Raw genomic sequence first — 144,179 nt, forward strand, 5'->3', positions numbered from 1 at the left:
CCCAGCACCCCAACCACAGATAAGGATAACACCAAAGCAAGCCAATTAGCTTATATCAAAGAAAGTGAATCTAAACACCTGTGAGCTCATTGCTGCAAAAACTAACAGTTAATTGTGGGGTTATCTTGACTACCAAGATGGTTGTTAGCAAAGCTTCCAAAACAGTTCACCTCTAGCTCAACACAAGTAGTGAGTATTTCTTGAGAGGGAATTCTACAGAATTCCTTCTCCAGGGAATTCTGGGGGGCACAAAGACCACAGAGAAGGCTCCCTCTTCTGTTCAGCATTGTCAGCTCAGGTTGTATATATATGTAGCTAATCCAGGTGGCGCTGTGGGTTAAACCACAGAGTCTAGGGCTTGCTGATCAGAAGGTTGGCGGTTCGAATCCCTGCAACGGGTGAGATCCCATTGCTCGGTCCCAACTCCTGCCCACCTAGCAGTTCGAAAGCACATCAAAGTGCAAGTAGATAAATAGGGACCGCTCCGGTGGGAAGGTAAACAGCGTTTCTGTGCGCTGCTCTGGTTCGCCAGAAGCAGCTTTGTCATGCTGGCCACATGACCTGGAAGCTGTCTGCGGACAAACACCGGCTCCCTCAGCCTATAGAGCAAGATGAGCGCCGCAACCGCAGAGTCGGACACGACTGGACCTGATGGTCAGGGGCCCCTTTACCTTTTAACCATATATCATGGGACTTGGGTGGCGCTGTGCATTAAACCACAGAGCCTAGGGCTTGCCAATCAGAAGGCTGGTGGTTTGAACTCCCGTGACGGGGTGAGCTCCCATTGCTCAGTCCCAGCTCCTGCCCACCTAGCAGTTAAAAGCACATCAAAGTGCAAGTAGATAAATAGGTACCACTCCAGCGGGAAGGTAAACGGCGTTTCCGTGTGCTGCTCTGGTTCGCCAGAAGTGGCTTTGTCATGCTAGTCACATGACCTGAAAGCTGTATGCCGGCTCCCTCGGCCAATAACATAGATCACGCTGAAGTGCTTTTCATTCTGCTTGAATTTTCATCCAGGTGAATAATTGGGTGTAGTCTCAAACCTGGCTAACTCACTGCTAATCTGTGATTCCAAATGATTTATGAATAAGCTAAATATCACCAGTACCAGATCCACTGTTTGCTTCCCTCCACAATGAGAACTGCATGTCATCCTGTTTTCCTTTATTTAACCAGTAATAGATCCACATCAGGCTCCCGTACTCTTATCTCATGATGTTTAATCAGGAGGACCCTTTGTGGAGAGAGACTGTTAATTTTTTTTTTAAAAAAACCCAAAATATAGCACCTTTCAGATCACCCCCATTTATTTGTGGACATTCTAAAAAAGTTATAAAAAGTTGGTGTGGCACATCAGCACTGTGTGTGTGTGTGTGTGTGTGTGTGTGTGTGTTAAAGAGGGAATTAACACAATTGTCATTGTTCAGAACCAACTAAATAATGCATTTTCGATGACTGAAAACAAAGCTGTGTATAAGATTGCACTCTTATGGTGCAATCGTATGTGTGTCTACTCCAAAATAAGTCCTACTTTAAATGTGTATAGGATTGCCTTTTTAGACTCCTCCTCCTCCTTGTGTGACCTGATTTGGGAGAGCACTTACTACCTGCTTTCTTATCCAATGCTCTTTGGAAATGGACCACATATTAACGTCAAGTTGAAGATTTTTGCAATCACCGTGTGTTTTTTTTTTAAAAAATTGCAGCTGGCTTCAGGAAGGGCATTCTACAGGTTGCTGTATGCCATATGCTCTCGTCCAGAAGATATAGAAAGTATTGGACCTTGTGTGTGTGTGTGTGTGTGTGTGTGTGTGTGTGTGTGTGTGTGTGTGTGTGTGTAGCTGGAATAACATCCCCCCCATATATAGGGGAATCCCCTCTCTTCTCCCTAATCTATGCTGCGCGGGGCCTCTCTCTAGAGAGGGCTCTTCTCTCTTCCCAACCCGCTCCTGCCGCGTCGTCCTGCTGTCACTTAAAGTCGTTTTTCTGCCATTCGCCCCCTTCACCAGGATGCGAGACGGAGGAAGAAACTCCCTGTCAAACTTCAGCAATAGGCTCGGGGGTTCCTGTCAGCTGCTTGTGCTTGAATGGAACTGCGGGAAGGGGGAAAAATCCCCCTGCCGTACCCCCGAACATATTGGACACTCCTATCAGGACACTGAAGGAGGATTGGGGGAAGAGTTTTGACAGGATGGGAAGGACTGCGCTGGCTTCCACAACCTGCGCTTCCGCCGCCGCTGCCACCTTCCCCTCATCAACCAGCCCGCCCGGCTAAGCAGGCAGCCTCGCCTCCCTCCCTCTCCGGCCGGCTCCAGCCCCAGTCCCGGCCGGGCTGCCATTGGCTTAGCGGCCCCATCCGGGCACTTAGCGCATCGCTGCTGCTCAGCCCGAGCGCTCCCAATATGGCGGAGGTGAGCTGGGAAAGCGGGTAGGGGCGCTGGGGTCCGGCGGGCTCCTGGCGGGGCTCCACTGGCAGGGCTCTCCCTCCGGCCCCCTGGGCGGCCCCATGACTCCCTTACGAGGGTCGCCGGCCCACCGAGGGGGACTCGGGGGCTGCCGGGCGGCTGCTCGAGCCGCCTGCCCCGGCGGAGCGCAGCCTGCGCGAGTAGGCCGCGGCTAGCTGCCGTCTGTCTCCCGATGGCCGTCTGCGGAGCTGCCCGGCCGGTCTCCACCCACAGTCCCGCGGCCGGGAGCGGAGGTGGAGGGCGCTCGGGCCAAGCCCTTGCTCCGCGGGGCTGCCGAGGAGGGCCAAGGCCGGGATGGAGGGGGTCTGGTGGGGCTTGGCGAGTTTTGTGGTGTGTGTGTTTTTCCGACGGGCGGTCCGGTTGCCTTCGCCGCTTCTTTTCGGACAGCCCCTGTCACCGCCCGGGCGGGCCCGGCCGAGGTGGGGACGCGGGTGTCGCGGGGGCCTCGGCTTGCGTCAGTGTGTCGGTGGGGATGGGGAAAGCGAAAGGGGCTCCGGGCTTGGAGGGCGAGAGGCGGCACTCGAGGGGCTGGGCGGGTGTGGGGGGAGAAGCGACGCCGAAAGGGATGGGCGGGCGGGGGATGGAGGCTCCGTAGTTGCGCCCTGGCCGTTGCGGGTGGGGAAGAGGGAGGAAGGGATGCTGAGAGACAAAAAGGGAAGGCGAGGTTGGGAAGTTTTTTTTGGGGGGGGGGAGTGTGCGCGAGAAACTTGAAATGTGTTCCATTAACAAGAAACCCACGCACCCCTTTTCTTGTCCTTTTTTCTTTCCACCTTGTTTTTTTTTGGTACAGCTCATCTCTAACCAGTTCTTTCTCCCGTTGCTTGTTTCCAGGCTTCCTTTGGGAGTTCCAGCCCAGGTTTGTCCTGTTCAGTTCCTTCTTCTGTGATTCCGGCAGTGGGAAGCTTTTGGGTACGGTTAAGGGCCAGGTTACAGGCGCATCTGTCAAAAGATGCTTTGTGTATTTTCTCTGTTTACAGTGATTTCCCTCCCCCCCCCACTCCATCGTTCCTATTTTGTTTCTCGGTTTTTTCATGTTAAAAGTCACTTGTTTGGTTCTAGAAGGGCCAAGCCCTGTAGAGCTGTTCTCTCTTGTACAATCTGTAGTGATGGGTTGCAAAGCTGTTGTGGGTGTTGTAAAAGCCAGGCATTTAACTTTCTAAATAAAATTATGGTGCATGCGGGACAACTTGCCTTAAAATGTAAGTCAGTAAAATCCCTAATGCTACCGGTAGTTGTTTGCTGTTTTCGGGAGTCACTCCTTTAGCAATCCTAAAACCACTTTCTGCTTTGCTAAATGTTTGCTTGTTCAGAAGTATGTCCCCCTGAACTGAGAAGAAATTTCTTATTGAGAAATTAACTTAAAGTTGCAGCCCTGAAATCTGAGATCTTCAGAATTGAATAATGTTGATTTAAATGAAAGTTAATTATTCTTTTATTTTTTGAAAAAAGTTACCCTGGCTCTTGGTGGCTCACAACAGTAAGAACAGCAAAGTACAGCCAAACCAAAGTACATCAGACAGAATTATTTTTTAAAAATGATAAGAAATGCAAGTTATTTCTAAGTAAGATTGTGCCCATGTGAAAGTTTCATATAAATCTCATTGAACTTAATGAAACTTTGTTCTAGCCATGGCTAGAATTAGGCTGTGAATGTAGGTACGATCCTTTTTTATGTAGGATGGTCCTTTTTTATGTAGGCTGTAGGCTTGGTCTTATTGCTTTAATTGCTTTTGTAGTCGTTATTGTTGCTGTGTTTGTATAACTTACATAATTTCAATGAATAGAAGCAGATGTGGAACTACTAGTCAATGAAATTGAAGCGTAATGAATGTTAATCTTAATTTGTCTTCTAATGAAATCAAATGCAAAATCCTGTATCCTACATATTTTCAAAAGTTGCCAAATTGCCTAAACCTATTAATAGAGTAATTGAGGAAGATTTTGTTCATCTTGATAAAAAACTTAGTTTATGTAAGAAAGCTTAACTGAATTAACTGAGTATCGGATTCTGTTATTAAATATACAGCCTTTTTTGGAACATCTCCTTTAACTGTATATACAAAAGAAAACAAGCTAAAAGAGTACTCGACAAACAGACTGATGCAAAGGGGCTCCATTACCCCCTTGCAGCCCCCCCCCCTGTGCTCTCCATAGCTGCTCTGCATGGTTGGGGAACCCTTTAACAGGTTTTTGTTACTTTAGATTAAATAAGTGTATTCTATACTTATTTATAAGTATATTTTTCAGTATATTTTAGCACCGAAGAGAGGAAACTTTGTTTTAAAAAATGAAATTGGAAAATCTGTGTGAAATTTTTATTTACATTTATTGTCTGAGAACAAGCTTATAGCATTTCTCCATTTCATCAACTTCAGGTAAATTGGATTTAATTGAAGTATCATCTATATGCATTTGAATTGTCCTGATTCAGATACCTCACAGTTACTTGGAAATGTGCAGTTCAAAGTTGGTCCAAAGATCTTGGGTTTCTTTAAATCAAGAAGATCTACTGATATCCAAGCTTATGCAGTCCAAAGAAGTGGGCATTCACACCCAGATATGTTGCCATTAATTTGCAACACAATATATACTTTCTTGGTGTGTTTATAACAAGCATGTTGCATATCTGGGGCTGTTTTACACAGCTTTTTAATAGTAATTTGTTGCTAGTTAAAAATGAGTTGTTAATGCTTAATGTTGACTTGTTTAGATGGTGTTTTCCTTTCCTCCAAACTGTTTTTAACCATATTTTCAAGTGAGTCAGCTTCTAGTCAGCGGCATTTTTTCCTGTTCAGTAGGTGTTTGTATACTGACACTACATTTCTGAAAGCTGGGATCCAATTTTTTGTGTGTTCCCTACATATTAAAGAACTGTGCTTACATTTTAGCTCATGCATGCATAGTTGATAGTCGTGCAAATAATTAACGTACAGTACTTGCAACAAAGGCTGTAATTAAGTGTCACTAGGACTTTTCTTCCAGAGCAGTCTCTTCACTTGCCTGGTAGAGCTATTCTAGAATAAGAGGCATGAGGCTGATTCTCTTTTTGATTTAAATTACAGTACATACAAGTGTTGTGTACAACTTGTGCATAATAAAAATGGATGCTGATGCTTCTTTGTTTGGAACATTAACTTTGGAACTTAAATGAATTTTTACCATTGCTATTTAGTGTTGATAACATTTTGTGTGTTCCTAAAGTGATTTAAATTGTCTTTTATAGTTGGCTCTTTATCTTCTGAGGATCATGACTTTGACCCTACAGCTGAAATGTTGGTACATGACTATGATGATGAAAGAACTCTTGAAGAGGAGGAAATGATGGATGAGGGTAAAAATTTCGGTTCTGAGATTGAAGACTTAGAAAAGGTAAGGAATTCTTCCCTTAGGTATGCTGGATCTCTAGTATAACTTTGGTTAAATTGTGTGTTCATTCTTAAACACCAAAGAAATTGTGGGGAGAATTTTCATAGAATACCACTGATCTAACTCAACTAGTTAAAAAAATTATGGAACAAATACTTAAAGAACAGCAGCAGAAAGACTCATCTATTAATATGACAACAATGCAAGATGATAGAAAACTACTCCCACACTGCTTCCCCTTACGCTCTGTCACCTTAAATACCAATTCTAGATTCAGACAAAAGGTTATCATCATATTTTTTTAAGAAAAGCAAATTTGTTTACTATGCGGCCATCAGTACTGCCAGCACTTTAAGGAGATCAAAGGGTAGTATAGCTGTATAGTTGTACCTTGGATCCCGGATGCCTTGGTACTCAGACGTTTTGGCTCCTGAACGCCGCAAACCTGGAAATGAGTGTTCCAGTTTGCGAACGTTTTTTGGAACCAAACGTCCGACAAGGCTTCCGCGGCTTCCGATTGGCTGCAGGAGCTTCCTGCAGCCAATCAGAAGCCATGCTTTGGTTTCTGAACGTTTTGGAAGGTACGACTGTACTATGTACAAAGCTCTTCAGGAGCTATTGCAGAACCATATGATAGGATGCCCAAGTGATAGAATGCTAGTTTATCTGTTGCAGGTAAGGTGACAGCACAGGATCAGATTGCAAATGTCATCTCTTTTAATTTATATTGCATATTTAAATCCCTCTTCTATTTTATTTATTTGTAAAATTTATATCCTGTCCTGCATCATAAAATGATTGCAGGACAGGTCATAGCAATCAAACATCTAAAATTTAGAATCTAGTTTTTTGTATAACACCTCTCTCAATACAAGGCCAATCCTGAGAATTCAAAAAGCTTGAAGGAAGAGGAATGTTTTTACTTGGGCTGAAAACTTAACTAAACCTTAGGAGAAAGAGTATTTAGATTAGATTTTCCTATATCTTGGATTTGGATAATCTTTTTTTTGTAGTTGTTAAAACCATTTTGTTTGTTTCTGCATATTTAAAAAGATATTGTTATTTTTACAAATGGAAATGCATCTTTTTTTCCTTTAAAAAAACCCAGGAAGGAAGCATGCCCTTAGAAGACTTATTGGCATTCTATGGCTATGAACCGACAATTCCAGTTATAGCAAGTTCCAGTGCAGATAGTTCCCCAAGTGAACTTGCAGATGAACTGCCAGACATGACTTTGGATAAAGTAAGTCGTAAACATATTTCTTTGTAACAATGTGAGGCAGGAGACTCTTGGGTTCTTTGGTTACCATGAAATCACCTCATTGCACTGAACGTTGAGGCCCAAATGTTCTGCATTTATGCAGAAATAAGACCTTGAAATCTGACAACAATTCTCCTTTAACTTGTAGATAATTAGTTTCAATTCAACACAAGCTTTCCCTGGAAGTAATTTTTTGTGATGAAAACAGTAGTTCAAATGGTTAGGATTCGGCTGTAAGTTGAATAACTGAGTTGTATCCAATGGTGCCACTCACTTGAGGGTAAATACTTCCAAGTAGCAAAATGCAATGGGAAGCAATTTTCCCTCTCTCCACTACAGCCCCTCACCCTTATGAAGGGCAGTGATTTCATTATAACTGAAAATTGCCTGCCTTACCATCAGCTAAATAACAGTGTTGGATATAACTCATGTAACTCAAAATGAAAGGAAAATGATATATTTATAATGTTAAAGACATTTTAAAAAATTAAATAGAAAAAGTAAAAGTGATTTCAAATAAATAGCATGCATTACATCTAAATATACCTCCTTTATCAAATGTTACTTTGTAGTTTCTTTTGAACACCCTTTTCTTTTAATTGGTCACATTGTCAGTATTGAGTTGCTAGTGACAGGCTGTAATATTTCATATATACAAAGCTCAGGTGCTTTATGTAATTACTGAAACCTAAAACTATTGGATGTTTTAATCTGTTTCCCTTTATCTCTTTCATTTTCTTAACTCTGACTCTAACAACTGAGTCTGGTATAAGTAGTAAATGAATTTCTAAAATGGAGGACTTGCCACTCTTCTCCAGGCTTCCACATAAGGAATATGATGAATTTCAAGATACAGTTACTTCTTCCAGAGTGGAATGATACTAATGACTGACTCTTTTGATTACAGGAGGAAATAGCCAAAGACCTATTATCAGGGGATGATGAAGAAACACAGTCTTCCGCTGATGATTTGACACCATCGGTTACTTCACATGAAACTACGGACTTTTTCCCTCGGCCTTTAAGATGTAGGGAAAATAATATTAATATCTTGTGTCAGATTGTGTCAGAAGTAGAAGTATTAGGATTGTGAGATTGATTTAGTCATGCATTTTACTCTCTACCTGAAAGAACACATTCTGTTTCGGCTTGTTGCTCTCAATTATTTCAAATGCAGCCAAGGCAGTGTAAGCTTTTGGTCTACACATGGTCCAATTTGTACTAGTAAATCACATGGTTGTGAGACAAATGTGTGAAATTTAATGTTGCAGCAGTGCAGAACTATCAACCTCATCATCTAGTAGACTTTCAACAAACTGCATAACTTTATTTACGCAGTCTAATTTATCTAAAAAATGGGTGCCATGGCAGAGTTGGTGAACAAGTGTGCATCTGTGACCATGCTTCATTTTCAAGAAGAATAATTCTTGTTATGTTAGGAATAACCACAAATCCTTTTTGACACGTATGTTCTAGAGGAGGGGTATTGGTAACCAAAAATCATAAAACTATCCTAAACATTAGGAAGAACTTCCTGACAGGAAGAGCTGTTTGACAGTGGTATTTGCTGCCAAGGAGTGTGGTGGAGTCCCCTTCTTTGGAGGTCTTTAAGCAGAGGCTTGACATCCATCTGTCAGGAATGCTTTGATGGTGTTTCCTGCTTGGCAGGGGGTTGGACTGGATGGCCCTTGTGGTCTCTTCCAACTCTATGATTCTATGATCCTGAAACACTTTATTCATGTGTTTTGAACTTTCAAAACTCCACATAGTGAAAGAAACTGTAGTGTGGAAATTACTGAAGATCATTCAATAGAGTCAATATTGCATATGTCTCCCCCTCTCTTATTATTCTTTTGTGGTGCCTTGCTTGAGAAAAAATTGACACAAGAATTTGTTGCAGTTCCTTTTATCAGCCACTTACTGTGTGTTCTAACTTATTGGAATAAACACTTATTTGTGTGCAAATTGGGAGCAGCAGGCACAGAAAACATTAGAGCAATCCAATTTTCACTTCATCACTGGCATACTTTGTATTGGTTTAAACTGAAATGTGGTGATATTTCTAATAAACCTATGTAAACAAAGCACTGTGCATAAAGCAGTGTAAAATGCAGGGCGTTTTACAATTTAAGTAACACGAGAAACAAAATGAAAGAGAGCAATGGGAAATGGTTTACAGAGTTCTGTAGAGGCTGGTATCCATGCATTTGGTAATTGATTATCTGAAAGCGCTAATATCCTCAGCCTTCTGAATCATGGTTCTGGACTTAAGATGCACTCCTGTACCCCAGCTGTGACTTCCCTGTGGTGTCTGAATGTTGCTGGACTTTACCTCCCATCAACCCTAACTACTGGCCCTGCTCACTGGGGCTGATGGAAGGAGTCCCAACATCTGGAAGACCACACCGGTTAGCTTTTCTAGACACATTTAACCTGGAGTAAATTCTACACTACTCAGTAGGACTAACACCAGAGTAGACATTGGGTAGTATTCAGTGCTAGTCCTTCTCATAGTATACCTGTTGAAGTGAATGGACAGGACTAACTTAAGTTCATTCATTTCAGTAATTCTACTCTGAGTAGGACTTTGTTTAATATAATCCAGAGGATTACCAGGTCAGACTCTGATGCCTACCCTTTTTGTGCAGCGGGATGTAACTGATAATTTTGCTGTCTAGTGCCCAAAACAAAACAAAACAATAAAAAACTGTTCTTGGAACTACTTATGTTGCAGTATGTGAAATTCAAGTTGTTACATATGCCTGAATTAACACTTGTTCATTTTCCATTATAAAAAGCAAATACTACATGTGATGGTGATAAAGAATCTGATGGTGAAGATGTGGAAGTGGATGTGGGAAATTCATCTGAAGATTTGCGGAAGGTAAGCATTAGAATGACCCTCACTAGTGGATTTAAACATACTTAAATAACTAAACTGATCCACATATCTTGGATACATAAAGACTGTGAAATTAAAATATGTGAAATACACATTTCCCTGGACTTAACATTTGATGCTTTGGGGTATCATGGATAGTGTTCTGCTTGCCTGTGTAAGCTTTTAGCTACCCCTCCCAGTAGCAGCCCCTATGAAGGCTCCTACAGAAGTCGGCAGCTCTCAAAAGAAATATTGTTGCTTCCCCTTTGTATGCTTGGAAGTGAGAAAGTTGGATGTTGTGCAAGGAGAGAAGATGGTGTTTGGATAATCACCATTTAGTTTACAATTGTTTTTTAATGAGAGCTGTATATCAATAAATGTATAATTAAATACTTTTTAAAAACGTTTTTTCAGGAAATAATGATTGGTGCACAGTACCAAGCAGAAATTCCACCTTATTTGGGCAAGAGCAGCAGCGATGATGAAAAGGGTGAGTTCCCATTATTTTTCTTGATTAAATTAATGACTATATTATCTAAATTTGTACACTGTCCTGTGACCGTTGTATCAAAATTTGAAAATTGCATTTTGAAAAGTTGTTTCAATACTCTCAGGGTAGAATGTTAAAATGTCAAAGGGCCATGGCAGTGCAGGGAATGGAGTAATGCATTTGGATCCTGGACATCCAGTTTCAAAGTAACTCATCCATGGAGCTCACCAGCTGTGTTTTACTATCTCAGCCTTATCCTTAATTCACAGGGTTGTTATGAATCTTACTGGTGTATTATGAAGCACTTGTGTTTTCTGAAAAGCAGTACAGAAGCGGTTGCAATAATCTCATTATATATTCTTAGATACATGAAATCTAGACTCAAGGTTGCCTTCCATAAACTTGTAAACATAGGGCAAAGAATGCAAAAATATTTGTAGAACACAGGAAAACTTCCCATGGGAAAAAACCACTTTGAATGTAACAGCTAGCACATCCTTTACTGCCGACCGACACTGAAGATTGTATTTGTAACAATACAGTATTTGTAACGGCATTTAGTCGGGCAAAGATATGTGGAAGATGGCTAACACAGATTTTCTGGGCTGTTGATTTAGTAACTTCTTCTTCTTCGGCAATCTCTCGTAGCCGAGTAAGATTGTCTTCCATAAACACGGTCTTAACAATGGGACTGTAAGTGACTGTGGAGGCCAATTCTGGATCCAAACGTCCTTCCACAGTGGGGACATTGGTTTCCAGGCGGGAGTTGATCATGGTGTGGATTTGCCAAGCATGCCTTCCTCTTAGCACGTTTCTCCCTTGCGTCCTGAGATCAAGTTTCTTCAAAGCCCATGACACCTTTGGTAAAGGCTGTTCTCCAACTGGAGCGCTCACAGGCCAGTGTTTCCCAGTTGTCAGTGTTTATACTACTTTTTTTAAAGATTTGCCTTGAGACAGTCTTTAAACCTCTTTTGTTGACCACCAACATTACGCTTTCCATTTTTAAGTTCGGAATAGAGTAGTTGCTTTGGAAGATGATCATCAGGCATCCACACAACATGACCAGTCCAACAAAGTTGATGTTGAAGAATCATTGCTTCAACACTGGTGATCTTTGCTTCTTCCAGTACACCGATATTAGTTCGCCTGTCTTCCCAAGTGATGTGTAATTTTTTTTGGAGACACTGTTGATGGAATATTTCGAGGAGTTGGAGATGGCGTTTATAAGTGGTCCATGTTTCACAAACATATAGTAAGGTTGGTAGGACAATAGCTTTGTAAACAAGCATTTTGGTTTCCCTGTGAATGTCCTCAAACACTCTGCAATTCAATCGGGAGAAAGCCACACTCGCAGAGCTCAGGCGATGCTGGATTTCGGCATCAATGTTGGCCTTTGTGGAAAGGTAACTGCCTAGGTAGGAGAAGTGATCAACGTTTTCCAACGTTACACCATTGAGTTGGATTTGTGGCGCTGCAGAGGGGTTATTTTGTACTTGTTGGTGCAGCACTTCGGTTTTTTGGATGTTAAGTGATAGGCCAAGCTTTTCGTAAGCTGCTACAAAGATATTTAGGATGGTTTGGAGGTCATCCTCTGAGCGTGTGCACGCTACGTTGTCATTAGCATACTGAAGCTCTATGATGGAAGTTACAGTAACCTTACTTTTTGCTTCCAGCCTGCTCAGATTGAAGAGCTTTCCATCTGTTCGATATATGATTTCTACTCCAGTGGGGAGTTTCCCGTTGACAAAGTGTAGGATCATGGCAATGTTTGAAAATCCTGCTGCGTCTTATTTTATGGCGGTAATCCAGTCAGGGGGAAAGGGAGGCAGACAATGCTTAGGGCAGTGTTTCTCAACCAGTGTGCCTCCAGATGTTTTGGGACTACAACTCCCATCATTCCTGACCACTGGTCTTGCTAGCTAGGGATGATGGGAGTTGTAGTCCCAAAACATCTGGAGGCACACTGGTTGAGAAACACTGGCTTAGGGCACCTTTTCTAGCCCCTCCCCCTTCTCGGGGTGAGTAGAGTGGGTCCTAAAAAGGGCTGCTCAGTCATGGATACAGCTGCCGAGCTGCTCAACTGCCTCGTTCCTTGAGTCAGAACAACTGAATCTGTATACACCGCCCATGTGCTGGTTCATGACTAGGGGCTTCCAGATTTCGCGATCCTGCCCCCATTACCATTTGCCGATCGCCATGGGACTTTGGGGGTTTGGGTTGGGTTTTTGGAAGACGCCTGTGCGTGAATTTGTTTTATGTGTGTAGATCAGTGCACACTGACCAACACACAATCTTTGCGAGGGCTGTGTTCCGATGGCATGAAGTAGTCACGACAAACCGGTAGATTCCTAACTGCTGCAGCCTTCATCCGCCTTCACAGCCGTTGTAACATACCGCTTGTTATCATCCACCAGTTCTGCCGTTGAGGACTTCTTGGATCATTCTTTGTCTAGCTCCTTCCCTTTGACCTTACCGCCTTGGGTGACCCTGGTGGGAGTATGAGATTCCCGATGGCTTCGCTCACAAGGGTCATAGGAACATGCAAGCCCACTCACCACAACAAGGTTATTTTGGCACCGGTGCAGTTCTGCCATACAGCAACAGTTCCTTGTAGTCCCGGCAAGGGGGAGAGAGGGTTGTTGGCAGCCTTGCAGCATGGCATCTTTTTTTTGAATGGGCACTAGGAAAACATCAAGTGAGAGTAGTCCTTCTGTTACCCGAAGGCAGTCTGACGGAATCTTTGAGGCATCTCTCCCCTTGAAGTGACAGTTCATTTTCCTGTCTTGCTTAAAGCAGACTTGTATGTTGCACCTGCTCTTCTGGTCTGATTTAATTGCTGAATAGCTTGTGCATGTTGTATGTCGGTTGTGTGTGTGAGTGGTGTCCCTCTATGCTTAGGTGGCTTAAAGTGTTTCCTGGATGTGTTTAAAGGTCTTGTGGTTTATTTCCCTTCAGAGTGTGTGGCCATTAGTCTTCTGTCATCGTACCCCGCCCGCCCCCCCAATTTGCCACGTCATGTTCTGTCAGGCTTATCCAGTAAGGAGAAGATTGGTGGCACATTAATGAAAGTTTTGCTCCTCTCTGATTCAGTACCACGTAGCAGGTCTTCCCAGTAGGAGGCATCTCGGTGTGCTCCCTAATGTTTTGTGGGTTTCAAGCTTCTTGGGACTATGTTTTTTTTAAAAAATGTATTTTTTATTAAAGATTTCTTGGTTTACAAAAGTACAGTGGTACCTCGCAAGACTAATGCCTCACGCAATGAAAAACTCACTAGACAAAAGCGTCTTGTGATGTTTTTGGTGACTCGCAAGATGAAGTTTTCAATGGCCGCGCTTTGCAAGATGAAGTTTTTCGACGGTGTTTTTTTTGCCACGGCAACCCGCACTTCGCAAAACGAAATTATCGCTAGATGAAGCAACTCACGGCACGAATTAATTTCATCTTGCGAGACACCGCTGTATGTGCAATGTCTCTTTTTTCAAGTTACATTTTCTACAGATCAGTTTCATTTGTTGAGACATTAGTGTTACATTAGGAAAAAAGTGGGGAAGAGGTGGAGGGGGCCATGGTGGGTATGTTTCTATTTTTCTTAATGTATGTGTGGGGTTTTGTGTCAGCGCTGCTTGTGCAGGTTCTCTTTGCTATTTGCTTCCGTTCCTTTGGTGGTGAGAAAGGTTGGGGTTGGCCTAGGGTGTGGTTGTTTGTTTGTGATTGGCCGCGATGAACTTTGTTTTCATGTGTGAGTGGGGTTTGTGTGTGTTTTTGGATCAGGTTAGCCATATTGATTCGTATGCTGTTGGTGGATTCTTGTTGGGCTGTGTATGTGATAAAGGGGAGCCATACTGGGCTGAAGGCTTCTTGGGACTATGTTGATTAAAACTATGGCCTTGAATTGTGCCCAGAAAGCAATGAATCATCAGAGCTTCTGTTCAGAAGTAGATTTTATCTTCATAAAACTAAGTGCTAAGCTTAAGTGAGATTAGTAAACACAGTTTTATAAAGAGTACACCGTGTTCCTTTTATGTACTGAATAAAACCTGAAAAAAAATTCAATTACCCAAAGTAGTTGAACTGAAATATTTATTATTTTTATTAAATTTTGATTTATAGTTAAAATCTTTAAAGTGTGGCTTAAATGTTACGTTTAAACAAATTCAAACTTTAACTTTGAGATTGTTTTTACTGAACTACCTGTAAATGCATCTTAAATATGATTACTCAGTCTTATGCTGATGTATATTATTCAGATGTTAAGGAAAAAGGCATAGAAAACACTTAGGTAAGAACTCAACACAGCACTATAGCAATCATTTCATTAGTACAAACATTTCAGCTTGTGAGATGGAATGATCACCCCTCTCCTCTCTATGCATGCTGTTTTGGGGGTTCTCCTGGCACCCCCCAAGCCAATTTGGCGAGGGTACATGGGAGGAGGAGACGGGGGAAATCACTGTCCTTGTTTGGGCTTACACTAGTGGGAGTAATTAGTTAAATCTGGTCTTTAATATTCTAATTTTAGCATGCCTGAAGTTCTGCATGTGTTTCTTGGTGAGAGTCACCTGAAAAAGTTAATTGCAAGTTTTGATGATTAGATTTGACGAGTATTATACCCATTTCATTTGCCCCATTTGACATTTTGTGGAGGATGATTACTCACCACTAGTTTTCTAGGATGTTTGCTTTTCATTAGCTCTCTTTTACACAATGGTTAAGTCTCTTACATCTTTATTTTTGTGGCCAATATGCTCTTATTTTCACAATATTTTGCTTTTATGTTACTGAAGAGTATTTCCTATCATTTGTGTTCCAATGCTTTTTCTTCACAGCATATAAAAATGAAGACCAGCTACTTTGGCAGCCTGGTATGATTTCAGAAAATAAAGTTAGAGAGTACCTTTTTGAGACCTCTTTAAGAACTGGAAATGAAAAAACGATTGGCAGAATTCCTGAGGGAATGCATACAAGGGATAATGAACAGGTATGTTTCTTACCTGCACATATATTATTGCATGCCTAGGGCTTTTCTCTGCTTATGTTACAAGAAAAGACCACTCAAATATTTTTGTTTTCATTTGATTTAAACCTACATTTTGATACATTTATATTAATAAACAATTGTAAGAATGGCTTATTTTTATCACACTTAAATTTATGCTATGACGTCTGAATATTTCCAAAAGTTTTTATAAACAAAATATCCTTACCCTCCCCCCACCAAGGATCCTTATTCTTGGGTGATGAAAAGCTTACTGTCATTTAAAAATAAATAGGTTTTGAAAGAGGCTCAGAGTAAATTTACCAAAAGCTCAAATTGGTTTGTTTTGCTAATGATTGTTATAATTTGAATTCAGATCCATCCCTATACACACAGCAAATCTATGGTGGCAGATACAGCCAGTCAGGGCTCCCCAGCACTCCTCCTCTCCAAGTGCTTTGAGGCAACGGTCTTTCACACTTTTATGTGTGTTTACTGCTTTCCATATCTTTAAATCCCTAGTTTGAGCTTTTAGGAAACTTCTTCAGATGTAACCAGCAGCATGCACCGTTCTTTATGGCTTTGCAATTCTCACGAGGCACAATATCTTTGGACACTGAGTTGTCTCCAATGTAGTTAGAGTTGTGTAGAGGTATACTTGTTGGCAAAATGTTTTGTGCCAGCAGGACATTGTTGTGCAAGATAATATACAAACAAGTTGCTGGTAACTTTGTTGCACAGTAGATTAGGAAATCTGTTGCACAAATGAGTTTCTGCTAGCCTAACTATTGCATTGGCTTCCTCTGCCAGTGCAAGAGCCCTTGTTCTGGCAGAGAGAAACCACTGGACACTGCCCTGTTCTGGTGTTCATATAATCTTACTTTATATTAATGATAAATATTTGGAGAAATTGCACTATATTAAAGTAAACAATTTTTGGTTGGCTTGGGAGTATAACCATTCTACTGTATACTTTTGACTTCTTTTAACAATAAATATTTTAATCTCACCTAGGCACTCTATGAACTTTTCAAATGTAACCACAATGTAAAAGAAGCAATTGAGAGATATTGCTCCAATGGAAAGGCATCTCAAGGTAAGAAATCTCTGCAAAGAGCTTGAGGCTGCAAACCTTTACTCGCTTAAGTGAGCATAAGTCCATTGAACTCTGTGGAGCTTACTTCAGAGTAAACAAGCATAGGATTGTGCTATAAGAGTGGTTTAAATTGTTTTAAGTTGAAAATTGCAGAAATGAGTTGAAGTGGCAAGTCATCTTCCCCAGTTCCTCAACCGTTTATAGCAGTAGAACAGATTATTTTGCTGCCATCAGTAACAGCTGGAATGTTCATGTAATTAGATATTGGAAGACAATTCATTCTTGGGCAGCAGAGGAGTGAAACATACAGACACGGCTTAACTGCTTGTGGAGGCAGTCAAAAGGCATTCTTGAAAATGAAATTTTCTGTGGCCGGCTGGAAGTGGAAGTAATCTTCCTTCAACTTCCAGTTCTGATTCTACCTTCAATGAGTTAACAGTCAGGCACCTTGCTCCTGTATTTCCATCCTGTATCCTCAACTCTCCAAAACAGCTTTTCAGTAAGTGTGAAAGGAAGAATTGGCAAAAATTGCCTTCTCCTTTCCGTATAGCAGGAGCATCCTGTGAGTGGAATTGTACTCATGGGTCTTAAGCTCTATTTTTCAGGTAATGGAAATTAGCATTACTGTATTATTATTTGCCTTGAGCTTGGACTAAACTAGCCATAAATATGATTGTCATTGGTTGCACAAAAGATGTACAATAGAGCTAATAGCACCCCATAAGAATATGAGTATGTTGATCTTTTTTTAAAAAAGAAGACGCAAAAACCGTGTAGTCCAGAATAAGCTTGCTTCCCATGAACCCAAATGGAGTAACATATGTAATTCTGCATCTATGGTCTTACTGCTAGGTGTGAGCTTTCCACTTGTGGATTGCTATTACCGGGTGGGTGAAGTTTTCTTTGCTGTCCAAGTGCTGGAGGGTAGAATGGCTATTAATTTGAACAGAATATCAATCTTAATTGTCCTTTCTTAAGAGATGACAGCCTGGACAGAAGAAGAATGTAGAAACTTTGAACATGCACTTCTGATTTATGGGAAAGATTTTCATCTCATACAAAAAAATAAGGTATGTTGATATACAAATAAATGAAACAAATGGTCTTGTGTTTTTAAAATCGGAGATGTATAGACAGCATATTGTTACTGACTGGCCATTGGCATGTTAAATGTATAACAAACGTTGTAAATCTGTTCATTTAGTAAATGAGTCAGCCTCTATGTATGTCTGAAGTAGTCTGTAGTGCAGTGTTTCTCAACCTTTTTTGGGCCACGGCACACTTGTTCCGTCAAAAAAACCACGCGGCACACCACCATTAAAAGACGGGGCAAATCCTGGGGGTTGGGAATGGGTGGGGGACTGAGGAATAGGGAGGATGAGGTTGGTGTACTTGCTGAGAGAGCCCTCGAGCACCGCCTCCGTCGTCCTGCCTGCCGCCAGCCCCCCGCTCCCTCCTGGGCTGGCCGTGGCTGAGCTGGGGCTGCTGCTGCTGCTGCCGCCACCGCCGCCTCCCTCCGGCCTCCCCGCTGGTGTAGCCGCCGCCACCGCTGCTCCTTGGCGGCCCGAGAGCCCTCCCCGGCTGGCGGAGGAGGACGGCGAGGAGCCCGCCGAGGTGGGGCGGCTGCTGCTGCGGCTGCTGCTGTTACTGCCGCCGCTGGACGGGGCTGCTGCTGCTCCAGAGTCCCCACCGCCCTGCGCTGCTGCCTTCTCCATTGAGCGCGCGGGGAGAGCGCGAGGAGGCGGCCTCGGCCATGAAGCGCTGCCTCGCTCAGGGAGTGAGCGCGAGGAGATGACGGAGGAACACACTTCGCGCCCTCGCGCCCTCCAGACTGACCCGGCCGGCTTCCTTTCCGGCGGGTCAGCGCTGCCTATTGGCGGCCGCAAATCGCCCTTCTCGTTGCCTCACGTTGCGGCACAGCAGCCACCGTCTCGCGGCACAGTAGTGTGCCGCGGAACAGTGGTTGAGAAACGCTGCTGTAGTGGAATGTCATTACTGTGAATGTTTATACTTTTTAAAAAAGTAAACTTGATGCTGTATTCATTTACTCTACTGTTATTGCATTACCTTATACAAGAACTAAATTATTGTTTGAGGTGAAAGGAGGAAAAATATCTAGTTTACCACAGCTGTTCTGCATCACTAGTAACTACTGCTTTTGTTCTGAAATCAGAAAGTTGATATTTGCTTATGACCAAGTTAGATGCATTTGACAAAGTGGGCTCTGGCTCATAAATGCTTATTCCACAACACATTCGCTAAGGCACAATAAATAACAACTCTCTGTTGATATTTTCTCTGGACTCATGGATGACATAACATTATAAAAACAGCAAGTAAAATATGAGACACGATGAGATAATATTCTAACACTCAGGTGGATTGTGGCCCTTCTTTACCACAGAAGCATTGCTGGGTCTGATGGTCCCAGCAATTTATTAGCTAGCTAAGAGCCATTTCCTGGGTTTCCTGATTTGCTGGGTTCTGTACCTTGGTCATGGCTAGATTTTTTGAAATTGTATATCCTCTTTTTCTCTATGCAGTTGATCCCTCATTTCCTCTCCAGGGTTGCTGGCCCATTACTGTTAATGGAGGGACCAATTCATTCATATGCTTATCCCAGCAGCTGGCTGGAAGATGTCTCAGTGGTGTACAAACTCAACTTAGTGCCACTACCCTTTTTGTTCCCCAGATAGCATCTGCCAATCTGGAAATAGGAGAAAGCAGGCCACATGGAGCAATAAAACAGTCTCTTCATCCAAATAGGAAGGTGGCTTGTCTACCAAGCTCAGAGTTGTGTTTACAGACATGTTCCTTTTTCTAAACTTGTTGTTGTTTAGTCGTTTAGTCGTGTCCGACTCTTCGTGACCCCATGGACCATAGCACGCCAGGCACTCCTGTCTTGCACTGCCTCCCGTAGTTTGGTCAAACTCATGTTCGTAGCTTCGAGAACACTGTCCAACCATCTCGTCCTCTGTCGTCCCCTTCTCCTAGTGCCCTCAATCTTTCCCAACATCAGAGTCTTTTCCAAGGATTCTTCTCTTCTCATGAGGTGGCCAAAGTATTGGAGCCTCAGCTTCACGATCTGTCCTTCCAGGGAGCACTCAGGGCTGATTTCCTTAAGAATTGATAGGTTTGATCTTCTAGCAGTCCATGGGACTCTCAAGAGTCTCCTCCAGCACCATAATTCAAAAGCATCAATTCTTCGGCGATCAGCCTTCTTTATGGTCCAGCTCTCACTTCCATACATCACTACTGGGAAAACCATAGCTTTAACTATACGGACCTTTGTCGGCAAGGTGATGTCTCTGCTTTTTAAGATGCTGTCTAGGTTTGTCATTGCTTTTCTCCCAAGAAGCAGGCGTCTTTTAATTTCGTGACTGCTGTCACCATCTGCAGTGATCAAGGAGCCCAAGAAAGTAAAATCTCTCACTGCCTCCATTTCTTCCCCTTCTATTTGCCAGGAGGTGATGGGACCAGTGGCCATGATCTTGGTTTTTTTGATGTTGAGCTTCAGACCATATTTTGCGCTCTCCTCTTTCACCCTCATTAAAAGGTTCTTTAATTCCTCCTCACTTTCTGCCATCAAGGTTGTGTCATCTGCATATCTGAGGTTGTTGATATTTCTTCCGGCAATCTTAATTCCTGCTTGGGATTCATCTAGTCCAGCCTTTCGCATGATGAATTCTGCATATAAGTTAAATAAGCAGGGAGACAATATACAACCTTGTCGTACTCCTTTCCCAATTTTGAACCAATCAGTTGTTCCATATCCAGTTCTAACTGTAGCTTCTTGTCCCACATAGAGATTTCTCAGGAGACAGATGAGGTGATCAGGCACTCCCATTTCTTTAAGAACTTGCCATAGTTTGCTGTGGTCGACACAGTCAAAGGCTTTTGCATAGTCAATGAAGCAGAAGTAGACGTTTTTCTGGAACTCTCTAGCTTTCTCCATAATCCAGCGCATGTTTGCTATTTGGTCTCTGGTTCCTCTGCCCTTTCGAAATCCAGCTTGCACTTCTGGGAGTTCTCGGTCCACATACTGCCTAAGCCTGCCTTGTAGAATTTTAAACATAACCTTGCTAGCGTGTGAAATGAGCGCAATTGTGCGGTAGTTGGAGCATTCTTTGGCACTGCCCTTCTTTGGAATTGGGATGTAGACTGATCTTCTCCAATCCTCTGGCCATTGCTGAGTTTTCCAAACTTGCTGGCATATTGGGTGTAGCACCTTAACAGCATCATCTTTTAAAATTTTAAATAGTTCAGCTGGAATATCATCACTTCCACTGGCTTTGTTATTAGCAGTGCTTTCTAAGGCCCATTTGACTTCACTCTCCAAGATGTCTGGCTCAAGGTCAGCAACCACACTACCTGGGGTGTACGAGACCTCCATATCTTTCTGGTATAATTCCTCTGTGTATTCTTGCCACCTCTTCTTGATGTCTTCTGCTTCTGTTAGGTCCTTACCACTTTTGTCCTTCTAAACTTATTCCTGCCATTTCTCCATCCCAAGACCAGGAGAAGATGGTTTTCAGAAAGTGTGTCATAACCTTTTCCTTTATCCAAGATTCCAGGTGCTTTCAGTGGTTTTTAACAAGAAACCTTTGTGACAGGGAAGGGGAACCTGTGGCTTTCCATATGTTGGTCAACTGTAACCCCTATCATTCCTGGCAATTGGCTATCCTATCAGAGGGTGATGGGAGTTAAAATTCAACAATATCTGGAAGGCCACAAGTGACATCTTTCTCTGAAGAGGGCATGGCCAGAAAACTACATATGACCTGATTTCTTTGACTAGAAAAGCTCTTATGGAACTAGAGCAGAATCTGGATGATTCATACCTCTAGTTGCAGGGGCGTACTTTGTTTTTGTAGCAATGAACCAGCCTATGAATTCTGCGCCCAGTCAAAATGAGCCAGAATTTGGCATCCTTATCCTCCCTGTTCCTCTCAGCATGCTAATGGCCAACCACAAGTTTTTGTATTATGTAGTAAGCATCTTGCTTACTGAAGGAGCGTCTCCACCCCCATCGTTCTGCCCAGACACTGAGGTCCAGTACCGAGGGCCTTCTGGCGGTTCCCTCGTTGCGAGAAGCCAAGTTGCAGGGAACCAGGCAGAGGGCCTTCTTGGTAGTGGCGCTCGCCCTGTGGAACGCCCTCCCATCAGATGTCAAAGAGAAAAACAGCTACCAGATTTTTAGAAGACACCTGAAGGCAGCCCTGTTTAGGGAGGCTTTTAATGTTTAATAGATTATTTTGTTTTATTTTTCTGTTGGAAGCCGCCCAGAGTGGCTGGGGAAACCCAGCCAGATGGGCGGGGTATAAATAATAAATTATTATTATTATTATTATTATTATTATTATTATTACTACTACTACTACTACTACTACTACTACTACTACATCATACAAGCAAGTCTCTCCAATTTAAGAATCCTTAGAATGTTGTTGGCTTTTACAATGTGAATTTGGGCACGATTCTATGATTCAACACTATGAGTCCCTCAGAATTATATTAATTTATTGGGGGAGTCAGGCCCTTCTTTGCCAGCTCTTTCAGAAGGAAGTTGGCATTTCCATGTAAGGATTTATGATGGATATCAATATCAAGACTTGAATGTGCCAATTCTTTTTAGGTGAGAACAAGAACAGTTGCTGAATGTGTAGCATTTTACTACATGTGGAAGAAATCTGAACGATACGATTACTTTGCACAGCAAACTAGATTTGGAAAAAAGAGATACAACCACCATCCTGGAGTCACGTAAGTTCAAAGACCTTGAAAGGCTTTATTTTTGTGTTTTGTGATTTTCTCCTCTAGAACATCACATCCATGTTATAATATTGCATTGATGTTGTTCTGAAGATGCACATCCTCTGATCATAGTCAGTTAAATTACTTGCCTTAAGATGATCATTGTCATTCCAGGGACTATATGGACCGGTTGGTAGATGAAGCGGAAGCTCTTGGTGGAGCTGTACATTCTTCAGCCATAACGTCAAACAGCAGATCGGAGCCCACATCTGACCAACAGCTAAGCATTCTGAGCTCTATCACTGCCAATGATTTGACAGGTAAATTAAAGGGTACATGGATGGTGTCTTGGAATAGCTTGTTGCTGCTGTATGTCAGGATAATGGTGGCATTTTGGCTAATATTGCTTTTCTTTCTTCTAGCACTGACCAACAGTGTAGCCACAGTCTGCCACTCTACAGATGTGAACTGCTTAGATGATGCCTTCCCACCTCTGGACAGCTTGCCTCGGACAGCAGTTAATCATGTGCCTGTTGTAACAGAAGATTTGCTTAACTTGCCTAGTAATGGTGAAAGTGATTGTTTTAATTTATTTGAGACTGGATTCTATCACTCAGAGTTAAACCCAATGAACATGTGCAACGAGGAGTCTGAAAGGCCTGCCAAGAGACTAAAAATGGGAATTGCTGTCCCAGAATCGTATATGAATGATGTTTCTGTGAATAACTTGGGTGTTGATTTTGAGAATCACACGCATCACATTACCAGTGCCAAAATGGCAGTCTCAGTGGCTGACTTTAGCAGTCTATCTGCAAACGAGACAAATGGCTTTATCAGTGCTCATGCAGCATTACACCAACACACTGCCCTCCACTCAGAATGAATTTCATCAGCAAACTGAAGAGACAGTGGACACTGTTGGTGGTTTATGGTAAACTTGATGGGAACGATCAAGTTTGCTTAGTCTTTCACTGGAAGTTTGAACTATGTGACATCAGTGATGTCTTTATGTACAGAACTATATCTTGATTTATCAAGAGTATTTTCACTTTTTCCCAATCCATAAATGTGGAAACTTCATACGACGTTTAGCAGAGTTTGGGGACTAAGAGAACTCTGTGGTGCAGCTTTAAGCTCTGCTTCCTCTTTCTTTTTTTTAAACCTGTAAACAGAGACTGATGTCTCAAAACCAGCACAGAAATTCTGAACTGATTGGAGTGGCTTTTTTAGTCTAAGTTGCTTCTGCCGTAATGGATGCAGTGGAAAAGCGATTGTTTACAGGTACCAGTCCTGATCCCTGTTCAATGTAGCATTAAAATTAATGAAAAGCAGGGAAAGGTTTCTTTAATTTAAACTGCACAAACATACAATGATATTTTTAAGCAGAACCTTCTCTCATACTAAACCAGAGCACTTCAGTTTACAGAACAACAGGTTCATCTTGATGGATACTAGCACAAAGGACTGTAGGAGCACTGTCTAAAAAACGTGTTTGATGCTCTTACCAAATTATAGGCCATGGCTACCTTACACAGATACAATTACACAGATTTCTGTATGTAAACCTATTGGCTGAAATGATACAGTATACTGGTGGGGTGGGGAAGTTGTCCACACTTCTGAGAAGTGTAATGTGAAAACATCAAATGTTATGTAACTTTTCTTAAGGCCACTGAGAGGTGAGGGTACAGTTTAGGATTTTCCACTAATGGTTTACATCTTAGGATTTGCCTTAAGTTCAGAGCACTGCAGTTCAATGTGTTAAACTTATGAGGGACTCTAGATTCATAGATGATACACAACTTTGAAGCATCTTCAAGCATGGATGTATTCTTTTTTCTTGGATTGCATTTCATGTTCCAGAGAGGAATCTTTGTTATAGCTGTTTTATGTTTATTGTTTAACCTTTCACTCTAGCTTTGCCTCTCATTTATAATATTAATCAAAAGGTGTTAGCTATATGTCCCGAACGACACAAAAATGTTGAATTTTCCAACAATTGACATGCAGTAAAACATGTCTATTTTTGCACTGGCCACTATGTATATTTAATTTCCTTTTTAAAATATTGCAATTTTTTTTAAAGAAAAGAGTAAACTTTTCAGTGTTGGTAGTAGTGATTTCATGGTTGCACTGCATAAATAGAGAAAGCAGATGCCTTAGTTAATACTTCAAAGGGAGGATATTTATTCTACATACTGTGAACTGCATTGACATCCTGAGTTTGAGATGCAGCAAAGTGCTGTGTGTTCTTCATGGCATTGTAACAAAGATGGCTTCAAAGAGTTAATATAGCACACGTAACATTTTAGCAAATTAATTTAGCACAGTGGACAAAAGTTGCTGTTGGTGATCTGTTCTGAAATATACATCTAAAAGCTGTCATTCTAATAAGTACACAGTCAATAATGGGGTAGCCTTGGCCCTGTGTTGTATTCTGACGCTTTTAGCCAAATTGTCGGCTTCTTGTTGCTGTGATTTGTGCTGAACTCTGTATCTTTGTTCTTTTTTGTTTTTGAATCAACTCATCACAGATAATTCTGTAAAATAACTGGCCATATTCTTTTTCTGTTATACATTCAAGTTTATGGGTTTACAGTGGCTGGTCTGTATAAAAATCATTACACCATGTCTGAATGCTTATACCAGTTGCACTTAAATGACAACACCCATTCTCATTAGCTGATGCAGTACTACGTTCAGTTTATCTATGCATTGCTGGGGTCTTAATGAAGACCGAGAGTCTAGTTTCTCGTCTAAAGTTTTGATTGTCAGCAAGTTGAATGGACACTTTAGTTATTTAATAAAGACTTTTGACCAAAATTCTGAAATGGTATGAAAGAACAATGAATTCCGGCTAGTTTTAATAGATTTTAATTGCTGATCTAATTTAGCCTGTTGGCTAGCTAGCTGGTAATGTTTACTTCTAATTCCTTGTTAAAATGAGGCAATAATTTGCAAGATTATGTAAATATGTACATTCTGCATATCTTTTTAGATATCTATTTCAATATTTTCTGACTACTTCTGTGTATAGTAACATTTTGTGCATGCTTGATGTGACATTCATAAATTTGTACCACTATGACTTTATTCATGTAAAATAGCTATTTATTGAATTTTTCTTTTAAAAGCTGGACTTAACCTGTTTTTCTCTGTGTTAAACATTTTAAATGGAGAACTTGTTACCGTTTATTAAAAGAATTGCGTTCGGGAGGGAGCATGAAGATGGCAGAATTGCAACCATATGAAGAAATCTACATTGCCTTGATTCAATGTGGGTAAAGCACAATTCTTCTAACAAACTGTGATGACTTCATTGTTCATTGCTGAATATATTATCTCTCCTCTCCTTTTTCATAAAAACAAACCAAAAATCCATCATGGGCAATTGCAGTTTGGTACATGTATCACTTAACTACAGGGATTCTGAAAAGGAGAGCTGATTCACATAGAAGTGTAACTGGTGCTGTGATTAGAGCAATACTTTTACTTTTGTTAAGTCATTTCATCTTCTCATCATTAGCTTTTTAAATGCTTACTTTTTCCCTCTTGTTATGGTCAAACCGCTGACTTTACTTGAAGGCTGTACAATACTGTCTGAAGTATACTAAATTGTGTACGATTGGGTTGATATGTGCAGTTTCCTTATAAAACCAAGTCAAAACCATATGTTAATTTCAGATCCAGTAGTGTATTAGAAACACAGTTTAATTTTAACCAAAGTCTTTAGTGGGTATTTCAAGTTTGAATGTAAACTAGTGGATAAACTGACCAATAGAAGACTGTTTGCCCAGTGTTAAAAGCACATTGTCTATAAATGAGAAACTGAATTTACATAGTATCATGGTTATGATTTTTCCATGTGAGTGGGAAAACTTCTCAGTAGTTTTTTTTTTTTGCTAACAGTTAAGGTCCGCAGTCCTACCTGAAGCAACCAGTCATTCCAGTCATTCCTAGATTCAGGTTGGAATCCCCTGTGCATAGCAAAATAAATTAGTGACAATCGCAACCAGTTTTAGAATTGGATGCCCAAGAGGAAGTTGCTATTGTTGCATTGGTTTTAATATTTGTACATAAACACTGATTTTTTTGAACATTATTTTGTATTTGTTGTACTTTAATACCTGGTGTACAGTTCCAGAAATAAATGTCTGGAAACCCTTTTTCTTTTGTGAAAGTTTTCATGCCTCTGCAACATTTGTCACTTTAGTATATTTGAACACACAGGGTTATTTTAAAAGGAGTTTTCAGATGTTCAGATTCTAATCCATAAGAAACCAGATTCATATGCTCAGACAAGACTACATTCTGATTGCATAGAGAGGTTTCTCTCCCACTGATTCTAAAATTTGGGGCCATCCAATGAATCTGAATGTTGGAAGATCGATAGAATAAAGTGCACAGCACCTAGTTACATTATGGAATTAGTTTTTGTAAAATGCAGCAATGGCTCCCAACATGACGGCTTTAAAAAATCATACAAGTTCATGGAGAAGGCCATCAATGTCTATTTTCCATTAGAGGCAGTATGCATCTGTATAAAGTTTTTCAGAATCTCAAGTGTGAAAAGTACAAAGTATGGGTGCCAATCCACTTGAAAATTCTCTTGTGCAGGCCCTGCTCAACTGCATAACACACTTTTTCATGTCAACTAGTACTTATGCAGGAAAGTCTTCCCATGTCTGAGTGGATCCAGAGTTGCAGGGAGTGCGATTCCACCAAATTGATGTCTCTGTAGGTAGAAGCAAAATAGCTGATCAGCAGTGACAAGGAGCCCCACTGGTGCTGAGAGGGCAGGTTCAAAGAGGCTTATTGTAACAACAACTCAGTGGATTGGTAACTACAGGGAGCTGCTTGCTAAGTCCACTTTCAGGAAGTGGTTTGAATCCACAGGAGTTCCTGAAAGTGGAATGTTATTGTTCTCCAGACACCCCTTTGAAGGCACACTCCCAGCGACAATCAGCTGACTGCCCATCTTCAAAGGAAGGTTGTAATTGCTATTAAGTTGGTCAGCCTGTACAATGATCCCCTTCGAACCCTGATAACTCGCCAGCCACCTGAAATCACTATAATGTCAGCTGGCTAACGGGTAGGTGGTCCGATTTACATGTCAAAGTTGGCACATGGTGGGGTGGGGTAATAAAAAATCTGGCCTACAGGCCAGATCCAGTTCCCCACCACTGATTTAAAGCAATCAAACTTACAAAGCATACTATGTTTATTGATATAAATTCAGTAAGGTACCTAAAAAGGAACAGGAGCAAATCCTAAGATATAACAGTAAGAAAATATATAGGATGAAGACCACTGATGATTGCAGGCACTGTTTTAATACTGCATAAACCACTAATTTTGCATTTATTTTTCTTTTCTTAAAAGGCTCAGCCAAAAGGATGCACCAAACCCCTCACTGCCACCAAGTATGCATTCAGTAAAAAATACCTGATGAGTCCCAAACTGGTCAATCTGTGGCTCCTCAGGCTCAGTTGATAATTGTGTAATAGTTTGAGAAAAGCTCTTCTCCTGGTCCAATGTCTTGGAGAGCAATCAGAACGACACATCTCAGAGGCCTGCAGATTGCATAGTGGAGGAATTTCAGATACTATTATACACATGCACTTACACATGTATAACACACACCAGTTTTTCTTTCTTTAGGTTCCAATAAGCGAAGGTTTAAATATGTGACATATTTGGCAATAATGAGCTAGTCAAATGATCAAACCTAATCCAATCTATGAGATTGTAACAAGTATTTGATTAAACTTCTCACCTCTGTATCTCATGACAGTAGTTGATGTTTGGAAGATACTGTTTAAATTCTATAGGAAAATTTTCAGGCACGTCAAATTCCTGATAGCATACATTGGCTGCTTTATCTAATGGAAAAATAAGAGAGGAAAAGTCTTGAAAAAGATGAGATGCACTAATATTGGTGCAACTCTCAGTTAATGTATCTTTCGGATTTATTCACGTAAGTAATCACTCGCGTTATTTCTTTATAACAAAAATCCTGTTCAGATGCTCTAAAACTGTTTATGTGGAGCATCCTCATTGATGTAGCCATGTGAAGGAAGTAAATCCAACCTGACAATAAATATTATATGGAGATGTACCGCTTCCCTCTATGCAAAAGATGGGTCCCAGCATTCATCCAAACTGCAGATTAGAAGCAACACTGGCAGTTTGGTAGCAGTGAGCCAGAAGTTAATCTCCCATAAAGTTGTATCCCTGGAGAACTCAACATGATGGTCTTTAAGGTGCCGGAATCAAGTCTAGGAAAAAGTCTGTTTCCTACTTACCAGGTGAGCAATTGTTGACATATTGCCCCACTGCCAGTGGATTCTGCAGACCAGTTGTAAGCCAAAATACATCACTCATTTTCAAAGGACCAATCTGATCTCTCTTGCTGCATGACCTGAAAAAAAATTACAGTGTTAACTAAAAACCCCATTTTGACAGCTTCTTGAGCAATCATATCTTTTCAATGCAAACACGTGTACCGGTACATACACACCCCACAAATTAAATTCATTTGCTAAGACTATGCTACTCATTACCCACATCCTATTCAGCACCTATAAGCAGCAAATACAATCTGATCCTCAACAGAACCTGTGACATAGCAAATCAAACGCTGCCCGTTCAGCTGAATACACAGCATGTAAGTTCCACTTTGGATTAAGGCATGGTTGTCAAGCATCTGCCAGACTTTAATACATAGTTGATGGGTTGCATTTAACTTGGTGGGTCTTCCATCTCAGAGCTATGTGCCTTCATTTTTGGTAATGAAAAAGGCTTTCGCTCAAGTCTAAGGAAGGGCTGTGGTGGCAAGGATGTTACTTTGCAGCAGATATTTGTAGATGCAAAGAATACCTGCCAGTCATTTAATATTTAAATCATTAATACTCTTAACAACCAAGAACTTGTGATTATCCAGACAACCATTACGTTTGGTTGCAGCAGAGACTGAAATGGGGCAACATGGCCCACTCTTATCAGTTCTGCTGAGAAACCAGCGTCATTTGACTCCTTTTCTCCCTGGACTGCAATAAGATGTCAATTAAGAGTTTATGTCCGATTTTGCTTGTTTTCCTCCTCCCTCCTTACACCCTTTCCCTTTTGTGTCTTGTCTTTTAAATTGCAAGCTTGAGGGCAGAACTATATTGTTTGTTATTGATCTTTTCTAAATCACCCTAGGAGCCTTTTCAGGGTAAACATGCTATAAATATATAGTACTGTGTGAATTTCTGGCACAAGCATCAACCTATATTATCTATGTAAATCTGTGGAGTCCTTTCCAAAGCACAAAACTTACCATAGATGAAACCAGCACATCAACAATTGACCCATTACATTGTTAGTGAGTATACAGAGAAGGAAGTGATTTTCACATCTGCAAGCACTGGATACAAATAAACATCGGCCATAAAAAGCAGTGCACAACCCACTACTTTGCCATTAATTTGTTGTAGTTCAAATTTGTGCAGACATGAGCTTCTGCTTTTCTGTTAGCTTTCAAATTGTAAGTAAATATTGAGTAATGGAACAGTGGAATATTCTACAGTAATAGTAGTACAGGTTTTATAAAATATGGTTTTATGGACCCATCTTATTGGCAGATGTTCTCCCACCTTCAAGGTTAACTTCTTTCAAATGTTAAAAAAAGTCACAGGGAAATAAGACAACCACTTGCACATTCCCAATATCAAAGCTGTGCAACTGCAAAAAAGGTTATGTTCTACAGCCAGAAAATAAACTCACCCCCAAATCTGTGGCTAACATTTTATTCCATATAAAAACCTGAAGCAGACACCTTCCAAGTTCTTTGGTTTAACTTAAAACACTATTAGATAAGTACAAAGGGTGAAACCTTGGGGCTGACATTTTTCTATTAAGGACCTACCTGTATATAACTTTTGATATTCCCTTGTCATTCCCATCAATAAGCACCCCATCTATACATCTAAATATAAATGGATTGCCAATGGACTGGAAAAATATGGGCTCATACTTTTCATAGACTGTGCCTGTGTGAGACAAAAGTGGCTATTTTAGATTCCAGCTAATCACAATTACTACTAATTTTAGGGCATGATATCTGGGGGCAAATGAGTCTTTTCTGACAGGCCTCTTGAGCTTCAAATGGGTTCAGAAGAGCAGAACAAAAAAGTGTAACTTTTTCCAGCATGGAGGTGCTGGAATGTCATGCAGTTATAAATGACAGAGTGGCCTTCTCATAAAAAAGGTGACAACTTTACACAGACTGAAACTAAACTGCTAGAAACAGGCACCAGGGGGCATTAAAGAGGAACAGGGCTCCTGTACCTTTGATAGTTGTGTAGAAGAGGGAATTTCAACTGTCCTCTTTTCCATCTGGCCAGCCCAACTGTTCTGAATAAAAGCTTCAAGTCTTTTTGACTCAGGTTTGCCAAATGCCTCTTGGTTTTAATGGTTTCTTCTCAATCACAGAACATAGAAATCCTCTTCTATTTCAGAACAGCACGGCCCTAAGGATTCATAGTGATCAGCCACAACTCGGTGGCAGAATGCACATTGCATGCAAAAGCTCCTAGATTCAATCCCTGTGAGAGCCCTCTGCTGAGACCCTGGGGAGTTGCAGTCAGTCAGTGGCTGCATTGCCATGTAACGCTCAACCATAAGTATGATCTGTTAAACCAGTGGTTCCCAACAGGTGGTCCGCGGACCCCCAGGGGTCTGCGAGCTATGCCAGAGGGGTCCGCAAGATGCTAAAAAATATATTAAATATATTTCGTATGATAACAGATTTTTTGTTTTGGCCGCTTCCTGCATGAGCAGAGTCTAGCGCAAAACTAGAATTAGATAGAGGCAGTAGTTCTGCTGTATGCCGTTAGGTGGCGCTTTACAAACACTACTGTTTTGCAAAGAGGCAGCGCGTGCATTCTACTAACGCTCACCTCCCCAAGATGCTTTGCGCGCGTCGGCTTCATTTGTGCGCTACTGCGCAGGTACCCTGTCTTCTCCATTCCCCTCCCTCCTCCCTGGCGCGCGCTGCCTCTTTGCAAAACAGTAGTGTTTGTAAACAAATCATTGTTTTTCGTGGAAGCTACAGTTCGCGTAGTTAAAAATGGACCATTGGTTAAAAAGTGGTTCATCTCATTAAGAACTGAAAATTAAAACTAACTGTATACTGATGGAGTACTCTGTTGTAACTGTAAAAAACGTATAAATATAAAATATAAAAAGACTCTTAATTTGGCTCTCACTTTTTAATTTTAGGATTAGGAATTAATGGGGGTCCTTGTCACAATAGCGGCTCGATGAGGGGTCCTCGAGAAAATTTTGTTGGGAACCCCTGTGTTAAACCATTATGCGAAGAAAGCTGGCTTCAGTTGTTATTTGTCTGAACTAACACTAAGCCAGCCACTCCACGTTTTGCTTCCTCAATGAATGAAAGGAGCCACAAAGTAGGAGTACTTGGCCAGCATGCAGATTCTGCAGGATGTTTTAACAAACAATATTTTTTATGGTTCAGCATGACATGCAAACACAGTCAATTATGATAATACTAGTTACAGGTAGGTAGCTGTGTTGGTCTGACGTAGTCGAAACAAAATAAAAAAATTCCTTCCAGTAGCACCTTAGAGACCAACTAAGTTTGTCATTGGTATGAGATTTCGTGTGCATGGTGTATCTGAAGAAGTGTGCATGCACACGAAAGCTCATACCAATGACAAACTTAGTTGGTTTCTAAGGTGCTACTGGAAGGAATTTTTTTATTTTGTTATGATAATACTGAATAAGATGGGCTAATGGTCTGACTCAGCAAAAAATGACATCATATGTTTATGTATTTGTAAATACATTCTTTCCATACCAGGATACATAGAAACAACTGCTCCTTTTGGAACAAAACCTTTCGTTACAAAGACTCCTGTTCCAGCAGAAATAAGTGAGCTGTGCCTCCGAGTAATGCTGAATCCTAAAGTATGAAGGAGAACGTCTTCTGGATTGAAGATGATTTGATTCTGATGGCTGTCATCAATTGTTTGGTTTATCTCGGGCTGATCTTTCTGCAGGTCCAGGTATTTAGATTTAACTTTTGGAAGAAAGCTAAGAAGAAATGTTTGTCTCCTCAAGTCGTTTACAAATAAAGCTGTGAAAGTTTTCAGGAGTGTTTGAAGTACATCTTCATCAGAAACCGTTTTGTCTTTAGAGCCTTCTGGTACAAACCGCAGAGTTCTGCAACAGTCCAATAAACAACAGAACTGAAACATTTTGGAATGTTGTAAATAGATTTTGGAAACTGTAGCAAACACTACTTGCTTGCTTTTCAAACCGTTTCAAACCACTTACAGTTCTGTTAAAAGCCATGGCCATCTTTTATATTTAAAAGTCATGCATATTTTGTATTAAATGTGCTAAACATGAAGATTGCTTTGAATTCTAGAATGGATGTACGCACACTGATTTCTGTGTGTCCCAAGAGGCTGATTGGCTGGCATGGCTCACTGCTCCTGGTTTCCTTGGAAGTAGTTTAAGGAAGTAGCAGTAGAGAATCAGTCCTACTGACAGCACAATTGAAATGGGAAAGGAAAGGAAGCTCTTACTGCCTAGCTAATTCTTATGTATAAGACTATACTGAGGAATGGATAAAGGAGATGATAAAGTACAGTGGTGCCTCGCAAGACGTTTTGTATTGTGAAAATTTCGTCTTGTGGTTTTCCAATGTAAACAAAGCAAAGCAACAGCAACAACAAAATGCAAAAAAATCGTCTTGCGCAGCACGGCCATAGAAAAATTTGTCTTGCGAGTCAACAAAAAGATCGCAAAACGCTTTCGTCTTGCGAGTTTTTCGTTGCGTGAGGCATTAGTCTTGCGAGGTACCACTGTATAGGTGTTTTTCCACACTGCATGAAACTGATTCTTCTAATGAGAAGTATCTGTAGGTTCTTTTTCTTTAAAGCAAAAGGTGAAATCCCTCCTAAATTAAGACAACCAAAATAACAGAATAAATGTTCCTTGCATGAATACAAGGCTGTGATTAATTAGAAGAGATGCACTGAGATCATTAAACCACAAGTATTCAGCTTGCAATTTTATTAGTTCCACCAGAGAGCCAAGAATCAATTTAATCCTTTATTCATTCCATGCATCTGCTTATTATTACAGAAATTAGAGGGGGGGGGGGAGACCAATTATACCTAATCCACACTGTACCCAATGAAAAATTGCTCCCTATATGATATATTCACAAATATTTCACTTCTAGTTTTAATAGCTTATTTCCCTTGAGAAACTAGTTCATAGCCTCTTTGAATGGAATGTCTTCATCCATCATATATATATATATGGGGTCTTGAGGGGCACAACAAAATTCCTACTGAGTAAATTGTAAGCGGTTTTTTTTGAAGAAAGTGTAAACGAGAACATTTAGCTCTGGGGTGGAGAGAGAGAAATACCTTGGAAAATGAAGTTTTATACAAAAAACTGTTAATCCAGCTATTTAATTATCAGCCCATCCAGGGGCGTACCCAGGATCAAAACTAGGGGGGGGGCAAGGCACGGGAGGGGAGGGGCCACAAAGTGGGAACGTGGGCGGGGCTACGGAGAATGATGATGATGGTGATGATGACGTAAGAATAAAAATGAAAATAATAAAAATAACGTATCCTCGCAGCGCCTGGCTCTCCTTCTAGATCCCAGCCCGGCCTCCTCCTCCTCCTCCTCCCTGCCCGGCGCCTTCCTCCTCAAGAGGAAGCCTTTCTGGGGGCGGCGGGCGGCCTTCTCCGCCGACAGAGGCGGCCTGGAAGTGAGCGCTGAGGCAACTCTCTCTTCTCCCTCCGCCGGGGCGTCAGGCTTGGGGCCTCCTCTTCCGTGGGTGCCAGCGATCGTTAAAGATCGCGGCGGCAGCAGCACTCCTGGCGGGCGCGGCGACATCACACCTGGCAGCCGCGGGTGAACCACGCGGTGGAGGGCAGGCACCCAGGAGCACGGCCGCTGGCAATAACAGACAGCGCTGCAGCGCCGACGGCCCCGCCAGCAAGCCCGGGGCGGAAGCAGCCGCGCTCCCTCCCAGCTCCTGCCGAGCTCCCAAGGAGTGCAGGAGCACTGGCGGCGCACCTGGCAGCCGCAGGTGAAGCATGCAGAGGAGGGAGGCCCAGGGCAGGCGCCCAGGAGCGCGGCCTCTGGCAACTACAGAGACGCCGCAGCGCCGACGGCCCCACCAGCAAGCCCGGGGCGGAAGCAGCCGCGCTCCCTCCCACCTCCTGCCGAGCTCCCAAGGAGCGTGGCAGCGTCAGTGGCGCACCTGGCGGCCGCGGGGAAACCATGCGGTGGAGGGAGGCCGAGGGCAGGCTGTAGCACGGAGCTCGGCCACCTCTCGGGAAGCTGGAGGGCGCAGCGCGGCGGGCGGGAACGCCGAACCCGCGCTCCGCCGGGCTGTGCTCCGCCTCCACCTCTGCCCACCAACCCCGCCGGCCCTGCTTCTAGGTAAGGGCAGCTGCCCTCACTTGCCCCGTGCTGGGTACGCCCATGAGCCCATCGCATTATCTTATTTAAAATGTAGTAAAGCTGTTGTTTCAACTGCTCACAAAGCATGACTGAAACCTTCCATCTGCAAATGTCAGCAGAATTTTTTGCTGCGTTTTGGCTCCCCTGTTTCTTCTTCTGCATTATACAACATCGCAGAATGAAATTGCCATATTTTTCCATGTATTATACACCAGCGTTTCTCAACCACTAGTGTGCTGCGAGACGCTGGCTGGTGTGCCGCAACGTGTGGCGACGAGAAGGGCGATTTGCATTGTCACGTGCCTGGCGGCCGCCAATAAACATCACTAACCCGCCGGAAAGCAATATTTCTCCTCCTCTTTCCCAAAGCTCAGTGCAAACGAGCCTGGTGGCCACCAATACACAGCACTGACCCGCCGGAAAGCAATATTTGGCAAGTGTTTCTTACAGTCATAATTATAATATAGGGCGGCACAGAGTTAATTTTTTTAACTTTTTTAATGGTGGTGTGCCTCGTGATTTTTTTCACGGAACAAGTGTGCCGTGGCCCAAAAAAGGTTGAGAAACACTGTTATACACGGATAGATCTCCCCCCATTTTCTTAAATTGGAGTCCCCAAAAATAGGGGGTGTCTTATACATGGGGTTTGTCTTATAGACAGTTAAAAAGGTATGTCACAGAAATGCTCATTTTAAGGTTGCCAAATGACCAGAAATTCTGCCTGATCTGCTGTCCAACCCTTAACTTCTACAGACATCCACAAGTGAAGCTTTTCATGGTACAGGATAGTAATCATTGCTTCACTAACATATGCAGATCAAACTGCAGCAGCAAAGGTGCTGAAAGCAATATATGCAAAATTACCCACAGAACACAAGAGACCTCAGCACTAACCAATCCAAACAGCAGACAGCATGGAACCTCTATGCCAAACTCTTGCTTCTATAACTGCTGCTAGTCCTAGTGTGGCTTTCAAGGTAGTGGCCATGATAATATATATGTGTGTGTGTGTGTGCGCGCGTATGTCCAATCACTGCAGATGGTGACAGCAGTCACGAAATTAAAAGACGCCTGCTTCTAGGGAGAAAAGCAATGACAAACCTAGACAGCATCTTAAAAAGCAGAGACATCACCTTGCCGACAAAGGCCCGTATAGTTAAAGCTATGGTTTTCCCAGTAGTGATGTATGGAAGTGAGAGCTGGACCATAAAGAAGGCTGATCACCGAAGAATTGATGCTTTTGAATTATGGTGCTGGAGGAGACTCTTGAGCAGGGGTCCCTAGACTACGGCCCGCGGGCCGGATGCGGCCCAATTGGCCTCCCAATCTGGCCCGCGATGACCCCCACCGCCCGTTCTTACAGCGTGCAGCGCGGCGGCGCACTTCCACATCGGAAAAAAGCGCCGAAAATCATTTGTGCGCATGCGTATGGGCCTCTCCCAACCCAGAAGAGGTCATTTCTGGTGCACTTCCAGTAAGTGTGTGTGCGCATGCGCACGGGCGCACACTCCTCTGTCATCTGGCCCGCCGCGCAATTGGCACAGCGGGCACCGGCCCAAAGCCGGGTAAGTCTGGGGATCCCTGCTCTTGAGAGTCCCATGGACTGCAAGAAGATCAAACCTATCCATTCTGAAGGACATGTCCTGAAGTTGAGGCTCCAATACTTTGGGCACCTAATGTGAAGAGAAGACTCCTTGGAGAAGACCCTGATGTTGGGAAAGATTGAGGGCACAAGGAGAAGGGGACGACAAAGGACAAGATAGTTGGATGAACATGAGTTTGACCAAACTGCGGAAGGCAGTGCTATGGCCCATGGGGTCACGAAGAGTCGGACATAACTAAACGTCTAAACAACAACGTCCAATCAAGTTCATTTTTGAACTATTCTGCAGAAGTCAAACCTCTGAACAGTCAGGATGCCTCTTAACCCTAGCACACATGCACATGAAGGCAAATACAAAATGTCAACACACTGCTTCACTTGCACCAACACCATACCACCCAACAGGAAATGCTGTGGAAGGCGTTTGCAGGCATCCTTGGGCAGCCCCCACCGCTGTTGCTTGCCCTCATACCTCATGGGAAGCGATTCACTATGGAAAGTATGATTTATTATTACTTCTACTACTAGTAGCAGTGCTCCAAGCAACATTAGGTGTCTATGTCAAGCCACCATTATAATTTAGCCACAAATCCTCCAAACGTAGTCCCATCCTGGGAAATTTAAACGGCCGTTTGACCAAGCTGCCTAACGCTGCTGCAAACCCCAGAAGAACAATCCCACGTGGCCTAAAGGAGCTGCTAGCGGGTAAATGGGGAAGGGTAACCGCTTCTTAAAGCAGGTGAGAGGATGGGCCAGGTATGCGGATTTCCGCAGGCATGCCAGCAGCAGCCCCCACTGCCGCCAGGGGTCCGCGTTGCTTTTGCCATTGCCCCGGCTGCGGAAGAAGCCTGCACGCGCGCCTTCGCATGATCCTCACGTGCAAGAGTTCATCCCGAGTTCGCCAACCCGGCGCTCTGCCACGCGAACGCCGCCCTTGTACTCAATGTGAAAAGGCTGGTTTCCAGGCAACACCGCCGAACTTCTGGCTTAACTTTTACTATTCTTTGCCACAAACCCCCACAGGCGCGCAACTGGCAGAGAGACCCCTCGGTCGCCTCCTTCTCCCGCTCTGCCGGTGAGACGGAGGGCGAGAGAGGAAGAGACCAGGGCGGGAAAGCGCTCCTCCCGCCGCCGCCTCCGCCTTCACCTGCGCTTGCGGCCGAGGTTGAGCGCGATCCAGGGCACGAAGCGGTACTTGTAGGCCTCCCAGCGCCTCCGCAGAGCCCTCAGCATGGCGGCGGGGGTCCCTTTCCCCGGGGAAGAGCCGGGCTCGGTTTCTTGCTTGGTCGCAGGAAGGGCGGCGGAAAGGCGAAGCCGCCTGCCTGGCCGCCGCCGCCGCTGCAGCTCCTCCAATCGTCGTCTGCAGGCGAAAGTATAAATCCAAGGAGTCTGCCTTCACACGCGTGTCTCCTGACCCGCCTCGCAACGCACCTGCGAGCTGATTATAACCCCACCGGACTCTCTCGAGCGGGCAGGGCGGATGGGCAGGGCGGGCCAAAGAATTTCTGCCTCGCCGTCCAGTAAATTCGGGCGTCAGGAGGAGTTTGCCTGCAAGAGCTGCGCAAGCAGCCGCCGAAAACCTTATCAAGCGCGGACATGGAGGCAGCAGCAGCAGAAGAAGAAGAAGCAAACAACCAACAATTCAGATGACACTCATTGAAGAGTTTTGAATCCGCGGGGTTAACCTGCAGCCGGGTTAGGCGGTGGAACCAAATGTACCCCGGGCGCAGTTTCGCAGGGGGACGTTTTGAGGAGACGGAGTTTACTTCCGCTTTAGGCGCTCAAGCAGCCTCCTAATGCGCCTTATTCCATTAGCTTCCAAGGTGGGGATTTCTGGACAGTTCAGAAGGGCTCCCCTTTTCCTATTGGTCGCAGATTGGGGCAGCACAATTGGGAGAGTAAGGCCCACTGGACTTGCTATTCTCAAGCAAATGTGCACATGGCTCGGACTGCACCTTGCAACCCTCGCAGTGGGGTTTTTTTTGGGAAGTTTTAAAAACCACGCGGGAACAGCATGTATATACCACAGATGGGGGAACTCCATGTTTTTGGATTCCAGCTTCAGCCCCAGCCAGCAGGATCTCCCAGGTCCTGATCCAACTCACCAGCCCCTGCAACACTCCCCCTTGTATGGCTGCTGAAAGATGGGCAGTGATGTGATGTTGCAGGTGGGGTGTAACCCTGCTATATTTTAATTGATATCTAAGGAGCTTCATCCAAGCAAAGAAGGTTGGCTATTTAAATTAATTACATATAAAAATTTGGCAACAAAAGAAGGGGCTTCAAAAAGTCTAGGTAAAGGATAGAAAAAGAGTGGGAACCATTTAACCAATATTTAAGGAAGCAGGTTGAAAAAGCGAATCTTGTAGCAGAATTATGAAGGGTGTAAAAATAAAGAAAAATAAATAAAGTGTGCACAAAAATAAAGGAAGTAAAATCAGCTTATAGGAAAGGCTGGAAGTCACAAGCGGTGGAGGGAGGAGGAGAAAGGGTTAGTATTATATTTATGCTTAAATTATGGTGGAATTTGTGTTTGTTATTGTTTGGGTTTATGTTATTGGTGTATTATGATTTGAATGTCGTAGGTTATGATTTTGTTTTTATGTATTTTTAAAGAAAAAATAAAGCTTTTAAAAAACAACAACAAGATATTGAAGGAGCTTCCGATGCCTTTAACCATGGGATCCTCCTCAGCCTACTACGGTAAGTGAGATGGGTATTAGGGACACAGTTTTACAGTGGTTCTGGCCCTATCTCCAGGTCTGGTTTCAGTTTTCTTTTTCAGCCTCCTGCCAGTTGTCCCTGGTGTGTGTGTGTGTGTGCACATACTGGAAAGTACTCTTGTCATCCACAAGAAGCCTTTGGGAGCAGTGATTAGATTTGGGGGAAGCTGTCAGCATTCTGGTAATACCCAGCTCTTTTTCTGTAACATCTGAATGAGGAGAGGCTGTGCAGCCCTGATGATGGGCAGCTGGATTTGGACCAAAAAACCTGAGTCCAAATTATGGCAAGGGGGAAGTGCTGTGAGTGAGCAGTCCCAAAGTCTGGATTATTGCTGCTTTGGACAGGATCATACTCCTAAAGGTTTGTAGGCTGATAAGACAGCTGTGTGTTTCTGGACCAGGATAGCCTGGCCACTGTTCTCCATGTGGGTAACTGTTAGAATGGATTGCTGCAATGCACTCTGTGAGGTTGACCCAGCAGCTGTAGCTAGTGCAAACTGCAGTTGTTTCAACACTGGCTGCCAATTAGGTACCAGTTCTAAGTGTTTGTACTGGTTTACAAAACCCTATACAGATTGGGATCAGGACACCAAAAAGAATCTCATACCTTATATACCCGTCCAATCACTGCACTCTGCAGGATAGGACCTGCAGACACCATCTCACTAGGAGGTCCACTCCATACCTTGTACAAATCAGGTTTTTATTGTAGCAGCACCTACAATTTGAAATCCTCTCTTGTTGCAGGGGCGTAGCCAGGATCAAAACTAGGGGGGGGGGCCAAGCCATGGTCATTCAGGGGCGGGGCCAAGGCACAGAAGGGGAGGGGCCACAAAGTGGGCGGGGCTAAAGGGCCAACGGGCCTGATGACATTGTGGCGGTGGCAGCAGCAGCCACCTTGTGCTTCTGGGGCTGGTAGCGTTGGCGGCTACCCTGCTTGGCTGGAGAGGATGGGAGGGTCGGGCAGGCGAGAGGGGGTGGCAGGGCGGGCGAGGGCGAGGCAAGGCATGGCCGCAGCCACGACGGCTCCGAGGCGTTGCTGCATATCAGCATAATATTTCAACCATGGTTCAAGCCCCACCTTAGGAAAAAAATCCTGCATTGCAGCGGGTTGGACTAGATGACCCTTGTGGTCCCTTCTGACTACAATTCCATGATTCTATTGATATATTACCATACCATATGCATCGTTCTGCTTTCTTGAATTGTCCTACTCCTAGGCATAGCAGCCAACTCCTAGAGGCCTAGGTGCCTCCCCCCCCCAATTACTGGTAAATACCGTATTTGAAAGAGTCATCCCCCCATGTTGATGGGCTTTCTATGTGGGGCTTATCTGCCCCCCCCCCGTATTTTATTAAGGATGGAAGAGGGAGGGAAGGAAGGAAGAAATAGAGAGAGGGATAACTCATATTTGTGGGTGCCTCTGGGTGACGCTGTGATGCTGGAACTCTGCATGTACAGGAGCCTTGTAAGCAGCTTTCGCTCTGCTTGATTTACAGCAGGCACGTCCAACAGGTAGATTGTGATCTACCAGTAGATCACTGGATGTCTGTGGTAGATCACTGGTAGGTCACTGGCACCCCTAAAAGAAGCTCACCCAAAATTTTCCTCATCCCTCAAAAAAGTTGAACTATGACCTGAAACCCTAAACAAAAATGGGCCTCCCTCCTAAAAGAAGCTCAACAAGTTTGACCTAAACCCCAAAAAACAGGGCTTCCCTTCCTTTAAAAAAAACTCAATAGCTTTGACCTGAACCCCCCAAAAGGGGGTAGATCACCCCCAGTTTTAAACTCTGAGTAGATCAGAGTCTCTTGGGAGGTGGCCACCCCTGATTTACAGTATACAGATGCAGGAGGAGGGGCAGACTAGAACACCAATGCTTTTTATAAACATCACTGTGTCTGTCAAAGCTACAGCCCCCCTTTCTTATTCACTTCTTTTTAGCCTTGCAGAGCCACCTTATTCAAATTGAATCCTCTGAGTCTGCACCCTCATTAAATCGCCAATAGAACTCTTAATGCTCCTGAATGCTCATTAACAACTGCCACTTAAGAACAATAGGGTGAAATGGTCAGCTATCGAATCTTGCCTGGGGATATATGCTCCATTGTCTTAACTGCTTAACTACTGGTAGCCACTTTGCTTTATTTATTTGATGTGTTTTTGTTACTGCTGTGTCCCCCCCCCCCAGCAAGCGGAGACTTAGCTGCTCTTGCTAAAGCAAAGCCCTTTCCACTTCAGTTTTTGGAGGGGAAAAGTGCTGGTTATGGTCTGTAAAATACATTAATTTTTTTGCTTCTAGGGGGGGGGGCAGCTGCCCCCTCCTGCCCCCCTGCCTACGCCCATGTCTTGTTGCTTACCAGGTGAGTAGTGTTGTTGATGCTTGTTGGTCCATATTTTTTCAACAAGCCTTTTCAATGGATAGTTTAATCTTGTTTTTTAAGTACTCATTACAATAAAAAACTTTGTCCCAATACACACAGTGATGTGTTATGTATAAAGGATGCTGTATTTCATATGATGCGAGTGCCCATCAGCTTTTGCCACATCACCCTCCATGAATTCAAAAGAACACTCTGCAGTCCTCAGTGCACTATTCATGATCCTATGTGCTGGGTATTCCCTAGGCAGGTATATCTAAGGAACCCACTACTGTGTGTTGAGTGGCAAAAAGAGATCGCATGCCACTCAGTCTAGTGGAGGATCTAGCTCTCAACTGGTTTATGTTCTCTTCTGGAGTCTGACTAGCGAGTCTTTTAAAAGCATTTTAAATAGATTGTTAACTAGCTGTAAGCAATGTTCCAGTTGTTCTATTGTTTAACAATTCACCAGATCCCAATTCTGTGTCCCAGAATGTTTAATCTGGCAGCATAACAATGACTGTGGGTACAAAATAGATGTTGTGGGACCCTAATTCAATGAACAAGAGATATTATAAAAATTATGCTTAGTAAATTGTGCCCTTAAGGTTTACACAGACAATGAGTATAATGGAGAATCGGAACTGAGCAAGATAGCTCCCTTGAGCTTACCTATTGTGAAGTGTTCATGTTGCCATGAAATAGAGTAGAAAGGGATTAAAAGACTTATTTACAGACATTTTTCAAACTATATAAACAGCTGTGAAAAGCTGGCTCTAAAACCTTGTGTTTGATTGCTGACTATATTGTAAGGAAAATACATGTGTACATGAATGCCAATGCATTTGTTAAACTCAGTTCATTACCATAAAGGAGGGCAGCTTTTGTCCAAAATCTTTTATTTACTATAAAGACAAAACCACCAAAATAGGTACAAATTATACTATAAAATTGGTTCAAAGGGGTAAAAACTTTAATTAAAATATCTTGATATATTTAAAATAACAAAGGATATAATGAAGCCAAATTTTCTTAACCTAGAGATCTTTAAAATTTACTTGCACAGTAAGGTGCTAATAGAAGTTAGCCCTTAAGCCCTGGAAGTCTTAGGAAATCAGTCACATAGCAAATATAATTTCAATGTGAAAGTGAACTTTGGTAGAAGAAAATCTATAGGACACCTGAGGTAGTAGAAACTGGAATAAACAGCAGTAGACGTTATTTACAACTTAGGTACCAAATAACATTAAGAACACAAAAATAATTACACAATACAATTTTCAGTCCAGCTTTGATCCAAATAAAATAAGATTACATCACATCTGCATTAAAAAAAACCCACAATTACCAGCAAGCTGAGGGAAATGCAAACAAACTCAGACAATGCTTTTAGACACCTAGAGGCAGTCTGAATTTGATATGTGGTAGACATGGTGATCTAGAAAGGTAATACTGATTAGCTGAGGTTCATCAGTTTATACAATTGACAATTTTGTCAGAAACTGCATTAATCTGACAACTGATCTTCCAGTACATGAATTGGCAAGAGCGCATCCTTTAAAGCTTGCACAGAATAGACTTGGAAACAATCTGATCAGAGTAAATTCTAAACTGTCAAGAAACAGAAGTCAAATACAAATACAGAGCTACTAAACTTCACATTTCGATTTTTTAACTCTTCAAAGCCTGTCAATCTTCAAAAAGCAAAGGAAGGTAATGTTTTAAGAAAAATGCACATCCACATTTAATGACATTGCTTTTATTTAACGCTAGCATGATCACTGCTGTAAACCTCACTTGTTTTGTTTCCAATCAGCGAGTCGTACATTGTCAATAATGTACAGTACTATAGCTTATTTAGTTTGTCCTGAGTCTTTGAGCATAACCAATTTCTGGTCAATAATTCAACTGGCTTCTGAAGAGTTAAAACTTGAACAGTTATTAAAACAAACTGATTATAAACACAACCAGTATTTTATTTCAAAAAGACTGACCAAAAAGCAAAAGAATAGCTGCCATTTTCCTTCAATAATCCATTCATCAAAATCTAAAAGCCTGCCCTTAAAAACCATCATGAAACAATTAAAAATCTTTGCTAAAAAGTAGTTTTGCACTCCTGTGGAATAATTTTCTCACATTATACTTGTGGGTTATATTTTTCAAGTCCAAGCACATTTTTTTCTGAAAAACTATTTGAAAAAAAAGAGCTTAAGTGATTTTCTTTTCCTTTTTAAAATATTGCCAAATTACATATTTATCAATTGTAACTGTAAACAGATGATGCATGGTAGAAGGAAAACAGCAGGCAAATCCAACAATGGTGGACATGAACACAGTGGTAAATTGAGAGTAAGGCTGGATTTTAATATTTGGCTCCCATCAAAGGGTGACTTAGAATGGAAGCTGGGTAGTGGCAGGCTTGACATAAAACTTTTCTACACAGCTATACCATGAGAATTATTACATGAAAGAAAGGCTCCAAAACAGTTCATTTGACCCTTGGTTACAAATTCTGTTATTGAAAGTAATTGTGCATTTTCCGCTTCCAACTTAAAACACTGACTCAATGGCAGTCTTTTATTCCAGATTTCAAACCAATCCTTATCACAGTCTTTTATAGCAGGTTATCCAGCAATATTTAGCTTGAACCAAGTTCTAGCTGCTATGGGCGTGTTTTTTTTAAAAGAATCACTTATTCCCTGAAGGATAAAATGAAAGTACAGAACTGTAACTTCCAAGGGGAAGTTACAAGGCTAGCAGTAAATGCACATTGAACCAAAATTGCCATGGTCAGTGACTTTTAGGAAGGCAAAATGTGGATTCAAAACTATCAACTGTTTCCCCCCTCCACTTAAACATCAAAATATAATGCACAGACACTGTACCTTCTTAATGATGAGTAACGAAAACAACCTAAACTGGGTTGTAGAGCCCATAACTGCTGATGTTTGCATGATGTGAAATGGAACTGGGATTGCAGTTTTTAAATGGCTCCTGAGCCCCTCAGCTGCTAGTATTGCTGAAAAAGTGCTCCAAAATAAAATTAAAAATTAAAAACCACGTCTTCCACTAAATAATCATGCAGATTTAAAAGAGGAATTGCTTTTCTGTTCACGAAGAGCCAGATCTTTGAGAAAGGCACAGTTTACATATTTCTGCAGTCTGTGAAATGTTGCATACTGAGCTTAGGTAAAGATCTCGATTTGTCAGTCACATACTTAAGTACAGGTCCTCTACTGACCTCAAGTCCTCAAAAATGTATAGTTAAGGCCAGCAGAACAGTTAATACATACTGCCATGCAAAACTGCACAGGAAGACCAGCACTGTTCTAGATTCAGTAGCATCATGTTCAGTGTATCCCCACTTTTACATAACAAACTACCACGTAGTGCGGAAGACAGGGTGTTTCAGCAACTCCCTTGCTGCGGGTCTGTCCTGAGGTTGAAGTTCCAAACACCGAAGCGCCACATCCCGTAAGCCTGGAGAGAGATGTGGTGGGATTGATGGCGCTGTGGTTGCACTGGCAATCTACAATCAGAAGAGAAAACACAGGTTATGTTCAGGATTCCCTTCTCGTTGGAGACCCCTGGATGCAGACTGGAGCAAAACCTCTGCAAGACTCTGAACTGCAGAACATTTGCTTACATTGCATGCAGCCTGGTTAGCATTGCTTACCATGTATTTGCCTTTATCTTTTGCACATTTTGTATTTCCCACCCACAGAACTTTAGGGTTGGAGTTATTCCCCCAAATGGTTGTGTGTGTGTGTGTGTGTGTGTGTGTGTGTGTGTGTGTGTAACTGCTTACTATCTTATTGCACACAGACACAATATCAAAACAACGGTGGCAGAAGAAGCAAAAAAAAAAAAAAAGTGTGGAGCTTAGCACATAATTTGTTACAATATCTGATCTGCAGGATTCCTAGAATAAAGAGTTGTCTTGTTCTATTAGGGCATTTGCCTTTTCAAATTGGTGCAGTAACACTAAACCAACTGATGTAAACAGCTAGCATAAACAAGATTTGCATCTGAAGTTCATCTAGCTTACATTTAAGAGTTCTTATATTGACTGTCCCCAAAGACTTCTCTCAAATCTCTAAATTTTCTTCTTTAATTTCTATAACACTGTTTCCAGTCTATCTAGCTTCTTCATCCTTGTACATAATTTCAATGAATGGTCTTTCCAAAGACTGAAGTTGCTATTGAACAGGGTATGGTACTATTCAGATATGGATGACAGCAATAGGATCACTGGGTAGATCATGCACAGCAGAGTTTAGTAAGTTCTTGCTGAAGTCCCAATCACTGTCTATTTCTGATTCCTTATTTGCAACTCTTAAGTACTGTAATAAAACCCAGTCCTAAACCTATGAAAAATAGAATCCTGAAAAATGTGCCCCTCAAGACAGTCCTTTGGCAGGACCATGCTAATGAATATACTATACTATTCTTATTTAGGGCAAATTTGATAAGATGCACATATTAGAGAACTGTGGGTACTTTTCAAACTAGGATATTTTGAAAAAAGAATACGTACATTGTCATAGAATCATAGAATAATAGAGTTGGAAGAGACCACAAGGGCCATCCAGTCCAACCCCCTGCCAAGCAGGAAACACCTTTTAAAAGAACTTAAACAAGCATTTTTAGCAGCTCTAAATTTGTTTCAATGTTGTCTGCATGGTATAAGTTCCCAGTGGAATTGCTCCCACCTACAGGCTTTGTAGAGAATTCTCTTACTTATCGCCTTACCTTAAATATCAAAGCAAGATGATTGGAATGTTTCTCTGCGTTCCAGGGGGGTTTAGCACAAGCCATTTCTATAATGGCACAACCTATGCTCCACACATCACAGCTCCTACCATACTGCTGGCCTCTTAACACCTGAAGAATAAGAAAGACAAGTTTAATTCCTATAAATCTTCTAGCAGCAGTATAGAAGATATTTTAAGAATCATCCATGGTTAATAAAATGAGAGTTTCAGCAGACATCTCTGTGTGAGATTATGGCAGGACTGACAACTTATTTATTTGATTTCTATACTGCTCTTCATCCAAGGAACAAAGGGAGGTTTACAATATAAAAACAAAATACATACAATAACAACAGCAAAAAAACAATCGCACACGCACAGTTTAAAAGGCCATAATTTTTTTAATTAGTCAAAGGCAAGCATAGGCAAACTTGGCCCTCCAAATGTTTTGGGACTACAACTCCCATCATCCCTAGCTAACAGGACCAGTGGTCAGGGATGATGGGAGTTGTAGTCCCAAAACATCTGGAGGGCCGAGTTTACCTATGCCTGGTCAAAGGCCTGGGAGAAGAGGAATGTTTTTGCCTGGTGCCTGAAGATATGTAACAAAGGTGCCAGGCCCTGAGGAGAGCATTCCACAAGCATGGAGCCACCACAGAAAAGGCTCATTCTTGTGTTGCTAACCCTCGATCACAGGGTCTGGGTCAGTCGATATGGGAAGAGATGGTCTTTGAGATATTGCAGTCCTGAGCTGTTTAAGGCTTTATAGGTCAAAACCAGCAGTTTGATTTGGGCCTGGGAACTAATTGGCAGCCAGTGCAGTTGGGTCATGATTGGTGCTATATGCTTAAATCGTCTTGCCCCAGTGAGCAACCTGGCCGCTGAATTCTGCACCGGCAAAGTTTCTGAACCATCTTCAGAGGCAGTCCCATGTACTGCAGTAATCTAACCTAATCCAACCTGTTCTGCACAACATCCAGGTAGAAATATAACTAGATACAGTGACAGAGAGCAATAACTAAGAGCAGTAACAAGATACAGACCCAAGGAGCAATTTTCCATGTTTCAGACCACTGGCTCAAATTTGCTACATTCTTGTTCAAGGGGGAGGGAAAAGGGGGATGTGGGCTGGAGTGTTTCTGGGGTTGCTGCTGGCAGCAAACTCTTTTCTTAGTTTAAACTCACTGCTTCAGAGAGCCTGTCCTACTCAAGAGGTTCAAAATAAGGTGGTGGCAGATACGAAGATAGCATGGCATGGTTTGGTGCAGACAACCTTGATCAAATTGGCTTGGTTCAAATACCATCGTTCTTGTTATAGTCACATGTTTTGCCAATCCAAGTAGTGGAGCAAGGGAGTGTATAATCTTTTAAAAGGCAAGTAGGGCAAAACTACACTGCTTTCTCTTGTCTCCATTGCACAGCATGCCTCTTTAGGTCTTGCAGCTGAGCAAGCGCATAGGCCAGTGATGGGTAGTATTGAACAGTTGGGAGGGCCACAGGTTCCCCCTCTTAAGATAATAATCAAGCAGTTCATCTTTTCCCAAAGTTGCCCCACTGAATTCTTACCTCGGGTGCCATAAATGCAATGGTCCCCAACAACTGTCCTTGAAACTCTCCAGCACCAGTTCCTTTAGATGCCAACCTAGCTGCAGCTCCAAAATCCGCAATTCTTAACCTATGGCCTGTGCTGTCAATTAACAAGTTGGCACCTGTGAACATAATAAGAAATTAATTTAGTTGCTGCTGTGAGTGGGTCTATGTGAAGGAGACACGACAGGCTTGGGTGCGCACACATGGTAGAAACAAAAGTTACTATCGATCAGTATACCAAAGATTTCGGTATTTTCCTTCAGTGTACACAAATAGCCTCCATTCAAAATTAGACAATGCCATATAACCAAAAACTTCAGCCTTTCTCCAAAAGTGACTTTCTCCCACCAAAAATTGAAAAAAAACCTGAAAGATTTCTGCCTCTGTAAACCAAACTCTGTTTTTTTTCCTTATTGGAAGAGAAACGGGAGCAATATTTATCAACAGAAGGTCTTGCAATATTGCTGTAGCACGTTACATTTGAGTGTGGGTTTGGGTGTTCACCAAAATACATTTTTATCCTGCTTGCAAACGGTTTAGACATAAGTGAGAACCAAAACCACTGAATAGACGATATCATCATCATCATCATCATTTCTTCTATTGATGTTTAATGTTTTCAGAACACAAAGAATATAAAGGCAAATCTTATGCTTGAAGAACCTAAAGGACAGGATCCCCCAAATACAATTTTTTAAAAATAAAACCCTTCATGTACCCATTCCCCCAACTAGACACGTTAGCATTACATGTGTTCAATCATAAATCTATTCTATCTTGTCGTTGCATTAATCTCTGGATTTTTAACAGAAAAATCTGCACAGAGATTTATATTTAAATATGTATATATGTTCCAATACTGTATGTTTAAAAGTGCTTTTTAATAATTAAGGTATGGCTTTTGAGAGTTGAGAACTGCATCACAAAATCTGGAGAAGTGCGAAATCCAAAGGTAACAGAATTCTTGGTGCTCTTGAAGGAAACTTTATTTTCTAGATCAGTTTTCCATTTCAATCAGGGTTTAGGCCCATTTGGGCACAGAAACTGATTTGGTCACCCTGTATGATAACCTGTGTCAGGACAGGGAAAATGTGTCCTCCTTAATTCTCAACAGCTCAGTGGCTTTCGATGCCATCAACCCAGACCTGCGATCATCGTTCTTCATGTGCCTCTCCTACAAGAGGTCAGGAGGGTGGCAACACAAGAACATGTCTTTTCTGCAGCTGTTCCCTGTTTGTGGAATGCTCTCCCCAGGGAGGCTTGCCTGATGCCTTCATTATATGCCTTTAGGCATCAGGTGAAAATGTTCCTCTCCATTGGCTGAATAACATCCTACTTCCTTGTTGTTAGTGGGGTATTGGTTTGGTTTGTTTCTGTTTTTTGTCTCTTTATATTTTGTTGGAAGCTGTTCAGAGTGGTTGGGACAACCTAGTCAGATGGGCAGGGTATAAGAAATAAATTATTACTCTAGATTATTATTATGTATTATGCATTTTTTTGCTGTGAACTGCCCTGTGATCTTCAGATGCAGGGTGGTATACAAATTTAATAAATAAACAATTACAGGTTATAATAACTATTGTAGCACTATTCTTACCTTTGACATCTCTGTGAATTATCTGATTCTCATGAAGGTAGGCAAGGCCACGAAGCAACTGTTCTGTGTAGTTTGCAATCACAGAATCTTTGAAGGCTCCATATTTACTTAACAAATGAGCAACAGATCCCCCTGGAAGATGAGAGTTAACATTTTTAGTCACTAGTACGCTGCTCATGAAAACAATCTGGATTTTACTGCCATTGAAATAGTTTCAAAATTGGGTATACCAATGCAGACAAGTGAAATAGTTTTAAGCTCAACTTTCTGAATTTACTTTTGGGGTCCTAGTTGTTTAGAGTTCCCTTTATCAGAAAGAGTGGCACGTACACGAATCATAGTATTGTATCATTTACATCCCACAATTTGGATAAAGCTAATTTCAATTTAAAGAGATGGCAAAAGGGACAAACTTACAAATTTAGAGGCAGGTGGAGAGAGATGAATATAGTTTGGGGGCACATTACCTGCCATCCATTCTATAAAGAGATTGTAGTTGCTCTTCTCACATGTAGCACCCATCATTCGAATTATATTAGGGTGATTTAGATGACCCATCATTCTTATCTCTTCCCGCAGAGCTTCTACCACCTCTTCCTGCTCAGATGATGTATTCCTGACATATGTCACCTGCATCACACAAAGCCAGGTCAAATTCTGCTTCAACAATAGAGAATCTTATTGACATTATTGTACCTGAAGCTGCACACAGTGTTGAACACCTTCAAGAAAGAGGTTCAACATAGACTATCTGATTCTACCCACTATATAAAACCTCTGTTTTTGTTCTCTTGCTTTCTTCTTTCCCTTAAGCAACCACAGGCAGCCACTTCACATGTGGAGATATATGGATTTTAGAGAAATGTATAAACTATGGCATGAGAAGTGCAGTAAGAAAGATAAACACTCTTGCTGAACATGTATGTTTCCCACCTTCCTAAAGATTCTTCCCATGCAGGGGGGGGGCTTAGTGTGTGCAACTGCCTAGAATAAAAGCAGTTTTCATTATCACTTCCTCCAATAGTCCAAGTCCTTTCCTATCTTAAGGCATTAAGTGGGGCAGAATTTGTGTAAAAGAAACCAGTGCCAAAAGTTTCAGAACTAACATAACTGAGGACAAATCTTTCTGGACCTCTGCACTACCTTGATTTTCTTTTCCGAATATTAATATTAAGTTAATGCTGACAAAACTTTCACATCACAACAGAGGAACATTTACCTGTTTCACTGCCATTAACGTCCCAGTTCCAACATCCTGAGCTTGATAACATGAAGAAAAGGCACCAAGGCCAATTTGTTGACCTTTAAGCCATTCTATATCTTCCCTGTAATGGTGCTTTGCTTTGGTATGCCCAGGCAGCGTCTCTGGTGTCTGCAAATTAAACAAATAGCTATGAACCCGTTAACACCCAGTGTTATCCAAGAAAAGGATAATTTTTTTAAAAAGACACACATCCTAATAATTTCAAAACACAACGATTGCATCCAAGTTTCTTCAGGACCATGGGGTGCACAAATTCAGTACCTGTATATAGGGTTTTGTTCGAATTCTAAAAACTAACCAGTCCTAATGTTTCACTTTCAAACTACTTGCTTAATAAACTCTTACATTTGGAAATATCACCACAAGATATTTCTTACTGCAAAGACAAAAAAGTAACACACAAAAACAAATGGAGAGGGTAGGATAGTCTAAGAAACCTCTAGAGAACCACTGAAGAAACAATACTCTCCCAGTAACAGATAATGAATAAAATTGCAAACTATGTACCAGCAAGTAGATGATCTCTGCACAGTTTAGAATTGCTGTTATATGTATGTTTGTTTTTTATTTCTTCAACATTTGTAGTGTTTGGTATGCATCACAGGGGGTTTCCCTTGATAAAACATTTGTACCTTGCTGAAAGGTGGAGGTTATTATGGAAGGCTAGAGGACACGCCAGTTGGGAAGCAAGACAATTAACTTTATTGCCCCTCACCAAAAAGAACATAATAGAAAAAGAAATCTTCTCAACTCCAAGTGTCACCTAAATCTAATGACTAAACTATGTAAGTGACAGTATCCACACAGAGATCACTAAATTAGCACAGAGTAAACACCGATTTCCTGTCTTAAAGCAATCTAATTCCACAGAGTGCAGTGGGAGTAGGAATGCAGACCTCAAGGCTTAGCATGCCTGTATTTCACCTCTGGGCAAGATAATGCCCACCAGACAGATTTCAGTCCTACTTCTATTTTGCATTTTGTATATTCAGTTGTGATTTCATGCATGATCAATTTGAGCTCAAAGAGCACTCTTCCTTTCATTGCTACTCTAATGTCTTCTTTCAGCGCTAAGTGATAATTCAGTTATTACAACCCCCTCCCCTCCCCCTAAACATTCATTTAGGCTTGATGGTATCAGTAAACCCTACCCATCACATGCAAACAACATATTATTCCCTATACTTATTTCCCCCAGTTCTAATATATAAACAAATGAAGTGACGTGCCTTAGAGTTTGGTATGTAGCTTCAATTTACTATTTGTATGGACAGGACACAGAACCCAGTTATAGTCGAAGTCCAAAGTATACCCATCCCCCCCCAGGTGAACTGAATGAAGAAATAAGTGACATGTATAGCCACCCAAATACGGTTGAGTTTTCCTTGAACCATTATGGTTTCATTTCAGAAGTGTTGCTCAGCTGATGGCAAAGCTTTTGTCAGTGGAATGGGAAAGGAAGCCATTTTCAGCTACCTACCCCCCCCCCCCGGCAGCCCCGTACATTTGGTTGAGAGGGCCCTCCTGCTTCTGGAGCAGGTTCAGCGGGCAATGGCTGAAAATGGCTTCCCTCCCCCCATCGGATGAATGGCATGGTTTGGATGCAACCCACTGTGTCTTAAACTGTTTTTCCTTTGGCTTTCCAAATCAAACACAAGACATGCATTTTACAACAGTAAATACACATAGACTAAGAAAGTACAAAAGCCAGTGTACTCACATCCTGCTGAATGATTATGATATCTTCACCATTTTCAACCTGCAATTGAGGAACTATTGGAAGGGCATCCTGAGATGCTGACATTGCCATGGCAATAGCTAAAGCTTCCTCTTCTTCAGCTTCCATCTTCTCCTTGCATTTCTGATTATGGTTCACATCATCTTTGTATGTGTTGTCATTTTCCGCGCGTTCAGGAGACAGAACCGCCACTTCAGATTTGAACGTGACTGTTCCATCACTCGCTGGCATCGAAGCCTCAAGTAAGTCCTCCATACTGGAATTGAGTTCTGTATTAATATCCAGCTGGCTACGTTTTTCTTCCACAGGGGTGAAAACAGTCTCTTCACTTGGTATGACTGCACTATTATTGCTGCTACTACTACTACTATTGCTATCACACTGTGATATATCATTTAAATTAAGTGTCATGCTGTTTTTGGAGGCTTCCCCCTGCTTGTTCATTTCACAAGGAGTAGGTCGAGATGGCTTTGGCCGGTGTATATGACTGAATGGCAAAGGCCGGGCCTGTGTAAAGACAGGAGACAGTTTTTCTGATTCTTTATGTTCAGCACAGTTTCTTTGAATCTGGAGAGAAAGCTTCCGTTGCGTTTGAGGAGAAGCAGAGGGCATTTTGCAGGGAACAAATCCCTGAGGTCTGAGTTTAGAAACATCAACGCCTGCGGGTACGGATGGCGTAGTGGGGGACGACAAAGTTGGGAATACAGATTTGGAATGACAGGATGAGAGAGAAGAGTTCAAGCACTGGCCATGGGGTCTGCCTTTTGTTTGAACGGCTGGTTTTGGTTGCTCCATTGTTCCTGAAGAAACAGAAAGTCCCAGAGACATACCAGCCACCACGTCAGAAATGTCCTCAGGACTGGCACTTGGTTTTTTGTCACCCACACCTTTCCCACTTTTCCCTGATAACTGGATCGTGTGATTTGGAGTATTGCTCTCTGTGGACTCTGGAGAGTTATCAGGAACTGGTGGCTGTGCAAATTCACGCCTGCATTCGCCGGAATGCATCTCCTCCATACCTAGCTGGATGGCTTCTGCAATTTCCATTTCATCTGCTATAGCCATCAACCGCCGGCGCATCCTTGTGTAATGTGTTGAGCTCGTCATACTCAACATTTCCAACAGTTTAACAAACACGTGCGGTACTCTTGCAACCATTCTGGCAGCACTTAAAAATACCCTCCGTGACAATTTGCCAACCATTGAGTGGGAGTTGTCAATTGACTGCAGAGCAAAGTTCAACAGCGACAGCAGCTTTTTGTACCTAAAAGTAAACACAAAGCACAGTTAAGGTCTCTGCGGCAAAAGAAAAGAAAGGAAAAGAAAGGAAAGGAAAGAAAAGAAAAGAGTGTACTAAACATTTAAAGCAGCAAGTCAATTACAGTATAGTTAACAAAAAGTGTTTTTTATGTAAAGAAATTATTTTCTAAACTCAATATTTTCTAAAGTAGTACCTGTCCACAACAGTGTCTGCCTGTAAAATATCCTCACTGACAATGTGGGGATAAAATTCACCAGGAAACTCCAACAACAGTCTATCTATGAGACAAAGGCGCCCAAGCAGTGCTTGCCAATTGTTTGGTTCAGGCTGTGTTCCAAGGATGCAATTTAAGACGAAATCAATACCACCAATTCCAATGGACCCTACAAAAGAAAAAGAATTAAACAGAATTAAAGATATACCACCAAGATATATTATTTTATGTGAAGTTTTTGTGAAGTTACCGGTATGAGAAGATCTTCCCCTTTTCAGCCAAGTTACTTTTGGGGGGTGTTACAACTTGTTACGATTTTTCAGACTACTCATGAATTTCACCAGTGCTGATTGCTTTTGCTTGCCACTGAAGTGAATACATATTAGAAGAACCAGTTTTTTCTTTTTTAATGCTATAAGCCAGGGGTTCCCAAACTAAGGCCCAGGGGCCGGATGCGGCCCAATCGCCTTCTAAATCCAGCCTGCAGATGGTCTGGGAATCAGCATGTTTTTACATGAGTAAAATAAAAAAATTCCTTCAGTAGCACCTTAAAGACCAACTAAGTTTTTATTTTGGTATGAGCTTTCGTGTGCATGCACACTTCTTCAGATACCCTCCGTGACAATTTGCCAACCATTGAGTGGGAGTTGTCAATTGACTGCAGAGCAAAGTACATGAGTAGAATGTGTCCTTTTATTTAGAATGCATCTCTGGTTTTTGGGGGGGGCATAGGAATTCGTTCATTTTTTCTTCTTCAAAATATAGTCCGCCCCCCCCCCCAGGTCTGAGGGACAGTGGACCGGCCCCCTGCTGAAAAAGTTTGCTGACCCCTGCTATAAGCAAAGTTTCCAAAATAAATGACATTGGAAAGGTTTGTCCTTCATTCACATTTCCATCCCAATCTGTCTGAAGTTCACAGCACAAGCTCACACATCACATGAATATTTTAAAGGTTACAAAAATCATTACAAGCATATTCACAGTTCTATCTATATACATTCATTGAATACTGGAAAGTACTGTTTTGCATTCACCACCATGTTCAAGTAGCTCTCAAATTCTGCCGATTCAGGTGTCACAGAATCAATATTTTAGTAATGAAATATTGAAGTTTACTTCTATTAAATGAAGTTTAGTAATGATGAACTTGGGTTCATTCCTTTACAGTGGTACCTCGGTTTATGAACACAATTGGTTCCGGAAGTCTGTTCATAAACTGAAGTGTTCATAAACTGAAGCGAACTTTCCCATTGAAAGTAATGGAAAGTGGATTAATCCGTTCCAGATGGGTCCGTGAAGTACTTAAACTGAAGCGTTCATAAACTGAAGCGAACTTTCCCATTGAAAGTAATGGAAAGTGGATTAATCCGTTCCAGACGGACCGCAGGGTACTTAAACTGAAGCGTTCATAAACTGAAGCGAACTTTCCCATTTAAAGTAATGGAAAGTGGATTAATCCGTTCCAGATGGGTCCGCGGAGTACTTAAACTGAAGCGTTCATAAACTGAAGCATGGGTGTAATTGGTTCCGGAAGTCTGTTCATAAACTGAAGCGTTCATAAACTGAAGCAAACTTTCCCATTGAAAGTAATGGAAAGTGAATTAATCCGTTCCAGATGGGTCCGCGGCGTTCATAAACCGAAAATTCATAAACCGAGGTGTTCATAAACCGAGGTTCCACTGTAAATGGGTCTATTCAAAATATAACTTACATGTAACCCTAGGTCTGCAATCCAACACAATTACTGTGATGTCTTTATCCTTGGGTCTTCCAGTTTCTCAATTTTAAATCTCTTCTGCTCTGAATTTTCCTGCTTGTCTACTGTATTTCAACCAACATTTTACCAATATCACACTACTATTTCATTCTCTCCAATGGTTAGCCATTCTTCGTATTAGATTCAAAATCATTAAATCATTTTACAGTCTAATACAGGCGTTGGCAACATTTTCCCGCCGTGGGCCGGATCATTCCCACAGATGATCGTCCATGGGCCGGACATGCGCAGAAGCGATTTCCGGCACCTGCACTGCCCATGTCCGGGGCTCCGGAAATCGCATCTGCGCATGGCCGGAAGCCGAAAATCGCATCTAGGCATGCGCACGAGTGATTTCTGGCGCCCGTGCTGCCCATGTCCAAAATGTCCGCAGCGCCAGAAATCGCTTCTGTGCATGTCCGGAAGCTGAAAATCGCGTTTGGACATGCGTAGAAGTGATTTCCGCCGCCGCGCTGCCCATGTCCGAAATGTCCGCTGCACCAGAAATCGCGTCTGCGGCTGCGCAGACGCGATTTCTGGCGCCGCTCAGCAAGTCACCGCACCGTGCCAGTTTAATGCAGCGCGCGGGGGACTTGCCGAGCAGGCGACTCAGTTCACGGGCGGTCCATAGGCTGAATAAATGGCTTCCAAGGGCCACGTTGCCGACCTATGGTCTAATAGTTCCTTGTTTTTCTACTGTAGTTTCCACCCAAGATCAATTTATTTGTTACACCTTCACTCTAATATAATGCTTGTACCTTCTCTTCTAATGAAACAATGTGGAGGAATTCTTCCTTTAGAAACTCAGCTGGCTTAATCTCTTCACCGTCCCCCCCAAACTCCCTCCCTTTTCCACTTTGATCTTCAATTTCTCTCCACTTACTCTCTCTTTTCTTTTAATTTCTCTGTTGTACCTATTTAATTTATTTTTTTAACAACTTTACACCTTCTCTTCGCTCATGTCTTTTGGTTTTGCTCTTAATTTAGAATACAAACATGTGAAGTGGGGTTTGTTATTGCTTTTAGTATATGGCCTAGTACAGATTAGGTACTTTATGCAGAACAACGGCAATCAGGATGATTTGAGTGGGATGCTCACAAAGCCATGAAGATGCAGGATCAAAATAAAAAGAGATTGTGTTTATTTGATGAACCCTTTGGGGGTGGGGAGAAATAAGCTCCACAATCAAATGGGCTTAATTAATGGTGGTCTGGCAACTGCTAGTACAGAAGATTATTTTTGAAATTTCCAACTTAATTAAGTATTGGACTCCACCACGCTGGAGTTAATTTTCTTTAGAACAACTGATCATATGTTGTTATTAGATTTTTAAAAAGATTTTCTCCTCTGCCACTTCAAATTTCATCTCAAAACTCCTTTATCTACTGTAGGAAGTCTTTGGATAATCTTTCAGCCCTTATGAACAACCGTATAAAGTATGTGTGACAGTGTTTGCTCACATTCATCCCTTGTTACTATTGCCCCAAAAAGTCCACCGAGTAAAGGAAGAGGCAAGCATTTCCCCTCCCCCCTTATGATACTCTGTAAAGCACTAGGTATACTGATGGTACTATACAAATAAGTATACAATGAAGTTTTACCAGAGTTAAGTATTTCTCTACCAACTGCCAGTTCTCCATCTTGGCCCTTGCACATCTCAAGGAGTGTTGAAACTGAAAGTTGGCTTGTGCGGCTATAAAAAGTAAAAAACAAAAATGTATTTATCACATGAATTCTGTATGTATAGTTCTATGTTTTTGTTTTATTTTTACAACAGACAGTGAACCTATCATGTAAGACCTTTATCAAGGATATTTCTGAAAACAGCATGGTCAAAATTAGGAGCAATTTTCATAATTCATAAATAAATACCCATTTCAACATGCTTCCATTAATACTGTATATACTTTTAAGAAAGTAAAACCAGGCTGTTCTTCAACAGGTGACACCAAAGTAAGGATTCCCCACTGTTCTCCCCATGGATGGGTTGGATGGCAGTGCCATTCCAATCTGGGATTAAGACTCATCTCGGTTTAAGGATCTGTTAAAACTCAGTCTAAACTGTCCAGCTTTCCCTCAGCTAGCTGTGAGAGCTCTGATGGCAACAGCAGATACATACCCTCAATACTGAAGGTCTGGTAAACGATTAACTGGATACTTTAGTGGTGCTGTCTCAAGTTTCTGTAGGCTCTCTCACCTTCAGCTTCCAAAACTGGTGCTCTAGATTAGATGCCAGAGGTTTCCCTTTGTCCACGCTGACTGAATTTCAGTCTTGGGCATCAGTTTTGGAATTCATACCATTTCTTGAAGTTTCTATAGGACTTATTTCTGTAGTACTATGTGATCTAGTTTGAATTCTAAGTCAGTGGAAACTTTTTTGCTTTCTTAACAGACTGCTCTGACTTAGGCAAAACCAACCATTTCAAGGCAGCTAGTGCTCACTGCTAGCTTAGTAAGAACTCAGTTGTTTGGTGAGCATCTGATGCTCTCTTAAACCAACAGAGGCAAAAAATAAAAATAAAAAACAATTGAAAGAGCCCAGACACCTCACTCTCTCAGGAGGGAGTGCTTTAGAAGTTGGAAAGATAAGAGAATACAGGTACTGTAATAGACTTTGCTTGTACATGCACATACCAATATGTGGGACAGTACACAGATCTTTTATGATATGTTGTGCATCCACTGTGCAACATTATGACACATTTGATAATGCGCACAACCAACCATGACAAGAAAAATTATATCCTAAATTTTTGAAAAATCTGAGCATTTCCAGGAAATTGCTATGGAAAAATGAAATCCAATGTATCAATTTAAGAGTAACATTTTCCAGCTATGTATAATACCTACATATTATTCAAAGAGTAGCTGTCAAGTATTTTTTACGGTATAACCAATTTCACATTCAAGGCCAAAATAACTTCAAATACAGACCATAAATCAACAAACAGTCAAAAATTTCTTTTTACATGAATTTGTCCTTAATCTTTTATGAAGTTTTTTTAAAATACAGATTTGTAAAAAGTTTGAATAGACCAAACACTATACCTGTTAGCATCTGCGCATTTCACCAATATAGTCTCCACAACTGGCTTCAGAAGTTGTTGCAATTTTGCCCTCTCTGCCAGGCTATAACAGGGTGTATATACCAGCATGGCTCTTAACGTTTTCTAGAAAAAGCAGGGAGGGAGTGTTTTAAAAAGCAAAAACCCCACCAAAAGCCTTGTACACACACTTCATTTGTTCTAGAAGAATAGCAAGAATTAGTCACTGGATACAAAAATTCACTCTAAAGTTTGCTGCAACAGACAAATCAATTGCAGGATACAATTTGGTAAACAAGAGGCAAATTTTGTAGGAAAGCATGTTTTCCTACACATTTATTAGCCTGCCAGATGCCAGAGACTCTGCTTTACATGTTTTATTTAGTATAAAGAGCACAGTCCAGTGTGACAGGCCAGATAGAAATGGATAATAAAGGATGACCACACTATGCATCTTTCTCATAATAAAAAGTCATCTTTGATGATATTCCAAAGAAAACTGATAGGCTCTATTTAGCAGAAGCAACCTACCACCTCTGCTGAAAGCCAGACTGTATTATTCTGGACTTTCTAGAATTTTATTTGTGAGCTGCTTCCTACTGGCTTAACCAATAACTGAATATTACTAGAGGTAAACTGGGCGAAGTAGCTTTTATCTTACACTTGTATATGACACCTAGAATGGACGTTTCAGTAATCTGCACTGTGTGTCCTAATTTGAGAAACTGTATTTTTCAAACATGTTTTTCTCCATGTGTGCTGAAGCATAGATATCCATGCATGGATTTCATTTGAACATTCACACCTGGCCTTTCAACAGAAGCATTTGGCAATGGGTCTCAATAATGGGTTGTTGTTTTTATTTTGATTATATATATATATTGTGGTTTTTTTTGTGTTGATCTTTTTTGTGAACTGCCCTGAGATCTCCGTGTACAGGGCAGTATATAAATTCTAACAACAACAACAACTGTACTACTGCCACAAGACAATTCAGATACTGCATGGAATTGTTCCATTCTTCCCTAAATAAGCCACAGTTCATACATTTGCTGGGAGCAGATGTGATGGAGCAGCTTAAGCTCCTTCCTTTCACCATATACATAGCTCCCGTGAGAATCAAAAAATTCCATGCATATACAGATTTGTACCAGTAAACTGTTTACATGATTTACCTCCCTTTCAAAAGCACAGGAGGAAAGAAAACACAGACAGAGGTTGTTTGTGCTATTCAAGGTCTAAATTCCAGTGAATGTATGAAATGGGTAGCTATAATTATAGTAAGTGGGAGCATGGTCATTAGTTTCTTTTGAGCATACAAAAAAAAAACCAACCAATGCTGTCATCACAAATTCTACATCTTTGGCAACAGCATAAATACGGTAGTGGTTTCCATCTCTAAACTGTAGCAATGATTTTGAAATTTCAGTATTAGTGAAGAAGCTACTTACTAAAGCAGCAACATAGACTTTGTAGACGGGATCGGCACACACCATGGAAAGGACACTACAGCAGGACTCCACATCTCCTGAGATACTGGTTTGTGATGACCCAATAGCTGCTCCTAGAGTTCCAGCACTTGTGGTGCTTCCACCACTGCTTCCAGAATTTCCAGTGCTTTCACCGTTAGCCAATAATAGAGCACCACTAACATCATGGGAGAGACGTCTAAGGGCCATCTCACGTACATTCCAGTTTCGAGAAAACAAGCAGCCAACTAATTCCATTCCAAATACCTAAAAAACAGACATGAAAACACTTAAAAGTCCATGTATGATGATCTCAAGTATTCATACTGAAAAATGCAATCCCATCTGAACTTGGGGTAGCACAGGGAAAAGCATGTAATGAAGTGTCAGATAACTTCTCCATTCATTACTGTCATATACCATTTATATTTAGACCACCATCTCATAAAATATCAAGCTGGTGTACATCAAAATGCATACAATAAATATGGTAATCTTTTTTCAAAGCCAGGGAACTAACACCGAAAATGTCCTCTCCTATCACAGAATACAAACCTGACACCTGCATATACAAGTGCGCAGGGAATAGAACGCAACTTAACCAGTAGCAGTGCAATCCTGTTTGTGCTATTTGACATAAAACGGAATCAAGGATCACAAAAATAACTAGCAGCTAGTTTAATTAATTAATTAATGTTTCCTTTAGAAATTTAGTATACCTGTATCCATGGCTCAGCTAAGTCTTTATAGGCAGAAGGGATTTGCTGGACCCCATAATGAGTAAGGTTAAAATTACTATCTTGACTCCTCCTTGGTGAGACAGCTGTAGGCTGCTGAGTTTGCTGCTGGACAACACGAAGAACAGAAGGAGATTCTACAGGGCTTGACAACTCATGGCTGTAAGGGGGGAAATGGTTTCAATGAGTAGATGTTTGCAAGCTTGCAGATATTTTAAAATTTATACTCATTAATGGAAGACCCAGGACATCCAAGTACAACACATCCTTACCTATAGAAATCATGAGATCTCCACTTAGATCTACAAAGAGGGCATATAAGAGGCTCTCTGTTTCTTCTACACTCCTCTGCCCCTAAAAAAATTAACAGTAACAAAAAAGAAATAATACTGACGTTAGTATGATAAGGACATTTTAGAAAATATAAAGCTATTGAGTTTTTGGAAACATCTACAGAACTTACAAGTCTATGGAAAACTAGTCATATGGAAAACTGTATATTCAGTTCTGTAGCAAATGTGGCATTTGTCATTTTTTCTACATGTTTAATGTATTGTGTGAATTATACCAGCTCTATATACCTGTCCACTTAAATATATGTATATATCTATACCTCCAATCCTGTGGTTGAGACAAGAAACTAAAGACCTATTTTGGACATTTTATAGGTTTCTGGGCTAGTATCACAATATTGCCCAGTTCTTTGAAACTGATTGATCAGCTTGGTTAAAACTACATGTTAATAATTTTCTTATTTATAATTATTTCCTTCTCTTTCATTCATAGTAAGGGAGTATTTTTTAAGACACAAAAGCTACCGAGATGCATTTCTGTACCTCTATCATCCTTTATACTTAAAACTCTGACGAACTCTTTATACTTTATACTTAAAACTCTGACGAACACTACCACACATTTATATGAGGAAAAGTACTTCACTTAGATTCCTCCTCTAACATCCCAGTTTATGCATAATCTCATTCCTTAATATCGAGTGTCCCTTTTGATATTCATTATTTGAAGTAGAAGTACTGACATCTGTGATGCAGGCATATATTTAGTATCACAAGAGACTTACATATTGACATGCAGTGGTGGTGAAGTTTATTTCTGCAGCCATCTTCGCAGACAGTCAAGCTCTCTTCATCCAACATGCCTAGCAAACAAATGGGGCACATCTGTTCTTCTTCATCCTTGATACTATTTTTAAAAGAACATGTACCAATATTTAAAGAGTAATCCTTTTAATTTACATTACTATACCTCTTTCCAGGGCAAAAAAATGGTCCCAATGTATATTTATTGGGGTGCATTCTATCATGCTGCAAGTGACTAGCTGACCTTCCAATGCAACTGTTTGCAGTAAATTCCAGTGCTTGCTTGCATATTACCTTTACCATACAGGTAACTGATCAAAATCGCCTCTACATTGTGCATGACTTAAATGTTTTATATATTATGTATGTTACAACAGTAACATGGAAAAGTCGACAAACTGCAGCCAGCAAAATGGGGTGGACGGAAAGTGTCCCCTTCCTTTCCTACAGCAGTTGCCCCAACATGCAGCCACAATTATCATTAGAGTTTGCTGAATCAAGAGTGTGTGTGGTCAGGGGGATTTGGAGGAAGTGGGGGTCATGGAAAGACTGGTTGGAAGTACGTCAGGTGCCTCAGCATAGCTTCCCATCATCTCCCTGTTTTCCCTCAATCTCCTACACCACAACCCACTCCATTCAGCCTGGCCTGGTGACCCTTAGGATAAGATTTTAGGGGAGGGTTGGGGACTGCTGGAGGGGAGGGGTGGCAGGAAAGTCACCTTTTGCCTTAAACCCTTCCATGGACGAATCTCTATCTTGAAGCCATACTTTGCAGTGTATCAAAATGAAAACTATTACCTATGGTTATATAGCAAGTCCTAGAACAGGTATATCATTCTGTAGGAAATGTTGGTAAAGAGGCTCTGGATATTAATAGCTTTGATCTCAGAAACAGGTTCATCTTACAGCTTTTCATGTTGTAGCACTTGCCCTTTAGAATGTACCTTCAATTATCATCAGGCAGGCTCTTATAGTACCGGCACCTACTTAAACCTTACCTGTGCACCCATGCTTTTTCCCAGGGGGTGATCCAGCTATGCTCATGTACTATATTAATCTACCAATTTCTTTTCATGTATCCTGTATTTTTTTTAACAATGTGATTTTATTGTGTATTATGTTGGCCAAAGCCCTTTTTTAAAAAAAATATATGTTGCTGGTATAGAAAGTTTTGCCAATGAACAAAGAAATAAACAAAAACTATTAATTCCACACTTAGGCTACTGTAGTGGTGCCAGAATAGCATTCCTGTGGTTTCTTCCCACAGTGCTCTGGCAATATCTAGATGGAATAACCACACAAGTGGGACAAATGACATTGTTTTCCCATCTAGAAGTTAATGGAGTGGCATGTGAAGAAGCTACCGGAAAGCACTTGCTATGGTTCTATGGTAATATTAAGAACTGGTGCCATGTTAAGACTGAATTAGTGGCTAATTCAAGTGTCTTGTTTTTTAAAACGAAACAAGGGAAACTTACAATTTGGTCAGTGCCAATATTGGTCACCCAACACTTAAATCAGATAATCCTAGAAAAACTAAATATGGAATAAATTCCTTTATGTCCAGTTCAACAGTCTCAAACTTTTTAAGAACTATCTAGATAAGCAAAATGATTACCAAGGCTATAATTTTAAAAGTACCACCTTTCTCCCCCTCTGTAATGCAGATAATGGAAATATGCCTATTCTATTTCTGATATAAGCAGAATTTGTTTTATCTATAAGCCATCTGTTAACCACTCAAAATCTGGGCACTATGTGGAGGAATAAAATTTCAGCTCATGACTGACAAGTAGAACATGATTTATCAATAAAGAATATTGCTCTCCAAATGACTGGCACAAATGGAGGTTGTATAGTTTTCTGTGGATTTTTATGGGTACATAATCATCCGGGGTAACAAACAACACATATAACTTAAAAACAGGTATACTCCATGACACTACTTTCAAAATACTGCTAACAAGTTGTCAAAATGTAAGAACAGAATTCTACAGAACATATTTTCTAAAGAACTACCCAATGCATGCACCAGGGGAGACTAACTTGTAGCCCACCAGAGATTGCTGCACTACTACTCCCATCAACTAATGGTCAGAGATGATAGGGGGTGGTGATTTAGCAACATCTGGCGGGCCACAGGCTAGCCACTCTTGATATACACCAAGGTGACCCAACAGTTAAGAAAAGATTTGCAGCTGAATAATTTACCAAGCCTAGCTGCATTTCAAGCCTAAGTACTATGGACCTAGTAAGACCAGGAAGAGAGCTTAACTTTAGTTTAGTTACTACATACACATATGGCCAAAAAGGAATTTGATATATGTATGCCAAAGGTGGGGAACCTCTTTGGCCCAATTGGCCAGATCCCATGGGCCAACTTTGACAGGCAATGCCAGATGATTTGACAGGATGGATTGCCCTAAGCACCTGCCAGAGTCTCTTGAGCAGAGCTTTCCAAGCACTCCACAGCCAACCAGTTGTCAGGTGGTTGGGAAATGCAGCACAAGGAGCCTAGTCAGCTCTATGCTGGCAAAGGGGCTTTCTGTAATGACTGGCTGCACAATAAAGAGTTCCATAGGGGAAAGGTGCCATGGTTTGGGGTCAAATTTATGACATTTTAGGCCACATCTGGCCAGGGAGTTGGATGCTTCCCACTCCTCATATATTTAGCAAATTCACTGCATTTCATCAGCCGCAGTAAATATTTCTACTATAGCCAGATTTACTAAAATAGGAATGGGGAAACTTTTTCATCCCAGGGACTGCATTCCCTTCTGGAGGCTACATGCCAATGGAAGGCAGGGTCAGAGGCAAAAGTGAGCAGACCAATTGATGTAAATGTTCCTTGTGTACAGTAGGCTAACTTTTACACACACTTGTAGACCCTGCTCTGTCCTCCATTTGTGCCAGCAGGAGGCATTATTAGAATTCAAGGTAACATTCCACCAAAGTAAAAACACTCAAGGAGGATGCAAAGCACAGCTGATGTAACCAGGGTAAAGTCAAATGGAGAGCCTCAGATTTCCACACCCCTGCATTAGATGAATCACTCACACACATAAAACAGCTACCCTTTCCAGAGCAAACATCTCTTGATTTTTTCAAACCCAACCCTTCTGATAGGATCTATGCTTTAGCCCCTTGCTCCTCATCTCCAACTGAAGCTACTTCCCTGCTTCCAGTTTGGGTTAAGATATTGGGGGCAGGGATTTGCTTTTTAAAAAACTAATGGTACTCAGTGAAGTGTCATGTATGGTGATGGTGAGGGGAGGGTGGGAACAGTAGCCACAAAAGTGTATACTTTAGCCTAGCACCCAAGTTGAGAGGTGAATATATACTTTTCATATTTGAGCTGGAGATGTTCTCATACCAAAAAAAGCAAAATGAAAATTCCCATTGTTTAAGAAACCTTTTTCAACAAATTGTCCCAAAATGAATGGTTAGGCACAAAAATAAAGGCATTGCTATGCAAGAGCAAAGAATTCACAGTAACAGAGTGCATGTGTTTTGGCACAGTATTAGATGTGAAACCCTAGCATGAATGGAAAGGCAAGGTGTCCTCCATTTCCAGTGTCCCCTTGCACTGTGCCACATCCCTTGCAGTTCTGGAAGTTCTCCTAAGGCTCGGGAGCATCTTCTGAGGACTGTAATGGACTACAGTAAGGGGGGGGGAGTGCCATGAACAGAGTTCTGTTTGTGCTTCTTTAGATCAAAGAACTTCTAAATATTCTCTTTTCTCCTGAGAGTAAATTTCTAGCTTGTAGCTTGATGAATATCTGGTAAGGCTGCTGGGGCCAGCTAAAACCAGATTCATTCCACAAGTTGATAATCCCTTGTCCAATTAATTATTCTGATGTTACACACAATTTTAAAATAAAGTTTCACTTTCCAAAGGTGAAAGATCCTCTTCAAGATCCCACTAGTCACTGGTGCATTCATAAAGCACCTAATATATACTAGACTCTTAACAAAAAATAATCTTGCAACAAAAGGGCAACAAACTTCCATTTCAAAATGTGCTTTTTGGAAGACTTGGCTAGCCAATACAAAAAAAAAATTGTTCCTAAACATTCAAACAATAAATACCAGAACTTTTGTAACTTAGATCACACTATATAAAGAACAAGGAGTCCTTTGCAATGGTTTTGTTGCAACAGACTAAAACAGCTACTCTTTTGGAATTGTATAAAATTCATGTGACAAATTAAAGCAACACTTTCCAGTGAAAAGGGAAGATTTCGAAGAACACTACTTATTTTCTTTAGAAGAATTACTAACCTGTTTTCTGAACTAGATGTAGACGTACTAGATGATGACAATGTATGAGAATTTGACATGCGTGAGACAAACTTCTGGATGGTGTTACGAGATGGGGCTTTGATCCTTGAGCTACGCCTACTGTGATATTTCTGGAACAAACTTTCAACCTAACATTAGAAGAAAACATTAACAGTAGCTATTATGCTGTTAATCCCTGGAAGCTGATGTCCAATTTAAAATAAAGTTTTAATTGCAATCAGACTATGATGGAACACTACATTTTCAAATCACAGTAATATCAGAACAAAAAAAAAAGTTTTCCTCCTCCACCACCAATAAGGGATGGTTGGATCCATCTTATAAACAATTAAAATCACACCTCACGTTCAAAAATTAAAGCCACTTCATTTAAGGCATGTGGACATAGATCCTGAATTTTGACCAGATCCTAACTGGATGCACCTTCATGACCAGCAAAGTCTTGCAATTTAACATTAGCCAACAGCGCTTCTGCATCTATCTACATTGTTAAGTAGAAGCAGAGAAGGAACAGAAGAAATTGCAGGAAGATATTGATGTCCTATTCTCTTGAAGTGTGTTCCTGATTTTACGTGCTTTATTTTAACATCTCCACTTTTAGGGTGGAGCACATGCAATTGATGTTTAAGAAACTCTGTGATCGCTATCCACCATGGTTGCAAGATGCACCACAACTGACATCAGCTAAGTCAAGAAACCATGTTAAGAATTGGTAAACATCATTACTGATGAAGTTAAGGTAAGAAGGAAAGGGCTGTGGAGAAGGAACATAGTATTCCACTTCCCACTCCTAGTAGTCCACTCTATTAAGTGAGCACTAACCTCCAGCTATTAAAGTAGAGGGCTATTGGTGGAGAATTTTCCGTAAACCATAACAACTTATTCGATGTTGCTGTAATATCGTTGGCCATTAACAGAGATTTCAGAAACAAAGTAACACTAGCCAAACTTAAACAGCACTACAATGTGATTTCTGAATAGTAAATTTTAGCAGCTTTAATGTATTTGCAGTAACCATTGTATATCCATGATAGAAGAGACAGGATAACACTACCTCAAAGTTCTTCAAGGTTTTTCGCCAAAGCATTGGATCTGAAGATTCAAGTTGAAACACACGAAGCATAACAAATAGGAGATGAATGCAAAATGTTCCACGCCCACAGCTGCAGGTCTGTAAACAAAGATTTTAGTGTGCTTATTATGACTGTTTTCTTTCAAAAGACACAAGTTACTATATTAAATAAAGAGTTATTAGGATTATACTTCTGTATTTAGTTTAGAAAAACAAATCTGTTATGAGCATGGTTTATTTATGACAGCTATCCTTCCATGGGCTGATGGATGATTTATGGCAAAGCAAACAATCTATGTTGTTCTCAGATATAACCAACCTGAAGCTAATACAACTATTTATGCTTAGCTGGTGCTTCTTCTAATGCCTACTCATTACATGTAGAAATTAACACACTAGAAAATAGTACTACAGTGTGCTATTGAACATACAATAGTAATTACGACTTTATCTTCTCAAATTAGTGTACTTTATAATTAAAAGTAAAACTGCAATTCATACCTGAGGACCAATGAATACCCTATATTTATTGTCTGGGCTGTCTCCTCCTATCAAGAAAGAATTCGGTCCTATCTGCTGTAAGAGGTACAATCTGGCCCTCATGACCTTGTTGACCCGCCGATTTGTTTCCTCAGGACTATATGGTGAGAAGCCATCTGGAGATGGAGCTCTTCGTGGTGGTGTAATTCGTCCACTCTGAAACTTAAAACCAATTTATTTCAATTAGCTTGCAATAATGTTGCCAAAGGAATTCAACCTCCACTCTTCCAATATAGAAATGTTTTACACTGCCCACTGTGTCTTTCATATCTGTTAAGTTGTAAAGGAAGAAGTGATCTACTGGTTGCCCACCATATTTTGATAGTACAGAAATGGTACCATCACTTCCAAACAATTGCAGAAAATAAAAATTTCTATGCTGGGTTTCTCAGACGTTATTCAAATTATGGCTACTACTTTTTTAGACCCACACCATACCCTTCATGTTCAGAATGAAGACACCTGTAGAGGCTTACATTAAGTTTCTTTTAAAAACAATATTAAATGTAGTAGCAGTAATAGACACAAGATACACTCAATGACACAGAAATGTAACCAAAGGAGTCAGATCAAAACATCCATTGCTCCAAAATCTGCTAGAACAAAATGGACTTCAATAATGCACTACAGTATCAGGGATGAAGGCTGATCTTGTTGAGTAGGAAATCCCAGCTATCTATGTAGTTGCTGCCAACTGAACCTAAGCTGGTGCCAGGACCTGCAAGCAAGATCTCCCCTGCTTACCAAAATGGATAGACAGGAGTAGATATACCCTGTTTCTCATATTTTAAGACATACCCATAAAATAAGCCATAGCAGGATTTTTAAGCATTCAAGGAATATACGCCATACCCCGAAAATAAGACATAGTGATAGGCGCAGCAGCAATGCCGGCCGCGGCAGGAGGAGGAGGAAAAATATAAGACATCCCTTGAAAATAAGCCATAGTGTGTTTTTTTGAGGAAAAAATAAATATAAGACGTGTCTTATAATATGAGAAACACGGGTACTTGAAATATCATGGCCATAGGCTATACTCCGTTACATAAGAGCAATGGTCGGCAAATCTTTTCAGCAGGGGGCTGGTCCACTGTCCCTCAGACCTTGTGGGGGGGCGGACTATATTTGGGGGGGGGGATGAATGAGGGATGGTGAGTGCTGCGCAAAAGGGCTCCGGAGAGGGGCTGCTTTAAATGGCGGCCGCTTGAGAGGGGCGCTCAGCCAACCGCGGCTCCTGTGTCTTGCGAGCAGCAGGGAGCGACAGCAGGACAATGAGTGGTGCGCGAAAGGGCTCTGGAGAAGGGCTGGCACCAACAAAGCCCAGCCCCCTTCCTCCTCTAGGCAGGGCGGGGAGAAGCCAGGAGGAGGGAGGGAGGAGGTGTCGTCGTGGTGTGTGTGAGGTAGAGGGGGGAGAATGGCGCAGCCCAAATGATCAGAATCAGATCCACGCAGCGATTCCCAGACCGTCCACGGGCCAGATCCAGAAGGCAATTGGGCCGGATCCGGTCCCCAGGCCAAAGTTTGCCGACCCATGCATAAGAACTTTTAACTTACCGGCACAGGAGATAACCTTTTCCTTCTTACACCTGGTGATTCCGATTTAACCGCCCTAGATGAGGAAGAAGAGGAACTGCTAGGAGAAGGGCTCCGCCTCCCCTTCTGAGTAGGTGAAGTAGCACTTGTTTGTCCCTCAGAAACAGGCTCCGTAGCTGGTTTGTTTGCTTCACAGCCATCACCTTTTATTGGTATTGGTTTTACTACCTTTTCAAGGAAGATATGAAGTGATTTATGGTTACCTAAAGGTCTTCTTAAAATAAAATAAAATACTCACAGTGAAGTTCTGGGTATACAAATATTTACTGGATTCACACTGAAACCTGTCAGTTTATTCTCAGTGCTTATGAGATTCTATTTCAAGTCAAAAGAACATGTGCTCCAGGCAGATGATGTTCACCTGGCAAAATGAAAACCTGCCAGATGCAGTATGGGGAATTGTTAGTCTTGGTAACCAAGGTCTGAATACCTGGAAAGAAGTATACTGTAACCTTCAATACTGGGTAAATAAACAACTTTTTTTAAAGGACTCCAAAGTGCCTCAAAGCTTGAAAAAGCTTTTCTTTTGCAACTGCATGCAAAGTGATATCACACAATTTTGGAAAAGACATTTGCCATATAGTTAGGGGTGAGCTGCAGTATGAGAAATATAAGTCCAAACCCTTTTTGGCTGTATACTAGTAAAACAGTTCTTTATACAACTGCCATATTTATCAAATCATATTTTTGTGTAATGTCTGTTAAAAGTGGTGGGTGTCTCTCTTCTTCCACTGCACCTTTTACCAACCCACTTTCCTATGCTCTTCTCACTGTGTAGTGCCTAACCAGGATGTTAGTATACAAAATTTTTTTTTAATCATTTGACATTTGTATTTATTTTTTGAGAGCTTGAAAAAGCTTCCTCACCACCACCTTTGTCGGATCCTTATTTTTTACGCTTGCTGGCTTTGAATATGAATATGTTTTTTTCCTCCAAGAGATTAAATTTAAAATGGTAACGATAGAGGGCAGTGTTGTAGTTATTTTGAGCAATACAAACGTAAGTTGGAGTTGACTTCCACAATATGCAGTAGACTTGTACATTGTTAGGAATTTAAAGCTTCGCAATCAGCAATTCACAGAAATTAATCAAGAGGAATTACAAGACAAGAGATACCCAGATGTTAACACTAAGGTTCTGCTGTGCAAGAATCAGCAAGCAGGCTTTTTAAAAGCATAAACGCCAGTGCCTTTCCCGGAGCATTACTTACCACAGGGCCTCTCCTACTCCTCCTTTCAAGCCATTCATGCTTCCAAGCAGGCATACATGTTGCCTTGAGTTTCTCCCTGATCATGCGCTCTTCTGGGCGGTCATCCATTTTCTGCAACCCCCTGAGGGTTTCTTTATTCTCCATGTCACGACTACAGTAAAGAAAAAGCAGAGACCATAAATGTGATTGTCAATAAACACAGTGGCATGCTTAACCCTTGAACCTCCATATTTTACTCCCCCTGTAATTGCTAAACGGTTGATTTCAGCAACAGATGCAAACCTCTTAAACTGATAATGCAGACATTCTGCTACCCCGTTATTTGGAGTGCATCTACTCCAAATATAAAGCATCAAGTATGAAAGAAAGGCTGTTTTAGTAGACCTTAAAAAAAATTCACTCAAGAATTCCCTCAAGCTACTGACCTACCATAGCCTGATACTGCAATAAACGCATGGTTCTTAAGACATGGGGCTGCAATCACAGGAAGTTTCTGAGGAACCTTTGACATGAATTGTGCATGTGATTTTAAGTTATTTTAAACTGTTTTTAACACTCTGCTTTAATTGCTGTAACCTGCCCTGGGACTTTAGGGTGGTAGGTGGGTAATTAATAATATAATGAACAGCATTGTATATGGCCTCTTTCCAAAGTTATTTGTGTATGGATTTTTTTTTAAAAGATCAAATTAGAAGAGAAAACCTGGAGAAACAATGCTATATTAAGGTTTTTCAGCACTATGAATTTATAAACATTTCTAGGCAACGAGAACTACAAATCTTCAAACAGTTTTTAATTCATCTATTTTAAGAGCCAAACATACTCCCCCAAAGTCCAAGATTAACAGAAGCAACAAGACCATGATTAATAACGGTGACTCTAGTTAAATCCACTGCTAAGCCAATAACAATCTTCCTGCACATCTGAAAGTAAAATTCTCTTGGCACTCAAAAAGAATAAACTACTTAAAATGAACTAGTTAATGTACTTAAGTATCATTCTGAACATTTAAATGGCTGAATGCAAATTAATATTTTTTTCAAAGGCCAATTGCTTCTCTGACAAATATAGAATCAATTTATATTCCATGTTTGTCCATACTACTATTATAAACTACCATAGTCAAGTCACTGTTTGTATAGACTACATCAGTTGAAGTTTTTAAAAAAACACCATAATCAACCACAGCAGCAATCACTGTCAGCATCCATCATCACTGACGCTCTGTAGTCTTGAGATTAATGATTGCCCCCAAAACAGCCTCAAAGTCACCTACCCATTTATATACAAATTTTAGTTTATACATGAACACACACACACACACTACTAAATGGCAAAAGCACATCAGTGAGCGACATTCTTGTTACTGTTTCACAACTCTGGAACCCGAAACAGCTTGCCATTTTTAACTGTGGGCAACCAGTTGGGGTACACCAATATATATAAATGCTGCAATGTTCCCCGACCCCCCAAAAAGTTCAAGAATGATTCTGTATTTGCTTGAACCTTCTGTTACATTCTCCCCCAACTCCATGTGTGCCCGTTAAATATAGATATTAGATAGATGGATAGATGCATACACACTATTCAGAGGGGAAAGAAGGACAAAGACAAAGATATTTCTTCTTTTCATTCTCCATCTTCACCATTTACTTTATACTAAGGAGATATAGGTATGGGAGCTAGCTTCCCCATATATATATATACATATGGCTAGATTGAAATTGAAATACTTTATTGTCACTTGTACAACTTGTATACAGTGAGATTACACAAGCACCCCCACTCAGCTCTCTTAGTCTTAATTCCCCTCATTTACTGACGCACACCCACCAAACCAGAAAGTCAGTTGCCCTGTTGTTATATTTTTATTCAGTAGCCTAACAGCCCACGGATAGAAGCTGTTCTTTACCCTGTTGGTGCGACTAATCATGCTTCTATATCTTCTGCTCAAGGGCAGATCAAAAAAGTGCCGGCCAGGGTGTGAATCATCCCTAATAATTTTCCTTACTCTCCTGAGGCAATGGTCTTCCGCGATGTCATCCAGCGGATTCACGGGACAGCCCATAATATCTTGTGCTGTATTTACCACCCTCTGTAGGCACTTCCTATCCACTGATGTCCAGCCAGCGTACCACACCGTGATGCTGTATGAAAGGATACTTTCTATTGTGGACCAGTAGAAGGAGATAATCAAATGTTGTTTGACATTGTTCTTTCACAATACTCTAAGGAAATTGAGCTCTGTTGGGCTTTCTTAACCACCTGGGTTGTACTGATTTTCCAAGTAAGGTCTTCACTGAGATAAACTCCTACCGGTAGGAATTTAAAGGAAGAGACACTCTCCACACAGCCCTCCCCGATGTACAGCGGGGCTAGATCTCCTCTCTTCCTCCGGAAGTCCAACACCACCTCCTTTGTCTTGCTAATATTAAGGTGCAAGTTGTTCTCTAGGCACCATGTAGATATTTTTTTGACCTCCCCTCTATACGCTGATTTGTCTCCACCTGTTATTAGACCCATTATGGTGGTGTCATCGGTAAACTTAATAATTGCAGTAGACGGGTCAGATGATACACAATCGTATGTATACAATGACTACAGGTAGGGACTTAGCACGCTTAGATCCCTGTGGTGTGCCAGCGCTGATTTTAGATCAGTAACTGCAGGGGGGACACAGATGTGCATTCAAATATGCACCTGAGTATGGATGTCTCCTATCGCAGTGGCACTGCTTTCAGTGGGATGTGCATCTAGAATGCCTTCAGAATGTGGATGCAAATCCTCATCCACATTCTGGATGTGCATTCCATTGAAAGCAATGGTGTTGAGACAGCATCAATATCCACACCTGTCAGAGATAAACAAATGTTACATATTGGTTCACAGGTGCTGCAACTGGAGTTCTGGTACCAATATTTTTATTGTAAACACCAAATTAAACATGCATTAACATTTTCTGTTTAAAATGTGATATTAACAATGTGTCACTTATGTGAATTGTGTATTAGTTCATGCTTATCAAAATAATAAAAGTGTTGCCGACACCCCCACCCCAAATAGCAACTAGATATTCTGTTTTGGTGCCCACAACCCCCAGGTCCCAGGAGCCATTTAGTTCGTAGATTTTCTATCCCAGTTTCTAACACTGGCTGCAACATAAATTCCACCTCTTTCCCCTGCATCCCCTTTACATCACTTGCTTCTTTTCAGGCTGAAGGCTCAAAAAGAAAATCATATCCACAAAATTTGCTGCTGGAATCTTTTTTTTATAAAAAAATGAATATTTCCCCACATCTCTCATCCTAATATATAAAGGAATCCATTCCTTCCTTAACCTGGGTGCTCAGTGCATCTACACATAATAAACACATTTTACTATTGGGAGAAGAATTGCTGAAATATTAGGATTAGCATCAATATAACTCGAAAGAATATGCTAGATATTCTTCCACTGCAAACTAAAATAAAATTACAGCTATATTTCTATGAGATCTGATATACTGTACTGCACAATGAAAATCCTTTGCAAAAAGGATACTAAGGCAGCCAAAGACTCAACCACATTCTTCTGGGTGTTCTCATGTCCACTGTTGACTTCTCAGCCGCTATAACAAGTACTTGGACAAGCATTTATTAACAATGTACTCTAGCAGTGAAAGCTTCACAGTCTTTACTTGTTCTTTCTCTCTAAAAAAAAGGCCAACGGCAACTAGTTTCTTCTCATGTGACAGTAAATCCAATCTGCTCTAGTTTACACAAAATATAACAGTTATTTAAATGGAGGTGGGAATTACCGGCTGAAAAGATTTCTCTCTCAGATAGATAGACAAGCTGTAAAAAAATTTTTTATCTGAAACCAAGAATGACCTTCAACGTTGCACATTCAAAATGCTCAGATTCAAATTGCATGTTCATCCAAGTATGCAAGCGGTCAATTTCTGAATATCTGAACTTCAGCGCCAAAACAAAGGCAGCAGACAGAAAGCAACATCACTACTGGATACAATTGAGAACACAGCTTCAAGGTCTTTAAGTTTCATTTGGTAATGTAACTTTTTTCATGTTATTCGCATTTGTCTCCGATCTTGTTGCAACATGGAGTTATGTTAAATAAAGTGCCAAGCACATAACAGTATGGTGTCTGCAAGGAACAGCAAATTAGGTGCTGTTTGGCTTGCACTTGCTCCTGTTTCCACAACATTTTTTCCTCCAGATGCCACCCAATTTGCTTTCCCATTTTTCTGTGCCTTTTCTGCCCATTCCTTTCACCTTCAGTGCTCCCATCAGGCCTCTGCCAGTGAGCAGCCAGTTGGTCCCCCAGTGATATCCATCCCTTGGTCCACAATATCATTTTATTATCTTTTCTCCCACCCATTCCACCCTTCACTGCTTTCCTGTGTTTTTGGCTCCCCCAGGCAACCAGTCAGCTTGCCCCTTCAGGCTTGGCCACTCCCTTACTGCAGTCTGGCCCACTGCATAAATTTGATGCCTTTTCCTAAAGCATGGTTTTCACTTATTCCACATATCCCGCTTTATCACTACCCTAAGGAGTCTCAAAGCGGCTAACATTCTCCTTTCCCTTCCTCCCCCACAACAAACACTCTGTCTCCGCTCTTCCACATGCAGCTGCTGGGTGACTTTGGGCTAGTCACACTTCTCTGAAGTCTCTCAGCCCCACCTACCTCACAGGGTGTCTGGAAAGGAGAATGTTAGCCGGGTCGATAAAGCGGGATATCAAATCCAAACTTTTCCTCTTCTTCTTCCTGTGAGGTGAGGCTGAGAGACTTCAGAGAAGTGTGACTAGCCCAAGGTCACTCAGCAGCTGCATGTGGAGGAGCGGAGATGCGAACCCGGTTCACCAGATTACGAGTCCACCGCTCTTAACCACTACACCACACTGGCTCTGGAGGGAGGAGCCATGCAGCTATCCTGACTGTCATCTCCTGTGTGTGACTAGTGAGGGGGGGGGGGTAGAAAGGAGGCAATCCTGCTACCACCACCCACTTTTGGCTCTGGCTACTACACTTAGAATCAGATGCAGCTCCTCGCTGACTTAGTCTTGTGCGTCAGTGGCCTTTCATAGGAAGAACATTCTCCACCCTGTCTTAAAGAAAATTATAGGATTTCTATATTTAGATACATACACCTGTTGAGGAAGTTCTTAAACAAAACCTAGACAAGTAAGCAACTTTGTCTTGTAAGCTGTACCATGCAAGTAGTTAATATTTTGTGTCAGTTTAAAAGAGCCATGCTGTTTAATTGTGTTTTATTCATTATGCACTAAGTAAAAATACTCATTCAGATCAACTAGTCAGATAAATAGTTCCAGACCAGATTCTTAATGAAGGGGAAGACAGAAAATAGTCACATGAGCCAAACTTTTAGTATTTAATAAATAGACATGGGCTCTGCTCACACAAAGTACAGTAAACCCACAAAGTACAGTAAACCCACAACGTAGGCAGGGGTTATGTTCCAGGGATCACGCCTAAAGCCAAAATCACATATAGCCAAAACATATTGGGTTCAATGGCAGGTGGAATTGCCAAAGTCTTTTTTCCCAGGTGCCCACCCTTTCTTATTTTTTCGGGGGGAAATTGCCAAGCGCATAAAGCTGAATGTGCAAAAGTTAAATGCACATAAGTTCCAAGCTTACTGTACATCAGTCATAGAAAACACATTTTAATCAAAAATTTGGAGCAAAAGGATCCTCAGGGCAGCAAACATTAAAACTAATATATATTTAAACAATGCACAGCAAATTAAATAGCTGTTAACAGAACAATCCAATTTCCCAGCAGAAAAGCACCCAGAAAAGGAACTGAGGAAAGACATTATTTTGGCTCAGAGAAAATAAAAGTATTTTAAGAGAGCTATGCATTTGCCTCTGTCCACCTAAGGAGAGGGACTGAAAATTCCTGGGAGTTCCAAACCTCAGTGCACTGTTGAGAAGGCCCTACCACAGATTATCTTCTACCAGCTAATTTCAAATGTGTTTTCAGTTAAGCGGTTAACGCGAGAAAGAGTAAATTGTGCATCAAAAGATTTGAATCTATTTAACTAAAGAATACCGTTCAATTCCTATTGTCCAATTGCTATTGCCTGTTTTACTTAATATTTGCAATGTTTTACCCACATTCAAACTACATGTGTGCCATCAGCATTTTGCTAGACTCTGGATGACCTCACTCAGCAGCTCCATGTAGATATTAAACAGCATGGAGGATAAAATCGAACCCTGAGAAATCACACACTGAAGGCCACAGTGTGCACTCCCCAAGCACCACCCTCTGGAATTGATAATACAAGCAGGACCGGAACCACCGCAAAGCAGTGGCACCCACCCCTAACTTGGACAGCCACTCCAGAAGGATATCATGGTCAATAGCATTGAAAGCTGTTGAGAATTAACGAGGAAAATTCAGTAGGATACATTTCCCCTGTTTCTCTCAACAGATGTCCATCATACACTGTGACCAAAGCAGTATACTAAACCTGGTCCTAAACCCAAAATGAAATGGATCTAGAAAATCAGTTTCCTCCAAGAGCACCTGGAAATTCTAAATATTTCTTTAATGGAAGATTTGTTTTATTCTGGCATATGTTGTTTATGTTGGTAGACAGACCACATATAATGGATTTGATTTAACTTCTGTGCAGGATTAATCATATGATGTCAATAATAAAAGCATGTGTTTTAAATAAATTCTTCTTTTAAAAAAACCTATTTAGTTTACTGAAAACATTTGTATTTGACTAAGGACAATATGATAATGTCCAATAATAATTTTAAAGCACAGGCAATACAAGTTGAAATATTTAGAGAAGGTATTGCTTCTGTCATCAGCAAGAAAACTAAGGATCCAGGAAGAACATCAAAACCAGCTGCTCTTGAACTCCAGAAGCAAAAAGAACACCAATTCCCAGACACACAAACAGTGGTTTTAAAACTGCAGACACTGTCAACAGATAACACATGAGTGTACAGAGAGTTCTATTTGCCACATAAAGGGGGAGGGTTCCTCATTTGGCTTGGGTACCCAGGGTCAAGTCAACTGTAAATCATACCTACTGACCCAAAATCTTCCCCCAATCCCAGATGCTTAGTGAAAAGTCAAGTACTTGTTAAGATCTGACACCCAAAGGTTTTATGGCCAAACAATGCTATAGCTAGACATTATCACTAATCACAAGTAAGTCTCTGTAGCATTAATCATCATTGTTGGTAAATAACCTTCTGATCTGGTACTCATTCCTCATTACCAGGGCACTTTCATTTGGGCTGGCTATCAAAACAAGTTCACCACTGTATACTCAAATGAAACATTCTTAATCCAAATTCAAATGGGTGGTCAAACATTATAGGTTGCCCACTTGAGGCTGATGGACTACTTGGAAGGCACAGATGCCGGAGGTTCCTTGGACTTTAAGGATTGTAACAAGTATCACCCAGTTTCAGCACCCTTTTCAGATATCTAATGGGCTGTCACATGGAAGAAGGCGCAAGCTTGTTTTCTCCTGCTCTGGAGGATAGGATCCGAACCAATGGCTTCCAAGTTTCAAGAAGGGAGATTCCGACTAAACATCAGGAAGAACTTCCTGGTGGTAAGAGTTGTCCAACATTTGAACAGACTCACTTGAAAGGTAGTAGACCCCCCTTCACTGGAGGTTTTTAAGCAGTTTGAATGGCCATCTGGCAAGGATGCTTTACTTGAGATTCCTGCATTGCAGGGGGTTGGACTAGATGACCCTTGAGGTCTCGTCCAACTCTATAATTCTATGATTCCAAGAAAGGGATGCTGAAACTGGGTATCATGGATATGATGGATATAATCTCTCTTCTCAGTCTCCTCATTTCTAGGCTAAACATACCTAACTCCATTACTCATAAGGCTTCATTTCCAGACCCTTGATCACCTTGGTTTCCCTCCTCTGCACATTTCAGAATGTCAATATCCTTCTTAAATTGTGGTGCCCAGAACAGGACATAGTCAGTGTTCGAAATTCCCCAGGTGCCAGTCACAATTTGTGACTGGCGCATGTCCAACTGCAACGACCTGGAGATCTCTGGATGCCAGGATGGTTACTGACCATCTCCATCTGGCTGAACAACAATGGGCCCAGGACAGAACCCTGTGGTCATGTACTGCACACCACTTGTCATCTTTTTCCAGGATTCTTAGGAACCATCGAGGAGGAGGAGGAGGAGGAGAAGAGGAGGAGGAGGAGTTTGGATTTGATATCCTGCTTTATCACTACCCTAAGGAGTCTCAAAGCGGCTAACAATCTCCTTTCTCTTCCTCCTGCACAACAAACACTTTGTGAGGTGAGTGAGGCTGAGAGACTTCAGAGAAGTGTGACTAGCCCAAGGTCACCCAGCAGCTGCATGTGGAGGAGTGGAGACGCGAACCCGGCAGATTATGAGTCCACCGCTCTTAACCACACCACCACACTGGCTCTCGTTGTGAGCACTGTTTGGGTTCAGTAAACTGACCAGCTACAAATCCACCTAACAGTTATCTCATCCAGCCCAAGCTTCACCAGCTTCTCCACAATAATGTAATGGGGGACTTTGTCAAAAGTCTTGGGAAAGGGGCTTGAATGTGTGGTTACCATGCAACTCCAGACATTCTTGGTATAAACTGATTACCTGGTTTTAGGCTCAGGTTTCAGCACAGACTTGGTTGCCAAGATGGAAAAACTTTGACAAGGGAAGGACAGAGGGCATACTACCCTGTTCATTTTCCTAAAACACTCCTACTAGATAGGGCATCTGGATAGAGAAGACTCCTTGGATAGCCAATTCCATAGGTCCATATGAGAGATTAAGAGTTTGGATCCATGACATTTACACTATGGAGTTCCACAGAGTTTAATCTCATATCCTGTGCTCTTTAGCACTTACATGAAATCTAACTGACATTACTGTACATGGAAATCTGCAGTAGAGTGTTATCGGTATGCTGATGACACCCAACTCTACTCTTTTTCATCAGATTCAGGTTAGGCAGTTCAAGTACTCAATCAAGTATATGAGATGTGCAATGAACACTAGTAAACTGAAGATGAACGCAGAAAAGATCGTGGTGTTTTGGGGTGGCAAATTAATCTCCTCAGGGAGGTGCTGTCGAACCTGTTCTGGACAGGAATCCTCTTCCCCAGGAGAAAAAGGTTGCAGTTTAAGGGAGCTAAAGCATCACCTATTACATGCTGCACCTTCTATCAGCTGTGAGGTTCTCCTAAGACAGAGATAGCCTAGTCATTGTCATTCATGCCCTGAAAACCTTCAGATTAAACAACGAAAATGTGTTATATGCAGGAGGGTTTGTGAAGACTTCTTGAAAACTTAATTTAGCCCACAATGCAGAAAACTGAGCTTGATTATAAAGAACAGCTCTCACCAGTTCTTAACACAACTGTGCTTGCTACTGGTCCATTTCCAGGCAGAATTCAAAGGGTTGGTGATTATAGTACTTTAAAGCCCTAAATGCCTTAGGACTTTAATATAAATTATAAATAGTTTATGATTGCCTTTCATAAAGTTCCAATCACACAATAAAAACAAAAATAGGTTTTAACATGATACAAAACACTGAAGGCAGACACCTAAATAAATAAAGCTGGAAAACACTGTGGGGAAAAAATATATATAGTGTAGTTTCTGGAAACCACTAATAGTGGGCACATGTCATATCTCAGCAGGAACAATGTTATGCAAATCAGGGGTAGCTACACTGACGCCCTGCTCCAATGTGCAATGGACTGTGTTTCATGTTTTAGCAACTTCCAAGAAGAAAAACCTACTGCGTATGTAAGGGGTAAGGCAGTATTTCAAGCAATCCAAGTTTGGTAATTCCAGCAAACCTTCGTTCCAATGGCATTTTGGACATTTCTGCATGTATTCTTCCTTGTGTCATCTATTCATTTACCCAATCTATCCTTAATGGAGATGGCCATAAGTAGGAATAATGTGTAAGAGGCAAAAACAGAATAGAGAAGATATTCAGGTCTCTCAAAGCAGTCAGTTGCCAACTTTGATTAATCAGAGCCTTATTTTTCATTTGTAATCCAAATGGTAATTAATCCAGTTTGCAATCATTGCTTGTTCATATTCAGGGACAAAAGAAAATATTCATCCATTTAATTATTTTAGAATAATTCAGTGCAACCCACTGTATAATCATCTGTTGCAAACAAACTTTATGCAAACTGTAAATACAAATAGATATTCTATAATATGTACACTCAAAGAGAATTTAATTTAATAAGACTACCACACTCACAAACAGCTGGAGTAACTGTAAACGGAAATTGTGCCTCTTGAGCCTAAGGAGAATTTGACATTTAAAGAATGCAAAAGGCCACAAACACTGGCTTCTTTTGGATACATATTTCTGCAGGCTAATAAGGTTTCATGATTTCTTTGCCACTTGCAGCTTGCAACAGAGGAGCCAGATTGTTAACACTATAATGGAGTCTATAAAATATGGTGGACTGTAACCAAATGAAGTTGATGTTTTTATTGACACTTTTTATTGACGTTTTTATTGTCCTCCTTGTAATTTTGTATGCTGGATTTTTAGGGAACTGTGGTCTATAAATATTTTAATAAGTAACATAAATAAATAAGTGGATGAAAAAGGTAACTGTTAGGTGGATTTGTAGCTCACTAGTTGTTCTTCATCATCCTGGGGAAAAAGTGACAAGTGGGGTTATTGTTCAACGTCTTTATAAACTACTTGGATGAAGGAATGGAGAGGATGTTCATCAAATTTGCAGATGACACCAAACTGGGAAGGGTAGCCAACACTGCAGGATACAGAAACCAGAATTCAAGATTACATTAACAGATTGGAGAACTGGGTCCAAATGAACAAAATGAATTTAAAAGGAGAAAATGTAAGGTTATACAATTAGGCATAGATTAACCAGCTGCACCAGTGTAACATGCGAGACACCTGAATTACTAGTACCGGTAGTACATGTGAAAAGGATCTAGGGGTCTTAGTTAACCACAAGATTAACATGAGTCAACAGTACAGTATGTTGCAGCGACAAAAGAGAGAGAAAGAGAGAGAGAGAGAGAGAGAGAGAGAGAGAGAGAGAGAGAGAGCGCTAATGCTATTCTAGGCTGCATCAAGAGAAGTATAGTTTCCCGATCAAGAAATAATAGCAACACTCTTTTCTGCCTTGGCCAGACCACACCTGAAGTACTGCGTCTAGTTCTGGGTGTCACAATTTAAGAAGGATATGGACAAGCTGGAACGTGTGAGAAGAGGGTGACCAAGATGATCAAGGGTCTGGAAACTAAGCCTTAAGAGCAATGCTTGATGGAATTGGGCATGGTTAGCCTGGGAAGGAGGAGACTGAGAGGAGAGATGATTGTTGTTGTTTAGTCGTTTAGTCGTGTCCGACTCTTTATGACCCCTTGGACCAGAGCACGCCAGGCACTCCTGTCTTCCACTGCCTCCCGCAGTTTCGTCAGACTCATGTTGGTGACTTCGAGAACACTGTCCAACCATCTTGTCCTCTGCCGTCCCCTTCTCCTAGTGCCCTCAATCTTTCCCAACATCAGGGTCTTTTCCAAGGATTCTTCTCTTCTCATGAGGTGGCCAAAGTATTGGAGCCTCAGCTTCACGATCTGTCCTTCCAGTGAGCACTCAGGGCTGATTTCCTTAAGAATGGATAGGTTTGATCTTCTTGCAGTCCATGGGACTCTCAAGAGTCTCCTCCAGCACCATAATTCAAAAGCATCAATTCTTCGGCGATCAGCCTTCTTTACGGTCCAGCTCTCACTTCCATACATCACTACTGGGGAAACCATAGCTGTAACTATATGGACCTTTGTCGGCAAGCTGATGTCTCTGCTTTTTAAGATGTTGTCTAGGTTTGTCTCCCAAGAAGACGGCTGTCTTTTAATTTTGTGACTGCTGTCACCATCTACAGTGATCATGGAACCCAAGAAAGTAAAATCTCTCACTGCCTCCATTTCTTCCCCTTCTATTTGCCAGGAGGTGATGGGACCAGTGGCCATGATCTTAGCTTTTTTTTATGTTGAGCTTCAAACCCTATTTTGCGCTCCTCTTTCACCCTCATTAAAAAGGTTCTTTAATTCCTCCTCACTTTCTGCCATCAAGGTTGTGTCATCAGCATATCTGAGGTTGTTGATATTTCTTCCAACAATCTTAATTCCAGTTTGGGATTCATCCAGTCCAGCCTTTCGCATGATGAATTCTGCATATAAGTTAAATAAGCAGGGAGACAATATATAGCCTTGTTGTACTCCTTTCCCAGTTTTGAACCAATCAGTTATTCCATGACCAGTTCTAACTGTGGCTTCTTGTCCCACATAGAGATTTCTCAGGAGACAGATGAGATTATCAGGCACTCCCATTTCTTTAAGAACTTGCCATAGTTTGCTGTGGTTGACACAGCCAAATGCTTTTGCGTAGTCAATGAAGCAGAAGTAGATGTTTTTCTGCAACTCTCTAGCTTTCTCCATAATCCAGCACATGTTTGCAATTTGGTCTCTGGTTCCTCTGCCTCTTTGAAATCCAGCTTGCACTTCTGGGAGTTCTCGGTCCACATACTGCTTAAGCCTGCCTTGTAGAATTTTAAGCATAACCTTGCTAGTGTGTGAAATGAGCGCAATTGTGCGGTAGTTGGAGCATTCTTTGGCACTGCCCTTCTTTGGAATTGGGATGTAGACTGATCTTCTCCAATCCTCTGGCCACTGCTGAGTTTTCCAAACTTGCTGGCATATTGGGTGTAGCACCTTAACAGCACCATCTTTTAAAATTTTAAATAGTTCAGCTGGAATATCATCATTTCCACTGGCCTTGTTATTAGCAGTGCTTTCTAAGGCACATTTGACTTCACTCTCCAGGATGTCTGGCTCAAGGTCAGCAACCACACTACCTGGGGTGTACGAGACCTCCATATCTTTCTGGCATAATTCCTCTGTGTAATCTTGCCACCTCTTCTTAATGTCTTCTGCTTCTGTTAGGTCATTTCCACTTTTGTCCTTTATTATGGTAATCTTTGTACGAAATGTTCCTTTCATATCTCCAATGTTCTTGAAGAGATCTCTGATTTCCCCCATTCTGTTGTTTTCCTCTATTTCTTTGCATTGCTCGTTTAAGAAGGTCCTCTTGTCTCTCCTTGCTATTTTTTGGAAATCTACATTCAATTTCCTGTAACTTTCACTATCTCCCTCGCATTTTGCTTGTCTTCTATCCCCCGCTATTTGTAAGACCTCATTGGACAGCCATTGGACAGATGATTAGCCCTCTTCCAATATCTCAAAGGCTATCATATGGAAGATGGAGCAGGCTTGTTCTCTCCTGTTCTGGAGAGTAGTGCCCAAACCAATGGCTTTAAGTTACAAGAAAGAAGATTCCGACTAAACATCAGGAAGAACATTATGAAAGTAAGAGCTGTTCGACAGCGAAACAGACTCCCTTGGGAGGTTATGGACTCTCCTTCCTTAGATGTTTTTAAGTAGAGGCTGGATGGTCATGGATGCTTTAGTTGAGATTTAGTTGAGATTCCTGCATTGCAAGGAGTTGGACTCGATGACCTTTGGGATCCCTCCCAACTCCACAGTTCTGTGATTTTAAGTTCCTGGAATACGTAGAAGCTTCTATTACCAAAATAATGCTCCCAGAACAAAAATTATTCACACAAACCAGTTCAATGAACTACTTTAAAGTTTTATATTATAAATCAGTTTTATATTATAAATCAAGCCTGCTAGATTTTTAATTTTGCAATGCTGATTGTGTCAACACGCAATATAAGGCCAGGAAAAAGCATATGCAGACTACTGAAGCCCTTAAGCCACCTTGCAAAGTTGTTAATCTAAATGCAAGTAATTATAATAGTGATGTTATGTTAGAGATTTTTCACACATGCCTGGAACTCCAAAGTTACACTTCCCATAGCAATAGTTCAGTCAACCTGCATAATTATATTTTCTAATAATGCATGTGTCATGGAGGAATTACAGCTAACATAACATTCAGTAATACAAGTGGGGCCCCATTATGGCAGCTGTGGGAACTTCCTGGTTTGAGCATACATGTAGAAATCACTACTACAAATAGCACATCAGGCACCCCACATTTCAATTCTCGGGTTTAATCAAAGCTCATACAAGAATCCAGTATTTTAGTGACAGACAATTCCAGTTCACAAGAGCAAAGTCCTGGTTCCCTAGTATTTTCAAACGCAGTAACAGGTCTTTGAACAATGCAACAGCTCCCTGTTTAATGCTATCTATGGGAAATAGTTGAATGATATTGTTTGCTCCATCTTAACTCTTAATTTCCCCCTAAGCAGGCAAGTGAAGCTACTGTTTTAACAGCTTCAAGTGGCAAATCTTGGGCTAGTTTAAACTTCCCTTCCTTTCATCTTTCTAAGCATGTGGTTTCTTCAGCAGCTCACTACCGGTATCAACATCTAAAATATCAAAGCAAAAAGCACAACACACTTTGAGACAAAGCACCTACCATTTCAAGTATGTTTGAAGAAGTCCCTTTTGTTCCTCAAAGCTTTTATTCTAAACACTTCCCAATGTAGTAATGAGAATACGTTGCTGAAGTTCGACAACCCTGCAGTGCACTTTACTGCTAATATTGTGGGTCAGATGTGAAAAGCTCAGGCTGGTTTGGATTCCCAGTCAAGCATCACCCATATCTGCCAAACATCACCTATACTGGTCAGCTTGCATCGAAGGTGAATCTACTCAATTTGCCCCTCAAACCTCCAATTGGATTCAGAACCTTCCATGATCCACTGACTTGCATGCAGACTGGCTGCACTTCAAAATGTTTTTAAAAACTAAGAAAGTACCCATGAAGTCCTAAATTAGAGCAGGGACCCCTGCTTTTTTTCAGAACTCTCCCCCAAGCTTCTGGCTCAGATAACCTAGTATCAGGGATACATTGCAACATTTTATTGTAATCTTTCACTCCCTAGCTTAATTTCAGGGCATTTTTGGCACTCCCAATTTGTTCTATGAATGTAGGCCATGTGGGATGAACTCCTATTTCTTTTCAACAGCCTCCAAGAACATTCAGTTAGACAGAGAAGTTAGGATGCATTTCTTTCTTCTTTAACCCAATTGAAGTCCTCCTATTTAATTTTTTTTTAAGTGAAGCTGTGTACAAAGAACACAGAAGAGTATATCCTCTAAAAGCTTTACTTAAGATTAGCTATTTGGAAGATGTAGCATTTTACAAAAGAGCATTTAATACACCATATATGTAGTCCTAAATATTTACAAGTATTTGTGACAAAAATAGTCAGGTTCCCAGTTTTGTACAACACAGTTAAGTGTATTCTTGCAATTTACAGAAAGCATTCAACATATAAAAGTTTGGTCAATTATTTTTAAATTAATGAAGCAGCTTCTCCTAATCTGGATTCAGTGTAGTATAATTAATTTTCCAGCACATATGCTAATCCACTGTTCTTATGAGTAAGTCAAATATAGGGATTATCGTATTCTATTCTCACAACCACCCCATAAATTGGTCAAGACTCTGACAAACACACTCATTCTCTCTCTCTGTCTCTCTCTCTCTTTGTTATCCAGGGAGCTCCATGGCTGAGCAGGATTTCAACAAAGCCTCCCCATCCAAGTACAATGCTATCTATACCATCACAATGGCTTTCTAGAAAGAGTTTTCCAATTTATATCCCTGGATGAAAATTAGCACACAAGTATAGCCAATTTTCTTATGAGGCTTTTCATCTAATAAGTATTATACTGTACATACTTTTGTAGTCCTTCGTGACAGTCAAATTCAAACAAAATGAGATTGACACTCTGGTTGGATGTACAAGAGCATTTTCCTAAATAACCAATTGCTTAGGAAATTAACATCTCTCTCAATCTGTTCTTTCTGTTCGCTTTTTTTTTTTTTAAGTTTCAAGGATCACAAATCACAATATTTTCAACATAAGGACTGCCAGTTATATATGCTAATGCATTACTTGAAGAGGGTTTGGGGGCATTTCACACTCAACAAGTCATAACAACCCGTACAATTGTGAACTAGCAATCTGCAAAGCCATAATTTAAAACCACCCCCCCCCAAAAAAAATACAAACCAAGTCTGATACCTTGATTCGTGATAGTGTTGGCAAGATGTTTGCAGGTATGCAGGTATCCACTTGCAAATACAACCTCTGCCAATCCTACGGTAACTGATTTTAATCAGTAAAGAAAGTAGGTTCTCTACTAGCTGGAACTAACAATGCTTCTCTTTCAGGAAAGCAGCATGCCATGAAGATTGAAGGCCAGCTCAAAATCCTATATTTTGATGCCAGTTACCCTTTTGTTTCTAATCTTCACTTTTAGAGAAAGGTTATGGAACAGATGGTCACTCTAATTTCAGATACCCCAGAAGCTATTGGTTACCTGGAATCCTGCCAGTCTGGCTTTTGCCTTTTTTGGCACCAATTATGTCTATGACCTTTGGCTACAGATTGATAGGCTAAATTGTTCACTATTTATCTTTTTCTATCTTCCAAGGGCTTTTGAAACTCCTTAACATAAAGTATTGGCAGTTCCCTCTTTTGCAGATAACTGACAATAGCATGACATGCAAGCCACACGTCTATTTACTCCCACAGGAAATGTAAGCATGGTTATACTGATGGTTTCCTATTTATTCACTTAGTTCACAGTGTCTTGAAGCTGCAAGATAAAAAAAAAAGTAATTTCATTGATGGACAGAAACAAACAGTTCCTGATCAAAGCTCTCTTAATATTTAGTAGTTTTATACTATTTGGGTTTTGTGCATCATATCTACCAGTATTTGCACAAAGAACAAATTTATTTCCATATCCTAATTGCTGTAGATTTTCTGCATGGAGTATTACACCAAGCTAGGATATAAATAGTGAAAATATGAAAGAAAAACCAGACAGCCAAGTTGAGATTTCATTTTCCATGGAATTAAAGCTTGAAAGCAAAATCATAGCCTCTCACTGACCTAAACACACACACACACACACACACACACACACGGGGGGGGGAGAGGGGGGGAATCTAATGAAGCAGTAGCTAAAATGAATGTGTACTGAAATCTGGGTTGTCAGTGTTGGTTTCCAAAGCTAGTTCCTTGATTTAAGATCAGAGCCTGATTAATATTTGCAGCTCTACAGAAGCGTTACATGATGATGTTCCTTACTACTTCACAATTAGTGCAGCATTTCTATATTTTAAAATGGATTATTTCAAATACTAAAATTCTCATTTCCAGGCACCATTATCTGCAGCCCACAAATACAAAAAGAGTTACAAAGGTCACATTTTCAGGTGGTACACATTCATGTCTCTCTCTCTCTCTCCGCCCCCCCCCCGTGTGATAAGGCTATATGGACAAACCACCATGCCATTCATTACCAGAGCATAACCAAGATAAGAAACCCAACAAGAATGTAACTAGTAGAGAGAGGTAATATTTCAAAGTTGTTGCATATATTTGATTTAAGTTTTGAATGACACATGATCGCCAAACCTGGAAGTGACCCGAGAAAGTCACTAAACATGGCGCTAAAAGGGTGGGGCGGGGTGGAATGGGGTGCACTTATATGCATTCCACCGACAGCGCAGGGTTGGGTGGGAACAGAACACAAAATGGTCATTGACAGTATACATCTAGCTTTCCTGTTCTTGCACAGTACAAACACAACTATTCTATTGCACCAAACAGCAACTACACTGTCAGCATATGTTGACCATGGTATGTTTTAGCCCTGTCTCCCTGTTTTAGACCAGACCAGAGATATAAATAGTAACATAAGCATTATAAACAACAAAAGAGGTACATTTGGACTCATGCAAAACAGGAATTAATGTGTGATATCAAATTCCATGAAAAATTCATCATCCATGAAAGCCTTTCAGTCATAATTATAACACTGGAGTGGAAAGTCTAGAGAAAGCAAGAAAGCAGCAACATTTTGATAGAAACAGGAAAACAAGCAACCAACGTCAGCTGATTATAGATCATTTCAGTGCAGTGTCTTCATTTTGAACTAACACAATCTACAATTTACTACAGATATTTACAGCTGTTGATTGAATATGAAGTCCTGCTATAGGAGAAACTGATTTAATAGCCCAAGAAGTAAAGTGTTCTTGCATATGAATTTTGAACAAATAAAAAAATAAAAAATGCAGACACAGCATGCAACCCAGATAACGCATGGAAGAGCTGCCAAGAGCAGTTAAAATCAAGGTATAAGTTAGGCATTCATCTGGAAGGAACTTTAATAATTTTTGATAATTGTGTACTAATGTCACAATAGAAGTACTCTTTATTTCTGAAATGTCTGTTCTATAGCTTTTTATCATTTAAGAAAAGTAACTAAGCCTTTAAAATTATCCATCTTGTGGCACTTCACAAATGGCAGAAAAAGTTAAAAATTGGGAGGAAGAGAAAGGGAATGAAAAAAAAAATGGTAGTAGAGTCATTTATATTTTATTCACCCTGTCTCAAAAAATAAATAAATCCAAAATCATCCAAGAATTCATCATTTAATATTGCTAATTCTCCAGGATCTATAGCTTGTTTTTTGTTTGTTTTTAACAATTTAAAGCAGATTTTGGGAAAGTGAGCTTCTCTATAGGAGTATGTTCAAGGATGAGTTATTCTACAGCAATTTTCATTTGCTAAAGACCTCATGCAACACTCTACACAGTTTCCCTAATGAAAATGCCAGTGTGTCCGTCCCCCTCAGCTGTAGTCAATAAACATGCCCTGAATGTATGTATGCACATACAGTATAGACCAATAAATGATGGATCTCCCAGGAATATCATGCAGTTTGGTTCTCACATGACAATAGCATCTTCTTCTGTTTATGTTTGGCTATCTAAACCATTTGGCAAGCTATTTATAAGCTATAACCAGTCCATTAAATATGGCCAAAATAGTAATCAGCTGTTAATTATGACATAACCACCACAATGATACTTATCCACATTTAACTTGTGTACATTCAGCTTTATGCCCTTGGCAAAAATAAAGGAAAATAAAAATGGTGGGGACATCTGTGGGGGAAATACTTTGACTATACACAATATGGGCTTTAAGTGTGATTCCCAGAATGCAATACCTGCATAAATTGAGGGTTTACACTACAGTCTAATCAAAATCCCCTGAATTGCCCCTATACACTCCCCTTCAGAAAGATAAATAGTGAACAATCTGTAGCCAAAGGTCATAGACATAATTGGTGCCAAAAAAGGCAGGGTGGGGTCCCTGGGCTCTGACCAGTCTTCCCGACTCCCTTCTCTGGCTGCCAGGCACCACCACTTGCGTGTGTGGTAGCTGTGCTGTACCCCCCTGTCACCAGCTCTACCTGCTCCCTATTCTCTACCAGTACTTTTTCTCCACCTAGAGATGTAAAATTTCCAGAAATTTTGAAGCTTGGGAAAAAACCAGGTTTTTTTCCTGGAAAAAAAAAAATTCAGAAAAATTAGCACTTCTTTTTCCTTTTCCAGATTGAAAGTCATTCTGTTAGTTTAGAAACATAAAATATAACTATGAACAATATTAATAGGCATAAAATTATCACAACTAGCATATTAAAAATATAGTGTATTCAAACAGGAACTGAAATTTAACTTGTCATTCATCACTGTTTGCTATGCAACATGCTTACTCCACCTCCCATGTTTTGCCCATGAGACCTTATATATTTCCTCACACTGATGTGTGTGGTCTGTTAACCACTTTAGCTACTACTATATGCTTAAATTAGTTTATTTCACTTTTTAAAGACTGTTTTACAGCATTTAATGTTTAAAATATTTTCATTTCTTTTTTCTTTCATATCATAACACTTCTCTGATTGCCACGACAGCACATATACCGTGTTTCTCATATTTTAAGACATGTCTTATATTTATTTTTACTCAAGAAAATAAGCCTATGGTGTCTTATTTTTTGCTGAGCCCCGACTGAGCGGGAACCAGCAAAGGCAGCAGCCCGCCGCCGGCTTGGAGCTCGATGCAAAGCCGTTTGCTCTCCATGCACTGAGCAGTGGCCCTCTCCCTATCTTCCTTCCACCTCAGTCTCTTTAACTTCTCTTTGTTTCCTTCTCGATTTTCCCCCCTCTTCCCGCTCCCGTCCTTCCCTCCCGGCAGCGCACTCAGGCCGCCGCCAGAGCTAGAAAAGGGGGGGGTGCGCCTTCCCCGCCACGCGGAACTACATCCCCCATCAGCCCCCGGGCCTCCCTCTTCCTGAGTGTCAGTTTCACGCTGCAGCCAGGGAATTTAAAACAAAAGAGACTTCTCTCGCTCTCCCTCCGCCCCTCTCCTGCTGTTGCTGGTGCCGCGATCGACTCGTCCTGCTCCTCGCCGGGACTCAGGCGCTCCCTTCACCGTGTCTTTTGCTGGCTTCTTCTGCGCGCGCGGGGGTGTGTGTGTGACTTGGGGGCTTTTCCATCCCGCCGGATTTTCCCCCGCTCCTGCTTTTTTTTTTTGCCGTCGGCTCCCCCCCCTCCCCGACTAGCTCTCTCTTTCTTTCTCCATCTCCACACCCACTTCGGCGACCAGGCGGGGTCTGGGCAGAAGGGATCAGGTTACAGCCAAGGAACCTTTGCCGGCTCCCGCGCGCTTTGCCGAGCTCCAATGGAGCGGGAACCAGCAAAGGCAGCAGCCCACCACCGGCTTGGAGCTCGGCAAAGCGCGCGCTGCTGCCTTTCCTGGCTCCCGCTCTGTTGGAGCTCGGCAAAGCGCGCGCTGCTGCCTTTGCTGGCTCGAGCTCCAAGCCGGCGGCGGGCTGCTGCCTTTGCTGGTTCCCGCTCAGTCGGGGCTCGGCAAAGCGCGCGCTGCTGCCCTTGCCGGGTCCCGCTGGGTCGGGACTTGGCGCGGAGTGCCCTGCCATACCAGCATGTCTTATTTTGGGGGGATGCCTTATATTTTTTTGCCTTCTGAAAATCGTGCCATGGCTTATTTTATAGGGACGTCTTAAAATATGTGAAACACAGTACTATCAGGCCCTTTTTGTTGCTCTATATTTTCTTCCAGTGCTTTGAGGCCAAGTGAAGAGGAACAGAACCAATGCATACCACAAGCATGCAAAAACAAAACTGAAACCTTTTTCTTTTCTGGTGACAACAGCACCTCCTAAAGGAAGAAATGTATCTTGTTCTTGCATTGGAGAGTTCAGTTTGTAAACTAGGACTTGTTTGTCCTCACAGAAATTAGAATAATCTGATACCATACATATTTTTTAAAAAATGATTTACAAAATATTTGAACCCCTTATCTTAAAATATTCTATTCATCATGTTAAAAATAAAACATTCCATAATCTATTGTTTATTTTTTCAATTTTTCAGAAAAAAACAAAAAAGGCTTCAGGGAAAAAACGGGGAAAAAACGCCCCACCCCCCCGAATTTTTCCGGTTTTTTTTCCAGGCCTTCACATCTCTATATCCACCTCCACCCTGCTTTTTAAAAAAGCTCAGAATGGCTAACAAATCTCTTTCTAGTTTATCATACAGTACTGTCAAATATCAGCTCCATGCCTGCTTTGATTCAATTCTACAGCAAAGGATATCCTCAAATTATTTAACCTCCTATACTTTAGGGTTCAAATAGCACATAGCAATCGGTTCTCACCCATGGAAGTGAGTTCTAAGCAGCTGGAAATTTTCTTATTTACAACCTTCAAAGAAGCCAGCAGCAGTAGAGAACAGCTGTTTATGAATGGCGGTAGGCTTAATCATTACAGAAAGTCTATTTAATTTCATTAGGACAGAGTAAGAAAGTTAAAGTTTAGAATAGAATAGAATACAGGTGAAACTCGGAAAATTAGAATATCATCGAAAAGTGTGTTTATTTCAGTAACGCAATTTAAAAGGTGAAACCAATATATGAGATAGATGCATGACATGCAAGTCAAGTCAAGCCTTTATTTGTTGTAATTGTAATTATTCATCGTTAGGCGAGTCAATTATAAATGGAATGTAATTAATGAAATGTAATAGCGATGTTTATTTTTGTTTATTTTTTATTATTGTAACTATTTGTTTTATTACTGTGGAATTTCCAAAAGAAAGCATTTGTAAAAACTAAAAGAAAAATAGAAAATAATAAGTTGCATTACTGAAATAAATGCACAATGAAATTTCTCAGTTGCTATATCAACTCAAATAAGACACTCCACATAAATTAAAATACTAATAAGTGCAATACAATACAGAACAATATAACCCACTCTATATTACGAAAGATTGAAAGTTGTCCCCTTCTGGGTAAAGTCAGGGTTCCCTACTTTCTTCGAGACATGACCTGTATATAGCACTGATCACATAGTGACAGAGTGAAACAGGAACGAAGTTCCTTTGCTCCCCATCTTCTCCTGTTCCACATGATGCATGGCTTGGAATTTGTCCTTCTACAGAAAATTTAGCCAGACCTTAATAATTCTGACGTAGCTAATGAGCATACATACATAGCCAGTGGAAAAGTGTAACTTGTCTAGGGATCATATGAGTTAATTATACTTACACTTCCAAGACTTTGGACCTTTCACTGCTAGGCCAAAAGTTAAATATGTGGAAGCTCACCTAGGCTGCACTTGACTGCAAGCATCTGAAGAATATATTTCAGAAGGTTAACCACTTGACCAATAAAGAACTATTGGTTTCTTACGATTTTTAATATTATAATCAGTTCTTTGAACAAGTGCCGTAGCTCCTACATAGAATATGAAGGCCACAGGAAAAAGAAAACCAAGAACCGGAGTTAGAATGCCAGACTTTTTCACCTATTGCAATTTGCAAATATTTAGTGAAAGAACGCTTGTACTGTAATAACCAAGGATGCACATTTTCCCCTCTAAGTCAGTTTGTGCATGAATAAATTAAATACTGTACAGCAAATGTTTGTACTCTTAATATTAGAATCAATGCATTGTTGTGGGACACTTCTATTAGTTTTATATTGACTGGATTTGCGTATGTCTATTTTTAAAGAAATGGTGAGGGCAATTTGATTCAATCTGATCCATAGTGGCCACTGCTGCACCAGGACTACTGCTGGGATCATGTAGTTATTATCTTATGCTCCAACTGGGAGCAAAATTAGAAGCAAAACAGCTGCTGTAGAAACTAGCACTAATAAGGCAACCAATAGCCAATTCCAGTGTTCATGGCAACTCCATGTCACCCACCAAGCATCAAGTGGTTTGATAATAAATAAAATTAATAATTTTAATGTTCTGTTTTTATCCCGCCCTGTTTAAATCAATGTACAAGCATAGTATTAGCAACATTTATATAGCTCTTTTGAGTGTTCAAAGCTCTTTGCTCACCTTATTCTACCTAGTAAAATTACAAAGCCTCTGTAAAAGAAGGCCAAGCATCATTCATCCAGATGGTGTGGGGAGTGGGGGAGTTCAAATGTTAAATATTTATTTTTAAACAGAGAACATTTTTAGAAATTACCTGTGATTAAAAAACTGGATTAACACATAAATAGGTTCTCTCTCTCTCTCTCTCTCTCTCTCTCTCTCTCTCTCTCTCTCTCTCTGATCTTGAATTATGAACCCAAAGGTTTTTACTACTTTAATGCATCATAGTACTGGTAAATCAAAGAATCTGTTTTAAGGGCTGAAATCTATGCATTGTAGAGACTATCAAAGTAGTCTGCCTCAACGGGCACCATCAAATGTAAGAGCTCTTTCACATACTGTATGTTAATCCAATTTTATGTAGCACGTGTGGCTTGGCAACAAAACTGTGGCACCAGCTATGGGGAAGTGATCACTGTGTAAAGGTTTTAAGCACAGTCCCCTGCCACATGAAGAATATGTGGAAGACTTATCATCAAAAAAGTCATTTTCACACACACACACACACACACACACACACACACGAGGTATTTTATTGCAATCTGTTCCAATACTATCTCAGTTCCCAGAACTTTGTTCTTTTACTTCAGTGTTCTCCATCCTGGAGTCTCCAGATGTCCTCCTTCCCCCGCTGCAGCCATCCAGCGTGTATATAGGGAACTAGGACTGCCTTGCATTTGTAAATATAATAAATATGACTAATAAGGAAGGAACTGTGTGCATGTTTAACCAAATAATTACTGCCAGCACCACAGAAATCTTGGTACCAGTGTTTAAAAAATAGAGACAATTGAAAATGGGACTAGATCCTGTATTAGCAGTGAAATAAATGCACAAGCTGGGCAACTAATAGTATGTGAGGGATGTGGGAGAATCTTATGAAAACTAGGCAAGGCTGCCATCATCTGACAGAATTTAATGATCTGGACTGAAATTCAATATGCACTTGCAAATTTTATTTCCCAACAAGTATTATGGTAATATGCTAATTTACAATGTTAAAATTCTGAGACTTTAATATAGAATATTTAGCCGAAGAGGTATATTGCAAAAGTGACGTATATCAGCTGTATAACTATGGAGTGCCACAGGAGTACATTAAACATCAGAATTGTAACAGGAACCTTTGTATGAGTTAATACTTTATTATTCCTTTGGTGCTACACTGTATCTTTGTACTTTTGTCCTTCCAGGCTGTGACACTTCATGGTTTAAATTTTTGTTTCCCCTCTTTTTATTATGTTTGCCCTTTTCTTCTTTTGTAACAAATCTGTTGATATCAAAAGTGAGCTAACAACTTGTAAATCATAATTCTGCTCTTCCAAGCAGTACTTCAGTAGGTCAACTCTGTGCAAATTATAATTGGCATTTTAAAAAATGCAAGTACAGTAACTTATAGTATTTGGCTTGAGCCAATCTCCTCTGATCGGAAAAAATGGAAATTATCACCCAGTCTAACTGGTACTGCACAACTCCCTTCTTTTCCCTTAGGGAACTAACCCCTTACTTCCATCATTGGTTACTTGTAAACATTCTTTGGAGGTCAGACATACAGTAGTGGTATCATTCACATGTAACTCTAAACACAGTTTAGCATTACAAGGCTGAGTTTCACCAAGCCTCAAGTTCATACTAATTCTTATTACAAGCTCTGAGGAGGAATTCATAAGCTTTTGTTTCCATTTCAGTTTAACCACAAGCTAATCTTCAATCTATGGTTGACTTTAAGCCAACTTCAAACCAAGGGTAATGAAGTTGGTTTGCTTCAACAAGCTATTAATATTAACCACAGTTTAGAGTTTGGACACAACACTGATTGTGGTTCAGCTATAATGGGTACTACTTATCTCCTTACGCCTATACTGGAGGAGGGGGGCAAGACACGTGCATGAACATAAAGCTCACTGCAGCTCATCTTCAAACTCTATGACAAGGATTAACATTACATGTGAAAGCAGACAGCAAAAGCTTCACTCACTGTGCTCAGTGGATGATTAGCAATGAGTCCAAACGGTTCACTGACTGCATGGATTATTGTGCACAACACAGAATTATGTTTCAAAATTGTTATGGGGGGGTGGCTTATGCGCTGCATGCAAGGGCCAGTGATGGGGAACCTATGACCCTCCAGATGTTGATAGACTATAACCCCCATCATCCTTGACCACTACCCAGAGTGGCTGGGGTTGATGGGATATGGAGTCAAATGTCATTCCTGCATTGCAGGGGGTTAAACTAGATTACCCTGAGGTCCCTTCCAATTCTATGATTTGGAGTGTCACAGGTTACCCACCCTGACACAAACTGTTTCAAGTGCGAACCAGCAGAAAAATAAATGCTAAGTGTTCGAATATGTTGCAGTTTCCAAAGGTGTAGCTGCACTGGTCTGTTGCAGAAAAAAATGGAGTATCACATAATTTGGAAGAAACAAAAAATAAAAAAATCCTTCCAGTAGCACCTTAGAGACCAACTAAGTTTGTCATATTTTTAAAGACTAACACATTTATTATGGCATGCAAAGTACCCTCTGTGCACTGCAGCACATGTGTTGTTGCAGCAAACTGAGAAAATCCAGTTTTATGCCAGTTAAAAAAAATGAAAATGTGATGTTCCTTAAAGTGAGATGTGTGTACAGTGGTACCTCGGTTTATGAACACAATTGGTTCCGGAAGTCTGTTCATAAACTGAAGCGTTCATAAACTGAAGCGAACTTTCCCATTGAAAGTAATGGAAAGTGGATTAATCCGTTCCAGACGGACCGCAGGGTACTTAAACTGAAGCGTTCATAAACTGAAGCGAACTTTCCCATTTAAAGTAATGGAAAGTGGATTAATCCGTTCCAGATGGGTCCGCGGAGTACTTAAACTGAAGCGTTCATAAACTGAAGCATGGGTGTAATTGGTTCCGGAAGTCTGTTCATAAACTGAAGCGTTCATAAACTGAAGCGAACTTTCCCATTGAAAGTAATGGAAAATGAATTAATCCGTTCCAGATGGGTCCGCTGTGTTCATAAACCGAAAATTCATAAACCGAGGTGTTCATAAACCGAGGTTCCACTGTACTGTCATGGTTGGGACATTTAAAGTTTTCTCACTTTAAGCAACTGATACATTGTTATCAAAGAACACAGACAAGAAGTATTGATTGTAGCCACTAGCATAATTTTTTTTGCCTCCTGTGAAATAAAAGGCTTTATTTCTTAAACTCACTTGAAGAACCCTTCATTTGGAGTAGAGCCACAGGCAGAAATTGAGACATCTGCTTCTTACCAAGCAACAGCTCAATATTTATACTGACAAATAATTAGGCTTACTATGATTGGGTGGCTGCCTTCTTCCAGCACGTGTCATGCTTACCAAAGAACAGCACTGTGCAATGTAAAGCAAATTTTGGGGGAGGGGGTTGGACAAAACTGGGAAATCCTTCCTTCTTTGAGCATATAACCAGTTCAAGCAAATTTACATTAATTGGCATCCTTTACCTTCCTTTCACCTATTAACCTACTATAAAAATATGAATGTTGAAAACTGCTAATGTTCTTTTGCAACTACTGTAGTGAAATATGGAACTGTAAACCTGATGTTAGGTGCACAAGTTGGTAGAATTGTTTCTTGACAAGCAACTAGGTACAATTTTTATTCTTCTTAACTGTACATTTATGATATTAAAGGTAACACTTCCTATTTAAGATAAAAGATTGTATAAAGGAAGGGGTGGGCACCCATGCTTGGGCACAGGATATGAAAGGTAAGCAGGGAGGTGTGTGCATGTATCACACAAACAAATTAAGCATTACATGTTGTCTTCATCTAAGTCTCTTCCTTTTTCTTTTCTCAATGTGCAGCCTATTTAGATGTGACATTTCAAGACATTTCCCTGCCTTCACAAGGACTCAGAAGCAGTTGTCCAAAGCTCAGAATGAGATGGAAGACTCCACTCCCCATGAGGAAAAAGCTGTGGTAAACTGAAACAATTTTTGGTATTTTGTAGATGATTGTATATATACTATGATTTTAAAATATTATTTCATCCAAGTTGCTTAGCAGTCACAAAAAATCATGCAAGTTATTGGGCTTACGTTTGGGCAGCTCCACCATTCAGTCCATAAAGCTTTGCAAGTCATCCACCATGAAGTCAATGATCTGTTCAGATGTGCACTAATCAGTTCACACAAGCAAGTCTTAATCAGTTCACACAAGCAAGTATTACCTTTTATACATACAGAATCTTATTCAATACAGAGAAGCTGAACACCATATCATATTTTATTTGCATGCTTCCAAAAGTAAAAGGTGTGCATCCAGTTCTAAGAAACCATTTCCGTAAATGCTTAGAAGACTGACTCATTATTATCTAAGCTGGAAAAAAGTAACTCACAAATAGGCCCTCTGCTCTTGGTCATGTGGGACCAGAAAAATAATATGCCCTAATATGTATATATGAATACTCTTTTTGTACCAGGAAAAAGGAAACATGGTTTCCCATTGCATCCATCCAGACTTAGAAAAACGAATAAAAGATACTCATATGTCATTTCATAGTTCAGTAATGTAGATCCAGTTTTGTGGAACTCCCTCCTGAATGAGACAACACAGGCTTTTTAAAAAAATAAAACTAATATGGATTTTGGGAGAGAGCTTAAAAAGCATTAGCTTTCATAGCATAGTACATACTTAAAAGCATAGAAAAGATTTTCAAATTACAAACTAGCTCAGATATTTAAAGACTGCATATTCATTGGCTAGTTACAGGTAGGTAGCCGTGTTGGTCTGAGTCGAAGCAAAATAAGAAAATACCTTCAGTAGCACCTTAAAGACCAACTAAGTTTATATTTTGGTATGAGCTTTCGTGTGCATGCACACTTCTTCAGATAGAAGTGTGCATGCACACGAAAGCTCATACCAAAATATAAACTTAGTTGGTCTTTAAGGTGCTACTGAAGGTATTTTCTTATTCATTGGCTGTTAGTCCTAGAAGACTGCCCCCCTGCCTTTTAGGCCTTTCCCCACCTGGTCTGGGAGGGTGAGGCCTTGGCTGGCTGGCTGAGTGACTGACGAGCAGACTTGGTCCATGGAGTATCTGAATGCCACTTGCTCAAATGAGAGAGAGGTATTGCATTTATGTCTTAGCTGACCACACATTTGGTTGACCACCATGAGAATAGTGAGCTAAATTAGTTAGACCTTTAGTCAGATCGACCAGGGCTTTTCTTTTGTCCTTATGTTAGAAGGGAAACCAACTGAATTCATTCTCTGCTCCAGTGAGGATCAAATCTCTGACCAGTTACCTTGGATAAGCCCATAATTATTTTAATATTTCATATACTACATACTTATTGTGTCTTCCCCTCCAAGAAGCTCAAGGCACTGCGCATTGTTTTCTCCTGTCCTTTTATTCTCACAACAACCCTGTGAGGTAGTTTAGGCTGGCCCAAGATCAGCAGGTGAACCTCCCGGCTGAATGAGGATTTCAACCCTAGTATCCCAGGTCCTAGTTCAACACTAACCTTTACAACATACTAACTCTCTTACTACAGAAGTCATAATATTCTAAACATACCCAGGACTCCATTGTCTCCTCAGGGCTGGAAGAAAACACATGAGGTATCTTCATATTTGTCCTTAAATTTAAGTTAAGATATCCACCTTTTTAACATTTTGAATTAACAAAACAAAACCCAACCACAACTGGTTGTAAATCTCAACAGAATCAATAGGACATGTAAATTTAAATCCACTAGGAAAGTTGTCCTGAGAGTCACACAAGGGGCAATGTCAAAGGAATGTTTACACATCTCAGAACTGTATCCAAGCAATTGTGCTCACAAACACAAGTACCAACAATTTTACTTATTTATGTAATTTACATCCCGCCCTTCATTCGCAAGTAATTGGGGCTGGGGGTGGTCACAACACTAAAAATACACAATGAAGTCAAACAAAAACCTGAAAACAAGCATGAAAATATACAAACCATGTCATCTGTTCTTTCCTAAAACTATGGCTATGTAACTCACTCTTCATTCCCCAAAGGCCTGAAGCCAAGAGGAAGGCTTTCAGCTGTCACCCAAAACTATATGTGGGAAAATAATTGTGTGGAACACAAGTACACTTTTTGAAGCAACCTTCAGCTGTATTATCATTTGGTATGATTGATATCATCAAAATAATTAAAATGTTAGTCTCTCCATTACTGCTTATCCAAGGAAGTTTCTGAATAAGGAGAAACAGTCTCATAATCACAATCATTATGAGTCAAGTATTAGGGTTATATGAAGGACAAGGAAACACATAACATTTTCTTAGAATAGGCTACTCTGGACTGTGTTCCCTCAAATATATTCTATTTATCATTTCCATCCTAAAGTTCTGAAAAAACGTTACACACATTTGCAGCAATTGCTGTCAGTTCACCACCCTGATTGGCTGTTTTCCCCATGATGTAATCTATGCTCCCTGAATTATTTCCCCCAAAGTTTCCGTTTTTAATTATGATTGAATATGCAATAATATTCATGCAGTGTTTTCATGCAGTATTTTAAAAAGGCAAATAGCTAATTTATTTGTGAGGTTGAAACCTGCAAAAGGGTTAAGAGAGTTTTGATTCACTATTATATGCATCAGCCACTACAGCCATGAAAAGCAGAGGAAACTAAGCTATCCTCAGAGGAAAAGTATCTGAATCAAGGCAACATAAATCACTGTACACTTTGAATTGCTTTCTATCATTTTTGAAAAATCCCAGAGAATAGGTGAGGAGCCAGTAGCGAAAAATTATTTTCGCTACTTCTCCCAAATTATTTTTTTCCTTTTTGAACAGATTACTACTAGATTGTGGGGATGCTGTGGACATAATCTAGCTTGCTATCAGCAAAGCATTTAATGAAGTCCTCCACAACAGTTTGGTTACCTTTATAGCTAAAGGATAACACTGTCTGAAAAATTCACAGCTGTCCAGAAAACCATTCTTAAGAGCACTCATCAATAGTTCCTCACCCAACTGAAGAGATTTTGAGAAAGGTGCTGCAGGGCTCCTTGGGCTCAAGTACTGTTCAACGTTTTCTTTCATCAAAAGACATAGATGAGGGGGCAGGCAAAATCACATTTGCAGATGGCACAAAACTTGGGGGGGGGGTTTTAGCTACACCATAGGAGACTAGAATAAATTTCGGACTTTGAAATAATGGCAATCTGGGCTGCAATGAATAAAAAAATGAAGTACAGGTACAAACACAAAGTTCTGTATACTGTACAGACAAAAAGTTACCAAATGCAAAGTTATAGAATGAGTGATACCTGGCTTTGCAGCAGTACATATGAAAAGGATCTCGGGATTGCAATTTATCACAAGCTGAGCATGACTCAGCAGCTGCAAAAAAAGGCTAATGTAATTTTGGGCTGCATTAATAGAACCATAGCTTCCTAGCCACTACTAGTAATAACTTCACTTTATTCTGCCCTAGTTGGACCTCAGCAACAGTCCTTTATCCAGTTCTGGAAGCTGCATGCCAATTATCAGGGATAAGTGGTATTACAGCCATCTGGAGATGCTCTAGCTCTGAATTTCCTGCATCAAGCAGGGGCTTACACTAGATGGCCTACAAAGTCCCCTCCAATTGATCAGATCTATCAATAAGTGTGGGGTTAAATTATTTATTTACATCAGGTTTCAGGTAATATTTCCAAACAAACATTCATACTAACTACCGTAATTGGCAGAACAGCTAAAATTTATTTGTTTTAAACTAATTACAACAGGTTGTATCCAATGCTCTACATGCATTGTTCTGTGGGCACAACTGCACTTCCATTTCTTATTCACCCCATGAACACCCCCAAAACGGTGGTGCTTCCCCCAACCCTCCCAAGCCAAATTTGAACTCTTACCTTTGTATTGTTGCTATTTGTATACAGTTGTACCTCAGAAATTGAACAGAATCCATTCCGGAAGTCTGTTCGACTTCCAAAACATTTGGAAACCAAGGCGCGGCTTCTGATTGGTTGCAGGAAGCTCCTGCAGCCAATCGGAAGCCGTGGAACCTGTGTTGGACATTCGGGTTCCAAAGAACATTCACAAACTGGAACACTCCCAGGGTTGCGGTGTTCGAGAACCAAAACGTTCAACTCGCAAGGTGTTCGACTTCCGAGGTACGACTGTACCTGCAGCAATCAGCATAAATACAGCTTAATTTTACTGCTGGTGTTCCATAATACAGAAGGATGTTATGTATTTTGTACTTTATCAGTCTTAGTGCAACTTTTATCCCTTCTGCTCGCAATAGAGGAGCTAAAAATACAATCTATGGTAGAAAACAATTATATATTAATTTACAACCATCACCAGAAGTTAAACCCCATACAGTGGAACCTCGGTTTATGAACACCTCGGTTTATGAATTTTCGGTTTATGAACACAGCGGACCCATCTGGAACGGATTAATTCATTTTCCATTACTTTCAATGGGAAAGTTCGCTTCAGTTTATGAACGCTTCAGTTTATGAACAGACTTCCGGAACCAATTACACCCATGCTTCAGTTTATGAACGCTTCAGTTTAAGTACTCCGCGGACCCATCTGGAACGGATTAATCCACTTTCCATTACTTTAAATGGGAAAGTTCGCTTCAGTTTATGAACGCTTCAGTTTAAGTACCCTGCGGTCCGTCTGGAACGGATTAATCCACTTTCCATTACTTTCAATGGGAAAGTTCGCTTCAGTTTATGAACGCTTCAGTTTATGAACAGACTTCCGGAACCAATTGTGTTCATAAACCGAGGTACCACTGTAATGGCTTCCTAGGGATACTTAAAAGCATATGTTGCCAATATGTTACACTCTAACCAAAGCTTTAACAAGATTGTCAATGATGCATGCTTGTGTTTACCGGGAGATACAAACCTGACAGTAAAGATAAGCAAAATGTAGCCTTTTATCAGTAATTCAGAAATAAATCTCAGAACAAGGCTTGACAATAGAAGGTCTTCCCACCATTTGTTTAACAAGGTATGATGTGACCCAGGATCTGATCTCTCAAACCACTTTGAATCATGTACATGGCTTTATAAGGCAAGCTAATAAGCTGCTGCTTCTCCAAATAATTTTGATAGGACTAGTAGAACATTTAATACTGCATAAATAAATACACAGCAATTACAAAACAAACATATAGAAAATGGACATTAATGCACAGATAAGCATTAGTTGGATTACAGATTTTAGTTGGATTACAGGTGTGAATTAGTAGACAGACTACAACTGAAATTATTCTGTATAAATGACTAATAATAATTTGGAATTATATGGAACAACCCTGGAAAAGTGTATTTGTGCTCGTGGCATTATGGGACAGAAATGATGACAAAGAAATTATGAAAACACATACACATACACACCACACCACACCTGAACTACTCAAATAAAATTACAGTATTTTGCTGGAGCTCTCCAGATTCACTTCGAAAGCTTGCAATTGATAAAACATAGTAACACCACACCCAGCAGTGCATTTCTCATTCTGGCTAAATGAACTACCTATATTTTGAATTCCCAGTTCTCCCATGGAAAGTGTTCTCAACTAGGAAGGATTAATCAGTCCTGTTAAAGTGGGGTTTATGCAATGGTGACACATTTGAAAAACTTGATCTTATTGTTTCATGGACTCTGCAAAGTGAAGTTACCAGTTATACATTACATATTTGCATAATGGATGCTGCTAACAGCAGAACAAAAACAAAAACAGAAAGCATTTCTCCCATTCATGCTTCCCATTTTAGCTGCTTCTTGAGGCAAGGTGAGCTACTTCAGCTCCCACAGCCATATTCAATATATATTTGCAAATCTAGATGGCACCATTTCTCATTTTGTTATCAGAAAATTCTAAAATACTGTAACAGGGTAACTTGCAACTATCCCATAGTTTTCACATTGCAGAATTGCTGCAATGTACAATATTTGGGCAGCATTTTTTCCTTGTGAAAAAAAAAATACTATAGATGTGAAATATACAAGGGCTTTGGAGCAAGCACACTGTCTGCTTATTGGGCTGAAAGGAATCTCAGCCACCCTGCTTTAAAATATTAACAATAAAGTATTAACAACTTCACATAGGAAGTGTACTTTGTACTACACTTCCCCTTTGCACGAGACATTTCAGTAGAATTACGATAAACAGCTTACAGGATTGAAGTCTACAGCTTCTCTGTGTAAAGGTAAGCTGTACTGTATTAATGTACTTTCAGAGATAAAATGCTTGAGCTACTTGATTTCACCCACTTTTTAAAATTAAAAAGCCTATTTCCTATGTCTTATCCGTCAACATGAACTAATCAAGGATATTGCCTCTTCTTCCAGAAAGCAATATTAAATTAGGCATTTAATAAGTAAAAAAGCTGCAGCTAAACAAGATTCTAGATATAGGAATGAGGTTGAGCATACTATAGCCTAGTTAACAAATATCAATCTCACTGCACTGTTGAAACACAATGAAGCACCTGGTATTTAATATCAACATGCAATATTTGCTATATAATGGACCCTATCAAACCTGTGAAAATCATTACAACAAATGCTCTTGAAACCTCTTCTATAACCACTAAAGGATTTATAAATTTAGGTGAATTTCACATGTGTGTATGAAAGTGTAACGAGGATACCCAGTAAGATTCCCCCATATATGGAGCAGTAAATCAACATTTCAATGTAGGTGATTTTGCCCAATGCAACAAGCGCTTAAACAAATGAAAAAAGAACCTGAGAATCCTATTTGAAAGATACGTTTTTGCCAATGCTTTACCTGTCATTATTCCTCTGTTGCAACTATGGTCTATTGGCCATGTATTGCAAGATATAGAATAACACAATACGAATTGTTAATTTTCCAGAAACATTTCATTCATGTTTCAGCACTAAGTCCCCTCAACTAGCTTATCTGCACTGGGAAGGTTTTTCACTGACTGCAAATCATTTCCTCGGTTTGGGTTTTGTTTTGTTTTGTTGCAAGTTGCATATAATCAATACGAGTATGTCTGCCACTGTTGATTAATCAGTGGACCATTACCAGAGCTAGTGTTTACTAGAATGCTGGTGCCTGTTTAATTAACAAGACTTTAAGAGCCACAATGGATAGTTGTTAGTATCAAAGCTAAAACAGTCCCTGACCATCAGTTAAGCCTCCAGGGAGCAATTTATTATTGTCACACAAGGGTACATTTAGTTGTACAGTAATTTTAAAAATAGCATTGATACTAGCACTAATGCTGCAAACCTAAGCAATCTTACTAAAGTTGGTCCTACTAAAATTAGTCTGTTTTGGTTCAGAGGAAATGCATTTATGATCAGATTGCAAGTCCTCATTTATGAGCAGTCAGGTCTGCTGTTCTCAGATTAAGCTCTTTTCCGGTGTGCACTGATAGCAAGATCTGCACCACCAACCCACAGCACAAAGTTTCTGAGGGCAAACAGACCAAATGTGCCAATCCAAAGCAGCAAGGCTACACGGTTTAAAACTGCAACAGGAAATCTGAATGGTTTCAGTTATGAATTAAAAGGCACTCCAACGATCTTGTGCTTTTTACTTTAATAACCACAGCTGTAACCTGCGCTTCTCTCTCTAGAATAAGAACTGGGTACTGTATATTTTGCAATGTCAACGCTTTAAACAAAACATGGCACACAATCAACGTGAGCCACCTGACATAGCATTTCAAGTTTCTTAGCACAAAACTCAATAAGGCACGCATGTATATACATTGCATTCTCTCTCAAGAAGACCCACATAAAAAACTGTTCCACATTTTCAAGCTGCAATGAGGTGGAACAAGGCACTGGGGGCGGGGGGGGGAGAGAAACGCTACCGTGGTTCTTAAATATCAAGAATGGCAACTCCAGGGGATTGCAAAATATGTATGTCAACGGTGCCGAAATATTTTTTAAATAGAAACGCACGTTACAGAAGCTTCCCCCCACAACTCCGGATCCTCCTGCCCACAGCGAAAAGAACTGCCTGAAGAATTAGCGGGTTTAACCGCATTGCAACTGAATGGCTGATACATCCGGTCCTGGGTCCTCCTCCTCTTCCACCACCACCAGCAGGACAAATTCAAACTTCAAAGCCTCCCTGCAGTCGGTGGGCAAATATCAAGCAGCCTTCGGCCCCGCAGCGCCCACATATTCCCAGCACTTGCAACATCAACGATCTCGAGCGAAAAACCGGGGGGCGCGGTGGTAGGTGGTTTGGGGGCGAAGAAATGCAACGGGGTAGCGAGGGAGGAAAAAGCCATGGTGCCAAAACAATGCTTTCTCCGGGAAAGAAGCAGCGCTGCACGCCGACCGTGCACCCGAGAGCGACCCCTGGCAAATTTTCCTGGCGAAACCCAAGCTCACCGTGCAGCTTCCACGAGTTTTAAGTTACCGCAGGCAAGGCGGCTCAGCGGGAGCGTTTGCAAACGCGCCCGTGCATTGCACCCTTCCTTCCCGTGCAGCAGCTGCGCGCAGACCTCGGTCACCTGCCCACGGAGCGGGGTCCCGTTCCTCTCCCCACAGGCCCAGCCCAATGCCCGGGGGAGATCCCGCCGTTCTCAAGTGTCACCGCCCTGTCCAGCCCCGACCGAAATCACACTCACCCTGTTCCGACCGGAGGGGGCGGCGGCTCCACGGTCTTCTCGGCGGCGGCGGCGCCAGCTCCCGCAGCTTGGATCGCGGGGTCCGGCAGCGGCGTGTCGTGGGAGCCGGCGAGGAGGAAGCCGCGGCTGGGGGAGGACGCGGGGCTGCCGGGGGTCGAGCGCGGCTGCACGGCCGCCGCGGAAGAGGCGGCGGCGGCTCCCGAGAGGCAGAGGGGCAGCTCCGGGTACTCGGCGGGCTCCGGCAGCCCGTCCAGCTCCACGCTCCGCACTTTGCGCAGCTGCTTCCGCCTCCAGTCCGAGCGAGGTTCCCGAATGCCGCCGCCGCCGCCCGGGTCTCTCGTCAGGAGCCCGCTGCCGCTGCCGCCGCCGCCTCCAGCGCTCCCAGCCCCGCCGCTCCTCACAGACTTCGGGCTCCGGGCGGCCGGGACGGAGCAGGAAGGGGAAGCGGAGGCGGAGGCGGCTTCCTTACTCGACGATAATCCGACCGAGGAGGAGATGCGACTCGCAGCCGCCACAGCAGCAGCAGTCGCAGCAGCCGCCGACCCTCCTCCTCCTGCTGCCGCCGCCATTTTCTCTGGCAGCTCGCATCACATCCCACACACCACTCGCACTCCCGTCAGCCAGTCGCACCGGGCTCTCTGAGGAGCGCGCGGGCGGGGTGGGAGGGAGGGAGAGCAGAGGAGAGCGAGCGAGAGAGAATGGCCCGGCCCGGCAGCCGCTGGCACGCAAGCGGCGCGGGCTGCGCAGGCTGCGTAGCGCCGCGAGGAGCGCGGGTTGGGCGGGCCCAGGTTGAGGGGGCGGGAAGAACGGCGAGAGGAAGGAGGCGATAGGTAGGCGGCAGGGAGCGGAGAGGCGCGCCTCGCGGCCGGGCCTGCCCCTCTCTCTCTCTCAGCGCCGCCTCAGGCCGGCCAGGTACTGTACTGGCTTGGCTGTGGGAGCTCCGTGTCAAAAACAAAACAAAAAATAAGCGCTCCTCTGCCGTCTCGTCCTTTTCCCACAGCCAGGCTGGCTCTGTCAGCCGCCCTGCTTTAAAACATTAGGGAAGAAGGTGTTGACTTTTGCTATCCCATTAAATATATATTGTTGGTATCACTCAAACGAGCAGTATTAGCACGCGCTCTCTCTCATATCTCCTAAATATCAACATCCAGGCTGATGGTTGTTTGTTTGTTTTAAAATAATCGTTCCATTTCCAAATGCGGAATTCCCCCACCTGCACGTGAGAAGCGGCACCTCCCATTCCATCACCTGCGGGCTCTTGCGAGTCTATTCTGCTGCATGCGTTGCATTTGGCATCAAACCCTATTCCTTTTATGGAAGTCAAGTACCAGCCCAGTTAGAGGCATCTAACTTCAGAGCATGTAGTTTTGCTTTTCTCTTTCTTAACCACTCTGAGGCCTGTTTATTTGTTTTGTTTTTACGAGCGAGTGGTGTACAGTGTAAGTTTCATGAAATAAAAATCATTCTCACAATGCCTATTCAAGGATTGGACAATATTGTATCTCCCCCCTCCCGCTATTTTTTTAAAATTGTTTTGCAGTGGTCTTTTTTTGCTCTGGATCTCTAGCTATAGCGTGACCTTATTGGGTGGTAGATATGCAGCATCATGACAGAAAAGGAGTAAGACCCTTCCTTACTTACTTGGGAGATAACTCCACTGAAATGAACACAAATTTACTGGAAACAAAATTTAAAAATTCCCTCCAGCAGCACCTTAAAGACCAACTAAGAAGTGTGCATGCACACGAAAGCTCATACCAAAATAAAAAACTTAGTTGGTCTTTAAGGTGGAAAGAATTTTTTTATTTTGTTTATTTTATTTTGAAGGAAGCTGCTAGAAGGAATTTTTTTATTTTGTTTCGACTACGTCAGACCAACATGGCTACCTACCTGTAACAAATTTACTGAGCAGACATGTATAGGTTTTTCCAGAGGGGTAGCCTTGTTAGTCTTTTGCAGCAAAAACAACAAAGAGTCTTGTGGCACCTTAAGGACTAATAAATGTTTCATGGCATAAGCTTTTGTGGACTCAAGCCCACTTCATCAGATACATAAATGCCAACTAAGGTTTTACTTCATGCATCTGACAACTAACATAAAGGATTATACTGCAAGGTTGCAGTCCTGTGTACATTTACTTGGGGGTAAGTTCCTTGAATTCAAATAGAACTGAATTCTGAGTAAACATGCTAAACAAATGAGTCATTGTTATTCCTAATGACATGAAAGGCCCTTCGATTTTACCAAGGGTAAAAATCTTAAATATCTTTCAACAATTTTGTAATCTCTCAGCCACCATACATCAAAGGACACACACTCCTTTTAATTATTAGATTTGCATCCTTGAACTTTGCTGAGCCCACTGTCATTGACAAGTCCTGCACAAACCCATGAATAGGCAGAGTGGCATCCTGACATTGCAACTAAGCAATCATGTAATGCAACATTAGAGTGTTACACATGCCAATCCCATTCTTAGTTTCTCCGGAATGTCATTTGATAGTCTCCTTTGCCCTTTTCTCCCATCTGCTCAGAGAAACAGCGATGAGGTGTGTGTCATTTGTCCTTAGCCCTACTGTTTGGAAAAACAAGTGACCAACTCATTTGGTGATGCTCAGAACCTCCCCCCATAAAAAAACCTCTATACACAGCAAAAGAAATAAAATACAGAACCCCCAAAGGCAACCACAACTAAACAATAACAAAACAAAAGTATCATTTAAAAAACAACAACAAGCCCCTTGGCAGGCATCAATGGGGTGTTCACAAAAAACGTAGTTGAATATATTTCATTTTTGGCAGCAGCCCCTGAGTTTATATCTGCAATAATGGCATGTAGTAACTTACTTTGATGTCATTGTGCCATACATTTCTCTATTCCTGTGAATAGCAGCTAATGTGGAGCTGAGACAAGGAACCACATAAGATAACAATATCAATATATGGGGTAAATTTTACTGCATGTTATAGAGGGAAGGAAAACTTGATACAGGTTTGATGACAGCTCTGTGTTTCTTAAGTTGTATTAATTTAAATGTAACTTCCCTTTGCAAGCATTTGTACTTAAAATTCCAGCCCGTAGTTAAGCATCTTCAGCTCTAGTAAATAACTATGTGCCTTATCTCAATCTTTCCCCGTTTTTAAAGGAATGTGTCTTTTAAAATCACCACTGGTTCTGCATGATTTAACATGATAATTTACATTTAAGAATTTACGATATCTCACTCCAGAATTTTAATGTCGTTATTACCACTTTGTCAAAATGAAAATAGAATGAAAATGAAAGGGTTAGATACTTTTTTCATAGCCTGCTACCGGTATTTAGCTTGCAGTTTTAAGCAGATGCAAATGATGATAGGATTAACAGACTTTTATAACTCATGGAAATCTGCCTTGGAATGATTTGGCATGAAGGCCACAGTTCTATTATATATATAAAAAAACAAATACCATATGGCACCACGGCATCAACAAAGCCTTCTCATTATTTCCCCAATACCTTCCGGGGAGGGTCACTAAAAGATGGTGGCCATGCCATTAATTGTCTTCTTAGTGTTCCTGCCATTGTGCTCCAGTAGATCTCTGCCAAACCTTTTATTCAACTGGTTCCACCACTGCAAAAGTTGATTGGCTGTTGAGACTGAGGTGGGGTTGGGAAACACATACCAGCTTCTTCTTCTTCTTTGATGATCACTTGTAGCTGAGTAAGCTTGTCTTCCATGAACACGGTATTAACAGTGAGTCCATAAGTGACTGTGGAGGCCAATTCTGGATCCACACGTCCTTTCACAGTGGGGACATAGGTCTCCGGGTGGGAGTTGATCATGGTGATGGTTTGCCAAATGTGCCTTCCTCTTAGCACATTTCTCCCTTTCGTCCTGAGTTTCTGCGTCTTCAAAGCCCATGACATCTTTGGTAAAGGCTGTTTTCCAATTGGAGTGCTCGCAGGCCAGTGTTTTCCAATTGTCGGTGTTTATTCTACTTTTTTGTAGATTTGCCTTGAGAGAGTCTTTAAACATCTTTTGTTGACCACCAACATTACGCTTTCCATTTTTAAGTTTGGAATAGAGTAGTTGCTTTGGAAGACAATAATCAGGCACCCGCATAACATGACCAGTCCAACAGAGTTGAAGTTGATGAATCATTGCTTTGACACTAGTGATCTTTGCTTTGTCCAGTACACTGGCATTAGTTTGCCTGTGATATGTAGATTTTTTTTGAGACACCATTGATGGAATCTTTCAAGGAGTTGGAGATGACGTTTATAAGTGGTCCATGTTTCACAAGTGTACAGTAAGGTTGGTAGTACAATAGCTTTGTAAACAAGCATTTTGGTTTCCCTGCAAATGTCCCGGTCCTCAAACACACTGAACGTCAGTCAGGAGAAAGTTGCACTCACAGAGCTCAGGCAATGCTGGATTTCCATATCAATGTCAGCCATTGTGGAAAGATAACTGCACTGGTAGGAGAAGTGATTGACACTTTCCAACATTACACCATTGAGTTGGATTTGTGGCGTTGCAGAGGGGTTATTTTCTGCATGTTGGTGTAGCACTTTGTTTTTATGGATGTTGAGCGAAAGGCCAAGCTTTTCATAAGCTTCTGCATAGATATTTAGGATGGTTTGGAGGTCATCCTCTGAGTGTGCACACACTACATTATCATCAGCACACCGAAGCTTTATAACAGAAGTTATTGTAAGCTTACTCTTTGCCTCCAGCACTGGCAAGAGCAACACAGAACTCCGTCAATTGGATGTGGGATGATTAACATTTATGAACCATAGATATTCAGGAAGGAAACCGTCAGACAGCACATTTCCATCCTAGCAGATGAAGGTACCAGCCTGGTAGATAACTACCTCTGCAATCCTCCGTCCTGGGCCCCATAGTGTTACTCACATGGTCTTACAGTATTACCTCAGCAGTCAGAAACCATGGCATCCAAAATATGTGCCCTGGTGTCCTCTCTCCTTGGTCCTCTTAGGACAGGATTCTTGTAGATAAGTGATTCAAATTTGCTGCACCAATTGTTGGGTGTTTCTGGAGGTCTGCTTGCTTTTCACCAACATCATGTCATCTTGCACATCACAAAAACAACTTTGATGAGCCTAAACATTGCGTTACTCTGGGACCAATTCCACAATGTGCAGAGAATTCATTCATTCTCAATGCCCTTAGTGTATTCCTAAACAATGTAGTCACAGGGGGCTCTCAGTTTCTTGTTCTCCAGCTGGTTGTTTTAAACTTCAAATATAGTACCTTGGTGAAACATGAAACCTTAAACAGTTTCCAGCGTGTAACTTCCCTCTGAATTACAAGTGGCGACAACCAGGGCTGTTTGGGTAACATAAGCCTCTCGCCGGCACCCTAAGCTTGGTGTCATGCAACATTTGGAATGTAGTGGCAGTTGTAGAGAGAAAGTTATATTCAGGAGCACACTGAGATTACAGTACAACATACATTAAGTTCATTGGTTTCAACAAAACCTACTGCCCTACTGTCTTACTATTAAGTAGGATGAGAGACATATCTACCCAGGAAATTCTGAAGGAGTCCTGTAGTAGATCGCCACATCAAATGGAAGCCATGGTGGTAATGCCCAGCTAAAAGCTAGTGTTGTTTTTAAGAAGAGGAAAGGGAAGTAAATCCTCACTCAAACCATTTTACATCTCTCTTAGAAATGATGGCTTGTCCTCAGCCTAGACATGGTCACTGTTTCAGTATTTCCAATCTATACAATAGTTTATGTAATAGTTGGCAGGGGCTGATGGGAGTTGTAGTTCAACGATATCTGGAGGTTTGCAAAGGCTGATCTAGAAGTATAGTTTTTGCTGACCAACATGGCAGATATGGATCAGCAAGAGATGTTATTAGCCTCTGGATGTGGGGGATGCCTACGGAACTGGGAGAGGAGGGGTGAGGAGATACTTGCTTGTCTTCCAGGATGCTTCCCCTTATTTGCTACTATTGCAACCCCTTGGCAACTTCGTACATATATGCATACTAATCAGAGAATGACTGCAGCACCAAATGATACTGAACGGGTGAAGCAACCATCACACATCCAAATGTCAAAGGCAGAGCTTTTTTTTTTTTTACCTGACATCACCTCAAGCACAATATTTCTCAGTGCCGACAGTTCACATGTTTCACCTGCAAGTCATCTAGGGATACGGCATTGAGAAAAGCAAATGCACTGGTGAACCACCCCTACAGTGAGCTCTCTGTAGTGCTTGGAACCTAAATAATAACAGGCTACAATCCCAGCAACAGTGCTTTAAGGAAGAAGGACTAAAACAGTCCTCAGAAAAAAAAATCTTCTTCCTCTTCTCTGTTCCTCCAGCTGCTCCCTTTTGATCCTGCTGCTGACACTGGCAAGAACAGCCCAGTGAACAAACAACCACCAATAGCAGCTGCAGCATCCACAGGACAACAAGGCAGGGAAAGCACAGACACCCAAGCAGCAGTAAACATAGAAATTAGGCCAAGTCTCAGTGGTGAGCCGCACTATGGTTGCAGGCTAAAAACCAGCTGCATAGTGCAGCAGACCTCAGTGCTTATCACACACAGGACATGAAACAGCTTCTAATATTGTTTCCAGTCAAGTGACAGTTCTGCAAGATTCCCCGACCAGAGTTTTGTAAAAATCAGTTAACTTTGTTTGCAAAATGTTATATTACTTACTTACTAGATTTCTTACCCTGTCATTCACCAAATATCCCAGGTCAGGGTTACCACAATATAATTTGCAGTTCTAAATCAAATAAATAAATTTAATTTTTTTTAAAAAAAAAACCTTCTCCCAATCAGTATGAACATTAATATACATTAGGTTACCGTACATACATTCTGCACGGTTCATACATCCTGCACTTCTACATAACATACTGCCACTCAGTATTCTCAGCAACTCTCACAATTAAATCTGGCATCCTAATTCCATGCTATCACACTAAAGAACTCTACTTGATGAATTCTGGCATTCATTGGGCTAGAATCACATTCCTTCGGGCAGAAACAAACCTTTGTATGAAACTCACTGATGCTATTTCTACACCTAACCTGTCCCACATGATTGTTGTAAGGCTAAAAAAAACCCACTGTTATGAGTTATTTGGGATGTCAGCAGGGTGCAAATGAAACAGATAAATACATTTATAGCTCTCAAAATGTGTAGAATGCTAAAAAAAAAGTTGAATTTTTTCATCCTAACTCTCTGATTGTTCTTCATCCTAAACTTCTGATTGGCTTGAGAATCCAATATAAAATCTAGGTCTCAGGCTAGTTCTCATTTTGGGATGGTTGTTTCTGTCCTTGCTTGCTTTCTGCTCCAGCTTTTGCCTGACACATCTACCTTGACTCTAGAGCCTATCCCCTTGCCCTGCAAAATTAGCAGCCTTCTCAGAGACTGATTCCACTTTGCTACCTGACTATGGTAATCACCTCATCACTTGAAAATAAACCTCCCAGATTCTCCCCAATGGAATCCTGACTTTGGACACAAACTTGGGACTACCTCTATTCATAAATGCTATCCAGAATGACAGCATGATTTCTCTCCTAAAACTATTGAATATGTACTAAGTACTAAGGCCCACAAAACTGTCAAGGAGAATAAGTAAACCCAGCAGCAACATTAGTGCCTGCTCCATCATGCACCGTTTTCATGCCAAGACTATGTCAGTTCCCTCTTGCTCCATTGCATTAGTAGTTCAAACAGCTACCTGCAGAGATTACGGAAATGGAACCAGCAGGCTTTTTGAACAGATAAAGGCTAGAGGCAACAGCCAGAATCTTTACTGGCTGCAAGGCCAAGGCTGTCATTGCCTTTCCCCCAAATAAGGACACCATTTAAACAGCTCTCGGTTATTTAATGGGGACATCATTTATAGTGAAGCTATTCCAACGTCAGCTCATTTGCTTGCTCAACTGTCTACATGTTTGGATGTTGTCTTTACCAATTGAGCTCTCTTTTTTTTAATTTGGGGGTGCACTTTGGTGAGCAAAAACGACAAGTGGAAACTCACCCCATGGAGACTTATTGGCAAGTCCAGTCAAAGGGGGACAAGGACTATGAGACCCTAGGTGAGCTTGATCTAGGGAAGGGGTCAAGTGGTCAAGGAAGCGCTGAGCTGGACTTGAAGGAGGGAATCAAGAGGTCTGTCAGGTGACACCCCACCCCACTATTTCCAAACCTCCCCACAGAGCATGGAGAGCTGCCTGCTTCTGCTCCTTCCTTGCCTCTGGCCAACCATAAATACAGTAGTAAATAGCTGGCCACCCTAAGTAAGAGCATGTATTTCCAAATTGCTACTGTTCCAAGCTTGCAAGGGAACACCTCCTACCCCAGAAACAAATTTGCTAACTAGAAAGTACATGTGCAACTGATGGCGGATGAAGTTGCATATCCAGATGGGAATTTGCAAATCCAGTTCCCATTGAATTTGCTTATTGTGTCTATTTGAAGCAGATGGGCTGTGCATGTCCACCCAGGCCACTAGTCACATGCAACACCTCAATGTGTATATCTAAGTAGAAAGGTTGATGCCTTCACCTATAGCAACAAAAGCTGATCACGAACCTGTGAAAATAAATTAGTTTCCTAATGGGACACACTCACATAATGATGCGCTTGTTACATGCCTCATGCGCTTGCTTTGGTCTTGACAAATCCAACCCCTTTACCAATCCATTTAACGTTGGTATATATGGGGAGCATTCCAAGAGTCTTATCTTGGTTACTTCCCTGGAGCAAACACAACAAAAGCAGTCTGTAGGTTAAACCATGAGCTTCTATCAAAGAGATTCATATTAAATATTTAGAAGGTCATAAGTCTGAATTCCATTGATGTCTTGCATTCAACTCTTCATGCGGAGTCCAGGAAAGTGAATTAAAAATTTGCCTGTAGAGACTGAAATTTGCCACACAAGTGCATGTTGGCACTTGGCATTTTGGAACAAAGCAACTCGTCTCATTGTTCCCATGGGGCAAGTGTTTTACCTGATCCTCTTCAGTTAAAGATAGCTTTCCTTCATTTTAGCATTTTGGATGTCAGCCTGTGTACACATGGCATTTGATTCTAGAATCAATGGTGACTTGAGTACTTGGTTTGTCTTCTACATAGCCCACAGGCTGTCCAAATCTATTGCATATTGTTTGTGTCCCTGAAAAACACTTATTAAGAAATTCATTTTGTTCTGAAAATGAAAGCTAGTTGCAGATTGATTCTGCAGGTTAAATTATTATTATTATTATTATTATTAGTAGTAGTAGTAGTAGTACCCTGCCCATCCGGCTGGGTTTCCTCAGCCACTCTGGGCGGCTTCCAACAAATTAAAATTCATAAAAATGTCACACATTAAAAACTTCCCTAAATAGGGCTGCCTTCAGATGTTTTCTAAATGTCAGGTAGTTGTTTATCTCTTTGACATCTGATGGGAGGGCATGCCACAGGGCGGGCCACTACCGAGAAGGCCCTCTGCCTGGTTCCCTGTAGCTTTGCTTCTCACAGTGAGGGAACCGCCAGAAGGTCCTCGGCGCTGGACCTCAGTGTCCGGGCAGAACGATGGGGGTGGAGATGCTCCTTCAGGTATACTGGGCCGAGGCAGTTTAGGGCTTTAAAGGTCAGCACCAACACTTTGAACTGTGCTTGGAAAAGTATTGGGAGCCAATGTATATATACTGTATACTGTTATACTGTAGGCTGTCCATTTGAAAGTGAATGAAAATAGATGTAGGTGGTCCTGGCACAGAGAGGTGTATCCAAATCTGCCCAGTGATGCTGTGGGTAGGTGTATACCAAGATCACCATCACTACTTCCTTCTTCATTCACCTGAGGCATGTGCAGGGGAGAAAAAAGCATGGATAACCTAATAAAGGGGAGGATTTTCAAATGCATGTTGAGTAATCACACCAGTCCTGGTGGGTGTCAGGACCTAGAATCTATCTAGATTGACAGCAGCATGTTGAGGGTCAACATTAATTATTCCAGACTAGGAAAAAAACACCCTACATTTTTGTGCTACAAACTGGTTAGAATGTACAGGATGCGGACTCAGTGTGATGAAGTGGCTAGAGTGCTGGTTTTAATTTGGAAAGATCTGGCTTCAAATTCCAGCTTGGCCATTGAGCATTCTGGATGAACTGGGACCAGTCATTCTCTCTCAGCCTAGCCTGCCTGCCAAGGCTTATTGTGGCATATTTAAAATATTACATCCCTCCTTTCAAATTAAAACAGTCACAAAGTCACATATAACCAATTACAAACCATAAAACTATAAGAGTTTAAAAGAACAGTGTATATAGCAGTAAAACGATAAAGTTAAGAAATAAAGCAGCTATAGTAAAAGTGGGCAGCAAGTGATAAAACTAAAACAACACAACATACCAAGTTATATCTAAGTTCTAAAATTAATGGACTTAAGTTGGTCTTGTCCATTAATTTCAATGGATCTGCTCTGCGTATGAATAACATTGGGTACAATTTACTGTTAAAAAAAGTATGAGTGCCTAACACCCACGAGGGTAGGTGCCAGACGCTCCTGGCTAGGGGCAGCAAACTAGGTTGGGATACCACCACCCAAAAGAGTTGTTCTGAATATATACCATGACTGGCCTTTTTGGGTTGCTCTGAGCTCTCTGGGGGATGTGTAATTTTCACATATTAACATAAGACTCTTTGATTGCCTTGGACAAAAAAGTGGTGCATAATAATAAATTAAAATCTATAGGGGATAAAATGGAACCCCAAGGAACTCCACACTGAAGGCTCCAGGGATCGGAGGAGCACTCCCCAACCATCAGTCTCTGGAGATGACCATCCAAGTAGGACTGAAACCATCGCAAATCATTCTATACAGGTATTCTATATAGGTGTACAGCAGGCATCCCCAAACTGCGGCCCTCCAGATGTTTTGGCCTACAACTCCCATGATCCCTAGCTAACAGGACCAGTGGTCAGGGATGATGGAAATCGTAGTCCAAAACATCTGGAGGGCCGAAGTTTGGGGATGCCTGGTCTACAGTCTCACAGGAAGCATTTTTCCAGATTCCCCTCCTTCTACAGATAATTGGCAGTAGTTTAAAATACAACAGTAATCATCTACTATAGTTCATAACTGTTAATTATTGCTATGTGAAGAGGTTGTGCAAACACACAATCATCCAACACCAAATTATAGATTGCATCAGAAAACAGCAAAATCAGCAACTCAGTGCAATCTTTATCAAAGCATAACATATATATATATATATATATATATATATATATATATATATATATATGTTGAATAACATGCCTCTCACTTATTTCCAAATCCATGTCTTCCTGGAACATTTAATTGGAGGAAAACAGCATGTTCTTTAGCCTGCCACCATATTAGCATTCATATGTGTTGGGAAATAACTAGTGAATACCAATTATTCCTGAAGTCCAACATGTGTGGGGAACTACAAAGGGAAAATGGCTACTGCCTGAATTAAACAAACAAACAAACAAACAAACAAACATGGTGCTCTACTGACTCTTTAGCCAAAACAGTCCCCAGCAGAGTTCAACACAGATCTATGCAGCATTTGCAGTGTGGGAAATAGGTTGTTAGACCTTTAAATAGCCAAGTGTTAAGCACTTAAAATTGTGCTCCCCAACCTCTACCCCTCTCAGAGTGAATAGACCACAACCTTGAGTAAGTTTAAATGCTTTACTTACAGTAAGCGCAGGTCTCACTCATGTATCATTCAGTGCTGCAGCAGAAACAACACAGGCAAGGTATTCCTTCTTACAAAATGCAGAATTTAGTCTCAAACATGCAGTTTGAGTCTGGGACTCCAGCCTCAGATGTCTGCTCAGCTTACATAGTTCAAAAGGAGGAAGAGGGAGAGAAAGGGGAACAGGAAAGAGACAATACTTCCTCCCTCCCCGAAGGTGACGGGTGTGATATTGCCATGCCATCTCTAGAAATTTACAGTTCTGTGGTGCTTAACCCCTGCTTTTTTTTTTACCTACAATTATGCCCAGTTACATTTGGCTGCATATAACCTCCCACAATCTGCCCCGCTGCAATTTCTACATAACCTGTAGTTTGGGCCTAAGAAGCAACCCAATCTTAACTCTGAAATAGCAATGAAATTTTCAGTCAATACATCCTCTTCCATTGCTATTTGAACTTGGTTGACAAGCAATTGAGGACAGTTGGTATTGGAAACAATATTTAGATCAGTATCCAAAGAATTGCACAACGAATTCCACCACACCTAGAGGTACCTGGACCTTATGGACGGGGTTCACAGTCCTGTCAGTGGAAATGTAGTGCAAGGACTTTTGTTTGCACAAAGGACCTTCCACCCTCTCTCTTCCCCTTATTCAGCTTTCCCCCAATCATCTCAAGGGGCACGGAAAACCCCCAGAACAGCACATGAGGGAGAAGGGGGATTGTTCCATCTGGCATGCTGACAGAACGTTATCATTTCATGATGCTGAATTCCACCCTATGTTTCCCATTCAGCAGCTCTCCACCAATGTTTCCAAGTTAATAAAGGCATATTCATCTACCCAAGCACTGCATATTTTGTTGCCAAGAACACATTCCTCACACCATGTCGGCTTTGAAACGGGATTTTCAAAATCACTTTGTGGTCAGCTTGTCAAAAATCCTACTGGGCATGCCTAAAGCCTTGGCTAGGCCAAAAGTATTCTGGGATAGCGGTATTATGAAAGGAAAAATCCGAGGAAATTTCAATGACATCACAAACAAGGTCAGTGCCGCCAGTGGATGTCTTGTGGGAACTATTTTGTAATGATCACTAAAGGCAAAGGTCTTTGGAAAGTCAATCTATTTTGGACACAAATGTGTCAATCCAGGGAGGATTAAGTATCAGAAAGTGACAGCAAAAATGGTACTTACATCCTAAGGAATGTATAGTAGAATGGGGAAAGTATTTAGGTCCACAATTGTTTATAGCAGTCAAGGTTGCTTCTTTCATTAAGACAAAATGGAATATGTTAATTGACCCAATCAGTTCTCAAGAACATTAAACAATAGCAATACAGTCGTACCTTGGAAGCCGAATGCCTTGGCGCTCAAATGTTTTGGCTCCTGAAGACTGCAAACCTGGAAGTGAATGTTCCAGTTTGCGAACGTTCTTTTGGAACCCAAATGTCCGGCGCAGCTTCCACAGCTTCTGGTTGACTGTGGGAGCTTCCTGCAGCTGATCAGAAGCCGCGCCTTGGTTTCCAAACGTTTTGGAAGTCGAACGGACTTCCGGAATGGATTCCGTTTGGCTTCCAAGGTACAACTGTATCGAGTAATAATCTCAAAAATATTAAAGGTGAGGAAAAAAGCTTTAATTGCCAGGAGACCACAACCCCAATATCTTGTGAAAAGTCTTTTCTTGTGAAAAGGTGATGTGGACACCGGGTGTGGGAGCAAGTAGGAAGAAGTAGGATTGAAGTTTTATTAGTGCTTTGCTGGAGCTGGCAAAATAGTTATGTATAGAAATGGAATGAAAGAGAGCTGACATTGCGACAACCCACAGTCACTATATATGCTATGTAGGGCACAGCTAATGTGAAGGCCAGGCTTATATAGGTTCTGGTTAATGACATTAATTGAAATATCTTCTAAAGAAATTGAGTTTTTGTCTGCACAACTAATGCTTGGGCATTTGTGTTTTACTGGATTTTCAAAACAAAGGTCAAGCGTTGGGCTGACCTTTGGACTGACCTCTATATCTCTGGAAAAAAATGTAAAGGAGTGTGGCCTATATAATCACCATCATTTCATTTTCTTCATACAAAGCACCAGCCTGACAGCTTCTTGTAATAAAGCTAACTCCCCCCCCCATTTCTTGCGTTGTTTTAAATTATATGGGAAAGGTAAATAAAGGCATGTAGCTATACAGAAACACAATTTCTTTGCCATCAGTGCATAGCCAGGCATATAACATGTGGAGCTGCCAAGTGATGAGGAAAATAACCCACCCTGGTATGCTCTTATGTTTGATAAGCAGAAGTCAGCATGCGAAGCTTTTCACAAGAGAGAAAGGAGCATTACCACCTGTGTCAGCTGAAATTAAAGGCAAAGGAGTAGAATCCAGTGGGGGGAAATGTTGTCAACTCTAAACACAAGCCTGCAATTATTCACAAATGCCCATTTGCTGCTCAGAAATCAGCATCCATTTTGCAACTTGGTGACCCAGTTTTGCGGTGTATACAGAGTGGATTGTATGTACTGAAACACTACTTCCAGTCCTAGAAGTAAGAGTCGTTATAAGTGATGGGTGCAGGGTTTTCAGATTAACTTCTTAAAGTTCATAATATTTAAAACACATTTTTTAAACAACAACAATAAAACCCTAGCTGAAATCGGCAGTGGATGCATGAGATGAGTATGGCAGTGATATTTATAAGCACCTTCTGTGGGGATTACTGGAAGCTTGCTTTCTGTGAACAGTCAAGAGAATTTGCATGATGTGGGTGCAGCTCAAAGGTTTTTTTTATTGTTTTTTTTTAAAAAAGCCATTTCTATGTTCCTTGGCTCACAGGCCTGGCTGGGAACCAAGATGGCTGCAGGCATACATGAAAACTGCCAAGGCTATGATGCCTGCAAAAAGCAGTGCCAGAGGTGTGGCGGTTTTTATGGGATTATGTTTAGTGTGCATTACATTTTTAATTAGTTTAATGTTTGAATTTAGCATACCAGTGCTAGAAGCCATGTGATCTGATCCAGGCACCCTCAAAGGTCCACAATGGGCTCATAAACTGACCAGGTAGGACTCCATCTGAGGTAGTCAGATGGGGACATACCTGGTGGATTTATGTAACTGTGTCGCACCATGAGAGTCTATGAATAGGTTTGTACTGGTGATGGGTTGCCTTCATCCTCCTTCGAAACAAGCCCTGCATCATGAGCAAGAACTGCCTTCCATTTGGACTATCAATGTACCCTCAATTTGTCTCAGTGTCTGGAGCTATCCAGACTAAAAACAGAAACCTAGGACAATGTATGTACCTGCCTCATGCGGTGAGTATGAGAGCAACATATGGGAGCATCGCCCATAGCAGTGAAGTACTCCTAAACTCTAGACCAGGCATCCCCAAACTGCGGCCCTCCAGATGTTTTGGCCTACAACTCCCATGATCCCTAGCTAACAGGGCCAGTGGTCGGGGAAGATGGGAATTGTAGTCCAAAACATCTGGAGGGTCGAAGTGTGGGGATGCCGGCTCTAGACCACCCCTGCCTTCCTAGCCATGCCATTGTGTGCCCTAGACAGTAACAGCCCTAAACAGCTTCCTAACTGGGATGAGAGTTTTCGTGTGATGTGTTACTGTGTGCTCCTTGGCTCTGGCTCCTAGCTAAGCTCTTCAGCTCCTGGCTCCCATCTACAAGCTACCTACAGCTCAGCCCTGACACCCAGCCAGCTCCCTTCTTCCTCAAACAATCCCTGCTTTCTATCAGTTATATCCCAGTTTTCTTCCCACATGGAGCCAGTATACATATGGTTCCTGGGCCTGCTTAGCCTTCCAACCATATCCTAGGACCCAAGATTAAACCCAAATTTCGAGAGGTGAATTCAGGTCAAATAATTAATTTCTGGCTTATGCATTCTGTTTCGCTGGAGGGAGTATGAGCTGCTGCTGAATATTATTTAGGAAATGGTGGGATTTAATAGCAGATGTGCCCAAGCCAAATCACACATGTAAACACACACAAATCAACGACAAGGCCTATTATGCTACACATTCTGTAAGCACATCATTTGATGCTGATTCTTCAGTGATCGCAAAGAAAGAGATAGCAGCAACTCCATGGAGCTGTAGCCTACATTAAGCAGAAGGGTCGCGCAATTTGTGCTGGAGACAGCACTCTATCAGATCCAATCAGATCTCCAGACAATAGCCTGCCTCAGGGTCTCCAGCAGGCCAGGATGTTAAAAACACAGCCTACTACTTTGGGAGACAGAGGGGGATGAAGAAGATAACAAATAAAAGAACAGAGGAGGTAAAATGTCACAAAAGAAGAGTTTTGCAACACAAAGAAGGTAAGCAGGCCCAATCCTGATCTTCGATAAGAATACAAATTTGGTTACTGAGCGTTTGCATCACTTGCTGCTTAGCGTATTTTCAGTACATGTAATGACTTGTATAAGCATCACAGATTCACATCAATTGCTAGTAAACAATTAACAGCATAGCCGAGAAAAGGTTGAAAAATGTGTCCAAGAATACCTCTCATTGTTTATTCACCTTCCATGGCAAACCTTCAATGGAAATCCACCTTCAATGGAAAACAGGTAGACTTGTTTTCTGCAAAGCGAACATAGGGATTTGGAGCATGCTAGCGAAAAAGCCAGTGAATTTGCCACTGAGATCCCACGGCATTGAGCAGAATTGTACGAGTACAGATTAGGTAAATGTGGCAAACTTGCCACTTTAAACTATTCCATGTTGTCATAATCATCAAGTAAACAGTCTTGAAAATAGCTAGCTCTGCCTGCTTCTGGCCACAAAAATGCTGCATTATTTTTGCTGGGTCATCTATGCCTTGCAAAATACAAGATTCATCCAGGAAGAGTTCACTCATACCTCTACACATGTTCCACTTATGCATGCACTAGGCAGCAGGAATGCATCTACGGATCCTGCCCAAGCCACACACCTTGAGTGTCCCTCTCCTGATGAATGCATGCAGATGCCTGTGCATAAGTGATCCCCCATGTGTACTAGAACTCATGTGGAGGAGCCCCATGTGTGTGTGGTCTCTTCACACCGATGCCAAATGGCCGGCTTCCAGGTGGAGGCACGTTCGACCCTTGTGTTGACATGTAGGGATTCAGCCTAGAGGCCACGATGTGAATGCCCTCTGTACAATGCAGTAGAATATGGGGTAACCTGAGGATTGCCATGCTCATTCGAACATGTTATCTGGCATGGTATTTCAAAACTGATAGCGAAACCCCTCACTAAAGTTCAGAAATGAGGCAAAGCGAGCAATATTAATTCTCAGTAGGTTGTATACGTCAGAGCAGAAACAATAGTAGGAAGTGAACATGGAGGCTTGCGTTTCTGGTCATCAGCAAATTAACAGCACAATCCTAATTGTGCCTAGTGAGGTAGAAATTCTGTAAAACCCATTTTCAATGAGGCCAGTGTCACTATGTAAGAGTGTGGCCTGACCACAAAACTGGTAAGATCCAGTTTATGAGGAACGTAAAGCTGACTGAGAAACAACTTCAGCTAAGGTGCAAGGAGGGCTGTGCACCTACAGCAAAATATTGGATTGAATAACTATTGTTGAAAGAAAGATGGTGAAGTGCTGGGGTGCCAGAAGGTGGTTAGCCGGATGAAGAAACAGCCAGGGTCACGTCTTTTCCCCCCTCTTGTTTTTTAAAGGATGTGTGCTAGTAGAAATGATCTCAAAGCTGCTTTGGGACGCCGTCTGTTAATGCATTACGGAATAAAGTCTGACTAATTGGGGGTTTGGTGTGAGCCTCCCACAGTACTGAGAAGTAAGTCATGCTAAAATAAATGGGGCCTAATCCTGGGCAAGCATGGTTAGGACTGCATTCTTGAATTCACTGACTCCACCTTTAAGGCATTTGTTTAGTGGCCACCATAACAATAATATGGCATCGTGGAAGAACCACTCCCTTCTATTGTATGAAATCTGCCTTTGCATATATATGTTTCACCATGCCTTCTATCCATGCTACTCATGATAACAGCATTGCGTGACTAGAAAGAGAAGGAAAACATTTCTTAAATGCGTCAGCATATGCTATTCCCTCCGTACGCTCCAGAAACCAACATTGCATCCCTTGGTGTATATACATGAATAATACAGGCACCTGTTCAGCTTGGCAGACCAGTCGTTTTCCATTTTCTCCTTCCAAAGCATTAGCACTCCTCAGACATGCTTATAAAGTTTGCAGTTTAAGGGTTAGCACAGATGTGATGTGGTAGACTTGTGATAAGATCTTCCAGCTTCCCCCCACCAAAAAAAACCCTTCAAAGCAGCTAGGAGTCCAGTCTTGATCAGTGCGGCATTGATAGAGAATATGGCATTTGATCCTTCCACCATATTATTTCCCCAGTCTAAATAGAAGCTGCTATTTGCCACACCAGGGCAGCAGGAATACAGGCACTAAACTGGTAGTGTGCTTTCTGTAGTTTGGACAGAGGACTTTCCAACCCAGTGATAGAACCTGGCACCTGCTGCATGGAAAGCATCTGTCCCACCACTGAGCTATAGGCTTTCTCTAATTTGATCTTACTAGAAGGCATGGCAGGAAGGAATGGGGCCACCAACTGGAAAGAGCAGGGCTCTTTCATGCACAGTGGAGTTGCTGTTAGCAAGCCGGGAAGAAGGGTGTAAGGGAGCTTGAAGAAACCAAAGTCCAGAGATCCCCACAAATTTTTCTGTCACCTTCGTGACAGACACGGTGGTGCAATGTTGCCAGTCCTTAATACCAAAGATTAAGCAGCAGGTCACTGACTGGCTAGGACTTTTCCTTATTTTGCTCTCCCTCTCCACCCACATATCATCATTCATTCCAGGGCTGTTTTCCCTAGGAATGGGTGGATCTTTCCCTTTTCATTCTCTAACCTTCCCGTTTTCCCAATCTTAAATTTGGTTCTCCACATTTCTGCAGCAATTTGCAAAGTATTTAATTTCTAAAAGAAACCTCATGGAAATCAGTCAGCAGTTGAGTGCACGGTAAGTTTCTCCTTATCAATAAAGTTTTGTATGCAGTTCTGAACTTATATAAACATTTCCCCAAGCATTTCCCCCAAAATATAATGCATTTCTGGATTTTCTTTTTCTCTAATGTGTTTATTTTTGTACATATTGCTTGGTTGTAGAACTGCATTGCAAAATTCAAAGAAGTTAACATTTTGAAGAACAGCTGGGTTTCAGCCCATCTCCCTAGGTCACTTTCATTACTGGCTCTCCTTGACATCCTCCTTGCATGTTTTTGCCTAGCTGGAATATGCCCCTTGGAAGCTGCCTATGAAGGTTTGGAAGTTGCCTATGGGGGTGCCAAATGGGATGAACAGCATCAACCTGTGTAAATAACAACTACTATGAAGTATATTGGGACGCGGGTGGCACTGTGGGTTAAACCACAGAGCCTAGGGCTTGCCGATCAGAAGGTCGGCGGTTCGAATCCCCACGACGGGGTGAGCTTCCGTTGCTCGGTCCCAGTTCGAAAGCACGTCAAAGTGCAAGTAGATAAATAGGTACCGCTACAGTGGGAAGGTAAACGGTGTTTACGTGCGCTGCTCTGGTTCGCCAGAAGCAGCTTTGTCATGCTGGCCACATGACCTGGAAACTGTACGCCGGCTCCCTCGGCCAATAACGTGAGATGAGCGCCGCAACCCCAGAGTCGGTCACGACTGGACCTAATGGTCAGGGGTCCCTTTACCTTTACCTTTAAGAAGTATATTAAAAGCAACAGCAACATATGCTCCTAAAATACACTGCTTCTTGGTATTTATTCCTGAGTATAGCCAAGAGGATGTCATTAAACTTTGTGGTGGTTCTTGCACTTCCCCCTCAGCACACAGTAAAATCTCTGCCACTAAGGTCAGTGTTAGAGCCTATGCTAATAAAGTTGATATAATTCTCATAACAGAACCCAGGTCACTGAGTGAATCATAAACGGAGTTATGGATATCTCATTGCTCACTACTTTCTGTGGAAAAAGCCCTCTTAACTTTTTTAAAAAATTATTTCTTTCTGGGGAATTTGCCCTCTGTGACCCGAAAAGCTGGGCTCACAGCCCAAGCCAGAGGCGATCGGCCTGCCTCAAAATTCACAAGTGCTCAGCTGTAAATTTAGAGCAGCGTCTTTAAAGGATTGCATGTCTGTGCGTGTGCAATGGTAGTCACAGAAGCTCTTGTGCCATGTCAGCACAGCATGGCAAGCAAAGGGTGACCTAGATTTACTATGCCAATTAGCCCCACAACCTGCCTATTGAACGGCAGTTACCTGTCATATGATCTCCGTATCATAGTTTCGCGCCATTCGCACAGTTGCAATGACTTTCTTGCGATCTAGGATGCGATCCAGAACTAAAAACAAAATATAGGGTGCTGATTTATTTCAGGTCAAAGCTTTTGCCCATCCAGCCCATTGTTCTCTTGGCAGCAGCTTTCTACTGCCTTTGGTAGAAGTCTTCCTGCCACCTGCTTCCAAAATCGCTTTTAATAAAGATGCCAATGATTGAACCTTGGACCTTTGGTGTGCAGAATAGATGCGCTGCCACTGAGCTCCAATCACATGTCTCCCCCCCCCCCATGTCTATGTCTATTTCACTGCTTTCCTTCATGTCACTTGAAAGAGACAATCAAAGTCACTCTGCACATTAATAGGGATGACTAGCAACAGTCACCGCACTGGATATAATTACATTACATTGTTTCCCACTCTATTCAAATTTTCAGGCTGATCTGAAGCTTGCCTGCATCTTATCTATCAGAACATGTGGAATTCCATTTGGAGTCATTTTGCCATAATGTTCGCTGGGCGAGCTAGACAAGTTCCCCAGTCATAACATTGTAGAGGAGCATCCACATGATTTGTACATAGCCACAGATTCACTGCATTTGAACAAAACCATTCCTGCATTGTACCAACGAACCCATTTTCATTCATCTAATGCATCTGTAGGGAACACGAATGCATAATTTTGCTGACACAAATAATAATCCCCCCTTGATAACTGTGATGTCCTGTGTGTTGCTATCCTTGATGTAGAGTTCTGTGCAACTCCAAAGCTCACATACATTTTTACTTGGTCTCATACATGAACATTTTCTCTACTGATTCTCCACGCCAATGTGCAATTAGAAGAGTACCAAAAACAATTGACAGGGGCTTTTTTTAATTAGTGAGGCAGAAATGCTGCAATGATCCACCCAAAGCCTTTTAAAATATAGTTAACATAAATGCCTGTCCTCTGCATTTATTATACAATGCAAATTGGAAAATGAATAAATCCAGAAACCAGTAAGGCAGCATGTCATTTTTGCAGCTCTAATTTGCCCTTTATGAAATTTATTTCAAGCTAATCCTTGTGGCATATGAAATTAATCACTCTGCTTCAGCTTTTCAAATCTTCCTTGTTCATGCTGCTACAGTAAGTAATATAAGAAGCTGATTGTTAATTCAGGCTGTCACATGTGTATCTTAAAAAAAATGAAACCTACATTCATAAGCATAAAAAGGAAGTTTAGCCTCTTTAAAAAGAGCATAACTTATTTCAGAGACTAGATTAATGGCGAAGAGAGCCAGTGCTGATCCAAGTTCATACTCTGCTACCAAATATAGAAAAGAAGGAAACCTTTGAAATCAAAGTACAGCTAAGAATAATTGTCAGTTTAAAAAAAAGTGGAGTCACATGGAGAGAAAGAAATACTCAAGCTGAATATATCGACTTGTTTGCTTGCTTGCCAATTCACAGACATATACTCAGCGGATATTTTTTCCTTCATGACTTACTCTGCTTGAGAGCTTCTCAAAACCCATCAGCATTGATGACAGTAAAAATAATACCTGAGAGCCGTTGTTCCCCAAACTTCTGATAGACAAGGCAACATTTTTCTTCTGAATTAAATTTGGAGACACAGCTAAATATTCTTCTCTAGAAAGTTTACTTTTTGTGAATATAAGAGTATGGGGTTACTATCACAGGAGGACCCCCTGGCCAGCTTTCTCTGTGAATCACTAGGCCTGCCTCTTAATTAGGGTTGAGCTGAAAGGACCCTCCCTCCCATCTCATTTGCAGATACTGTAATCAGATGTGTTGGGTACAAGCAACCTTGCATGCCTCCAGTCAGTACGGGGCAGCGTTGAGACTAACAGATAGCTAGGAGAGTCTTTGGAACCCCATTCAGTTTAGTACAAGGAGCTGAAACTTTGAAAGGGGAATTGTTGGAAATTGGAGGCCATGCTGCATGTCACGCCTGGAATATCTTAAAAGATACACAGGGCTGCGAACAGCAGCTTTGTGTTCTCCTATTCTAGCCTTTACCAACCTGGTGCCCATCAGCTCCAGTCATGCTTTGCAGAGGTTGGTGGTATATTCCCTCCCCCCACTGCTCTGGAGCATGTCTGTGGTGGTCAGACCTTTATTATGGGGTGGAGGGATGGTTTTAATAGTCTAATTACCTTGTTCTGTTATTTGCTTTTTATTATTTTGTTTCCCTTCATTGTGTTGTGCATTTGACTATTCTTTGTAAGTTGCGTTGAGGTGCTTCTCTAAAGCAATTAATCAACTTAATAAATAACAATGATTTCTGTTTCCTTGATAATGGAGTGGCTTATAACTAGCAATATTCATCTTTTCCACCCTGAATCTTTTGCAGAATCTTTTGCTCAGCAATACTGGGCATACCTGCCTAGATCACAAACTCCTTGCTCCACTTCCTCACTTATCAAACTCACCCCCCACCCTAGTATCACTTATTCTAGTTCCCCCATACCACTCAGGGAAAGTAATGCAATATTCCCTACTTCTAAATGCACCCAAATGGCTGTGTAAAGGTAAAGGACCCCTTGACGGTTAATTCCAGTTAAAGGTGACTATGGGGTTGTGGCGCTCATCTCACTTTCAGGCCAAGGGAGCCGGGATTTGTCCACAGACAGCTTTCCGGGTCATGTGACCAGCATGACTAAACTACTTCTGGCGCAACGGAACACCGTGGCTGAAACCAGAAATGCCATTTACCTTCCCGCTGCAGCAGTACCTATTTATCTACTTGCACTGGTGTGCTTTCGAACTGCTAGGTTGGCAGAAGCTGGAGTAGAGCAACGGGAACTCACTCTGTTGTGGGGATTCGAATCGGAAAGCCCAAGAGGCCCAGTGGTTTAGACCACAGCACCACCCGCAAATGGCTGTATCACTCAACCTGCTTGCTTTGGCTTCCTATTGTGTGTTCTCCAAGCCGCAAACCCTTATTCACTCCCACATAATGTCTTTAAATGGTCCCACACAGTGGTTCCTAGGCGGGCATATGCAAAGTCCATTGCGGCTTGATCACAAAAGCAAGACGTGTCACATTAAAGTGCTTTTCATTGGTGTGCTGTAAGGAAGCTCTCATTTCTAGTATGCTGCCAACTATCTTTTTGAAGTGCCCCCAGCATATCCCGAGAAATCCTGAGGAAGTGTTTCCATTCAAGCATTGGTGAACAGCTCTAACAGTAACCAGAGACTGCCGTATTGGCTCCCTTTCTGGGTTGTGCTCATACACTTGGCAGGATGAGGTGTTGATGGCAGGTGTTGGATTTGCTATAAATGGACAATTTATAAACAGAGCTGACAACTGGGAAAACAGAGCAGTGGGGAATGCTAGCATTCCGGACGCCGGTGGCTGATTTCCTATCAGATGGCCCTCAGCATGGAATTATTGATAGCTACTGTTCTGAAAGCGAGCCAGTTGGCTTATGAATAAATGAATTCTGCCTCAATTCATGGTAGACTAAGGGCTGGGTATTTTCAACAGGGCTATCAGCTTCATAGGCCTTGCGGGTACTTGCAGATGGGACTTTATTGTAGAATAGGTGCTGTCCGTGCACACAAGTGTTTTGCAATGTCCACACAATGGCATCATCTTCACAATGTTGGCTCACAGTTTTTCTTCCTTTCATCCTGGTTTACCCATCCCATGGGAAATCTGCAAGTAGAAATAACCCTTCACGCTATGTTAGCACATTTTTTAGATTGGTGGTGTGTCACGTGTGTGATGACATTTCGGTGGGCGGCCCTGTTTCTACTTGTTTCGCGCCTGAGCGCAACCTGGCCATTTCGTTTACATTAGCTCAAATGACACGCACATGCCTATTTATAACAATTGCTGCTTGCGGAAGGCATGTATGAATTTCAGCTACTCTGCTAGGAAGAGCTGTTCTCTCAAGATTTCAACACAGTACATGTGTGTGGGAGGGCTACTCCTCGGAGACGAAGAACATAAGAAAAGCCCCGTTAGATTAGGCCAAAATCCCAGCTGGACCATTCTCACCAGAGGTGTTGAGTTGCACCCAACACTGGAGGAGGGCTATTGCACGTCTGTGATGTCACACATGGCCAAGCCCACGTGGAGCCCAGCCACATGGCATGGTGTTGCACTTAGCTCCTGACTCACTTGCCTCGCTGCGGCTGGCTCTGCAGAGGAAGTGAGCTTGGCGGAGGGGGTGGTCAGGGCTGAGGCATGATGATCGCTCTGCCCCAAAGGCTGGATCAGGAGGCATGGCGGAAGTTGTGACCCACTGGGAGACAGTGCAGCGGCAGGGCTGGGAAGGCAAGGGGAGCCATCTCCAGGAGACTTTGAAACACCCCTGGGATGCTCTGGGCAATCTTGGCTGCCCCATTGCGAGAAAGGTTGTAGGCTAGTGGCGGAAGTCTGGCAATTACAAAGTTCAGCCTGCATCCCCAAACACCTTACTTTGCCTTAAAAACCACTCAAAGAAATATATCCAAGACATTTCCTACTTCTTCATAATCCAGATAGGGCATTGCATTTATTAGGATCAAGCAAATGCCACGAAACAGGAAGAAAACTTTCAAGTTCTTCAGATCCTTTAATCAGAGCACATACATGTTTTTTTTTATTTAAAAAAATGGGGTGGGGAGAAGAAGCTAGCACATAGTTAAAACCACAAGGTCTGAAATGGCCTTAAAATGGATTCCAGGAGTTAAACCATATTAAGACAGCTTCTGTCTGCAGATATCGTGGCTTTAACATCATGCCAGCTTTTTCTCCGTGACCACCAGAACCTGTTTTGCCTAATATCTTAGCCTGTTGAAGCATTTTGGAGAACTCAGAAGATGCTACTGGTTCTACTCAACCTACTGTAGATTTTGGACACACCCACCCCATCCATATGGACCCACACAGCTACTTATAGCTGTCGAGTACCCATGCATAATTAGGGCACAGGCACAGGAGCAGTAAATGATACAGAGGCGTTCGTGGATTTAACAAGGCCACAACTTTTTTGGCTACAATGGCCATAGTTTGTCATGGCACCCGGCAAAGATTTGGTCACTGCACGGTCCAACTGATGGCAGATGCCCATGTCCCCAGCCCACCTGTGGGTAGTTGGCCTGATTGCAGGCCTACTCCTGCATGGACCCATCTGGTGGGTCCCTCAGGGCAACCTTGTGGTGTTGTCTCCCCATAGCTACCCTCCTCCAAACTGTGGAGCTGTGGGCCAAAGAAGACTACTGTAGTTTTTGGGGAAAATTTTTTTGAGCCATTTCTGTGCTACTTATTCATGAGATTATTTTTCTTCTAGGCTTAACAATGCTAGGCTATTGACGCTACTGCATTCCTACTGTGACATTCTCTTAATTTCCTTCAGGGCACTGCTCTGAAGTGTCATTTTTCTGTCTTCAGGCACAGCCCACCGACTGATGATTCTTCTGCAAGAGCTTTAAGCGAAAGGAACAGGAGTCGAAGGGAAGAGACGTTTGGGGCAGGCTTTGTTCCTTTCATCTCCTGTGCCATTTTTTTGGGTAGCCATCTTTCAGGAAACCTGCTTTCCATACAATAATAGTTCAGTGTTTCTTGCAGCTGCTGCATCCTTCATTTTCTTCCTCCCAGAGTCCTGCAATATATTATTCATCTGTTTAACTTAATCAATTTCTAATCCTCTTATCAGGGTGCATTGCCCTCACAGGGCGGTTGACAGAAATAAAAGATCATCAACATCAACTGATAAATGCACGGATAACTACAGCATAAAACTATTTTATGATAGTCAAATATTTGACAATCTTTTCCTAGAAAACTCATGCTGCTTATGAGCTCAGAATAGTCTCCTTCCTAACCTATTTTAACTGCTAAAGCCTGTGCATGTCTACTCAAAGACTCCCTTTGAGTTCAATGAGGTTTACTCCCAGGTGTGTGGGTACAGGATTCCAGCTGCTGGTTGCGTTGAACAACAGTGGGAGCTTACTCTTGAGTAAACATGCACAAGGTTGCTGTGTATCCTCTTTTGTTTCTGGAAGCTTAAATTATGTAAGGCAAGAATTTTTTCCCTGTAAAATCACGCACAGGAACCCACTTGGGAGAGAACCGGCTAAGCCTGACAGTGATTATAAGTGATTCTGACATTTCTGAGTATCTGAATAGGCAGTTGAAAATTAGGGTGGCTGCGTATAAATAATTAGAGGAGGAGGAGTGTGTCTTCCTCACACTGGAGTGGGTCAAATGCAGAATGGCAAATGAAGGCACAGCAGCACACAGATCCTGCCCAGGTGCTCAGTGCATGGACTCAGGAGCTGATTTTAATACACAGCTGGGAGTCATCTATGAACAGGGCATTGTTTTCTATCTGGGTGGAAGCACTTCTGCCTTCTGCATTTGCAGAGCTCTAAACAAGTAACCCAGGGACCCAGGTGGTGCTGTGGTTAAACCACTGAGCCTAGGGCTTGCTGATCAGAAGGTCGGCGGTTTGAATCCCTGTGACGGGGTGAGCTCCCGTTGCTTGGTCCCAGCTCCTGCCAACCTAGCAGTTCGAAAGCACGTCAAAATGCAAGCAGATAAATAGGAACCACTACAGCGGGAAGGTAAACGGCGTTTCCATGTGCTGCTCTGCTTCACCAGAAGCGGCTTTGTCATGCTGGCCACGTGACCTGGAAGCTATACGCCGGCTCCCTCGGCCAATAATGCAAGATGAGCGCGCAACCCCAGAGTCGGTCACGACTGGACCTAATGGTCAGGGGTCCCTTTACCTTTAAACAAGTAAAAAGGTGCCAATCAATCCTGAACTGAACAGCTAATAATGTAAGGGCCCCTTCACAAGTTTCATGGAAGGCAGTTCTGATCAGGAAACCCTTTGTGTCAATTCAATTGTTAATGATAATAATAATTGTTGTATGTTGTTGTCAGCTTCCATCTGTCTTGAGACACAATGGAGTGTGCCTCTGGGGATGAAGTCAAACCACTGTGTTAGCAGCACCAAAGTGACCTCCCTGGGGTGCAAGCCTGGGCAGTGAGTATGGAGGTCCTGGGCTGCCCAGATGACAAGACTCCATTCTTGGTCTCACTGATGTGGTCCAAAGGGAAGCAGAGCAATACATTCCAGCTGCAGGAGATGCTGGAAGGAGGTGAACAAAGCACCATTCAACTGTCTTAGTTACTCCACTCTGGATTTGTGTAGGGTTTACTCCTTAGCCTGTCCTTCTCCTGAAGATATCCTGCAAGGCAGTGGAGAGTTAAGACCAGAGTTTTCCTTCTCCTAGATGGGCTGCCTTCACTGAGTGATGAGTCCCACCCGCCCCTCACTTCCCTCTACAACATGTGCAGAAACTGCCTTCTTGACCACTGGACCCACTATTGATCTTGTCTGCTCATTCCTCCAGAGTCTGCCTTTGCATGCAGAAGAAGTCCCTAGCTCACCGAGGGTTTGAGACCCGTGGGCTACCCACACCATTACGAACGATGATGATAATAGTAATAGTAACAATGTATTGTTGTCATCATTATTAATGGATTTGTGGACCACCTTCCAGGCTGCATACCTTCCCATAGCGGGTTACAATATATCAATACATTAACATTCCAAAATCCAAAATAGCTGTAAACAGAACAAGGAGGAACTTAAAATAACAGCAGCACACACAACACTTCTCAAATATACTAACAATATAACCCAATGAATGCAGGCCTGCATACAGTCTGGAACGGATTAATTCACTTTCCATTACTTTCAATGGGAAAGTTCACTTCAGGTTAAGTATGCTTCAGGTTAAGTACAGACTTTCGGAACCAATTGTGTACTTAAACCGAGGTACCACTGTATGTAGTTTTGTCTCCCTCCGCCACTTCCCCCTTTAGTTTACACCAGCTGGCCTTGGACCTGGGATGTAGTGAGATGGCTACCTTGAGCAATGGTCTCTTCCCACTAAGGACCATCACTTGTCCATTTTACTCATTATTGCAGAAAGAAGCAGATCAGAACAGCTTTGTTGCATCACTGACCTATCTAGTGGAGGCTGATCCAATGGAGTGAATGGGACACGTCCCCCTCAACCTCAGTCTGCCTTCAGCCAGCCCCCACCTTTGTGACTTACGATCAGCTCCGAGGGTGGCACTGACTGTCAGCTTCTTCTTCCTTAACCCCTTAGAACTCAACAGGGGGGAGGATGAAGGCAAGTACTTGGGTCTTTCTCTCACTGGCTCCACATATTATTGACCTTCCTGCCTTCTGCTCTATCAGTCTCAATTGGTACTGAAGCCATCAAAGGACTGTGAAGCAGGTTGAGGAGATTGTCCAGAGATGATATGGCCTGTTTGTCACTTATACAGCAAGCTTAAGCTTCTAGTCACAAAATAATTCTTATTGACTTAGCATTATAAAGAAGGCATTAATCACCAAGCTGCACTGTGGCTTTTTCAGACTTTATTTTTGGTGTGTTGACAGGCATCATATCCCCCCCCCCTTTCCCTCCTTTTCTGGGCCTTCTGAAGTTTGACCCAGAGGAATTAATTTTCAGGCTGTCACACAGGAAATAGATGTTCGCTGTCCATTATTGCCGAGTTGGAACTGAATATTTAATGCCTCAAACTGCACAGCTGAAACAGATTTTAACGAATGCCCCAGTTCACACAAGAAAGAATGAGATATTTCTGTGCGGATTCACAAGGAAGTGTCTATGAATGCCGGAGAGCGGCTCTTCCTTCAAGGGATGCTATTAAAACCCGTTTAACTCTGGCCAGGCGATTTGCACAATGGTGTCCATTATGAGAAATCTGGAGAAATGGCTCAAAGCTCCTCCTTTTTCTTAGCACTTCCAGCTAATGTGTTTCTAAAACATTTCAAGCAGAGAGCTGATAATGCTTCTAAGGGATTTCTGCAAGTTAGGAGGGAAAGAACCAGCGTGGACCACGCAGTGTCTATTTCCAGAGGGCTTGCTGTGTGAGTCCCTCAGCAAAAATGACAGTGTCTTGTGGCACTTTGTAAAGGTAAAGGGACCCCTGACCATTAGGTCCAGTTGTGACCGACTCTGGGGTTGCACGCTCATCTCGCATTATTGGCTGAGGGAGCCGGCATATAGCTTCCAGGTCATGTGGCCAGCATGACAAAGCCGCTTCTGGCAAACCAGAGCAGCACATGGAAACGCCGTTTACCTTCCTGCTGTAGTGGTTCCTATTTATCTACTTGCATTTTTGACGTGCTTTCGAACTGCTAGGTTGGCAGGAGCTGGGGCCGAGCAACGGGAGCTCACCCCGTCACAGGGATTCGAACCGCCGACCTTCTGATCAGCAAGCCCTAGGCTCAGTGGTTTAACCCACAGCGCCACCTGGGTCCTTACCTTGTGGCACTTTAAAGACTAACAAATCCATGCTGGCATAAGCTTTTGAAGACTTCCGGCCACTTTAATAGATGCACGCAGTCCTGAGTTGCAGGTATAATAATACATGGTCGTGGAGACAGGGCCACAGTCAGGTCAGAAGGAAACAAAAGTACAGTATAAAAGTACAGGCAGTGTTGATTAAAGCTCAAAGAAGTAGTACGTAAATGATGATTTACTTACTATTTCCTCCCATTCTCTCTCTCTCTCTTCTTCCCCATACTCCCCGCCTCCTACGCTCAGTTGGGATGCCATTTTAGGGCACTTATTGTGCCTGTAATGTAGAAAGAGATGAATGAGAGGTCAGACTAAAGCACAGAGCATGCAGATTTGCCCTCAAATGTCACAAAGATAATACCGGAGAGAAATGCAGGGCATAGATCTTCTTAGTCACAGGATGGATTGCTATGATTAAGGATGGCTGGATCTGCCAATTTCGGTTTCTCATTTGTCCAGTCTTCTGTTCATTTCTCTGCATTTCCACATCAGTTTGTGATTTGTTTTTTTAAAAAAGGTCCTTGTGCAAATTCACCAAATTTTTAGTGTTAATTTCTCATAATAGGTTTGTATACTCCTACCCCCACCCTGAGAAATCTCTATGTGGGACAAGAAGCTACAGTTAGAACTGGATATGGAACAACTGATTGGTTCAAAATTGGGAAAGGAGTACGACAAGGATGTATATTGTCTCCCTGCTTATTTAACTTATATGCAGAATTCATCATGCGAAAGGCTGGACTAGATGAATCCCAAGCCGGAATTAAGATTGCCGGAAGAAATATCAACAACCTCAGATATGCAGATGACACAACCTTGATGGCAGAAAGTGAGGAGGAATTAAAGAACCTTTTAATGAGGGTGAAAGAGGAGAGCGCAAAATATGGTCTGAAGCTCAACATCAAAAAAACCAAGATCATGGCCACTGGTCCCATCACCTCCTGGCAAATAGAAGGGGAAGAAATGGAGGCAGTGAGAGATTTTACTTTCTTGGGCTCCTTGATCACTGCAGATGGTGACAGCAGTCACGAAATTAAAAGACGCCTGCTTCTTGGGAGAAAAGCAATGACAAACCTAGACAGCATCTTAAAAAGCAGAGACATTACCTTGCCTACAAAGGTCCATATAGTTAAAGCTATGGTTTTCCCAGTAGTGATGTATGGAAGTGAGAGCTGGACCATAAAGAAGGCTGATCGCCGAAGAATTGATGCTTTTGAATTATGGTGCTGGAGGAGACTCTTGAGAGTCCCATGGACTGCAAGAAGATCAAACCTATCCATTCTGAAGGAAATCAGCCCTGAGTGCTCACTGGAAGGACAGATCGTGAAGCTGAGGCTCCAATACTTTGGCCACCTCATGAGAAGAGAAGAATCCTTGGGAAAGACCTTGATGTTGGGAAAGATGGAGGGCACTAGGAGAAGGGGACGACAGAGGACGAGATGGTTGGACAGTGTTCTCGAAGCTACGAACATGAGTTTGACCAAACTGCGGGAGGCAGTGGAAGACAGGAGTGCCTGGCGTGCTATGGTCCATGGGGTCACGAAGAGTCGGACACAACTAAACGACTAAACAACAACAATCCCCACCCACCCACCCTCCCACCCCCTATCTACCTCGTTTTCCCTCTTTCTGCTTAGTGTCTTAACAAATGAAACTGATTTGCAAAAATGATACATGTAAAAATATGAGAGACACTGCACACACCTTTGTAATTCAAGAAATCTTTAATAAAAAATACTTTAAAAAAGGTTTGTATGCAATTTTGCCTAGTATACACCTTTTTTTTCCAGAGCATTGCTTCCTAATACAACCCATTTTTCCACCCTTTAACTCAGTTTATGCATTTTTGTAACTTTCCTTCTTGCAGAAAGTCTAATCTGTTGTGGAAGTGGGCTAGTTGTGCAATTCCTTCCAGTCAGTCAACTATAATTGCATAATCTGAATTTGCCAGGATGTGGTTGAATAAGATCTCAAAATAGCAACTGTCTGGAAGCACCCTCCAGCTGCAGCTACAAGGGAGGCAAGACTTCCATTTAGTTTGGTACAGTCTGTGCTCCATGCCTTGCTCAGGCATTCTTTGGATTAGTGTGGGAAGAGCCCTACATCCAATGTCCTCAACCATTGTACACTGAGCAGTAGGGGCATTCTTCACATGTTTGGCTGACTCTGTCCAGAACCATCCCGTCCTTTGGGAGTCCTCCTGATAGCAGGAAATCAATCTTCACTTGTTCAGGTTACAGGTAGGTAGCCGTGTTGGTCTGGATCGAAGTAAAATAAAAAAAATTCCTTCAGTAGCACCTTAAAGACCAACTAAGTTTTTATTTTGGTATGAGCTTTCGTGTGCATGCACACTTCTTCAGATACCATGCACACTTCTTCAGGTATCTGAAGAAGTGTGCATGCACACGAAAGCTCATACCAAAATAAAAACTTAGTTGGTCTTTAAGGTGCTACTGAAGGAATTTTTTTTATTTTACTTCACTTGTTCAGTTCACCACAAAGGATTCTCCCTTCAGACCTTCCTCCTTAGTGGTGGAACCTGACTGGGGTGTTGACCCCACACATTATTTCCTTTCCATGTGTGATGAAGAACATTTGAACAGGGCTATAGTCAAATCAAAATCCGGATTAGCATAAATAAAAAGATAAAAATGGCAGGCCAGATAGAAAAGAAACAGCCAGCCAAGTGCCAAAGGGTCATGTGAATCTGCCCTGAAAGTCTACAATTTGTGATACTTACACTTTTTTGGAAGAGCAGCAAACATTCTTTTCAGAGAGGGATGAATATGACATTTCTCCCTCCCTCTTCATTCTCACCACTCTTATCAATACCTGAAAGTGGGGAAAATGCAATTGATAGTACCACGGCCAAGCATATTTTCTTTGGCAAGAAATCGCCACAAATTTGGCCATCCTTCTCCGGAGATAACCACAGAGTTTTGCAATTCCCTGACCTCTCCCCCAGCTCTTCTGTGAGCAAAGAGGATTTGAATTAAACCTCGCAAACAATCCCTCTCTCTCTTTCTTTCTTGGCAAGATGATTTCTGTAGAAAAGAGGCTGAATTTCTAGATATAATAAATGACTATTCATAAGGAATGTTATTCACAGAGCTGACTAGAGGAGAGATGGTCTTTAACTAAGGCTCCTTTGGGGCTTTGTGGAGCTACCACAACACCCACAGCCCAGCTAATCATGGTAGCCATAATAGAAAGGGGAACAGGATGATTGGGCCCGATACCTGTGCCAGCTCCAGGCTGATGCAGCACTTGTGTCCGGATTGGGCCTAATGCCATCTCCTAAGGAAGGAAAGTATGTTCAGAAACATACTCAAGCAGGAGGATTACATTCCTATGTGCTTCTGGGCTTCTCATAGGCATCTGTTTGGCCAATAAGGGAACAGAATATTGGACTAGATAGTATGATCCTGCTGGTTCTTTAGTTCTTATATTTCTTAAATTTATTTGAAGTACAGATTTCATATCCATGTATTTTCAATACAGTATTGTCAAAGGCACTCACACAAACAAACACACACAAATGCGCCCGCGCGCACACACACACACACACACACACAAACAAACAAACACACATACATGGGCTAGGTAACTTCCTATGACAACCCTTCAGCCCGCCAGTACTGTGAGTCTTCAAATATCTTTCCTATGTCATATATTCCTGAAGGATAAATTTGTTAATTCAAGTTACAGGTAGGTAGCCGTGTTGGTCTGAGTCGAAGCAAAATAAAAAAATTCCTTCAGTAGCACCTTAAAGACCAACTAAGTTTTTATTTTGGTATGAGCTTTCGTGTGCATGCACGAAAAGAAGAAGTGTGCATGCACACGAAAGCTCATACCAAAATAAAAACTTAGTTGGTCTTTAAGGTGCTACTGAAGGAATTTTTTTTATTTTGTTAATTCAGTTGACTGCTTAGCTAGAGGGCCACACAACTCAATTTTTGGGAGATTTGGGGTAGGGACCTAAAACATAACTCAGCAAAAAATGTATTCCAGGAATGAAATACTGTCAATGACCTAAATCGGTAAATGGCCCTCATGACACATGGGATTTGATTGAACAAAATTAACACTGGTTTTTATTGCTATTTTATAGGTTACTAACTTGCGTTCCTCATTTAAAATGAATTGAATTCTCTGATTGGTGGAAACATTATGCAGTAAAGGATCAAGCACTTGCAGAAAAAAGTAAATAGTATGGGAGGTCCATCATAACACAGAATCCACAAACAGAATCTAGTTTCAGGTGCGTTCTTCTGGTACCAGCTTTCTGGGGCCGTCATAATTTGTCTAAACAGTCATTGCCATCTTGTTTTAAAGAACAGCTCATTATTAAGGACTGAAATTAATGTTGGTGGAAATTATTTGTAAAATATTTGAATAGTTTTAATTCCAATCCGATTGTGAACAAGGCCTAAAATGCATGGAGAGCTTGCTTTAGGAGGTTGCTCTGATGCAGGGTGACACAACGTCACAACACATCAGCAGTTTAAAGGGGTGTATGTTTTTAAGGAAGCGAGGTCTTGGTTTTTTGCTGCTGACATCTTTCTATCCTCGTCATGTCAGATAACAGTCAGGAAGCAAAACGTGCAAATAGTTGGTGTTTGGTACCAAATGAAGCATTGGGTATCTGGATAGCTACCGTGTTTCCCCCTTTTTAAGGCGTAGTCATAAAATAAGCCATAGCAGCATTTCTAAGCATTTGAGAAATATAAACCGTACCCCGAAAATAAGCCATAGTGATAGGCGCTGTGCGGAAGAGATCACTGAGCTCCCCGAGTCAGCAGCAGCAACGCCGGCCGCAGCAGTGTTTGCTGAGTCCTTTCTTGCTTTTGGGACTTGGTTACTGTGCTGGCTTGGGATGGTGTGTGTGCAATTGCTGTTGCTGCTTCGTGTTTTTCAGCTGGATTCTCTGGGTTCTAAGCACTTTCCCCCGTTTGTTTGTGAAGCAGCACTCGGCTGCAGCCCCTGCCTCTCCCGACGGCTGCATGAATGCGAGGCTGGATTTGATCGCTATCTCCTTTTCCATTTCTTTTGTCTTTGAGCACCCGGCCCCGCCCCCTCTCCCCTTCGTGGAATGAAGAACGGAGTTTTAGCAGCATTTCCTCATTATAAAAAAAAGGTCAGGAACTTTTACTTTAACCTCAAAAATGGGATATTTCCTCTCTCTAAAAACAACTCTGACCTGAACACCAATATAACGGGGGTAGATCACCTCCAGTTTATAAATCCGCAAGTAGATCGCAGTCTCCTAGAAGTTGGGCTCTATACTTTGGCTGATTGCAAGCCTTTGCATCTTTAAAAAACAAAAACCATACGCTTCTCAGTCTTAATTTTCCTTTAATTCATCCCCCTATACCCTCCTCCAACCATTGCCTCCTTCCATTCCTTACCCCCCTCCCTCTCTCCCCACTTCCCTCACTCCTGTGCGATCTCATTTAGTCATATACTTGCTTTTTCTGTTGTGTTGTCTATTTTATATTTAATATTATTACCCTTTATGATGTTATTTTTCCCCTTGCGATAATTATTTATTTTTTATCTTTAACTAACTTTCCTTTCCATATTTTTCCATATACCGTGTTTCCCCCTTTTTAAGGCGTAGTCATAAAATAAGCCATAGCAGCATTTCTAAGCATTTGAGAAATATAAACCGTACCCCGAAAATAAGCCATAGTGATAGGCGCTGTGCGGAAGAGATCACTGAGCTCCCCGAGTCAGCAGCAGCAACGCCGGCCGCAGCAGTGTTTGCTGAGTCCTTTCTTGCTTTTGGGACTTGGTTACTGTGCTGGCTTGGGATGGTGTGTGTGCAATTGCTGTTGCTGCTTCGTGTTTTTCAGCTGGATTCTCTGGGTTCTAAGCACTTTCCCCCGTTTGTTTGTGAAGCAGCACTCGGCTGCAGCCCCTGCCTCTCCCGACGGCTGCATGAATGCGAGGCTGGATTTGATCGCTATCTCCTTTTCCATTTCTTTTGTCTTTGAGCACCCGGCCCCGCCCCCTCTCCCCTTCGTGGAATGAAGAACGGAGTTTTAGCAGCATTTCCTCATTATAAAAAAAAGGTCAGGAACTTTTACTTTAACCTCAAAAATGGGATATTTCCTCTCTCTAAAAACAACTCTGACCTGAACACCAATATAACGGGGGTAGATCACCTCCAGTTTATAAATCCGCAAGTAGATCGCAGTCTCCTAGAAGTTGGGCTCTATACTTTGGCTGATTGCAAGCCTTTGCATCTTTAAAAAACAAAAACCATACGCTTCTCAGTCTTAATTTTCCTTTAATTCATCCCCCTATACCCTCCTCCAACCATTGCCTCCTTCCATTCCTTACCCCCCTCCCTCTCTCCCCACTTCCCTCACTCCTGTGCGATCTCATTTAGTCATATACTTGCTTTTTCTGTTGTGTTGTCTATTTTATATTTAATATTATTACCCTTTATGATGTTATTTTTCCCCTTGCGATAATTATTTATTTTTTATCTTTAACTAACTTTCCTTTCCATATTTTTCCATATATAACTCAACACTTTCCCATTCCTTCTTAACTCTTTGGATAGAGTGCCCCCCCATTATTGTTGTTAATTTTACAATTCCTGGATTTTTTATGGAACCGAACAGCTCGGGTGCTTCAGAATGTGCCTTCTGTTGCTACAGGGCTATGGGGCTTCACTATTTGACCCCCCCCCCAGGTTGGGATTTTTAAAGTAGTTCTGTGGGTCCCAGGGCACAGAATCACCCCCGATCCTTTCCTTTGTCTAAACAGACCTATTCCCCCCTGACTTTGGAAGGCTGTGCTTCAAGGGTGATACCAGGGGTTTTTTAAGACCTGCGCCTCTTAAGGATTGTTACAGTCCATAACTTCCATTGCTTTCTACAGGGTTGGGGGTTTAAAGCACTGCCACCCCCACCCCACCCTGCAGGCGCTCGGAACTGGCAGCGCCAACAACGCGCCCAGCAATGTGCAGAAGAGAGCACCGAGCATCCTGAGCCAGTGGGTCCCAGTTGTACCAGCACTTTTTTTTTAAAAAAAAGACACCCCCTGAAAATAAGCCACTGTGTGTTTTTTTGAGGGAAAAAAGTTATAAGACGGTGTCTTAAAAAAGGGGAAACACGGTATAACTCAACACTTTCCCATTCCTTCTTAACTCTTTGGATAGAGTGCCCCCCCATTATTGTTGTTAATTTTACAATTCCTGGATTTTTTATGGAACCGAACAGCTCGGGTGCTTCAGAATGTGCCTTCTGTTGCTACAGGGCTATGGGGCTTCACTATTTGACCCCCCCCCCAGGTTGGGATTTTTAAAGTAGTTCTGTGGGTCCCAGGGCACAGAATCACCCCCGATCCTTTCCTTTGTCTAAACAGACCTATTCCCCCCTGACTTTGGAAGGCTGTGCTTCAAGGGTGATACCAGGGGTTTTTTAAGACCTGCGCCTCTTAAGGATTGTTACAGTCCATAACTTCCATTGCTTTCTACAGGGTTGGGGGTTTAAAGCACTGCCACCCCCACCCCACCCTGCAGGCGCTCGGAACTGGCAGCGCCAACAACGCGCCCAGCAATGTGCAGAAGAGAGCACCGAGCATCCTGAGCCAGTGGGTCCCAGTTGTACCAGCACTTTTTTTTTAAAAAAAAGACACCCCCTGAAAATAAGCCACTGTGTGTTTTTTTGAGGGAAAAAAGTTATAAGACGGTGTCTTAAAAAAGGGGAAACACGGTAAGAATCTCAGCCTGCGTTATCAACTGAAAAATTCTTCATTGGAGTATAACTCATGCAATCATTGGAATTCAACGGTGTTGGCCTCTTAGCAATTACATTTTATCTGGGAGTGTACACTCAGGATTTAAGCATCCACCTGCAATGTAAAGTGTGAATGTGGCAAACAGGTGCTAACATTTGCCATTATACAGGTAAAGGCAACAGAGTTCCAGAACTGGGTGGAACTCACGGATTGGGAAACCTGGCTTTATTTGTGTTTAGCGTGTGAAATAGCCTAACCCGATTCAAGGGTTCTTTGAAAGAATGAGAAAATATAACGGGAGGAGGCTTTGCACTGAACCTTTGCTGTGGAGGTTCATCAATTACCGAG

General features: G+C 41.7%; 3 protein-coding genes across 7 annotated transcripts; 1 reads left to right on the forward strand and 2 right to left on the reverse strand.

Annotated features, from left to right (window-relative positions):
• Positions 1-2,341: 2,341 nt before the first annotated feature.
• On the forward strand, positions 2,342-26,454 carry MIER3 (MIER family member 3). Of its 3 annotated transcripts, none has more exons than XM_035100955.3 (13): positions 2,342-2,411; positions 3,297-3,321; positions 5,689-5,834; positions 6,940-7,074; positions 8,000-8,120; positions 9,891-9,976; positions 10,388-10,463; positions 15,290-15,441; positions 16,453-16,534; positions 17,513-17,604; positions 22,170-22,297; positions 22,463-22,608; positions 22,711-26,454. In XM_035100955.3, the coding sequence occupies exons 1-13, from the start codon at positions 2,403-2,405 to the stop codon at positions 23,169-23,171; spliced, it is 1,659 nt and encodes a 552-aa protein (XP_034956846.1). In that variant the 5' UTR covers positions 2,342-2,402; the 3' UTR covers positions 23,172-26,454. The 3 variants fall into 3 exon arrangements, with proteins under 3 accessions (XP_034956846.1, XP_034956847.1, XP_088509084.1); XM_035100956.3 differs by having other exon boundaries at positions 2,346-2,411; positions 3,297-3,374; XM_088652958.1 differs by lacking the exons at positions 2,342-2,411; positions 3,297-3,321 and adding an exon at positions 5,138-5,209 and having other exon boundaries at positions 5,688-5,834; positions 22,711-25,958.
• Positions 25,963-38,118, reverse strand: SETD9 (SET domain containing 9). Of its 2 annotated transcripts, none has more exons than XM_035100957.3 (7): positions 37,537-38,118; positions 32,151-32,515; positions 30,198-30,321; positions 28,594-28,709; positions 28,065-28,170; positions 27,734-27,861; positions 25,963-27,023 (listed from the first exon to the last, which is right to left on the reverse strand). In XM_035100957.3, exons 1-6 carry the CDS (start codon positions 37,620-37,622, stop codon positions 27,774-27,776), a joined length of 885 nt encoding a protein of 294 aa, XP_034956848.3. In that variant the 5' UTR covers positions 37,623-38,118; the 3' UTR covers positions 25,963-27,023; positions 27,734-27,773. The 2 variants fall into 2 exon arrangements, with proteins under 2 accessions (XP_034956848.3, XP_088509085.1); XM_088652959.1 differs by having other exon boundaries at positions 37,267-37,852.
• A 4,236-nt stretch (positions 38,119-42,354) lies between these two features.
• On the reverse strand, positions 42,355-108,191 carry MAP3K1 (mitogen-activated protein kinase kinase kinase 1). 2 transcript variants are annotated; one of them, XM_060280287.2, is made up of 20 exons: positions 106,721-108,191; positions 70,713-70,863; positions 69,463-69,669; positions 67,870-68,064; positions 67,351-67,467; positions 66,276-66,424; positions 61,976-62,097; positions 61,170-61,251; positions 60,880-61,057; positions 60,143-60,427; positions 58,696-58,817; positions 57,249-57,340; positions 53,870-54,059; positions 52,398-53,679; positions 50,633-50,785; positions 49,881-50,043; positions 49,414-49,545; positions 47,793-47,935; positions 46,225-46,356; positions 42,355-45,001 (listed from the first exon to the last, which is right to left on the reverse strand). In XM_060280287.2, the coding sequence occupies exons 1-20, from the start codon at positions 107,287-107,289 to the stop codon at positions 44,852-44,854; spliced, it is 4,614 nt and encodes a 1,537-aa protein (XP_060136270.2). In that variant the 5' UTR covers positions 107,290-108,191; the 3' UTR covers positions 42,355-44,851. The 2 variants fall into 2 exon arrangements, with proteins under 2 accessions (XP_060136270.2, XP_060136269.2); XM_060280286.2 differs by having other exon boundaries at positions 67,870-68,070.
• Between the last annotated feature and the right edge of the window lie 35,988 nt (positions 108,192-144,179).

Source organism: Zootoca vivipara, chromosome 10, assembly GCF_965207765.1.
Source record: "Zootoca vivipara chromosome 10, rZooViv2.hap1.1, whole genome shotgun sequence".
Classification (NCBI taxonomy): Eukaryota; Metazoa; Chordata; class Lepidosauria; order Squamata; family Lacertidae; genus Zootoca; species Zootoca vivipara.

Bases quoted from the DNA above. Each gene is read 5' to 3' on its own strand.
- MAP3K1 (XM_060280286.2), bottom strand. From the start codon at position 107,289: ATGGCGGCGGCAGCAGGAGGAGGAGGGTCGGCGGCTGCTGCGACTGCT. The intron at 67,468-67,869 runs GTATGAATTGCA...CTTTGTTTACAG, and splicing joins GGGTATTCATTGGTCCTCAG to ACCTGCAGCTGTGGGCGTGG. The intron at 57,341-58,695 runs GTATAGTGTTTG...TACTTTTTATAG, and splicing joins AAATGCGCAGATGCTAACAG to CCGCACAAGCCAACTTTCAG.
- MIER3 (XM_088652958.1), top strand. From the start codon at position 5,153: ATGCTTAATGTTGACTTGTTTAGATGGTGTTTTCCTTTCCTCCAAACT. The intron at 16,535-17,512 runs GTAAGAAATCTC...TCCTTTCTTAAG, and splicing joins CAATGGAAAGGCATCTCAAG to AGATGACAGCCTGGACAGAA. The intron at 17,605-22,169 runs GTATGTTGATAT...AATTCTTTTTAG, and splicing joins ATCTCATACAAAAAAATAAG to GTGAGAACAAGAACAGTTGC.
- SETD9 (XM_035100957.3), bottom strand. From the start codon at position 37,622: ATGCTGAGGGCTCTGCGGAGGCGCTGGGAGGCCTACAAGTACCGCTTC. The intron at 32,516-37,536 runs GTGAAGGCGGAG...GGACTGTTGCAG, and splicing joins AACCTCGGCCGCAAGCGCAG to AACTCTGCGGTTTGTACCAG. The intron at 28,710-30,197 runs GTAGGTCCTTAA...ATTTTTTTTCAG, and splicing joins ATATCAAAAGTTATATACAG to GTCATGCAGCAAGAGAGATC.